Source organism: Phocoena phocoena, chromosome 17 (genome assembly GCF_963924675.1).
Source record: "Phocoena phocoena chromosome 17, mPhoPho1.1, whole genome shotgun sequence".
Lineage (NCBI taxonomy): Eukaryota > Metazoa > Chordata > Mammalia > Artiodactyla > Phocoenidae > Phocoena > Phocoena phocoena.
This window is the reverse complement of record NC_089235.1, coordinates 50148604-50292782: the sequence shown is the minus strand read 5'-3', so window position 1 is coordinate 50292782 and position 144179 is coordinate 50148604. Positions and strand designations below refer to the sequence as shown.

The 144179-nt window shown below is 37.9% G+C and overlaps 1 pseudogene; it reads right to left on the bottom strand.

Annotated features, from left to right (window-relative positions):
• Positions 1-65069: 65069 nt before the first annotated feature.
• Positions 65070-138594, bottom strand: LOC136136910 (elongation factor 1-gamma-like; annotated as a pseudogene).
• Between the last annotated feature and the right edge of the window lie 5585 nt (positions 138595-144179).

Below are 144179 nucleotides of genomic sequence, written 5' to 3'. Positions count from 1 at the left end.
AGAAAAACTGAATAGATATTTTTCCGAAGAGGAAATGCAGATGGCCAACAGGCAAATGGAAATATGCTCAACATTGCTAATCATCAGGGAAATGCAAATCAAAACCACAATGAGATAGATATCACCTCACACCTGTCAGAATGGCTAGCATCAAAAAGAACACAAATAACAAATGTTGATGAGGCTGTGGAGAAAAGGGAACACTTATCCACTGATAGTGGGAATATAAATTGGTATAGCCACTGTGGAAGACAGTATGGCAGTTTCTAAAAAAAATGAAAATAGAACTACAATATGACCCAGAAATTCCACTCCTGGCTATATATCTGAAAAAAAAACCACAACACTGATTCAAAAAGATACATGCACCCCAATGTTCATAGCAGCATTATTTACAATTTCCAAGATATGGAAGCAACCTAAGTGTTCACCAACAGACGAAGGGATAAAGAAGATGTAATAAACACACACACACACACACACACACACACACACAAAATGGAATACTACTCAGCCATTAAAAAAGAATGAAATTTTGCTATTTGCAGTAGCACGGATGAACTTGGAGGGCATTATGCTAAGTGAAATAAGTCAGACAAAGAAAGACAAATACTGTATGATATCACTTACATTTAGAATCTAAAAATTACAACAAACTAGTGAATATAACAAAAAAAGAAGCAGAGTCACAGATATAGAGAACAAACTAGTGGTTACCAGTGGGGAGGAGGGGGGGCAATATAGGGATGGGGGAGTGGAAGGCATAAACTATTGGGTATAAAATAGGCTCGAGGATGTATTGTACAACACAGGGAATATAGCCAATATTTTGTAATAACTGTAAATGGAAAGTAACCTTTAAAAATTGAACAAAAAATTTTTAGATAAATAAATCAATCTTGCAACCCTTTCATTTAGCACTTTTTTCTTTCATTATTATAGCTCTAAGTCCTTACAACTGACTTTGCTACTGACAAGTAAGAAACAGATGAATTGCTGGGTTTCATCTTTTTTTTTTTTTTTTTTTTTTTGTGGTGCGTGGGCCTCTCACCGCTGCAGTCTCTCCCGTTGCGGAGCACAGGCTCCAGATGCACAGGCCCAGCGGCCCTGGCTCACGGGCCCAGCCGCTCCACGGCATGTGGGATCCTCCCGGACCGGGGAACGAACCCGTGTCCCCTGCATCAGCAGGCGGACTCTCAACCACTGCGCCACCAGGGAAGCCCGCTGGGTTTCATCTTTGCAAGAGTAGAAGGGGAGGAAATCTATAGTACTCGTCCTGCCATTGATTACTTTTCTAATCCTGTTTAGCTGCCTGCCTCACCATGCTGACAGGCACGTCTCATCTTTTCTAGTGCTGAACAGCAATAAAAGAAAAACAATAGCATTGCCTCCTTCCTTCTTTCCTTCCCCTCTCCTTCTTTCTCTCTCTCTCTCCCATCCCTCCCCTCCTCTTCCCTTCCCATTCCTTTCCTGCTACTCAAACTTAAAGCAAGAAGTGCATTCACGTGACAGCAAGTCAGATTTTGCAGCATAAAGATAAGTATGAACTAAACTTTAGATCTGAGTCTCTAAATTCTGGATCTGTTAAAAGATTAGATTAATTAGGCAATCAATGAAAACAGAGTCAGGTATTTAAAAAGAGACAGAAAGAAAAGAGACACCAAAACATACAGAGAAGACAATAAAAATAGTTTTTCTTTTATTTCAAAGAGAAAGTCAGCTTTATACTACAATGGGTCAGGTAGTAGTTGCAAAAAATGTTGATTGTGTATTTTATCAGTAAAAATTTTTGAACTCTCCAATATGTTTATTTTTTAAGTTTAGTAATGATGTATTTTGGCATCCAAATATTAAAAATTAGATATTTTCAAGGGTTAGATACAAAATAAATATGATTGTATTTTTTCCTACTATTTTCCTACTCTTCAGCTAGACTCCTCCTCTCTTTTTGCCCACTCCATTTCAGACAGCTGAAGATAATGTATTTGACATGTACACAAGCTCTGAAGAAACTTAAACTTCCCAAATACCAACCCTTAAGCAGTCATTCTCATTCGACTGGCTGGGTTTTTTTAATCTACTGGGACTATACAATTAAGAGTGCCTGATAATTTGCCCACAGATTCCCAGAGCTCAACTGAGTAATTTAAGATAGTATTGGTGAACAGGAATGCAGTTCTTCAATTATTATAAGGCAACAGGAAGGGTGGGCAGTGGCGTTTGTCTCCTGGGATGCAGGATGGTGGGTTAAGATTCCATAAATCTCTGGATGTGATCAACTCATCTGGAAGAGCTGAACTCTAGTGCAGTTAAGAGAAACTGTCAAGTGAAAGTTTATTACATTCTCTATACACTCTACACAATAGGACTAGCCAGTACATACAGTATTTAGTAAAATACTGATGGGACTTACTCTAACATTTATTGTCGCCTTCTATATTTTAGAACTGCATTGGATAATACGGGAGTAAAAAATAATTGTCATTGTGACATCTATGACTTCACAAGCAATAATGGAACTGGACACGAAAATAAAATACAGGAGAATATGATGCAGTCGTGAGTGTTGAAAATAAGTAGATAAAAATAATTAACTTCATAGAAAGATAATGTAAGGAAGGTAACATCTGATCATCCTTTTGAAAGATTCCAGGTTGTAAGAACAATATGGGGAAAAACACAGAGATACATGACATGGTTTTGGTTCCAATTTCACCACCAACTAGCTATACTGACTTGGCCAGAATATTCACTTGTCTGGCCCTTCATTCTTTAATCTTTGAAATAAGTTATTTGGCTTTCTGGTCTTAATTCAAAAAATGTATTTGTGTACCCATTGCATTTTAGAGGAAATAACAATGAATAAAACATGATACTTTCCCTTAAGGGGCTTTCAATCTATTAGAGGAAAAAGACAAGTAGACAAATAACCAGACTTAAAGCAGTCCTCATGAAAAATCTGATAGCCTAGAGAGTCAACAAGGAAAGGATTGCCTAGCAACAGGAAGAAGACATATGTGGTTAGGTCAGATTTATCTTAGAATAAGTGATGACGATTACAACAACATTTCTTGAATAAATATATGTGCCAGCTCTATGTGCATTATTCAAATTATCTCACTTAATTCCCACAAAAAGCCTATGGGTTTATTATTATTATTGTCTATTATTATTATTATTCCACTTTATGAAAGAGAAAACTGAAGCACGGACAGATAGGTTAGGTGATATGCCCAGGTCACAGAAAGGTAGTGCCAAAGTTGATATTTGAGTGCAGGCAATGCAATGTTAGACTCTGAGAGCTTAATCATTATACTTTGTAACCTATTTCATCATGTTCCATAGCTTTGATTATGGACACTAGCCAGGACTGTAATTTGCTGAGAGCAGGAAGATAGTATAGCAGACAAGTGCCCCACAACAGAGAAATTTGCAGTTAGTGGAGACCCAACCACAAGAACTAGGGTTGAGGGACAGGACTTTAGATTCTTTTTTTTTTTTGCGATACGCGGACCTCTCACTGCTGTGGCCTCTCCCGTTGCGGAGCACAGGCTCCGGACGCGCAGGCTCAGCGGCCATGGCTCACGGGCCCAGCCGTTCCGTGGCATGTGGGATCTTCCTGGACCGGGGCACGAACCCGGGTCCCCTGCATTGGCAAGCGGACTCTCAACCACTGCGCCACCAGGGAAGCCCAGGACTTTAGATTCTTTATCGATTGAGGAAAGATGGAAATGTGGGTACGAATCTAGGGTGAGGATATAGGTTTTGCCAAAGGAACCAGAAGCCCACTTACTGAAACTGGAGCTCAGTGCAAGAATGAGTCACAAGCCCAAGTCATGGAAGAGGATACAAGCTTAGAGAAACACCAATGGTGAGCTGTGGCAGAGAAGAATGGCTGTTATGCCGTTAAGTAGAGCCTCTGCATTATCCTGAAGTTTAGAATAAGTTATATTCTGTGAGTCACAATATGGCATGTTGGTTGAGAATACTTGCTTCAATATGGCAGACCTGTTTTGGAATGCCATTTATACCACTTACTAGCTGTAAGCTAGTATTATTTAACTTTTCTGGTAGAAATTAATTCTTCTCATATAAATGTAGGCAAGCTCAGAGTTGGTATGGCAACTCCAAAATCATCAAGTACCCAAGCTCCTTTCACTCACTGCTCTGCTATGCCTAGTTATCTTCCAGCTTACACTTTAAGATGTATACTCCAGCTCCAGCCGTCATCTCTGAATTACAGCCAGCGGGAAGGAGGGTAAAGGAACTTCTCAGAAATTGCCTATACCTTCTTTCATGTTTTATTTGTCCCCAGTTAGTTGTGTGGCTAAACTGGTCACAAGGGAGGCTGGGAAATGTCTTTAGTCCATATAAGGATGCCCCAAGATGCATATCGGGTGTTACATTACTGTAGAAGAAGGGCAGAATGGTTATTGGGAGACAAGTAGAGTTTCCGGCACCCTTTGTATTCAGTAACCGGTAACATCAGTAGAACTACTTTAGTAGTTATAGTACTAAATGTTGAAGTACCAAGACCCTCCCATCTGTAGAAATTATATGAAAATTCCTGAGGGAACTGGAGTTTTGAAGAGCTAGTACTGAAGGAGCCCAGGTCTTGCACATAGGACTTCTCTTAGCAGAAGTCATGAACTGGAGTTTGATTTTTGTAGCTAATAACACCTAGCTAATCACTAAACCTGTTTCCTTGTCTTACTGAACTCACAGACTATGTTTTCTCTGTTTCCCTTGAAGTTACGGATGATTATGATATGGAGTTAAAGTGGCAGAACCCTTCTTACTCCCCCAGCATGCTGACCTGCTTCTGGAACATGGTAAGTTCATCCTTATTTCAGAGCCCTGCTACTTGTTCTGCTTTCATGGCTGAAACTCCTTCTCTTTATTCAGGTCTCAGCTCTAGAATGCTTTCCTAAGACAAGTTTCTTCTTGTACCCAGTCACCATCTTTCTTGCTACTTCTTAAATTTTTCTTTGATTTTCGTTGCTGATTGCCTCCTTCTCTCAACATCTATTCATCCATCCAATCTCTTTAAATTAGAATATGATACGCATGATGGCAAAGACCTTGAATAGTTTATTCGTAACTGTATTCTAGCACTAGGGTAGTGCTTTGTACATTGTAAGCATTCAGTAAATATTTATGAAAAGATTCAGGAAGGAATTTTATTGTTTATTTTTCAAACAACAACTTTTCAGTATTAAATATAGGAATTGTTTCTCCTGCATCGTGTGATTTAGGGATACATAGTCTTGTAATACACGGAAGAGCACAGATTCATTTATGTGCTGTGTGCTATAAATGCTTGATAAGCAACATAGATGTTATTTGGAATATATATACCATATATATGTATATATATATACACATGGTACAGTAGATACACAGATACAATATATAGCAATTGTGAATTAATATAAAATGTAGAAATTATCTCCTCATTTACACTGCAAATCCCTTGATTTCAGGGCCATTTCTTCTATACCTTTTTGGTACCTTGCAATTAGTAATTGATAGATCTGTTTATTAACTGAAGAGGCAGACTTTACTAAGATTTTATTTTTTATGTGAGTACTCTAGCATTATCTCCATCAAAGAAACAACTGACTATCAGGTATACGGTAGCACCGCTTTTTATGGAATCCCCTAATACCTGCCAGTACAGGAAGAAAAGAACGTATAGTATGGAGAGTTCTGGAGGTCGGGGTCTTACGTTTATTTAGCTATGCAGTTAAGGATGATTTGCTTATGCAGTTGATCTTTTATACACAAAAGAGATAAGGATATCATGTAATTTAGAAAAAGATACCAATTTTTTAAACAAATAAATTAAAAATTAAAAGATAAAAATGCCAAAGAAAGAACTAGTAAAATGTTGCCCCCCAGGGCTTCCCTGGTGGCACAGTGGTTGGGGGTCCGCCTGCCGATGCAGGGGGCGCGGGTTCGTGCCCCGGTCTGGGAGGATCCCACATGCAGCCAAGCGGCTGGGCCCATGAGCCGTGGCCGCTGGGCCTGCGCGTCCGGAGCCTGTGTTCTGAGGCGGGAGAAGCCGTGGCAGTGAGAAAAAAAAAAAAGTTGCCCCCCAAATCAGCCAAAAGACCTGTATACCAGACACAATACCAGACTTCCAGATGATGTGCAAAAGTCTCACATCCAGACTGCTTTACTAGGCCACAGCCACCTGTACCACTCAGAATATTAAAGGATAGCTTGGTAGTTTGGTTATGCCAATATTTTGTGGCATATTAGGGGTAACTGCTGCAGGAGCAGGATGTCTTAAACTTGAAACCCTAACCCAGGAGAAGGCATAAAGGTCTATAATGTCTTTGTGGCCATCTAGAGGTTGCTTTTCTGAGTAGAGCAGTCAACCCTACTCACTAATTTTATTGGACCAACGGGAACTAAAGTTAACTTGAGACAAGTTAGAACGTATTTTACTCTGTAATGTTCCAGTGACTCTAAAAAATCTGTATCTACCTGAACAGTGTATCTTGTACTATTAATGATGTGCTTGGCCCAGAATAAAGTTAGCAACTTTTGAATGAATTTGTTGGAACTAGCCTGTCTGCAGAGGTTAGGACCAGTGAGAGAAACCAGGTGGTGTAGTTAAATACCTCTTAAATTTGAATGGGCATATTAATCACTTTTTAAATTGTGGATTCTGACTCAGTAGTTTTGGAATGGTGCCTGAGATTTGATATTTCTCACAAGTTCCCTGATATTGACAGTAATGCTGGCCCTCAGAGAACATTTTGAGGGGCAAGGACCACTGCCCTGGTCCTCAAAAGTGGACACACTTTGGAATCACTTTAACTTAGGGAGCTCTAAGAAATACACGTGCTTGAGTTCCACTTCCAGAGATTTGATTTAATTAGTATGGGGTGTAATCGGGTCATTGGGGGTTGTTAAAGTTACTCACGATATGAAAACCACTGATGCAAAGGATAAAGACGAGTATGAGGGGAGCACAGCAGAGTTGGAAGAGAATTTTATCGTACGAATTCTCTTCTTTAATGTATGTGGAAATTTACTGGTAAAAATAGTCTAGAACATATTGTCATATCACCTTTGGATATATCTGTTATGCACAGGAATAGTTATCCTCTGTCAAGGCAACAGGGTCACCTGATCCCTGGATTTGCACCTGTTCTTGGCTGGCAAAGCAGTTAATATTCTGAAGCTCCCTGAATTTAAAGAAACAGAAAACAAATTCTCTAGAGTACTTTTTCATGATCTTTTAAAAAACACAGTCGTATGCTGCTCATCTAACTCTTAACGACATGGCTTCCTGAGGGTTTTTTAGTTTTATGGGGAAACTGAACTGAGATTGCTCCTGAGATAAATGCAAACATATTCTTTTGTAAGGGGCACATATGCTGTCTGAGCAAGGAAGCTCTGGCTCATCTCTGATAGGCCCAAGGGAAGTCAATGAGTCATTAAGATGAGCAAAGCTCTAGACTGTCTGCTAATAGGGGAAAATCCTGAGGAATCTATGTGTGAAATTCAGCAAGTATCTGATTTGGACAGATTTTTAAAGTATAATGCAGTGTAAAAATATAATGCAGAAAATGGCTAGAGTCCTGAATATTTAATTGAAAAATACTCTTTGAGGATGAAGATCACAAACATCCATCATTCTATAAACATTTAATTAGTGACTTATTTTATTTGGTGTAGGCATTGTGCTAGACCTGGATATACAGTGGTGAGTAAAATAGACATGATTTGTGCCTTCTTGGAGCACAAATAACATTTAGAAGGGAGAGACAAACTTTGAAAAATATTTGGGAGAAGTACTCTGGGAACATGGTGACTCAAACACAACTCTCTTTCTATCCCTCGTTCCTATAACCTAAACCCAAGCTATTTATCTCTATCAATACAAACAGCTATAGGGTTCTGTAGACAGATGTGCATGAATGATGCTCTAGGCTTTGCTGACATCCTGGTGGAGAAAACTGTACTGAGATTTCTTCCCTACTAGTCTGGAGAACAGTTGGAGGATAGAATGCATCTCAATGTAAAATCTTAGAGTAGTAAATCCTGGTAAGAGCTTGGTCCTTAGAGAAGTATAGATGCTTGGGCAGAAGGCTCTCATTCTCCCTAGAATCTTCCTGCAAGTGCCTCAAGCAACAAACTGGCAGGCTGCCTGCATGTATACCATCAGCTCATGGGGGTAGGACATTTTACCTTCTACTACCAGTAAGAATGCTGTCACTTCGGAAATTTTAATGTTGGCAGCAACCTCATAAGCAGACAAAGTGAAAAAAACCCACCCATCTAAGGGGGCCAAAAGCCAGAAATAGGAAGATCAATCAGAATAAACAGGATCCATCCCAAGTGAAACAGAGCTCCCGGAAGAGACAACAAATGAATTGAAGAGAAAATAAGAGCCCCACCCATCTAAGGGGGCCAAAAGCCAGAAATAGGAAGATCAATCAGAATAAACAGGATCCATCCCAAGTGACATAGAGTTCCCGGAAGAGACAAAAAATGAATTGAAGAGAAAATAAGAGCACTTTTTTGGAGCTGAAACATGATTTTAACAACTGTACAGTTCAGTATATAAATGAAGGAGAGGATAATTTCTGCCGAAGCCTGAATTATTAGCCTAAAGATCAAGTTTAAGTACTATTCCAAAGCACAGAGGGAAGTATTAAATAGATTGAAGGTATAAAATGGAAAGTATAAGAGAATTAGTGGATGGGTCCAAGAAGATTAAAAAATGAAAAACAGGAATTGTAGGAGAATGGAACAGATGTAAGAGAGGGGATAATCAAGAGAATAGAAGATTTTTTTTCTGAGCTGAAGAAAGATCTGCATTGCCAATTGAAAGGACTTAATAAGTTCAAGACAGGCTGAATGAGAAAATGCACTCACCTAAGTAAACTCTGGCAAAACTCTCAAGCTTACAAGCATCCATGCAGAAAAAATAAGTAGTCTACAGAAGAATAGAAAATCAGATGGTTACTAGACCTCTCATTCACAACTAAGTTGAAAGGCAGTGAAATAGCTTCTACAAATTACTAAGGGAAAAAAACTACAACACAAAATCCGAGCCCAGCTAAGCTACTATTTATTCATTAGGACAAATCTTGAATGGTAAGACTTAATATCATAAAATATAAGTTCTCCAGAAATTAATTTACAAACATTATGCAGTTCAAATTAGAAACCCAACAAGTTCTTTTCTGTAAGTAGAGAAGATTGAATAATCTAACCTTAAATATATAGAGATTAAATGTCAAAATATAGCCAGAACATATTAATTAGAAGAATAATGTGAGTATGACTCTCGCCTTATCAGAGATCATAATACTAGAAAATAAAGCCTTTGTAATCATATCAATATAATATTAACATAGAAATAGAGTGGAATATAGAAATTCAGAAATAGATTTATTAAATATAAGAATTTATTACATGCCAAATAGTAGTTTAATTCAATGGGAAAAAGATAGGTTATTTATTAAGTTATGTTGAATCAACTGGCTCTTCATCTTGGAAGAAATAAAAATGAACCCACATCTTATGCCAATTACAAACATATTACAGGTAGATTAACATTAAATACAAAAGATAAATGTAAAAACATTAAACATCTTAGGAGAAACACTAAAGACTACATGTAAAACCAAATGTAGGGGATGCTTTCTTAACCAAGAACGAGAAAGAAGATGTATGTGAGGAGGTAAACATTTTGACAACTTAAAAGTTGTAACTTTTTTTTTTTACATCTTTATTGGAGTATAATTGTTTTACAACATTGTGTTAGCTTCTGCTGTATAACAAAGTGAATCAGCTATATGTACACATATATCCCCATATCCCCTCCCTCTTGCATCTCCCTCCCACCCTCCCTATCCCACCCCTCTAGGTGGTCACAGAGCACCGAGCTGATCTCCCTGTGCTATGCAGCTGCTTCCCACTATCTATTTTACATTTGGTACTAGGGACAAAATACAACAATGTTGATATGTAAATGTTTGATTTGGAAAAAATCAATTATAATGCATTTAATGCACAAAGAACTAAAATGTATAATATACCAAAATCATTGACAGAAAAAGAAAAACAATGAAAGGAAAATAGGCAATATATGTGGTTAGGCAATTACACAGGAGAATAAATCCAAGTAACCCACAAATTCATAGAAAGAGTCCCAGTTCCACTAACAATGAGGAAAACGCAAATTAAAATAACCATGATATATCATTTTATTCTCATTAGACTGGAAAAAGTCTGTAATATCTATTGCTAGTGGGTACATGGGGAAAATGGAATTCTATAGGTTGTTTATAGAAATATAAGATTTTGCAGCTTTTTGAGAACTTAAATCTGACTATACCTATTACAATGTAAAATACATGTATTCTTAAAAATAGCATGCAGACCCTTAGAAAATAATTCCTGGAAATAAAAGCATTAGCACATAAAATATATACCATCTATAAGGACTTTTATTGTAGCTTTGGGTATAGAAACTAAAAACTGGCAACAAATTTAATGTTCAACAATAGATGAATGATTGGGTAGATTAGGATTCATCCGCACCATGACATACTACCTGGCCATTATAAAAATGGCTACCAGTTGACTTAGAAGACTTTCCTAGGGCATTATTGAGTGAGAACAGCAAGGTGCAGAAAGGTGTATAAAACAAATTAAATATTGTAAAAAATGATTTTATATATATATGAAAAATGTACTATTGTGATAAGTGCTATAAGGAATTTCAGGGGGCTGAGAAGACATATAAGATGTGTTTTCCCAGAAGAAGTAGCATTTAGAATAAGATATGAAGGATATGTCCAAGTTGGCTATGTGAAAAAGGAGGAGAAAACTGTTCTAGATGGACAGAATGGCACATGAGAAGGCTGCATGTGGGGAAAGAATTTAAACTGGCATCTAGGAGGAACTGTAAAGATTCCAGAACAATGGGAACTTGATAAGAGAAGAGCAACCTAGCTCAAGATGAGATTGCAGGGCAAAGCGGGCAGGCAGGACTTCAGCATAAGAGCCTCGGTTTTGTCCCAAGAGCAATGAGCAGCCATTGAAGTTTAGGTAAGGCAGAAAACACCGCATACTGGTATTTAAGAAGACCACTCTGGCCAGTATATGGAGTTTGGATTGTAGAGGGCAAAAATGAATGCAGAATCTTTGATTTAGAGGCCTGAAAGAAGAGGCCATTCAAAGGTGAATTGGCCTGGGATGGTGGCAGAGAAATTGGAAAGAGAAAAGATTTGTATATAGTCAATAATTAAGGGAAAATAATTTACAAGCATGATATGTTACAGTGTTATTAAAATGGGTAACATTGGAAACAATTTAAATTTGGAAAATGGTAAGGTAAATTTTGGTATATCGCTCTGACATACTATTTGTATTTTTCAAACATTAAAATCATGTGAGCAAAGAAAATATAGTGGTAAGAAAAACGATGATAACGGTACCCGGGCCTCTCACTGTTGTAGCCTCTCCCATTGCGGAGCACAGGCTCCGGACAGGCAGGCTCAGCAGCCATGGCTCACGGGCCCAGCCGCTCCACGGCATGTGGGATCTTCCCGGACCAGGGCACGAACCCATGTCCCCTGCATCGGCAGGCGGATTCTCAACCACTGCGCCACCAGGGAAGCCCGATGATAGCATTTTAAAGGCAAAGTTTGGACAGTATATATTGTGATCTTACCTACATAAAGGGAAAAAAAGCATTTTTATGTATGACCCAAAACATGTATGTGAATCTTTAGGTGAAAATAAACCAAAATGAGAATAGCTATTTTATGTTTGGTGTGACCATGTTAATTTCTCCCCTCATTATAATTTTTTATAGTTTCCAAGTTTGTCCATTGACTGCAAATTACTATGTTAATCAGAGATTTAAAAAAATAGGATAATAAAAGTTTTGTCATAGAATATTTTCTGATGTTTATTTAAATGCTAAATTGACTTAATTTTTTCTTTATTTAAAAAATGTCTTCATCTGATTCAGATTAAGTTATTTTAATTGTTATTTTCTTTAAACATTTAAATACGTAAAAAAGTTAAATTACCAAAAGTACATACAGATTTTAATTAACCTCAGAGTTAAAGCTGTTCTTATTTCTAGTTTGCTTGGCTGCAATTCTGGAAAGTAGTAAATTCAACATATTATTAATGTTTAAGTTTAGATTTCCATGAAAAATTCAGTTGTAAAATGTTCAGAAACAGTGAGAGAAACATTGGTGAGAGTGGGAGTTTAATAAATCATAATTCTGAAATCTGTGTAAATAATAAACTTGTATTCTTAATGTAGATGTGAAAAGATTAAGCTGATGTGTGTGCAGATAAGATAGAATTTCTATCCTAAATACCAGGAAAGGTCAGTTTTATTAGATAGGCTTTCCCAAAGTCTAGATAGAGCTGGGGCTTGATCAAAGGAATAATAAACTGGGAAGTATATATACTTTCATTATGTGAAAAAAGAGAAAAATTTATATATTATGAGATAGGTGTTTATAACACATATAATACCTACATATAAAAGTATTACATATTTAAAAAAATTTTCCAAACTCTTTATCTTTCAAAACTTTTAAGATATCTTTGACTATGGGAATATATCCATTAAAGTTAATGAGAAGAAGAGTACTGTTTTACCTATAAAGGTAAAATAAAGGTTTATTTAAAGGTATAAATCAACATTTCAACATTTTACTTTCATTTTGACATAGGAGGTACTCCATATTGTTAGGGTTTTGCATCTAATTTTAAATTATGTTTCTGTAGACATCTCTTTCTAGTTTAGAACTATATATTTATAGTATCATACAGCAAAATAACATTCATACGTGTGTCCATATTTTATGTGATTTTATATTACTTGGAGGAAGAAAGTAATCCTCATGTGAAAGCTGAGCTATAAGAAACACACAAAATATATTTTTTTTAACTACCTAGGAAAAGAGTTTTAGTTGGTACACACATACACACACATCTGTATTTTACGTACTATATTTAAATTTTATAAGTATTTAAAATTTTTATAAGTATTTAAATATTTATAATTCTTATACATTTAAATATCTATGTGTAGAATTAAGTAAATTAGTAACTAGGCAAAGATGCTGAAAAAAGTTTAATTACCTAACTCCCTGTTTCTCTGCAAATACTGCACTTAAAGGATTTTTTCCCCAAATTCCTGAAGCAATTGACTGTCCTTAACCTTTAAGCAGATTAAATGGTTCTCTTATCTATACTATTTAATCTTAGCAGTTTAAAAAATGTTATCTATGAAGGTATATTGAAGCTCAAACTGTTCAAACTATGACATATCCTAAAATAATAGTCAGAAAATAATGAGATTTTGCTTAATTATATATTACTTGGTTTCACTATAATGGTTTGGTAAAGGTATATTTGATTAAATTAATTCATCATGTGGATATTCAGTAAATGCCAGTGGGATAAAGCACGACTGAGAGGAGAATTTGTGAAAGCAAAACTTTTCGGTTGCTTTACTTCAAATTTATAATTTCACATCTAAAACTAGTGGTTAAAATATTTGAAATTAAATTTATACTGTGTTGACTTGATGGAATATTTTGAGAAATACAGTCTGTGAAATGTTTAAAATTTCAGCTTATCCAGATTTAAGATGGTTCACATTCATTTTGCAATATTATACGTTACCCTTTACAGCCTATGATACCTTAGTGAATTGGATGACATGCTGTAGCCAAACACATAGAACACTGAAACAAAACAAAGTAAAACAACAGCAAAAACCTTCCTAGAAAGTTGTTGGAAAATACAACTAACCCAGAAGAGAGTAGAACACTTAGATTTTATTCATCCTCTTTTGGATTGGCCAACAGTCAATCTAATAACTAAAAAAAAAAAAAAAAAATCCAACATTTCTGATTTTTATCATTTTTGCTGGTAATAGAAAGCAAATTGGAGCAATTCAGAGCCAAGTTTGGGAGCTGGTCTAGTCATAGAATACCCCAGCTGAAAAACAGAGACCTGTTGGGTCCACTGCCTATTGCTATCATTTCCTACATGAATATATTTGACTCAGAGAGTTGGCTGACTTCAGTTTGAACACCAAATAGACTGAGGTGAGAGTTGAACCAAATTTTTCTTATTCTTGGTTTCACCGCTCTTTTGCAAACTCATGGTGTTCCATTTTTAGAGGCCTATTCATAGAGATTAGCTATTCTCCATGTCAACCACAGTGTGGCACATTAGTGGTGACATGGTAAAATGATTTGAGATGGTAAACAGGTAAGACTTATTTTAGTAGTTAAATATTTTAATATGTTTTAGAAAAATACAACTGGTACTCTGAATTGTGGTTTCATTGATGTTGCCTAGGATGAGGCTCATTTTGTGAAATTGTTGATTTAATGTTGCTTTAAATAAAAGTACTATAAATAGTGCAGATGATAAATCTATGGCAAAAAACTACAAGCCTGGTTTTGAGTAAAGTTTGTGAAGTACTGTTTTATGCTAAAAATGTCCTTAGAACTCTGAAGGCTCTAAGTTCTCAAGAAGTCTAAACTACTGAGCCAAAAAAATAATAAGTGCAAGATTAACAAAATTAATTAGTTAAATTTACATGTGTTCTTTATTTTTTTGCCAAGAGTATGCCTTTTAAAAGAAAAAAGTGATTTCCTTTTTATTGTGTAAATTAGTTGCCTTCTTTCCACCTCTTCATCACTTTCCAGAGTCTCATCATTTCCTTATTGGACTAACGCAAACATCTTCTATTTTCCTTCTTCCAGTCTTGGTCCAGTTATTCTCCACAATACTTATAAGAATGATTTTTAAAAAACATATTTGATAACTTTAATCTCCAACTTAAAAAAAAATCTCAGAATGGTATTCTTTTGCTTGTAGAATAAAGTCATAAGTCCAAGTTACTTAGCACAACCCCTCTCCCAGTTTCTCACCCTTTGCTTTCTCATCTTCCTTCTATCCTTTCTTCTCTTAGACTCCAGACACATCGAAGAACTTCCTGTTTCCTGAAAGGGCCCATCTCTATATCTTGACCTGAAGGCTGTTGTATATCAAGACTCAGCTCATTCTAGAATTATTTCTCTCATGAACAAATACTCATGTGTGCTCCTTGTATATTGTGCAAGGCAATGCATATTTCCTGCCCTTATGGAATTTACAGCTTAGTGAAGAAAAGACATTAAATAAGTAAAAGAGTAATATATAGTTAAAGTGGTATTAAAGTCTATGAAGGAAAAAAAAAAAAAAAACAACCTCAGGTGATATAAGAGAGTGGGAGCAGAAACATTTGTATCAGTGACAACCTGAAGTCGACCTTGAATGTGAGACTTGAAACCTGAAGCGTATCTGTATTAGTCTCCTACTGCTGCTGTAACAAATGACCACAAACTTGGAGCTTAAAACAACAGAAATTTATTACACTACAGTTCTGGAAGTCAGAAGCCTGGGGATTTGCGGGGCTAAAGCCAAAATTTGGCAGGCCTGTGTTCCTTCTGAAAGATCTAGGGCAGAATCTGTTCTTTGTCTTTTCCAGTGTCTGCAGGCTGTCTTCTTTCTTTGACTTGTGGCCCTCGTTCATCTTCAAAGCCAACAAGCACATCACTCTGACCTCTGCTTCTATCTTCACATCTCCTTCTCTTTCTCCTGCTTCCTCTTTGCCATAAATGCCTTTGTGAGTACCTTGGGCCCACCTGGATAATTCAGGATAATCTCTCCACATCAAGACCTTTAATCAACTCCTGTGAAGTCCACGTGCCATGAAAGGTAACACATTCACAGGTTCCAGGGATTGGGAATGGGCTTCTTTGGGTGGGCATTATTCTGCCTGTCACAGTCTCTAAGCATGTATCACCTCCTCTCAGCTTCCTTCGCTTGTCTCCCCTGCCCGGGTGACCTGGTACTCTGTGTCCTCCCTTAGGGCTCTGTTCAGTCCTATCATAGCCCTATACCACATGGCAGTGTTCTGTGTGTGAATCTACTTCCGGTGACTCTAATATTCTGGAGGGTCATGCCTAGTGTATTTTCTGATTCCCAGCAGCACACACAGTATCTGCACATAGTAGACATTTCATAATTATTAGTATAATTATTAGTAATTTTTAAATTAATGTTTTAATATAATTATTAGTAATTTTTAAATTTATTAGTAATTTTTAAAGTAATGTCTGGTTTATTTGAAAGCATCGTGAATGCTGTCAATTGCTGACAAAAAAATAATAAACTTCAGCTAGAAAGTTTCACCACACGTAGGTTTTTAATAAGTATCATATATCTTAAAAATTCATCAGAATTTTTTCCCTTAGGTATAAGTTAGTGGTTAAGTGTGTGGGTGCAGGCATCAGACTGCCTAGCTGGAATTCCAACTTTAATACTCACTAGCTGTGTTATTGAGCATATTTGGGGGAAAAAAACCCAAAAAACAAACTTTCGATGCTTTAGTTTCCTCAAATGTAAAATGGGGCTGGTGATGGCACTGATCTCAGAGGACTGTGGTGAGGATTAAAGGGATTAATAATATAAAACTTATAGGCTGCTGCAATGAGTATTAGCTGCTATTATTATCAGTAAAAATATTTAATGAGTTGTGATTATAGTTCAGGCAGGGATTCAGTTGAAATTTCACCAAAATCTGACTTCTGTACAACTAATCAAGATTTCACAGAGAGGAAAGATGATTTGAGCTAAGGTCAATACACTCCTATATTTTACTAGCAGACTTGAAGCCCTCTGAGAGCTATGTCATGCACCTACAAGTACATGGGGGACTGATGTTCAGTTTCAGCATATACATCTTTACCTGCAAAATGAGATTCTAAAAATATATATTAAATTAACAACTGATTTGTGGTAAAACCTTAACATTTTCAGAGGTGAATAGCTTGGCTCTGGAGCCATGGTCAAATGTCATCTAGCCTTTGATAATTTAATGGAAACTAATCTCAGTGATAAAAATACAGGTTTTTCAGGGACAAAGTTTGATCTAGGGGAATTGGAGGGGCCTGACCTTGATCACAGATAACAAGACTCCCATTGTGGACTGTCTTTGAAAGGTTAACACATATTTCATTTCGTGTTCTATCCTCATATGAATCCTTCTTGGCATTCTCTTTTAATTGGTGGTGTTATTCTTTTCTTATTTGCAGATAAATTACATTTTATTGTGGACATTTTCCAAGATTTGTGACCAGGCTCTATGGTTTATTATGTACTTTCAGTTTTCTGTCAGGTTTTATATCTTTTAATCTTTGGAATTTCAACAGATGGTGACACTTTCTGGAGGTTAGATGAGCAATTAAAATGCTGTCTGGTTGCTGTGTGTCAGTGCATATGCTATTCACATTTCATGCTAAATGTGAACAAACCACACAGTCTTCTTTTGCCTTACTTTCCTCTTTGGGAATTTAGGAATAGAAATATTCATTCTTCCTGACTGCTGTGAGGAATGAGTCAGAGGAAAGATGTGACAACTAGCTCAGTTAATGTCCACCAAAGCTAGGGAGAAGCACAGACTCTCAAACCTGCTCCTAGAAGTAGTTTTACTAATAACTGTCCTCAAAAGGGGTCCACTGCACATAGTCAAATGATGTTATAAAGGCAGGCTGTAAATTAACCTTTAGAACAAGAAATTCATTACCTAGATATACTCCCATGTGTGCCGTGAAGACAAATGTGTCATCCTGTAGATATTATCTTCCACTTTGTCAACAGTTGATACCCATTTTCAACTTTTGTTGAATGTTAGAGAGACACAGAAATAGCATTCATTCTAGCCTCATGACCTGGATTTCTATTAAAAGTTAAATGAGATGTTGAATTGTGCTGGAACCATACAGGTTTTGATTAAATTTAACAAACTTTTATTACACATCACTTCTTTAATGGATAAATTTCGATACTTGGCATGGAGGATCAATTTCAGAATCAAAAAGATAAATGAATAATACAATCTTTGCCTAGAAGGAACTTACAATAAATTTAGAGCAGACAGAAATATATTGCCATCGCTTAGAGGGCACTCAGTAAATGTTTATTAAACAAATGGTAAATGTCCTGGGAGGGGCAAAGGACAGGTATGGATCACAGAGTAAGGATTGATTTTGAGTGGGACTATTAGGGAAGGCTGGACAGAAAGGACAATATTTATGATTGACTTTGAACAAAGTAGATTTAGCTCTTGAGAAGAGGGCTTCTTGGTATCGGGATTGGCGCATACTGGGCTACAGGTATAGGAGACCGTTTATAATCAGGGAGCTATGAGCAGGTTGGTGTGGCTGGAGAGTGTAGTATATAGGCCATGCAGAGTAGTGGGGTATGGAGCCAGAAAGGAAGTCAAAGCCAGGTTATAGAGGCCTAACACGCTGTGGAAGAATTTCAATCTAAAAAGAGCTGGAGGATGTAAAATGAGAATCTTACATCTGCACTCAGGAAGACAAAACTTAAGCATTAAGAGACTGATTTTCCATAAATGCCTGATTCACAGAAAACTCCTAGTGTCAGAATTTTCTTGGATAATGGAAGGCTGATCAGAGGTTGTCTTACATCAACCTTGGCAAGTTTTGCCAGAGGCATGAATGGAAGATGACTCAGGTCAGGTTAAGTCTCACAAAGTGGGCTGAATTGAGCTTTGTTTCTATTCCTGGACTGTCCGCTTGGGAAGTTTTCAAGGCTGATCTCCATTTGCTTTTTATTTTAATTGACTCTAACTGAACTATTGCCCATTACATTCCTTACCCATAAATACAACCTACCCCAGACCTTCAAAAGACACGCCGGTGGCTGGCTACTGTTTGCTAGTCTCATATTGAAATCCCTCTGCTATTCCCAAATAAAGTCATCTTTTTGAGCTTGTCTTGGTTTATCTATTTAGGTCAACAATGCTAAGATGCTTTAATCTTAGGCAAGGGAAAACAACAACATTTGAAAATACAGGCAGTATTGTGTCATTAAACCTATTCTCTAAACAAAAGAAAAGCCTGATTTGTAGAATCTGCCAATTTTCACAGTGTAAATTCTCCCACTATGACTGATTTCAACCTACCAACCTGATATCACTAAACTCAAAGCTGGGAAGAGACGCACATCAGCCCTTGCCAGCCAGTGTGAGCTGGCTCCCAGCACCATGCTCAAATAGCTATTTCTGAAAGGTTATCTTGGCATCTGCCTTGTGAACAGACTGGAGACAGGGGTCAGAGAATGGGTTGGAAGACTAAACTATAAGTCAAGTGAAAAATGCAGAAAATTGAAACGTGGAGTGGGAATGGAAAGCTGTGACAGATTAAGGAGAAAATACTTAGTAGGGTAGAGTTTTTGAGACTGGGAGGTCTAAGGGTGAATTCTGTGAACACCCTGAAATTGTATGCACTTTTTTGTTTAAGTGCCGTTTGGGCATGAGTTTTATTAGATTTTCAATTAGTCGATGAGCCCCACCCTTAAAATTTAAGAACTGTCATTTTTAGACAGGATAGACAGAATTTGGCAAGCAGTTGTGTGTGCGAAAGAAGATCAGGTGATGAAAGAAAGAGAGTAGATTGCATATAATTTGGAGAATTATAACTTGGGCAGTAAGAAAATTTTTATAGCATTTTCTGAGACAGAGAAAGCAAAACAAACACGGGCAAACTCAGAAGATTAGACGCCCTTACTAAGAAAAAGTGACTTTTTGAAAAAGATTTTTTAGAGCAATTTTAGGTTTACAGCAAAAGAAGAATTAGGTGAAGAGATTTCCCATATACCCCTGCCCCAACACATGCATAACCTCCCCCATTACCAACATGCCCCCACTAGAGCGGTACATTTGTTACAATTGGTGAAACTACACCGATATATCATAATCACCCAAAATCCATGGTTTACAGCAGGGTTCACTCTAGGTGTTGTACATTCTATGGGTTTAGAAAAATGTATAATGGCAAGTATCCAACATTATAGTATCATATAGAGCATTTTCACTGCCCTAAAAATCCTCTATGTTCTGTCTATTCATCCCTCCCTTTGACAACCACTGATATTTTTACTATCTCCATCGTTTTACCTTTTCCAGAATGTCATATAGTTAGAATCACACAGTATGCAGCCTTTCAGATTGGCTTCTTTCACTTAGTGATATGCATTTGATGTTCCTCCATGTCTCAGGTCTTGATAGCTCATTTTTTTTAGTGCTGAATATTCTGCATTCTCTGTGTACTATTGTTTATTTACCCATTCCCTGACTGAAGAACATCTTGATTGCTTCCAAGTTTTGGTAGATATGGATAAAGCTGCTATAAACATCTGTGAGCAGGTTTGTGTGTGGACATAAGTTTTCAGTTCCTTTGGCTAAATACCAGGGAGTACAATTGCTGGATCTTATGGTAACAGTATGTTTAGTTTTGGAAGAAACCACCACACTGTTTCCAAAGTGGCTATACCGTTTGGCACTCCCACCAGCAATGGATGAGGGTTCTTGTTGTTCTACAACCTTGTCAGTATTTGGTATCATCAATGTTTGAGATTTTAGTCATTCTAATAGGTGTGTAGTGGTATCTCATTGTTGTTTTAATTTTCTCTGATAACATATGGTGTGGAATGTCTTTTCACATGCTTATTTACCATCTGTATATCTTCCTTGACGAATTGTCTCTTAAGGTTTTTGGACCATTTTAAAATCAGGTCGTTTCTTCTTTCTCAGTTTTAAGAGTTCTTTGGATATTTTGGAGAATGGTCTTTTATCAGATGTATCTTTACAATATTTTCTCCCAGTCTGTGGCTTGTCTTCTCATCCTCTTGGCATTGTTTTTTGCAGAGAAGAAGTTTTTAATTTTAATGTTGTCTAGCTTATCAATTACTTCTTTCATGGATTTTGTCTTTGGTGTTGAATCTATAAAGCCGTCACCATACCCAAGGTCTTCTAGCTTTTCCCCTATGGTATCTTCTAGGAGTTTTATAGTTTTGTATTTTACATTTATGTATGTGATCTGTTTCATGTAAGATCTATTTTTAGATTCATTTTTTTTCGCATGTGGATGTTCAATTGTTCCAGCACCACTTGCTGAAAAGACTATCTTTGCTCCATTGTATTGTCTTTGTTTTTTGTCAAAGATCAGTTGACTATATTTATGTGCATCTATTTCTGGGAGTAAACACTATATTTAGGAGAGTTTTAGAACAAAATAACATGCAATGCGGCAGAGCACAATACATGAAGCATGAGAAAATTAAATGCTAATAACAATTTTCTTACTAATTATGTGAATCCAGATATAGGAACTCAGAATGTTTTGTGATAGAAACACAATGATAATTTTGATTATATTTCCAGGTCAACTCAAAGACCTTTTTGATGAGGAAGAGGGAGAGAAAGAAGGAATGTAGGAGGAGGAGAAGGAGAAGAAAAAGGAATAAAAGGACGAAGAAGAAGCTGAAGCCCTGTTAAGTTCTATTCTTCAAGCAGTATGTGGCAGCAGGTATCAGAATTAAGAGGAAATGCAGTGTAGTGAAAGGAACACAGGCTAGGAAATCAGAGGACCTTTAGTTTATATCAACTTTAGAGCCTCGTTGACCAGAAGAAAAACCCACTACCTAAGAGTTGTGATTTTCAATTTTATTCATGGATCTTCCTGAGAACTATATCCCAGGAAACAGTCTCTCAGATAGCTCTGAGGAACTGCTCCCAAGAGGTAGGGGAGGAGCCACTCTACATATGAATTTTGGGTGCCAGGAAATGCATGTAGACAAACATGCACCTTGGTAAAAGACTACTGCTAATCACAAAGAATAGATATCTCAAATTAATGATTTTAGTGCTTTTCTATGTATGGGAAAGTACAATAATCTGGGGTCACTGAAATTCTTCTTGAGATAGCGTCTTAACTGTCTAGAGGCCTCGTTTTATCCAAAGCACAGAACGCCTCATCCTGCTTTCTCCACCCTGAATTCCCCTCAGGATGCACTGTAGGTGGGAGACTGCAGTGGGCAGTTAACCTTCTGTATAACTGGATGATGAAAGACATTCTTTGTTCTTTTGTTGTTGTTGCTGTTCACAGTCTTCACCAAGGAAATTAAGCTCTCTAATTCTCATTCTCGTTTCTTGAACATCAAGGGTTTGAACGACACTGCTCCACCTACAGGCAGATTTTTTCAGGAGCTAATACTACAGTGCTCCACAATCCACAATTGGTCGAATCCTCAGACTGAGAAGTGCAGATACAGAGCAACCACAGATACGTTATGGAGGGCCAGCTCTAAGTTATATGCAGATTTTTGACTCCATGGAGAATCACCACTCCTAACTCCTGTGTTGTTCAAGGGTCAACCATACTAAAATCTACTTTTCAAAACCACTGTAAAGATTGGAGATACTGTCTATAAAGAATCTAATGAGAATTGTTCAAACTAGCTATTATTATTAAAGCAAGATAATTTTTTGGTATTTATTGTGATAGAATTTGATTTGTCTAATTACATTATATATATACTTTTTTTTTTTTGCGGTGCGCGGGCCTCTCACCACTGTGGCCTCTCCCGTTGCGGAGCACAGGCTCCAGACTTGCAGGCTCCGGACTTGCAGGCTCAGCAGCCATGGCTCACGGGCCCTCCCGGACTGGGGCACGAACCCGCGTCCCCTTCATCGGCAGGCAGACTCTCAACCACTGCGCCACCAGGGAAGCCCTATATATACTTTTAACTTCCAGTGTGGATAAAATATTTGAAGGTATAGGTTAATAAAATTTTACTTCAGTGGGATTTTGGTCTAATGTGGCGTCTCTCTAATCAACCATTACTTGAACGTGTGGATGTATAAAAGAAGTTAGAAAGAATTCCACGCAACTAAAATCAGTGAGACTCATAAACGTCTGCTCATCCATTAATGGATTTCAGAGAAAACTGACTTTGTTGTTGATAATCAATATGTAGTTGAGTATGAAGTGCCCTAGGGTTTAGGATTTGAGTCATATAATTTTTAATGATTTGCCCTCAGTCTTCCTTTGTCTTGCTGAACCTGACAGTTTAAAACAAATCTCTGTAAACTGAATAAGAATTTCAATTCTTACCCTAAGTAATAAAATATGACTATGATAGGTTCCAAAGGTTTCTCCTGAACATATTAAAAAGAGTTTGAATTTAAATAAAGCAATTTAAGTAGTTTTCTAGGGCTGCTGTAACAAATTATCACAAACTTGGTGGCGTAAAACAACAGAAATTTATTCTCTCACAGTTTCTGAACAGCAGAGTCTGAAATCGAAGCGTCCACACTCTATGGGGAGAATCAGTTCCTTGCCTCTTACAGCTTCTGGTGGCTGAAGGCCTTTTTTGATACTCCTGGGCTTGTGGCCATATCACTTTAATCTCTGCCTATTTCTCCACTTTTTCCTGTGTGTGTGTGTGTGTGTGTGTGTGTGTGTAAAATCTCCCTTTGCCTCTCTCTCATAAAAACCATTGTTATGGCATTTAGGGCCCAGAATGATCTCCTTATCTCAAAATCCTTAATTTAGGGGCTTCCCTGGTGGCGCAGTGGTTGAGAGTCCACCTGCCGGTGCAGGGGACACGGGTTCGTGCCCCAGTCCGTGAAGATCCCACATGCCGCGGAGCGGCTGGGCCCGTGAGCCATGGCCGCTCAGCCTGCGCGTCCGGAGCCTGTGCTCTGCAGCGGGAGTGGCCACAACAGTAAGAAGCCCGCGTACCGCAAAAAAAAAAAAAAAAAATCCTTAATTTAATCACAACCACAAAGACCCTTTTTCCAAATAAGGTAGCATTTACTGTTTCAACATATCAGGTAATAGTCACAGTTTCCAGGGATTAGGAAGTAAATATATCTTCTGGGGAGGGGGGGTATATTTTTCAGACTATTACAGTGGTTGCCATAAATTTAATGTAAACAGATATGTTGTTTAGAATACATTTCTTCAATAAAATACTACTGAGTGTAAAATATAAAATGTGTGAAAAGAAACAGGCAACAAAGAGATAAGATTCTTACAGACAGGAGACTCTTACATCACTTTGGTCATGCCTAAAGTCTTCACGTATGTGTTTCTTTTTACCATTAATAGCTAGGAATTACTTGTGTCTTTTAACTTGAGTTGAGTGAAAGAATCTAGTGACACCATGAGAAGTTACAAAAATGGTACTGGGAGTTCACATAGCCAGCAGGTCTACACATGCCTTTCACTTGTTTACCTCCCTCTCTGGGATATTTCAGCTTTCCTAGGGAGGCTGAGAATGATTAACACTTGTAGGTATCACATACACAGAAGATATTTAATAAATAGCTGATTCCTCTGTGAGATTTTAGCCTTTTCTTTTATAGTGACACATCAATATTTTAGATCTAAAAGTGAATCTTTGGTTAAGAGCCAAAGGCAATTATTTTAACACTTATTTTGAAAAAGTCAAAATAAGTAAAAAGTAGTAGAAAAGGTTAATAAATACAAAAGCTGGTACTTTGAAAGGTGCGATAAAATAGATAAAACAATGCAATCAGATAAGAAAATAGAGAAAGCAGAAATATTCAACATTAAGATTGAGAGAATATGTAATCACAGATATGGAAGTAATTTTAGAATTGTGAGAAATTATTTTATGCAACTTTCTGTAATGTTAAAAGAATATATGGGGACGTCCCTGGTGGCACAGTGTTTAAGAATCCACCTGCCAATGCAGGGGGCACGGGTTCAATCCCTGGTCCTGGAAGATCCCACCCACATGGCGCGGAGCAACTAAGCCCATGCACCACAACTACTGAGCCTGCATGCCACAACTACTGAAGCCTGCACACCTAGAGGCCCCGCTCCGCAACGAGAGAAGCCCGTGCACTGCAAGGAAGAGTAGCCCCCGCTTGCCGCAACTAGAGAAAGCCCACGCACAGGAGCGAAGACCCAACGCAGCCAGAAATTAATTAATTAATTAAAAAAAAAGAATATATGGCAAAGAATTTAAGGATCTAGAGAAAATGATTTCCAACTAAAACATTATGAAATATTGGCAGGGTATCTAAATGAATCAATCACCATTAAAGAGTATGCAAAGGTAACTGAAAAATCATCATTTTAAGCAGTATAAGCCTCGTTTTGTAGCTGACTTTAACCTAATTTTTAAAGAGAATACACTTCTAAATGGCACTGAAACTGTATTTAACAACAGAATGAATTTTTAGGAAGCACAGCATAAACCCAACAGAAATATGTTGAAGTTAGTGTGGAAAAGAAAACCTTGACCAATTAACTTATAAATATGTAAAAACTCCAATATCTACAAATTAAATTCAGTAGTAAGTTGAGATTAATTCAACATGACTAAATAGTTTATTCCAAAAATACAAATTTAAATCAGTATTAAGAAATATACAATCATTATTAACAGAAAAAAATACATCAGCAAATTATGGGGAAGAATTTCTTACTTATATAAATTGATAATAAAAAGGCTTCAATAAAATTAAGTAGCTATTCCAAATGAAAGCCTTGACTAAAATAAGAATACCATGCATGATTAATTTTGGTTGGTTAGTATATTTATAATAGTTATGCTTTTCTCAAAATCTTTTTGTGAATTTCAATATATATAATATATAAGTATATTTATCCAAATTAAAAATAATATAAGCAAATATTTAAATATAATAAAGACTATTTGCTAAAAACCAAAACCAAATATTATATCAAATAGTGAATGATAAAGCCATTTCCATTAAAATCAGGAATAAGACAGGGAATCCCAAAATTACCTCTATATTTTAATACTGAAGGTGATTCTGCAAAAGGCAATAAGAAAAAAAGTTTTAAATACTGCAAAAGAAGTAAAATTTTTATTTGCTGATGATGTAATTCTATGCCCAGGAAATCTAAAATAACCAATAAAATGAATTTAAAAATTAGTGAGGAACTTGTTAAGTATTAACACATTGAAAATTCACTGTAGACTTAGCAGCATGGTATCAGTACTGCAATAAACAAAAATACTGTTGAAAAAATGGAGTCTTAAAATATTTTCCTAAATATGATGAAAACTCAGTATATAGCAAAAGTTGGCATTTCAGTACTGCAGGAAGGAAATATGATGGTTTATTTAATAAAGATGGTGGTATAACTAGCATTTAATCTGGGAAAAATAAAGGTAGATCCTGTCTCATATCATATACAAAAAATATATTTCAGATGGATTAAGAATATAGGCCTACAGTACAAAACAATAAAATGTTAGAAGAAAATTTAGTAGATTGTATATTTCAAATTTGGTGTGCTTTTTCTTTCATTAGGTAGGAAACTCAGAAAAATGAAACACAAATCTTGAGTAACAAAAATATATAACAGCAAAAGGAACTATAAAAATAGTAAAGGATGTCATCTTGGTAAAAATATTTGCAATTCATACTCAAAGGATTAAAATTCAAATTATATAATATATTTCTATGAATTTTTGAAGCAAAAAACAATAAAAAGTAATTTCAAAATGGGCAAAAAATATAAAAATACAATCCCTCAAAGAAGAAATACAGGTGGCCAAAACATATTAAAAGATGCTCAATCTCATGAATTGGCAGAAAAAAACAAATTAGAGGTGACAGGCAAAAAAGAGATACAGCTGTTCCCTTCTGCTATGTATGAAGGGTCTTTTCTTCCAGAGGAGCCATCAGGCTGTGCCCATAAGAACTCACCCAGAGTGGGCTTGCTGACTCTGCTAGAATTCATTCTTATTCTGTTATGCCTCATACAATCTAGAGTATTTTACACCTTCATATTTTCAAGTATTTGTTCAGCATCTGTCTGCAGAAGCTCTTTGTCTAGGATGGGAGCCAGATACATATAGAGATGATTTAGAATACAATGGAGTAGGTAGAAAAATGCTACAGAGGTCCCAAAGAGAGAGCCTCAAACCTTGCCTATGGAGGTCAGGAATGGAAAGACCAGTTGCCAGATATTCTTTTTCTTAATCTGTTGGTTAGAAAAACTGGATTCCCAGCTATAGCTTAACAGTAGCTCTGTAGAGTCTGTAGTGATGTCATCACTCCCATCCCTGTCTTGGTCTTTTGTGTATTTCCTCTTCTCTCTTCTGCTCATCCATCAGTCTAATTAGAATTTTATCAAGTTTATTGATCTCTCAAAGAACCAGCTTTAGATTTCATTGACTTTCTTTTTTTTTTTTCTTAGTTTTTTCTATTACATTTGCTCAGTTCAAATAACTGGTGTGGTTTCTGTCTCCTGACTGGATCCTATTTATTTTTTATTCATTTTTTTATTTTTTATTTTTGGCTGTGTGGCATGTGGGATCTTACTTCCCTGACCAGGGATTGAACCTGTACCCCCTGCATTGGAAGCACAGAGTCTTAACCACTGGACTGCCAGGGAAGCCCGTCATTGATTTTCTTTATTGCTTTAATTTTTCTTAGATTTCAATCTGACCTTTATAGTATAATTTCATTTTTTTCTGACTTACTTTGGGTTTAATTTGCTTTTCTATTTTTCTAGTTTCATAAGATGAAAGCTGAATTCATCAATTTGAGAAACTTATTCTTCTTTTTAAAACAGGTTTTCAATTCTATACATTTCTCTCTAAGTACTTCTTTATCAGCACCCCATAAATTTTGATAGGTAGTGTTTTCCTTTTCATTCACTTCAAAATATCTTTCAATTTTCTTTTTGATTTCTTTTTTGATCCATGAGTTATTCTGGTGAGTATTTAGTTTCCAAATATTTAAGAACTTTTTCAGGAATCTTTCTGTTACTGATATAATTTCACTGTGGTAAGGGAATATACTTGGTATGTCTTGAATTATTTTGCATATTTTTGAGACATTTAATGGCCTAGAAAATGCCTAGAATATGTACTCTGCTGCTGTCGGGAGAATGTTCTATAAATACCAATTAGGTGACTGTTAAAATCTGAGTTAGTCTTACTGTACCTCTATTCCTGATTTTCTCACTTTATAAATTTAGTTTCTATCAATGTTTATAATTTAGAAAATATTATCATCTGCTCTTTAAGTTACAATGTACAGTGACATATAGCTCCCTCTAGTGACTAAATTCAAACTTTTGTATTTTAAAACTCATTTGTTTCTGAATGTTTAGAGAAATGCATTTAGTAAAAAATAAATACTTTGGACTGGACAGGTACATGTAAAAGTATGAGATTAGATCACTCCCTAACACCATACACAAAAATAAGCTCAAAATGGATTAAAGACCTAAATGTAAGGCCAGAAACTATCAAACTCTTAGAGGAAAACATAGGCAGAACACTCTATGACATAAATCACAGCAAGATCCTTTGTGACCCACCTCCTAGAGAAATGGAAATAAAAACAAAAATAAACAAATGGGACCTAATGAAACTTAAAAGCTTTTGCACAGCAAAGGAAACCATAAACAAGACCAAAAGACAACCCTCAGAATGGGAGAAAATATTTGCAAATGAAGCAACTGACAAAGGATTAATCTCCAAAATTTATAAGCAGCTCATGCAGCTCAATAACAAAAAAACAAAGAACCCAATCCAAAAATGGGCAGAAGACCTAAATAGACATTTCTCCAAAGAAGATATATAGACTGCCAACAAATACATGAAAGAATGCTCAACATCATTAATCATTAGAGAAATGCAAATCAAAACTACAATGAGATATCATCTCACACCAGTCAGAAGGGCCATCATCAAAAAATCTAGAAACAATAAATGCTGGAGAAGGTGTGGAGAAAAGGGAACACTCTTGCACTGCTGGTGGGAATGTGAATTGGTGCAGCCACTATGGAAAACAGTATGGAGGTTCCTTAAAAAACTACAAATAGAACTACCATATGACCCAGCAATCCCACTACTGGGCATATACCCTGAGAAAACCATAGTTCAAAAAGTGTCATGTACCAAAATGTTCATTGCAGCTCTATTTACAATAGCCAGGAGATGGAAACAACCTAAGTGTCCACTGACAGATGAATGGACAAAGAAGATGTGGTACATATATACAATGGAATATTACTCAGCCATAAAAAGAAACGAAATCGAGCTATTTGTAATGAGGTGGATAGACCTAGAGTCTGTCATACAGAGTGAAGTAAGTCAGAAAGAGAAAGACAAATACCATATGCTAACACATATATATGGAATTTAAGAAAAAAATGTCATGAAGAACCTAGGGGTAAGACAGGAATAAAGACACAGACCTACTGGAGAATGGACTTGAGGATATGGGGAGGGGGAAGGGTAAGCTGTGACAAAGAGAGAGAGAGGCATGGACATATATACACTACCAAACGTAAGGTAGATAGCTAGTGGGAAGCAGCCGCATAGCACAGGGAGATCAGCTCGGTGCTTTGTGACCGCCTGGAGGGGTGGGATAGGGAGGGTGAGAGGGAGGGAGACTCAAGAGGGAAGAGATATGGGAACATATGTATATGTATAACTGATTCACTTTGTTATAAAGCAGAAACTAACACACTACTGTAAAGCAATTATACTCCACTAAAGATGTTAAAAAAAATACTTTATCTGTAAAGTGGAACTTAAAGTAAAATCAAATAAAATCTTCTAACTGAAAAAAATAAATTAATTAAAAACAAATACTTTGGGAATTACAGATTATTTTTAAACATGTCTGAGAATGGTGAATTTAATTAAAGTGTTACAAATAAAATTTTTGTCATATATATATAAATTTAAGTTTAAAAATTATATTTATCATTATGGGGGTTTAAATATCTATATCATTTTTCTAATATTTTTGTCAATTCATATATTGTCTAGAACTTTTATGTATAAACTGAAAGATGAGTCAATTTGTCACAAATACAGCTTACTGGTCAATTATAAACTCTATTCTGTCCACATTGGTGATACAAATTCTTCATTCCCCCAATCAATTATTCCACATGCAATAATTGAATACCTATTACATGCTGTTATGGATTGAACTGTGTCCTTCCAGAATTCATGTGTTGAAGTCTTAACCCTCAGTTCTTCAGAATGTGACTTTACTTGGAGATAACGTCTTTATTAAGTGAAAAGGAGGTAATTAGGGTGGGCTCTATCTGATACTACAGGTTTCCTTATAAACAGGGGAAATTAGAAAACAGAATAATTCATACAGGAAGAATATTATGTGAACATGAAGATGGCCATCTACAAGCCAAGGAGAAAGACCTGGAACAGATCCTTCTCTCACAGCCTTCAGAATGAACCAACCCTGCTAACACTTTGATTTTGGACTTCTGGTCTCCAGAACTGTGAAACAATAAATTTCTGTTATTTAAGCCACCTAGTTTGTGGTACTCTGTTATTGTAGCCATAGAAAACTAAAACATGTGCCAAACACAGAACTTAGGGTAAAGTGTTCAAAGGTAAAAAGCATTGCCTTGGTACCACGAAATTCAAAATCTATTAGAGAGACAGTCTTATAAACTTTCAATCAGTATATATATGATTAAATTCATGTCACAGAGGAGAAACATGCACTCTAGATCTGATCAGGGTATGGGGCATCTTGTCTTTGAGGTAGAGACAATCTGAGCTAATCTGGAAGACACCGTATGACTTAAAAAAACCGAAGGACAGAGATGGTGTTGGGAAGGGAAAGGAATAACATTGGCAAAGACACCAAAATAAGAGCTAACCTGTCAAATCAAAAGATGAGCCAGGAGTTGGGAATAAGTGTTTGGAGGCTAGAACTTACGTTGTTCAGGGCAGTGGTGAGAGATGAGACTGAGGAGAAAGGGATATTATTGTAAAGAAGACAAGCCTTGCATAAGGGGCTTACAACCTAGTTACAGACATAAAATTTAAATATGTGAAGAGCATAGAAAGGATAAACATGTAAACATAAATGAATATTAACTCCATAAAACAGTAGTACTAATGACTTGTGGGTTTAAATCAATGTAGAATTAAGGTACTTAACAATATCACCAGAAGGTGGGAAGGGTAAATAGAATAAATATATTCTAAGCTCCTTGCTGGGAAATGGTAAAAGTATTCATTTGTAATAGATTCTAAAATGTCATAGATATGTGATAACATCTAGGACAACCACTGAAAGGTAGTAAAAGAATGTAAAACCAACAAGTTCATCGAGCAAAATGAAATAATAAAAACCATCGATTAATCAGAACGAAGGCAAAAAAGAAGAAAAAGGAAAAAAACCAATTGAACAGACAGAAAGCAAATAGTAAGATGGTAGAGTCAAATCCTAATGTTCCAGTCATTAATTTATAGCAACAGTTAAATATAAAATTAAAGGACAGAGAGTGGATTAAAAACAACAACAAAACAACAGCTGTAAAATTCAAGGTTATGCTGCCTATAAGAGACACGCCTCAAATATAAGGACATGGAGGTTAAAAGCAGCAAAGGAAAAGATAAACTATGCAATTACTAGCCTAAAGGCAGCTCATGTAGCTATGCTATAATAAATATTTTAAAGGGGATTTTCAGGCAAGAAGCATTACTAGAGACAGAGATATTTCTAATAAAATGGTCAATTCCCTAGATAGACACACAATTCCAAATTGTTTGTAATTAATAACATAACCTTAATTTATAAAAAGAAATCAGGCAGAACTAAATGAAGAAATTGATAAACTACAATCAGAGTGAAAGATTTTAGCCACTTCTCTCCTTTAGATGGCCACAGTGTTTATGTAATCATTACTCCAAGGTTTTGACATTTCTGTTTCGAGTCAACAAAAGGGAAACCGCTTATAAAAAATGGGGAAATTTGAATGAAAAATAATATTTGAAAATATTTTAGGATATATATAATATATATTATATATATATTCCAAACTACATTTTAAAGTAAGCAAAACTTCTTAAGTGTATTTGAAAGAAATTTTTCAGATTAATTTTTCCGGGTGAGAATCTGATTTCTCCTCTGAGATTTTACTGTATGTGTGATCAAAAACTTGCATTTTAAATTTATTTTCTGTTACTTAATATATCCAGAATTGCTAAATGAATTTTAATTACTACTGATGAGAAATCCAAAAATGCTTACGGTCTTTAGGGAAGCTCAGCTGCAAGAAACCCAAGTATTTTTTATTATTAAAATTTATGCCCTCCAAGTAAGGTTTGTTGATAGAAAGAGAACCTTATATTGCTTCCTGGAGAACATGAGAGATTTAGGTATAGATGACAGAGTTTACCACAGAGCTTCTTTTTACCCTTTGTATCCTGATTCTCCAACAGGTACTGAAGAAGACAGAGTCAAAACTGGCCACGTACTTCTAGAAATAGAGGCTATCGTTTAAGGGAAGTGAGCCCTGTGAAAACCCATACTTAGAGTATCAAAGTTTGATTTTGCTCCTGAAGCAGATCTGGCCTTAAACTTTTTTGGATTTCCTTTCTTTGTTATTCCTGTACTTCCTGTATATATTTTTCTTAATGCTGCCTGCAAATATCTTAACTAAACATTGGTTTCTAAAATTCCATGTTTTTAATTTTGTGTGCTACATTTTAAACAGATGGGATTTCTTCCAGTTATTTTAAGGCAGACAATAGAAGAGACCAGGGGAATTAAAATAATTTCTATATTGGATGTGTATTTCAAGTTGCTTTGATTCTCTCAGGTGCTTTAGAGAGAGTTATGCATTCTTCTTCATGGCTAGCTCTCCTGCATCCAACTCACAGATCCATCAGTATTCATCACTAGTTCTCTTAAGGTCCTACTCACAGATCAATAAGCTTTCAGGCATACTAACCTCTTGGCATAATTAGCTTCTTGTTCAAACATGCCATCTGTGCTCCACCAGGGACTTCTTTCTCTCACAAAACTGGCAATAGTGACAAAGTTCATTTGAATTCCTGGTCCTCATAATAACAAGCAGTCTGAGATTCTCTTTTGTAAATAGTCACCTCTCCTTGGAAAAACTCCTACTGCCTGTTACAGTAAATCAAGGTTCACATTTATTTTCTGTGCTGGAAAAAGAATGCCTCATGGTATTTCTCTTAGACTTCTATAATCATTCTATAGTGTTTTTCCATGTTCCCCCAAACAACCTCCTCCTTTGTCATCACGTCTTTTCACCTAAATCCATGAACATAGAGGCTGAAGGAAATCCGATGGAAATCTCTATGGGAGCTGTCAGACATTCTTTAATCAGACCTATAAGTTGTTGTCCAACAGTACAAGACATCAGTTCTCTACCCAGAGGTTAAGTATGTTGACTCAGAGGCAAAGTTCAGGGAAGCATCGTAGCTGCCTATGAAAACATGCTAACTCATCACAGGTTTATTTCCTCCTTTAATGTCCGAAAACAACAAAAAAAACAGAAAGGTAAGCTCTAATAACAGGCCAGCACTCTCATTAGGTCGAAGCATATTTCAGGACAGGTTAAGATGATACTCATTAAAATAGATGACTCAACCTGTTTTGAAGATATAAAATATAGATGCCAGTGGATTTTCTTTTTTTGCTTGTTTTCTATATCTAACAAGAAATAAACTACTGAAATGTTACTGCGAAAAAGTTTCTTTTCCTGGCTACTTTTAACTCTCCCAATATTTCAAGAGCAAATTTGAAAACATGATACCAATGGAAAGAATGTGAGATTAACCTCCTTGGACAGTCCCAGAGAAGTATAAAATGATTAGTCAATTAGGAAGAGGGATTTGGTTGCGGGGGCGGGGGGGGGGGGGGGGGGGAGGGGGGCGGGGATTTAGCAGTGACATAAGCAAGAGTCTCTCAGTTTTGTAAATTTTGCACCATTTGTAAAGCAATGAAGCCTTTATATCTCCATTACAGACAAGCTAACATTGCCTTTGGTGATGAATATCTGTCAACATTATGATGTCAGAGTTGTGCTCAGTTTCAAAAATTGCTCATTAGGACTCTACGAAAATGTTCATTTGTGTTTTACCCTAAACCTTTTCAACTTCCAATAATATGAAAAAATGGAAAGGGTGGCTTGGTTCATTGCTGGCACTTTTAGCTGATATCTGGTGAGAAAAATATTAATCCATTCTAAAATATTGAATAGATACCTATTAAATGGCAGGTGCTGCATTAGGCATTGATGTTGAAGAAGAAAAGCATGTATACAAATATAGAGAATTATTCTTAGTATATATTCGCTGTTTTACAGATCAGATATATTTGTAAAAATTGCATTTAAGTCAAATTCTATAAATATATTTAAAGTATAAAAATAGATGTATCTTGTCTCTATCAAATATATATATATATATATATATATATATATATATATATATATGCACACACGGAGTATCAGAGGATGGAGAACCAGAACCTTCATATCTAACTCCAAATATATACATAAATTATATATTTATAACCTCCCAAGTTAGATTGTAACCTGGACTTTGAATTTTTCTCAGAATACTTAGAAGAACGCAGTAAGCATTATAGGTGCTCATAAAATTATTAATTGGTTGATGTTAACACACTAATTCAATGGGAACGGTTCAATGCAGAGAGGCCAAGGAAGTCATATTAGGCAGAAAGTCCTCTGCTAGGTTACTTCACACATATATTTTTCTGGGAATGCAGAGAATTTGAGTACAAAAGCATAATGGTACTCCACTGAGATCCAAGCTATATTCACATCCCAAATCTGAAATGATTGTTGCCATTCGAGTCACAATGTGTACGTGTTAATTGTCATCCCCAGGATCTTAAATTCTAGGTCTTTGTTTCCCTATTTACAGCTATAGAGCTGTGTTCAAGTTAGTGAAGGATGGTGACCAAATTTTCTGTCATAAGTTTGGATAAGAGAAGACACAATAAAGATTTCTTTTCATGAAGAATTAGTATTTGGCAAAAGAGAAATTTCTTCCAGGTGAGTTATTCAACGTGGAGGAACAGTGGCCATCACCGAGGCCTCGGCTACGCCTGTGACCACATTGTACAGCAGACACCTGATACACATTTGTATTCCCCACAAGAATATGCACTGCTAGGTAGTGGGTATCTATGCAACCAAAAGCGGGGTCTGGCTGCTTGCCACTCAAAAGCCAATAAAGATAAAGAGGCAAGGTTGGTGGGAAGGAAATTTTGCTTTATCTTGGGTGCCGGCGACTGGCGGCGGGTGAGGGCAGACATCTGTCCAAAGGCCAACCCCTCCCCGCCTCCCCGAGAATCAGTGGGCAAGGGCTTTTATAGGTGAAGGGAGGGGGCTACATGCAGAAACAGCACAGTCAGCTCTGAGAGTCATCTTGAAATCGGTCATGTGGTGGCCTGACCAGCGTCATCTTGAGTGTTTTCAGGATAGTTAATCTTCAGTTCCAGGGTCGGTGTTTTCCCATTTCCTTGAGGCCAATTCTCAGAAGTGTGACAGCGTATATCATGGCTACAGTCTGGTCATCATATAATTAACTTCTTCCACCTGGTGGGCGTTTCAGTACCTGTAAAAGAGCTCACAGGATATGGCTCAGGATATAATCTATAGCCCTTGAGAAGGAACTAAAAGTCCTTGACTTTGCTTAATGACTAAACTATTATTATTTGGTCTCCTTGGACTGTTTTCCTTTGTTTCTGCATTTTCTCACTTCTCTGATTAAACTTATTCTTTGGCTAAAGTTTTTCCACAGACAAAAGGCAGGCAGAGAACGTGAGGGGGAAGGACCATAGGGTTCTGCTCCACGTCATCTATACCTTGTTAGCTTTGTGTTCCCATTTCATAGCACGTTGTTCAATGTTTGGGGATAAGCGAGGGAGTCCCCAGTGTAGCTCAGAAGCTTTCTCTCCACATGTGATTCTGCCTTAAGCCACGGAAAAGGGTTGTAACCAAGGCTGGGCTCAGTTTCCTTCCTCAATGCTTCCATAACAACACAATCTCATCATATGTCTTGACTTGTAGGTTTACTTCTGTATTATCAGAACTAAGGCTATTTCTTCTTTATCTTTGCTTCCTTTTAAAGCCCACTGAAGTGCTTGCACATAGTAGGTATTTAACACATGTTTGTGAATAAGTGAATGAGTAAATAAAGAAAATGGTTTTTGGTCAGCTCTAAGGTCCTGTGAGGTTCTCATTTCATGTGTTTCTACAGATAATATGTGTTTATTTTCAGAATCTTGATGTTTACCTAGGAAAAGTAACCAGTAGTTCCTAGGGATTAATTTGTCCAGAGCAAATAGTGATGAACACTATAACTTTCTCTCACGCATCAAATGCATGATGACGCTATGAAAGAAAATAAATTCTCCAAACTTTATTAAGTTGGCAATTTTTTTTTTTTTTTTTTTTTTTGCGGTACGCGGGCCTCTCACTGTTGTGGCCTCTTCCGTTGTGGAGCACAGGCTCCGGACGCGCAGGCTCGGCGGCCATGGCTCACGGGCCCAGCCGCTCCGCGGCATGTGGGATCTTCCCAGACTGGGGCATGAACCCGTGTACCCTGCATCGGCAGGCGGACGCTCAACCACTGCGCCACCAGGGAAGCCCAAGATGGCAAATTTTTGAAGGCACACAGAGCAGAAAGTAGCAACGGAAATTTATCTTTAGTTCTCTCATCAAATATAAATAAAAAACAAAATTCCAAAGAAGAAGGAAAATTTTGTTCTACAGGGTGAAAAAGAGATATGTTTCTATTTCGTCTTGTATAAATACCCTTAAGTATTTAAAGAGAGAAAATGGACTACAGTCTTCCACAGTAATAAGACAGTGTTTCATATTATTTTTTGTTATTTTGTAAGAAATGAACCTTTGGAGGTTATCTTAAAAAATGGTAGTTCCTCCTACAGAATTAATTATTCTGTACTCATTTGCTATTCACTCAGTATTGGGCAAGTCACTCATGCTCTCAGATTCACCCTCTAAACTTTGATAACATCATCAAAGTATAGTTAAATTTAGTTACTAAAGTGCAAACATTTGTCCATGGAAGCAGCCACAGCACTCCCTTTTACCAAAATAAGACACCACTCTTCACCAATAACAGCAGCTAACTTTTACTGAACATTCACTGTAGTCAGGCAGTTTTCTGAGCACATTGCATCTATTAATTCATTTAACCCTCTTAATAACTTTAGTGAGAAGATATTACTCCCATTTTTCAGATGAGTAAACCGAGGCACAGAAGGTTGCATAACTTGCTCAAACTCACACAGAGAACTTGGGATTGTAAAGCAAGGAAAATGGCACGAGGTTCCCTATGCAATAGTCTCGATTCTTCTTTGCCTTCTCTTGCTACAGCCATCACCTTCTGTGCTTTGATCCAAACACATTCCTATTCTTTGAGCTCTAAGGTATATCCCATGCTTATGCACTGCTATTGTCCCTTGAGCTTGCTGTACTGTTCTGTTACTCTGTGAGGGATGCATGCCTTGGTTTAAGACCTTACACCAAGGTTTTAAGTAGACCTTTGCAGAAATTTTGTTGTTGAGGTCAGGGCAGGGGGAGTGTTTTAGAGGACATTCAAACGGGAGAGTTACTTTTCTTTGCTTTAGTGTTAGTCTGCTTAATTTGCAGGTGGGTTGAGAGGAAGGATAGTAGAGAGGAAAATTACGGTAAAGGTAGGTAGGATCAGAGCTCCCCTGCTGTGCTAAGCAGTAGCCCCTTGGTAGTTGGATACTGGGGAGGATAATGAGGTCCTATGGAAGGATCTGGGGTAGGTAGGAGAGCTCTAGAGAAATTTGTGGCAGGGTCTGTTTATTTATAGGTATAATGCTATTTAAATATTTAAAATTTTATTTAGGGCCCTACCAGTGTGTCTTGGCTAAAGGTTCTTACTTTGTAGCATCTTGTGTTAGTGGTCTAAATGGGATTCTAAAACCCCCAAATTCTCTTATTCTGTCCTTCTCTTTTATCACAATTGAAATATGATTTTGTTTAGTAATAATCCATTCATATTCTCATATCAAAGTAGTAAAGCAATTCTTCTCTGTCTAGCTTCGCTAAGAATATACTGAACTCTTTGATTATTTCATCTTGGAACCAATATTTACAGGAACCAAGCTGACAACACTTTTCAAATTCTGTGTTCCCTGGTCTTATTTTAATCTCTTTCAGAATTATAATTTTCCTTTACTTTCTATATTGGGAATATACCGCTTTATCCTTCTGTTGATAGATGGAATATCTAATGTCATCTGTCAGGGCTGGAAGGATTAAGAACTGAAATCCAGATTTTAGAGAATGAATAACTCAGGTGTCTCAGTTCCTGCTGTGTTTGGCTTACATTTCTTTTCCAGGTATGTGTTAGACTGCCCACATCCCTCTAGAGCACCAAATAAATACAATTATTACGGAAACATTCATCTGCTCACTTAATAGTCTTTTATACTAGACAGATTGAAGGCAAATATTACTAAGCCTATGTACAGGTAGAGAATTTGAGACATGGAGTTAAATAATTTGTGATAGGTCATACAGGGAGTAATCACGCTAAGTGGCTAAAACGTTCAAACTTTGGTCTTTCTGACCTGTATCTTTTCCCCTAGATTCCACTACCTCCCTGATGAGTGACTCAACAGTTTACTTGCTTTTTCCTATAATTGCTATAAATGATTTTCTTCCTCGTGTTATACTCAGATGGGGCTTGGCAGAGGTTAACGTCACTATCAAAAACCTGAAGGGTACTGGGGTGGTGGTCCCTACCCTATCCGTGTTTAATTTGCCAGCCTGGCTCTTGCAGAAATGTATGAATCCTGGAGGATGACTATAGTATAGACCACCGCAAGCTCGAGTAGGTAGTAGCCCTGTTCGCAGCTGCTGTGCTAGATGTAGTATCATTGCTAGAGCAGGTTCATAAAGCCTCGTGTTTCCATGGTATGCAGTCTTTGAGTGAGTGAGTGCATTCCTTTCTATTCTGGCCAGATAAGGGGATCAGAAACAGTTTGCATTTACATGACTGGAACAAATGCATTCATTTATGCTTTTCCTTCAGGGCTACGTTAATTTTCCCACCCTCTGTCATAGTATAATCTGGAGAGATTCAGACTGTCTAAGTTGCTCAGGACATTACATCAATCCATTGTATCGATGACATCATGCAGGTTGGACACGAGGAACAAGAGGTGGCTAGCATGTGGAAGGCTTAGGAACGGACATGCCCTTCTAGTGGTGGAAGATAAACTATATGAAGCATTTACTTTAGAAAACTTGTAATTCTTTCTCTGTCCCTTTGAATCTAGTCTCTTGGCAGTTTCACAGCCCAGGGATGTCTTTCTCAAAGACCTGGGAGCCATCCCTTAGAAATGTAACCCTGAAGAAACACACTGCCCCTATCTCCCAGCCTCTGTGGGAGGGCAGGAGCCTAACTCCTCTAAGGATCAATTATCAAATACAGATGATCTCATCACATCGATCAACCTCCCCACCCCACCATCCCCTCCAGTACTTTTCCACTAGCTCACCCCAGTGTTTAAAAATGCTCATCTTCAATCTCCCTCTCCTACTGCAAGTTTTTTCCCCTCAGTTTTATTGTGATATAACTGACATTTAACACTGAACAAGTTTAAGGTACACAACAAATGATTTGATATATGTACATTTGGGGAAATGATTATCACAATTAGTTAACATCCATCACTTCACAGTTACAAATTTGTTTTACCTGTGTTGAGAACCTTCCAGATCTACTCTCAGCAACTTTTAAATATACAGTATACAATTGTTCACTTGACTTGTCTTCCTTGCCTGTTTAACTCAATCTGGAGCAATGTGTCTTTGATGCAGGCTTCAGGATGAGAACTAAAGAAGCTGCTTTGGATGTATTGGGGATTTCAGAGCTTCCCTTTCAAGCCTGAACCACCTACCTCTGGACCATGACATAAGAGGAGAACAAACATCTGTCTTATTTGATCAGCTGAATTTGTGTCTCTTTGTTGGAACAGCTTGGCCTGTGTCATAAGTAATATAAGGCTTATTTGACCAAGTTCCTTTAAAAAGGAGACAAGTTTGAAAAAATGAAAGAAAAAGGAAATTTAATTTTGTTTTTGTTTTCTTCCTCTGAGCATGAGTTACGGCATTGAACTTTGTTAAAAGTCAAAACTAAGGAAAATACAACAGTGCATGAGGCATCCCATCACACACAATTGAAATAAATGAATGTGGTATTTAAGTCTTGGACCAAAATTGTATTGTTCAAAAACAGGAAAGGACAAAGAGATGAATAAACTTATAATATTTTAAGATTCAAATTGGCTAAGTTACACAATGATTTATTAGGAAAACATTGCAGAGAACCTACCCTAAAGTCCACTTTATTTTCTCAAATATTTAGATTGCTTAGAAAAAGTGAATATAATAACATGACAAATGTTAAAAGGAGTACTTCTGTTATTATGGTGTTAAAAAAAAAAAAAAGAACAAAGAATGTAGGTCATCATCCAGTTATACAAAGGGTTAAATCTCAACCCATTGCTGTCACCCACAGACAGTGTGCCTTGAAGGGAATTCAGGATGGGAAAAATAGGATAGGGCACTCTGTGTTTTGGATAACCTGGCCCCTAGTTAGTTGAGATGCATACCTCGGGAAGAATGTCAGTGACCCCAGATTCTTGCATTGTCCCATACATAGAAAAGCACTAAAATCATCAAGCTGAGATATCTATTCTTTGTGATTAGCAGTAATCTTTTACCAAGATGTAGTTTGACAACATGTATTTCCTAGCCAAAAAAAAATTCCTATCTACGGTGGCTCCTCCCCTACGTTTTGGGAGAAGTTCCTTAGAGCTATCTGAGAGGCTGTTTCCTGGGCGGCAGTCCTCAGTAAGGTCCCTGAATTAAACTGAAACTCACAACTCTTGGGTTATATTTTTTTCTTTAAGTCGACAATAGTCATGTGTATTTATTTTCTGATTTCCTAATGAACTTTTCACCATGTCCTTATTACGGTTTTCTCGGGATAATGCTTCTTTTCACCATGTCGTTCATTGACACCTTTCATCTTTCCTTTCTCTTTCTCCACTTGTAAATATTCTTTCGTTAATTAAACTAATTCAACAAAAACTTTTGAATACTTACATTGTGCCTGGAGTTGTTTTAGGTAACAACAAAATGCTAAAGTGATCCTAAATGGGGATGGACAATAGAATATGAACAATCACATAGACGAGAGAATACCAGTTTGTAACGTAGTACAAAGTGAGGTGGAGGAAGTGGATGAGGGAAATGTAACGATGACGAGGAGATTAACTGGGTTGGAGAGGGAGACTGACCAGGGCATACACACCTGCGCAGAGCCAGCAAAGAGGATTCTCGACCCAGAAAGTGCAAATAGAAAGACTCCTGGGAAGGAGAGAGCTTGACTCCACAGAGAGGAGGAGGCCGTTGAAGCTGGAATATAGTGAACAAGGAAGAGAGTAGAATGAGATGAGGTGGGAACTGGGGAGGCCTCATTAGAGGAGGGACTTAGGAGACAGCCTAGGTGTTTACATTTTGTTCTAGGCAAAAGAGCAGGGTTTTAAGGAGATCAGTAATAGGATCAGATTTACATTTTTAAAAGATCATTGGTGGTGCCCGGATTATAGGAGAGAGAGAATCTTATCTTTCACCACTGAGGTCACATGCTGCTGGGGATGGGGATTCCGGAAGTGATGACTTCCCCAGTTTGGGAACTTGTAGTGAAATCTCCGGACACCAGAGTTCATTTGCATATCACAGCTTGATTGGTTTGAAAAGGTTTCTTGTTTGTATTTTGGTCAGACTTCCAGCCAGATGGCTTGGGGCTGAAACTGAAGCAAAAGTCTACCCAGCTATGCACAGGGGTTTCTGTTGTTGTGCTGTTTTGTTTTGTTCTCCTGCTTTTTAAGAGGGCCTGAAGATAGCATTGGTAAGGAAATGCCACAGGGCAGTTTGCCTCTGCATCTCAAGATGTGAGAGCTGAGGATGAGAGAATCTCAGGTGATGACATGGCTATTTTTCTGGGGTATCAAAAAGTCAGCAAGCACCACAGCATGGGGTCCCATTAGCACTCCATTTTAAGTCTACATTGTGCTTTTATTAGTTATACATCCATCTTCTCCATATCAGGATCTAAAAAATAATTTTGTTCTTGAAACTTCTCAACACTCTACGAGTATCACCTTGAAGTTAAATGAGTTGGAATTAAATCATTCACGGACTAATTTACATGAGGCAGAAAATCCAAAGTGAGTGCTCTAATACTTAGCAAATTATTATTTAGGAGATGAGCATATTTGAATAATTACCATAAATAATTAACATACTTTAAGACTGTTCTTGCTGCATTATGGGAAAAGGAATTTAAACCATCTGTGAAAAACTGTATTGGACAAGTATCCTTGATGATGATTAAAACAATAACAAGTCAATTTTTTTTCTTTCTTTTATGAGAAGAAGATAAATGTAGTTGAAATACTTCATTAACTGGGAAGTCTGTTTTATGCCATCCAGAGCTGAATTTATACTTGTGAAATACGCAAATATTTTCAAGGTATAAAATTTTAACTGCTGTTGAAATCAACGAAGCATCCTGAAAAAAATGAAACTAGGGCTTCCCTGGTGGCGCAGTGGTTGAGAGTCCGCCTGCCGATGCAGGGGACACGAGTTCGTGCCCCGGTCCGGGAAGATCCCACATGCCGTGGAGCGGCTGGGCCTGTGAGCGATGGCCGCTGAGCCTGTGCATCCGGAGCCTGTGCTCCGCAGCGGGAGAGGCCACAACAGTGAGAGGCCCGTATACCACAAAAAAAAAAAAAAAAAAAAAAATGAAATCACACAACCCATAATTCCATTTTTCATTTTAACAACCTTGGCTAAACATTTTTTTAGAGTCACGATTTTTGAAGTAAATCAGTTTTAGTGACTATGATCTCACTGCCCCAAGTTATGTCTGCCAGGTTTCATGGGGCACAACCACCATCCTCAGGTGCCAAACAGGACCAGAGTAGGAACGTGGCTTAGTAAAAAGTCAAGAGCCAGGCCAGCAGCTGCAAATTCTACCTTTTTATACTCACTCATTGCTTTGTGTTAATAAACAGCCTCTCTTAAAATGCAAATGCCCTCTGGAAAGATGGGAGTTAAAACTTTACAGAATTTACTTGTCCTTCACTTGTTGGCTTTGACAAACATTAAACATTAAGAAAATGTAACTAAAAGAAAGATATTTTGATTCTACCTGCAGATATTTTCAGAGTAGAAAAGTTATTTTTACAGCCCACAACACTACCTAGGAGTGTTGTATAGGGTGCCTGGACATTAGTGATACAGTGATAGGGCTGAGAAGGAAGGGATCATTGTGAGAGGAGGTCCAGATATTTAGAAAGGAGAGAAGAGGCATCCACTGTTGTCCAGGGGAAGGAAATCTGGGGCTTGGATAACAGGAGATCTTGATTTTCATTCAAGATTTATAAACAAAGCCATCATAACTACTCAGGTAAAAATAGATCCAGGGCAGATTCAGCCTTTGTGTGACACTTATATACCTCTGGGCAAATTTGGGGGGAAAAAATGAAAGAAAATATGAATACAAAATTAGGTATAGAGCTGTTGACTTAAAAAAGATAAAAGCACAACATAAAAACCATGAGTGGATTTCATTCAGTATCTTATTAAGGAGTGTAGCCTGGAAGACAGAGAGCTCTGAGCAACTGCTCTGAAGAGGTAAGGGAGGAGGTCAGTGTACATATGATTTTGGCGAAAGGAGTACATGCAAAGCAGTACACATCTCAGTGGAAGTTTGCTGCAAGTCACGAGGATCAGGTATCTTCTGGTTTTAGTACTTTTCTAAGCATGGGAAGATGCAAGAATCCAGGTTCATAAAAAACTTCTCCTGAAAGTAACTATTTAAAGTCCTGTTCTGCCAGTTTTCACAGAGCACAGAGTGCCTCATTTCTGATCTCCACCTTGAACTCCTTTCAGAGTGTATTAAAGGTCAGTGGCTGCAGTGGCTAACGACTCAATCCTTGTAGAGCCAGATGGCTAGCAACTTCTTTAGCTGGCAGAGCCTTGGAAGACCTACGTGCCAAAGGACGAAACTAAAACAACTTAGTGATGAGTTTGATGTCCTTTGCTAAAAAGAAGACAATCCATGGATTGGTGGAGTACAGCGCCTACCAAGCAGTGGTGTACTCTTCCCCGGGGATTTTGGGTAAGAGCAAGTTTTAAAGGAAGTTAGAGGAAACTACAGGCAATGCAGCAACAGGGCATGATTGGCTGGGAGGTGGGGGATTTTCCTTGTAAGTCTAGCAGGTCCTATCTTCTCGGTGAGGTAAACTAGCTAGAACTGAGTTGGAATACTGTGCTTGGTGTTTGGTTTCCTTGGCAGTGAGGCATTTCCGGTAAACGAAGGCTGACTTGGGTTTAGATTTGTGAAGTGGGCCAGGCCACTGGGGCAGTCTCCGTTTTGTGGGTCCCCATATATGAATTAACTGTATTAGTGTGAGGGCCCCTCTAGCTTAACTTGAGGGCCCCTGAAGCTTAACTTCATGTGCAATATTACTTGTGGTAGAGATCAGAATCTCAATTCTCCTGTGACATAGCTGAGATCCAAAGATAAGAAGGCTTCCAGTTAGTATTTTGATAGAGCTAAGCCTTGAACCTGCTCCCGTGAAGCTGGAATCTCTGCTATTACACAGCAGGACCTCCCTATGTGACCTCAGGCACGTTACTTCATCTCTTTGGCCCTTCAGTCCTACCTTGAAAAATGAGAAGCAAAACAAAACAAATGCATATTTCTCCCCAGTTTAACAAAAAGCACTGCCCATTTACCCAAGGTGAAAAACAAGAAAGTTATCCTGTGTTTTCTCAGACTTCCACCATCCAACAGGGCATCACACGGTGACTGGCAGTGATGCCGTCATATTGCATTCTTATGAACTTCCGGGTTTAAAAAAATCTTAAATAATTAAACATCTTCAAAAGAGATTTACTTATGCCGTGATAAAGACTGCTTTTTACTTCTTCTGTCAGCCTGCCAGTGTTTGATTCTTGGTTTTACTCTACAACAGCCATGGATGCTTGGGCAATTTACCTCTCTTTTCTATGCCTCAGTTTCCTCATTGATAAAATGGTGATAGCAATAAGTACTGACAGCATTAAGTTATGATGATCATTAAATAACTTCATGAAGAGTACAGGAGGAATTAGCCATTATAATTTTTTAATCAGTAACCAAATCAAGAACAGCTCCTATCCATGTCTCTGAACATCTTCCCCCATTCTACCTTTGCTTTCTTACCAGAGCACGGAGTGCCTCATTTCTGATCACCCTGAACGCCTTTCAGAGTGTGTTAAAGGTCAGTGGCTGCAGTGGCTAATGACTCAATCCTTGCAGAGCCAATCCTTGTAGAGCCAGATGTGTTATACGTATACAAATATCCACTCTTTTTTAGCTTTTTTTCCCATATAGGCCATTACAAAGTATTGAGTTCCCTGTGCTGTACAGTAGGTCCTTACTAGTCATCTATTCTGTATATAGTAGTGTGTATGTGTCAATCCCAATCTTCCAGTTGATTCCTTCTCCCACCCTTACCCCCCAACCCCATAATCATGTTTATTTTCTACATCTCTAACTCTATTTGTTTTGTAGATAAGTTCCTTTGTAGCCTTTTTTTTAGATTCCACATATAAGCGATATCGTATGATGCTTGCCTTTCTCTGCCTGACGTGAGGCACCTCTCCGCCTCTGATTAGCCACAGATTGATACAGGGAACTTGACTTGACTGCAGGCTATCATGAGGCAAGTATTAGCCTCTCAAAGCCTCTGTTCTCTCATTCAGAAATTGGGATAATCATTGTTCCTATTTGACTGTGGTGAGGAGCAGATTAACCAAACCATGTGACTTTATTAGCACACTGTCTAACACACTGCAAGTCCTCAAGAAGTACTGACTATTATCATCGTAATTAGTATTATCCCCAGGGGAGTTTGGTAACACCCTGTTTCCTTTTCCCCAGCAAAATACTTTACAGAGTAAGTTCAGTGACATCCCAGTTCTAAGTTCTGAAAATAAGGAGCAAAAAGTTAAATATGTTGGTAAGGTTATCTCCTAATCAAGGACACTCCTTTTTACGATTGCAGAATCCACTCTTATGCTGATATATAGCAATCATATTGCATTCTTAGGAACCTCCGGTTTTAAAAAATCTTAAGTAATTAAACATCTTTAAGAGAGATTTACTTATGCTGTGATAGAGACTGCATTTTTCTTCCTCCGTAAACAGTATTATAATAAGTAATTTCAAAAGATATGTTCAAAATACGAATGCCATCAGGGAAATGTTGGTACAGAGGGGATGTTTTTAGAGCTCAAAGTAATTGAGAGTTCTTGGCAAGAAGAAACTTTGAAGAAATAGAATCCAATTCTTTATCCATGACAGTTTAATGTTGTACCTTTAATAAACTCTTATTAATACTTATTTATGATATACCAAATGTGGGATAAAGGCAAATAATAGAAGCCCTTATATTCTGCGTACATTCATTTAAAATATTGATTGAGCCAGTGTCCTACTTTACAATGTTCTACTTTAATGCAATAAAGATGAACAATTCGGTATGTCATTAACAATGACACCAAGGTCTTATGCTAAGTGTGTGGCGTAAAAAGAGAGTACACCTAATAATGAAATAGTTTATCAGCTCAGAAAGTCCCTTAGAGTTTCTTACACATTAGTGCTATTGTTTAGGTTTCTGATGACTAACTGAATGGTGTGAACACCTTTGGTTAAGAGCAAGTACGTCCCCTACCAATAAAAAGCAATACTTTGTTTAATGAAAAAATGAGAATAAATGGTTTGTTAATGTAAATCATAATATATAGGGATTCAAAGCATCAAAATATAAATTATGGTCATTATCAACTAAAATCTGTACTAAATGTTGTGTTCAAGAAACTATAAATTCAAATCTAGAAAATTAAACATTCAAACATCCTTTATTGACTTATTTATTGAAAATTATGAGTATCAATTATATGCCAAAACTTGCACTAGTTGCGGCATACCCAAATGTTAAAAGAAATATACATGGGACCTGCTTTCAAGGAGCTGAATAATTAATGGACACAAAACAAAAAATTACAAACTGTGGTCTATTTGCAATCTGAAACTTTAAAACCTTGAAAGAAACAAAGAGAAAGAAGTGTTAGAGAATAATGGGGAAGTAGTACTTAGGGTGGTAGTATTTTCAGAGGATATGACATTTATGGTGAGACCTAAATGATTCCAGGAGCCTGCCATAAGGAGAGAGATTGGGAGGAGCTTCCCATCAGAGGCAACTATATACATGCCAAGTCCCCAAAGTACTCAGAAATAGGAGAAATAGGAAGAGAAATAGGAAAGTCAGAGTGGCCAAAGGTTAGTGAAAGAAGGGGAAGGTGGATTGAAATGGCTTTGGACAGACAGACAGAAATCAGATGATGCATGTAAGTAGGTCAGTTATATTGTAACCAATATGCAATGAGGACCCTTAAGGTCTGGAAAGGAACCGTTAATAGAGAAATTATACATTGACTTAGTTCTACTAGATAGCAGATATTGTTCTCCTTAAATCATAGACCAAATAAGGAGGCAATGTAATGGAAGGAAGATAGGGAAGAGGGGAGGAAGAATGGAATAGAAGTGGGAGGGGAGAGCACACTGTGACTATGCGATTGGAGAAAAGATGAGAAGTACAGCTTTCAATATTGATTTTTAATTTGAATACTCTCTTTTCCAGAGACTGTATATCTCAGTTTCTAATTGATGAACAATTTGTTCAACAAACTTTCATCAATCATTTGACACGTGCCCAGAATTTCTGAATTGATCAAGATTTAATGTAATCTGATTGACAACACAATGATGGAAATTACAAATGAAGGATATGGAAAAGCGGAACTCTCTTTGGTGCTGAATCAGGCAGTTGCTTCAGCTGGAAGACAATCTCATTCACTCATGTGAAAAATATTTTGTATGCTGATCATATGAAACTGTGGACAAGGCTCTGTACACTCTGGGGTGTACGGAGTTGAGTCAAATCTTCATCCTTCCCTCAAAAAGCTCACATCCAATGGAAGTAAGACAATTATAATAGAGTCAAACCTGATAGGATTCTGAAGAGCCTTTATATTTGCTACACAAGAGTTGCAGCTTCATTCACTGAGCCACAACAAAATACATGATCACCTAATTCATGCCAACTATCACCAACATGTCTGCTCTAGAGTATTATTCCTTTACAGAATTTTTTTAAATATGAAGGAAACTAATAAATGCTCTGTACCTACTTTGTACCAGACAGTATGCTGGATGGGGTTCCTCTTTTATTCTCATTCATCACAACTTTATTACAGCCCTTCCCTTTTTATGAGGATACAAAGGCCCATATAGTATATGTAATTTGCCCAAATTTAACTAGATAATAAGCAGCAGAGATGAAATATGAATTTATCTTTGATTCTAAAGCCTAAGTTTTCTCCTAATCTTGGCTGTTCCTGGATATTTACTAAGAAAAAATATTTTATCTCAGGAAAATGGGACACATTTTGATGCAAATTTTAGAACAATAAGTTTGAAGGTAGATTTACAGAAGTAGAAAGATATTCAGAACACATACTTAAGGGAGACCTTCAAGAGAGTGGAGGAGTAAGATATGGAGATCACCCTGCTCCCCACAAATACATCAGAAATACATCTACATGTGGAACAACTCCTACAGAACACCTACTGAACACTGGCAGACGACCTCAGACTTCCAAAAAGCCGTGTGGCTGAAAGGCTCTTGGTGCTCCGGCCGGGTATAAGGCCTGTGCCCCTGAGGTGGGAGAGCCAAGTTCAGGACACTTTGGTCCACCAGAGACCTCCTGGATCCATGTAATATCAAACGGTGAAAGCTCTCCCAGAGATCTCCATGTCAACGCTAAGACCCAGCTCCACTCAATGACCAGCAAGCTACAGTGCTGGACACCCTATGCCAAACAACTAGCAAGGCAGGAATGCAACCCCACCCATTAGCAGAGAGGCTGTGTAAAATCATAATAAGGTCAAAGACATCCCAAAACACACCACTGGATGTGGTATTTTCCACCAGAAAAACAAGATCCAGCCTCATACACCAGAACACAGGCACCAGTCCCCTCTACCAGGAAGCCTACACAACCCACTGAACCAACCTTAGCCACTGTGGGCAGACACTGAAAACAATGGGGACTATGAACTTGCAGCCTGTGAAACACAGTAAGTTAAATAAAATGAGAAGACAGAGAAACATACATCAGATGAAGCAGCAAGGTAAAAACCCACCAGACCAAACAAATGAAGAGGAAATAGGCAGCCTACCTGAAAAAGTAATGACAGTAAAGATGTAACATTCAGAGTAATGACAGTAAAGATGAAACAATATCTTGGAAATAGAATGGAGAAAATACAAGAAATGATAAACAAGGACCTAGAAGAACTAAAGAGCAACAAACAATGATGAACAACACAATAAATGAAATTAGAAATTCTCTAGAAGGAATCAATAGCAGAATAACTGAGGCAAAAGAACAGATAAGTGAACTGGAAGATAAAATAGTGGAAATAACTACCGCAGAGCAGAATAAAGAAAAAAGAATGAAAAGAACTGAGGACAGTCTCAGAGACCTCTGGGACAACATTAAACGCACCAACATTCAAATTATAGGGCTCCCAGAAGAAGAAGAGAATAAGAAAGGGACTGAGAAAATATTTGAAGAGATTATACTTGAAAACTTCCCTAATATGGGAAATGAAATAGTCAATCAAGTACAGGAAGCACAGAGAGTCCCATACAGGATAAATACAAGGAGAAACATGCCAAAACATATTAATCAAACTATCAAAAATTAAATACAAAGAAAAAATATTAAAAGCAGCAAGGGAAAAACAATAAATAACATATAAGGGAATCCCCATAAGGTTAACAGCTGATCTTTCAGCAGAAACTCTGCAAGCCAGAAGGGAGTGGCAGAACATATTTAAAGTAATGGAAGGGAAAAACCTACAACCAAGATTACTCTACCCAGCAAAGATCTCACTCAGATTTGACAGAGAAATTAAAACTTTTACCGACAAGCAAAAGCTAAGAGAATTCAGAACCACCAAACCAGCTTTACAACAGATACTAAAGGAATTTCTCTAGGCAGGAAACGCAAGAGAAGGAAAAGACCTAGAATAACAAACCCAAAACAATTAAGAAAATGGTAATAGGAACATACATAACTAATTTAAATGTAAATGGAATAAATGCTCCAACCAAAAAGCATAGACTGGCTGAATGTATACAAAAACAAGACCCATATATATGCTGTCTACAAAAGACCCACTTTAGACCTAGGGGCACATACAGACTGAAAGTGAGGGGATGGAAAAAGACATTCCATGCAAATGGAAATCAGAAGAAAGCTGGAGTAGAAATTCTCATATCAGACAAAATAGACTTTAAAATAAAGACTATTACAAGAGACAAAGAAGGACACTACATAATGATCAAAGGATCAATCCAAGAAGAAGATTCAACAATATTAAATATTTATGCACCAACATAGGAGCACCTCTATACATAAGGCAAATGCTAACAGCCATAAAAGCGGAAATCGTCAGCAACACAATCACAGTAGGGGACGTTACCACCCCACTTTCACCAATGGACAGATCATCCAAAATGAAAATAAATAAGGAAACAAAAGCTTTAAATGATACATTAAACAAGGTAGAATTAACTGATATTTATAAGACATTCCATCCAAAAACAACAGAATACACTTTCTTCTCAAGGGCTCATGGAACATTCTCCAGGATAGACCAGGATAGATCATATCTTGGGTCACAAATCAAGCCCTGGTAAATTTAAGAAAATTGAAATTGTATCAAGTGTCTTTTCTGAGCACAACACTATGAGACTAGATATCAATTACAGGAAAAAAACTGTAAAACATACAAATACATGGAGGCTAAACAATACACTACTAAATAACCAAGTTATCATTGAAGAAATTAAAGGGGAAATCAAAAAATACCTAGAAACAAATGACAATGGAAACACGACGACCCAAAACCTATGGGCTGCAGCAAAAGCAGTTCTAAGAGGGAAGTTTATAGCAATAAAATCCTACCTCAAGAAACAAGAATCAGCTCAAATAAACAACCTAAACTTACACCTAAAGTAATTAAAGAAAGAAGAAAAACCCCCAAAGTCAGCAGAAAAGAAATCATAAAGATCAGATCAGAAATAAATGAAAAAGAAATGAAGGAAACTATAGCAAAGATCAAAAAAACTAAAAGGTGGTTCTTTGAGAAGATAAACAAAATTGATAAACCACTAGCCAGACTCATCAAGAAAAAAGGGAGAAGACTCAAATCAACAGAATTAGAAATGAAAAAAGAAGTAACGACTGACACTGAAGAAATACAAAGGAACATGAGACATTACTACAAGCAACTATATGCTAATAAAATGGACAACCTGGAAGAAATGGACAAATTCTTAGAAAAGCACAACCTTCCGATACTGAACCAGGAAATAGAAAATATAAACAGACCAATCACAAGCACTGAAATCGAGAGTAAATTTGTGATTTATTTAAATTGTGATTAAAACTCTTCCAACAAACAAAAGTCTAGGACCAGATGGCTTCAGAGGCCAATTCTATCAAACACTTAGAGAAGAGCTAACACCTATCCTTCTCAAACTCTTCCACAATGTAGCACAGGGAGGAACTCTCCCAAACTCATTCTACGAGGCCACCATCACCCTGATACCAAAACCAGACAAAGACGTCACAAAGAAAGAAAAATACAGATGCAAAAATAAACAAAGATGCAAAAATCCTCAACAAAATACTAGCAAACAGAATCCAACAGCACATTAAAAGGATCATACACAATGATCAAGTGGGGTTTATCCCAGGAATGCAAGGATTCTTCAATACACACAAATCAATCAATGTGAGAAACGATATTAACAAATTGAAGGAGAAAAACCATATGATTATCCCAATAGATGCAGAAAAAGCTTTTGACAAAATTCAACACCCATTTATGATAAAAACCCTCCAGAAAGTAGGCATAGAGGGAACTTTCCTCAACATAATAAGGGCCATATATGAGAAGCCCACAGCAAACATCATCCTCAATGGTGAAAAACTGAAAGCATTTCCACTAAGATCAGGAACAAGACAATGTTGACCACTCTCACCACTCTTATTCAACATAGTTTTGGAAGTTTTAGCCACAGCAATCAGAGAAGAAAAGGAAATAAAAGGAATCCAAATCGGAAAAGAAGAAGTAAAGCTGTCACTGTTTGCAGATGACATGATACTATACATAGAGAATCCTAAAGATGCTACCAGAAGACTACTAGCAGGATACAAAATTAATGCACAGAAATCTTTCGCATTCCTATACACTAAAGATGAAAAATCTGAAAGAGAATTTAAGGAAACACTCCCATTTACCACTGCCACAAAAAGAATAAAATACCTAGGAATAAACCTACCTAAGGAGATAAAAGACCTGTATGCAGAAAACTATAAGACACTGATGAAAGAAATTAAAGATGACACAAACAGTTGGAGAGATATACCATGTTCCTGGATTGGAAGAATCAACATTGTGAAAATGACTCTACTACCCAAAGCAATCTACAGATGCAATGCAATCCCTATCAAACTACCATTGGCATTTTTCACAGAACTAGAACAAAAAATTTCAAGTTTGTATGGAAACACAAGGGACCCCGAATAGCCAAAGCAATCTTGAGAAAGAAAAACAGAGCTGGAGGAATCAGGCTCCCGGACTTCAGAGTATACTACAAAGCTACAGTAATCAAGACAGTATGTTACTGGCACAAAAACAGAAATATAGATCAATGGAACAGGATAGAAAGCCCAGAGATAAATCCATGCACATATGGTCACCTTAGTTTTGATAAAGGAGGCAAGAATATACAATGGAGAAAAGAAAGCCTGTTCAATAAGTGGTGCTGGGAAAACTGGACAGCTACATGTAAAAGAATGAAATTAGAACACTCCCTAACACCATACACAAAAGTAAACTCAAAATGGATTAAAGACCTAAGTGTAAGGCCAGGCACTCTAAAATTCTTAGAGGAAAACATAGGCAGAACACTCTATGACATAAATCACAGCAAGATCCTTTTTGACCCACCTCCTAGAGAAATGGAAAGAAAAACAAAAATAAACAAATGGGACCTAATGAAACTTAAAAGCTTTTGCACAGCAAAGGAAACCATAAACAAGAAAAAGACAACCCTCAGAATGGGAGAAAATATTTGCAAATGAAGCAACTGACAAAGGATTCATCTCCAAAATATACAAGCAGCTTATTCAGCTCAATATCAAAAACACAAACAACCCAATCGAAAAATGGGCAGAAGCCCTAAACAGACATTTATCCAAAGAAGATATACAGATTGCCAACAAACACATGAAAGGATGCTCGACATCACTAATCACTAGAGAAATGCAAATCAAAACTACAGTGAGGTATCACCACACACCTGTCAGAATGGCCATCATCAAAAAATCTACAAACAATAAATGCTGGAGAGGGTGTGGGGAAAAGGGAACACTCGTGCACTGTTGGTGGAAATGTAAATTGATACAGCCACTATGGAGAACAGTATGGAGGTTACTTAAAAAACTACAAATAGAACTACCATATGACCCAGCAATCCCACTAGTGGGCATATACCCTGAGAGAACCATAATTCAAGAAGAGTCAAGTACCACAATGTTCACTGCAGCTCTATTTACAACAGCCAGGACGTGGAAGCAACCTAAGTGTCCACTGACAGATGAATGGATAAAGAAGATGTGGCACATATACACAATGGAATATTACTCAGCCATAAAAAGAAATGAAATTGAGTTATTTGTAGTGAGGTGGATGGACCTAGAGACTATCATACAGAGTGAAGTAAGTCAGAAAGAGAAAAACATATGTTAACACATATATATGGAATCTACAAAGAAAATTTTAAAAAAAACGGTTCTAAAGAACCTAGGGGCAGGACAGGAATAAAGATGCAGACATAGAGAATGGACTTGAGGACACGGGGAGGGGAAGGGTAAACTGGGACGAAGTGAGAGAGTGGCATGGACATATATACACTACCAAATGTAAAACAGATAGATAGTGGGAAGAAGCTGCATAGCACAGGGAGATCAGCTTGGTGCTTTGTGACCACCTAGAGGGGTGGGATAGGAAGAGTAGGAGGGAGATGCAAGAGGGAGGAGATATGGGGATGTATGCCTATGTATAGCTGATTCACTTTGTTATAAAGCAGAAACTAACACACCATTGTAATGCAATTATACTCCAGTAAATATGTTAAAAAAAACAAACAAACATAGTTAAGTGGAAAAAAGCACTTTGGAGGTCAAAACATACCAATAAATAATAAACCCCAAACCCAAAGCAATAAACTGTAGGACATATAGGAAAGGGTTTGAAAGGTTATATACATCACCGGTAAATAAGTTTGCCTCTCAGAAGGAAGGGGATTAACAAGTGGGAAGAAAAACTCTTGTCCAGTACACTCTCTAGTTAAATTTTTTTGCAAGAATCAATCTGTGTGTTACAGATGGAAGTAAATGACATAAATACCCATGTAAGTAAACTCATTTTGTTTGCATTAAAATAACTGCAGGATAAGGAGAGCAGTGTGGTTTAATGTGTGTATCAGGGAGTTTAGAGACAGCTTCCTTCATCCTGTGCAGAGGTACACTTTCTCTGGAGTTCTAGTAAATAAAGAGATCAACCATCAAATAATAGAATTGATAGCGGCAGAACTTTTCAGGCTGTCTGAGGCGTGACTGTAGATAAATTCAGACTAAAGATTCTTGGTCTCTACAGGATCCCCGTGTTGCAGATTACATATGCCAGCTGTGATGTAGTTGCCAGATTCTGCTCAGACGTCAGGATTCTTGCTTTTAGACATTTTGCTTGGACTTTTCAGAGCAGCAGTACAATCAAAAGGCCCTTTCTTCACCCACAAGGTAAGCACAGACTCTCACCTTTCCCAGTGTTCGCCAAGTACTCCTTCTGACTGTTAGTTTTCAGATGTTTTTATACACCCCTTGAGATGTCTAGTGTGCTGTTTCCATGGTTACACTTTCTGAAGAGTTCTTTTGGCAGTGATACAACCTGCATGACTCAGAAGATTTTTTCAGATTTTTCAGTAGAACAGGCCATCTTTGTGAAGAGGCTGTGATTGCCAATGAACTGGGTGTATCATACGTTCTGGGTCTGATACTTATGTTAATATCAGTTTATTTTCTCAAAAGCTTTTCCCAACACATTTACCTTTGGATCAAAAAACTTGTGCATGATTACAGAGAGCAGATCTCATGATACAGAAGGAAAAACCATGACCCAGAGTCACTGAGTATGTTCAGCTGATAAAACGTAAAGCAGAACTGCCAGCCCCTAACTCCTACTTTGGTGTACTCTCCACCTGCATTGTGGTACCCCTATGTCAGTCTTTTTGGGTAGTGTCTGCTTACCCCGAGTCATCAATCATCACACCATCACAAAGCCAAAAGAGATGCACCTTCACAACCCACCTTGCTATGGACTGAATATTTGTGTTTCCCCAACATTCATAAGTTGAAACCCTAATCCCCAAATGTAATGATATTTGGAGATGGGGACTCTGGAAGGTGATTAGGTAGAACTCTCATGATGGGAGATGAGAGAGCTTTCTTCTCTTTCTGCTGTGTGAGGATACAGCAAAAAGGTATCCATCTGCAATCTAGGGACCCAATTAACCAGCATCTGACGTTGGACTTCCCAGCCTTCAGAACTGTAAGGGGTAAATTTCACTTGTTTAAGCCATCCAGTCTATCATATTTTTTTCATAGCAGCCTGAACTAAAACACATCCAGAGCAATAGATTTCTTATTTCTGAATGAGTAAGGAAACAGTGGAAAAAATACTCTTTAACATCACACCACAGAAATTTAATTCCCCATTAGATATCTTTCTTTGATTCTCCAACAGTTTCTTCCCAGTGCCAGACTTCTCACTTTTCGTCACTGAATTTTGCATGGAGACACCAGTCTCAGGCAAACAGGGGTATGATTTTATTTAAACTCAAATCACTCTTTGAAACTGGACAAGGTAAAACGGTAAGCCAGGAAAAGTTCAGAGTCTTTCTACCTTCCCTTTCACTGTTACTATCTGGAGACTACATAAACAGTGAGGTAGAAACCATTCAATAAAGAAGAAAAAAAGCAAGATGAATAATAAACCAGGAGAAATTTAGTCCCTTAAAATCAGCATTATGAGCAAGGTAATTTACAAATATCTTTTAGGTCATGCTAATTTCTTATATGTGAATGTGTATATACATACATATATTCCATACACACACACACACACACACACTCACTCACAAGACCAAGCAGCACATGAGAGGATATGGCTCTGGGTATCAGGAGACCAAGAGGCTAAGCTTGATGTAATATGTGAATCCTGGGAATTCAGACGTCTGAACATTAAGGTGGTGAGAAAAATGCTTAAGCATAATTGTTAAAAAATAGTTTAAATAAATATGAATGAGATAAAAGTTTACACTAAGTTAAACTAAATAATGGATATTCATTGAATATCAAGATCATTTCCAAGAAGATAACACACTGAGACATAGATTGCTAAATATAAGTTTAAATCTATCTACTTTTGGCTTAATTTTTATAGAAACAAAAGATATTTGTGTCTATTAATAAATATGCCTTCTGCCACATTTAGAAAATGGTAGTGTGAAGAATGTTTCTAAAAAATTATAAATTTTAATTAGCTATTTATAAGTTTGTGAGTCTACTACAGGATGCAAATATATGATACTTCACAATTGCCTGTTTCTTAGTTTTCACTGGAAAGTAAAGGTTACTAATAGTAAAAATTTATAATCAATGTATAAAAATAGAACTACTAGAAACAGTAAGAGTGAAGGGAAACAATTTTATATGCAAAGTATGGGAAGAAAATGGGATGTATTTTGACATGAAGAGTACGCAAGGAATATAGCGTGCATTTCTGTTAAAGAAAAAGAGTAATGTTGTCTAAAATAAAATGACTGGTTATTCCAGAACAAAAGGAAAAAGAGTAAGATAAATCCTAAATGGATCTAGAAATTTTTCAGAAGGTTTGTGGAAAAGAAATTATGTTGTGAGGTCAAAGCTGGCTAAATTGGATAGATTTATAAGGTTTTCCTTAAATGAGCTCACTAATGTAGTGATACAAAACTAGAGTTTAATTTTCTCTCTGTTAAAGCCACAAATTTTGTGGATTATTGATCCCCTCATAGTAAAACTTTATAAACGGTCTTTCTTTATGTAAATGTAATCTGCCTAGGAAAACAAAGATTCTGCATCTTTGAAAATATTTCCTATGTTCTACCTAGCCTTTATCAGGACTTTGATTACTTAGAAAAACTGAGTCTTTTCAATTTTAAATGAGCTAAGGGTTTTGTTTGTATGTTTGTTTTTATAACCAGCTAATTTTCTGTATTTGCAATGCAAATCTTTTCATTGTCACTTTGGTTAAAGGGATAACTAAATATTGTTTCACAGTGCCTTATGCTCCTACTTGATCAAATGTTTCAAACCTTTTGACATTTTGGACAAACTTCCTCAAATCAAATTTTGAATGAAGTCTTTCTTTTTTTTTTTTTTTTTTTTTTTTTTTTTTTTTTTGCGGTACGCGGGTCTCTCACTGTTGTGGCCTCTCCCGTTGCGGAGCACAGGCTCCGGACGCGCAGGCTCAGCGGCCATGGCTCACGGGCCCAGCCGCTCCGCGGCATGTGGGATCTTCCCAGACCGGGCACGAACCTGTGTCCCCTGCATCGGCAGGCGGACTCTCAACCACTGTGCCACCAGGGAAGCCCTGAATGAAGTCTTTTTGACCTTGAACTAACTTTGGGATTTTCCAGAGGGCTCCTGGAAGATCTCAAAAGATTTCTTCTCTCTCCTTATAAGAGAAATGTTAATTTATTTAAGCTTATTTGATGTTAAATTGCATAGGAAATATCGTCAAATAAAAATAATATTTAACCTCCTTAGATTATATTTACATAGGTATATCTTATTAATATAAGTAATTCAGAAATTATATGAAATTCCTAAAATTCTGATATGGCCTGGTACGATGTTATCAGTCATAATTCCAACTACTGTATATCACAAATATAACCAAATTTACTCATCAATTGCATTAGTTTTTGTGTGGGTATGAACTGTCAACAGATCTTTAACCGTGAATATTTTTAAGTCTTTTGTCATTCATGGTTATTGTTTTATTCTCAATTCTTCTCTGAAAGCTTTTACAATCAACTATAGGCAAATATGCTTCATCTTCAAAGATATGCATGGAAAAAACCTTGACAAGTACTGTAGAATACAAGTTTCTGATCACTTTAAGCTTGTAACACTGAACTAGGTAAGAATTTCTGAAACTATTGGAAAAATGATTCATAAAGCTGCTAACCCAAGATGAAGCAAAATAAGAATTACAGGAGATCGAATGTACTGATGAAGATAATTATAATTTTCATGACTTCATTCAAAACACTGCTCTTTAAGTCCACCTGTCGATGCAGGGCACACGGGTTCGTGCCCCGGTCCGGGAAGATCCCACATGCCGCGGAGAGGCTGGGCCCGTGCGCCATGGCCGCTGAGCCTGCGCGTCCGGAGCCTGTGCTCCGCAACGGGAGAGGCCACAACAGTGAGAGGTCCGTGTACCACAAAAAAAAAAAACCCAGAAAAAACCCCACTGCTCTTTAATGTTTTGTTTTCCAGATTTAAAAGACTCTTTTTTCTTCTCCTCCCTTTTAAGCTATATATAACTTACAGCAAATGGTAAAATATACTTTTGTCAACAAAAGTTGAAACATTTGTTATTCTCCCACCTTGATCCCTCCAGAATTCAGAAACTCTTATTAAATATTCTTATTTTGGTCTTCCCTGGTGGCGCAGTGGTTGAGAGTCCGCCTGCCGATGCAGGGGACACGGGTTCGTGCCCCGGTCCGGGAAGATCCCACATGCCGCGGAGCGGCTGGGCCCGTGAGCCACGGCCGCTGAGCCTGCGCGTCTGGAGCCTGTGCTCCGCAAACGGGAGAGGCCACAACAGTGAGAGGCCCGCGTACCGCAAAAAAACAAAACAAAAAAAAAAAAAAAAAAAATTCTTATTTTTCATGACAATATATGTACTTACGTAAGTTCAATAAGAATCTGTTCTCCTTGTGTAATAGAAAACAATGAGACAACAGAAACAACAGAAAACAACTAGGCTGACCTGCTTAGCCTAAAGAGACTTTAGAGGTCTGATCTGAGATTCCTCATCACTAAACAACTTAAAGAACTAAGGTTGACTTTATGAAGCCAGTGAAGTCTCTTAGATATGACCCAAGCTTTGATTGAAATGTCATTTTTAAGAAAATGCATACTCATATTCTTATATTTATGTAAATAATCAAGCCAAGTTTAATAAGATTAGACTTACTTTACAAACAAATTTGTTTCACAGTATCTTTGATAAAAATGTGACGACTATAAAAAAATGTATTTCAATAGATAACTCTGGTGTACCGGTTATCAGATTCTAGTCCTGTTCATTGTCTTTGAGGTTTTGTTATCTACTTGTAAATGTCACAGAAAGTACCACAACAGATCACATGTGAACAGCCTTCATGCCTGTTGCTATATGGGCCACTTAAGAGAGTTCACCAGAACACGCAATAACATCAGATCCAGTTAAACTGCAAACCAGGAAAATCTGTCAGACTGAAACTGCCAACCCCATTCCATGTAAAGATGCTTCAAACTCAAATCTAGAAATTTTCTCAACTGGCTGCTCCCCAGACGCAGAAACTAAATTGGTAATTTACTTGAACTTTAACCTTTGTTAACCTTTTAACCTTTGTTTAAAATTAAACTTCGTTTTTCTTTTGTTTCCATAGAAATGCATCTTGTTAAATTACTTGATTGCTCACATCACATAGAGGCCTGATTTAGTAGAAGCTCACCTACAACACCTTAGGACTTCCCTGGTGGCGCAGTGGTTAATAAGAGTCCGCCTGCCACTGCAGGGGACACGGGTTCAAGCCCTGGTCCGGGAAGATCCCACACGCAGGGAAGCAACCAAGCCTGTGCCCTGCAGTTGCTGAGCCTGCGCTCTGGAGCTTGCAAGCCACACTACTGAGCCCGTGAGCCACAACTACTGAAGCCCACGTGCCTAGAGCCCGTGCTCCACGACAAGAGAAGCCACCGCAAGGAGAAGCCCGCGCACCGCAACGAAGAGTAGCCCTCGCTCCCCGCAACTAGAGGAAGCCTGTGCGCAGCAACGAAGACCCAACGCAGCCAAAAAATAAATTAATTAATTTAAGAAATAAATAAAATAAATTAAAAGCCTTTATTTTTTAAAAAAACTTTTTCTTCCTTTTCTTTTTTTTGCGTATACAGGAGAGGTGCCAGCGGGAGATAGAAATGTGGGAACCATCAGGCTGTGTGATACTGAAAGCAGGGCTGGGTGAGATCAGCCTGCTGGGGAGGGCAGACGGAGCTGGGCTCTGCCGCCCCTGACCATTTAGGGGCTGGAAAGAAGAGAGGGAGGCAGAGGAGACTGAACAGGAGGCCAGAGGTGGGGTCACACCAGGACGGCGTGGTGGGTGGTCTCTTGGAAGCCAAGAGAAAAAAGGGCTTCAGGGAGGGAGGAGTCAGCTGTGTCAGATCCCGCAGAGCGGCCAAGGTGAGGCCAGAGAAGTGTCTGAGTTCAGGAACACAGAGGGGGTTGGAAGATTTGACGGGAGCAGTTCCCGACCAAGTGGGCTGAAGACTGGCTGGGAGGCATGAGAGACAGTGGAGGGAGACAGATCATCGGAACGCAAGTTTTGCCGCGAGTGGTAAAACTTCATTCACCTCCTGAAATGAAAACATTTCAGGTGAACTTTCATTTCACTTCCTGATAAAAACATCCATATGTTCATCTTGTCCTAAGTAGTCATAAGGATGTGTGATTGCTAATACACCATACTGTGCCTATGTAAATAACTCAGAAAAAATTGAAACCCAAATACATACACATTATCCATTTTTTTAAAAAAGTGGTGAACGCTGTATTTTATTATAACCCATTTGGTTTATTTAATTGGTTAAATATTGTCTCCTGCGAATCTCTGTTCTTGGGAATTTTTTAATCCTCGGCTAATATTCTCCTTAGAGCCATCATATTAACCTCTCTAGCGCCTTGTATCCTCTCAAGGGCAATTTAAAATGCCTTTCAGCAGCCACTCACACATCAAATATCCATGAGGATTAGGCAACTGGAAGAACTAAATGACCTGTCCGCCCACCTCCACGATGACAGGCAACTGTTGGGAAGAGCGACTACATGACCCTCCGTCCTGACTACTCAAGCAATGGAAACAGCAAATATGTGATTTTTCAGCCTGACTCCATTAACTGTGGCAATGGCGAGTAACACTCTACTAGTTACTCACACTCTAAGCTTGTGGAGAGAATGAACAAAAGGGAAAAACTGTTCAAATTAAATATATAATGGAGCCCAGATCTGAGAATTCCCTGAGCAGACAAAAGCCACGTTAGTAAAACTAAATCTCATTTCATGAATATAAGCAATACTTAGGTTATTTCTTGTAAATGCATGTGACAATCAGAAAAGAAACTTAAGCCATCTTCCTAAAAATGGTATGAGATAATCATTTTTTACCAAGCTCCTACCATCTGGAAACCCCCATTGTAATAATCAATCATTGTAAAGGTTAACAGCTTCCTCATTTTCACTTTATAAGCCATCCTGTAACACCACACCCCTGAGCTTCATGGGAGTCTTTGCATTTGAAAGCTTCCAGTTTGCAAATTGTTCTTAAGATACACAATAACTCTTACTGAATTTATTAATCATTTATTAATTTGGTGGTTTTAATTGTGCTATTTCTCGATTTTTGACAGCACCCAGTTCCATAAAAATCTCTGCACTAAGGAAGGGGGAAGCATATACTTTTGTGGACAACTAGCTTTCTTCGCATGGATAATAACAGTAACAGTCTGTATTAGTTTCCTATTGCTGCTGTAACCAATTACTATAAACTTAGTGCCTTAAAACAACACAAATTTATTATCCTACAGTTCTGGAAGACAGAAGTCCAAAATGAGTCTCACTAAGCTAAAATCAAGGCTTGGCAGGGCCGCATTTCTTTCAGGTGGTTGTAGGAGATAATCCATGTGCTCACCTCTTCCAGCATCTAGAGGCTGCTGGCATTCCTTGGTTTGTGGCTCCCTCCCATCTTTAAAGCCAGAGACGTTGGGCAAGTCCTCCTCTTCACTGCCATCTCTCTGGTTTTCTCTGTTCTGCCTCCTCTTCCACTTATAAGGACCCTTGTGATTACCTTGACCCACCTGGATGACCCAGGATCATCTCCCGCATCTGAAGGTCAGCTGATTAGCAACCTTAATTCCCCTTTGCATTAAAACCTATCTATTCACAGGTTCCTATGATCAGGACATGGAAATTTTTAGAGGGCCATTATTCTGCCTACCACATAGGAACAAAAAGATTAGTCACAATGGCATTTATTAAGTACCTTCTGTATACAAGGACCACTGTATAGAATAATTTATTTAATCCTTACAATAGCCCACTCAGGTAGGTATTTTTATCACCATTTTATAAATGAAAACACTGAGCGAGACAGATGTCCAGCAGCCTTGTGTTTAGAGTCAGAGAGCCAATGAAGGGAGAAAATAGGATTCAAACCCAGTTCTGACTCTAAAACTCCTGTTTTATCCCAAAACATCTACCTCTTTCCCATCAGATCTTGATCCCCTATTTTTCTGTGGATGTCCTTGCCTCTTACTTTTTTGACAAGAGTGAAGCCACACAACTCTCTCCTTTTAAAATACTTTTACATTTTTAAATGGTTGGAAAAAATCAAAAGAAGAGTAACATTTTGTGAAAATTATTGGAAATTCAAATTTCAGTGTCCATAAATAAAGTTTTATTGGAAAACAGTGTACTTATCTATTTACATGTTGTCTATGGCTGCTTTCTCGCTACAACAGCAGAGTTAAGTCGATGGGACACAAACTGTCAGAGTTAAGTCGATGCCCACAATCTGGTCTTTTACAGAAAAATGTTTGCCGACTCCTGCTTTTCACCAACACTGCCAGTATCCAGCTCTCCATCAGTGGCAGAGCCCAGACAGACTACACTGGGCTGAGGAAGCAGCATTATTGTGGGGAGAGACTGATGTTTCACTCATACCCCCGTCTTGTCTATATTCAAGGCAGGTAAAATTTTTTGAAAATGGAAATAGCATTGAATACCATCCTTATAAACTTTCTCTGGTCTGTGAGTAAGGAATGATCTAGACTTCATCCTTAGAGAAAACTGTCTACTCTGGCCAAGCACTGTGTGAGGAGTCTTTTATTTATAATATCATTTACTCGTCACAACAACTTTGAGAAATATTACTATACCCATTTTACAGATAAAGCCACTGAGACACAGAGAATTTAGCCCATTTGCTCCAGATCCCAAGTGGCTGAAATCTAGCCTTTTTTCCTCAAAAAAAAAAGGCCATGGGTCTTTTTTCTCTACAACGCTCCCGCATCAACTATCCCCTGAATTCCAGAATAAAAAACAGTGAACAAGAATTCTTAAATTATGTTTTTCATTGTTTCTACCTGTGACTCTAAAAGATGTTTAAATAAGTAGGAACTCTCTTGTATGAGTATCTTTCACAATCAATTGAGGAATCTTACACCACAGTGTGAAACAGTACCAAAGCAAGATAAAATCCTGCTTGTTTTCCCCACCAAGATGGGACAGCAGGGGCTGCAGCAGACTCCCTAACTGCTGAAGGAGGATCCTTCAGGACTGCAAATTAAATCTGAAGTACTTTGCCAATTGACTCCCAATCGATTATTCCAAGTGTGCGTGCTGCAGAGAATGCGTCTTCTCCCAGGGCCTCTGAAGAGCGGTGCTGAATTATTCATCATGCAATTTAATGTCAGAGCTTGTAATCGCGTAACTGTTTAAAATGGAATTTGTCACTGAAACACACTGCGAGAAAATAGCGTATTATTTAACATCTACTCATCTCACTTCAAGATCAGTTTAAAATTGTATGCGTGTCGTGATTTTAGGACAGCAATCACATAAGGGCCATGTAAGCTAAACTCCTACATGTTTTCTGCTAATTTGGTTGAGTTAGGCCACTTTCTATGTGAATTGGAAAGGATATCACAGATTAGGAAATGTAGATACCAGCTTTTTCTTTCCTCCCAAAGGTCCAGCTCCACAGAACCACAATTAGCTTACTCTGAGCTCCTTGAGATGCTTAGAAAAATTATCAGCTGACAAATTGAGGCTAAGGTAATAGATGAGGAAAGACACTAACTGAATTAAATGTAAGGATGAAGTGATTCAAATTAGTTTTGGGTTTTTTTTTTTTTTTTTTGGTTGTTAAAGGACATTTATGACTGCTCTACATTGCAGGAAGCGCTAGGGCGTGTTTGGGGTATAGGCTCCAGTGACACCCACTGGGTTCAAAATCTTGCCTCCACTACCTAAGATGTGTGTTCACAGGCAAGTTGCTTAAATCTCTGAACCCCACTTCCTTGTGAGAAAGTAGGGATACCCCAGAGATGATCCACAGGCAGGTTAGGGCCCACAGGCCAGTATCTGTTCCAAGGAGTCTGTGCCTCTTTGTCTGAAGTGTTGAAACTCTGACTCTTGGATACGGCTGCCGCCCCAGCTCACAGGGCAGCTGTGGGAAGCAGGGCAGTAGTGTTAAGCCGTTCTGCATATGCTGTGCTCTCACCCTGTCAGCAGGTATTCTCCCCCTTCATGAGGGAAGGTTTGGAATTAGGTAGTTACAAAGCCCCGTGTCACCACCTCCTAACTACCTCCAGTCTTTCCCAGCTAGGCTAGAAGACGGTCATCACAGGAGAGGCAAGGCAATTAAAAAAAAAAAAATCAAAACTGAGGAGAGGCCTCTCTTCCTGCTCTTTTGAAGACTTCCTTCCTGCACAGGGAGGTCCTGCAGGTATAGACAACACCCTGCTTCAACGTATCTACTCCCCTTTGAAGAAGCCATCACCCACAAAGGAGGCAGCGCAGGAAAGTGTTCGATGTTCACTTTCCTTTAATGACCCCCATTCTCCCTGAAGGGCAGGTGCGGGCAGCTAGGCAATGGCAAGAGATGTTCCCTTGAAGATCTTGCCCGGATTGAAGGCTTTGCCCACGTGCTGGAAGGCCCCATCCCAGGAAGAGTATTCTCGAACCAGTCTGAGTCTCCTCGCTGCTGGGATCCAGTCTCCAGTGTTGGGAGCCAAGAAGTTTTCGCCATTAGAAGATGGCCGACATCCTGCTTCTCTTCCTGCTTAATGAGATAAAAGCCCGCGCCTAAAAACAAAAGCCCGCGCCTAAAACGAAAGCCCGCGCACACAGCACCAATGACAATTTGCCAAATACTTCCCTTATTCTGGATCCCGCCCCCCTTTCTCTGTACTGTATAAATACAACTACTGCAGCAATAAAAGTTTGAGGCTTGATCAGGATTTTGTCTTGCCTCCATTCTTTCGCGTCTCCTGCCCCTTCTTCTCTTTTCAACCCCTACAGGTTCCTCCTCGGACTCACAAGGATTTGTCCTGCTGGTCGGGACTCCCGGGGACGCCCGGGGCCGAGCACAATTGGCGCCCAACGTGGGGCTCGAGGAACGGATCCTAACGGAGGTAGCACGCTTACGAAGGCCTGGCCAGGCACCCACTGAGCCGCCGCGAGAGTGAACTCGAAAGTGCAGCTCGATTAGGTCCCCGGAGGACTAGCCGCCCTTCGGCAGTTGTGACCGGTAGAGAGTAAGGTAAGTGGAGCTTAAAAATGGGACAGGAATTGAGTTCCCACGAACTCTTTCTTCAGGGGATCGAGGATTCCCTCAAGATGCGAAAGATTAAGGCTAGAAAAAAAGATTTGCGTGATTTTTTTAATATATTTTTGTCTGATGTTTGTCCATGGTTCCCACAAGAAGGGACGATAGATAAAAAATGTTGGAATCGTGTAGGAGATTGTTTAAATGATTATTATAAGACTTTTGGGCCTTCTAAAGTATCTGTGACTGCATTTTCATATTGGAATTTAATTAGAGAGATTCTTATGGGTCATTTTTTTTTGACCCCGATGTCCAAAAGGTTGTTGAAACCGGAGAAACAATTCTTAAAGCAGCCTCTCGCCCCCCTTCAGTTTGTCCATCCGTTACCATTGATGTGGGTTTAAATGAAGATTTCCCAAAAATTCCAGAAACTGATCATCAATGTCCCACAGATAATAAAACTGTCCCAGGGATTTATCCTTCCCTTACTGCTATTAAAGGTGGTCCCAATGATGACCAGCTTTCCCCCCAAGACCAGGAAACTCTCGATGAGCAGGCTGCTCGTTATCATCACAAGGATGACCCCTGGGGATCTCCCCTTTTGAAGCTTCCGCCATCTTATAATACTTCTCACCAGATGCCTGCCTTTAGTGCCCCTGCTCCCATTGTCCCCCTAATTGATCCCCTTCGACAGGCTAAGACAGCCTTAACCCAGGAAATTTCCTCTTTGAGAGACGTTTTACAACAAAAACGGGAACGTTTAGATCTCCTAAAGGAGCTTAGAGCCCTTGAAGTGGAGCTTACTTCTTTAAATTTCTCGGGAAGTCCCAACAAACCCCCACTTCGACAAAAATCAGGACCCATTAAATTAGCTTTCCCTGTTACTCGCAGTCAGAGTCTACCCACCCAGGGTGGGATTCAAGCTGAGGATAGTGAGGAAGGAGAAGAAGAAGAGGGAGAAGAATCTCCTGAGCCTGATGAGAGACCAGATATTCATGATCCTTCTAGGGGTGGTCATTTTGAACATAAATATCGCCGCCTCAATTTAAAACATATAAAAGATCTAAAATCTGCTGTTAGCAATTATGGGCCCACAGCCCCTTATACATTGGCAATCTTGGAGGGATTAAGCGATCGCTGGCTGACCCCAAATGATTGGCTTACCCTGGCTCGCGCCACCCTTTCTGGGGGAGATTATGTTCTGTGGCGCACTGAATTCGTGGAAAATTGTAGAGAAACTGCTCAACGAAACGCTGAAAGCAAAACTTCCCGGACATGGACCCGAGATAAATTACTTGGCCGTAGCCCCTATGATTCCAATGAGGCTCAGGCTGCTTTTCCCCCTGGTCTGTTGGCTCAAATACAAAATGCTGGCCTTAAGGCCTGGCGCCGCCTTCCGCCTAAGGGTTCGGCCACAACTTCTTTGGCGAAAATTCGCCAGGGACCAGAAGAGCCTTATTGTGAGTTTATTAGCCGCCTCACGGACGCCGCCGAACGTCTGGTGGGCGATAGTGAAACTGATAACGCCTTTGTTAAACATTTAGCTTATGAAAATGCTAATCCAGCCTGCCAGGCTGCCCTTCGGGCTCATCGTGGTGGTAGCCTTGCTGATTATATTAAATTGTGTTCCGGAATTGGTCCCTCCCATTCTGTTGGTCTTGCAATAGGAGCCGCCCTAAAAGATTTTATTAAAGACACATCCGCCCTAGACAAACAACAAAAAACTTGCTATAGGATACATTTGTCCGTTTCTCCTAACAAAGTGCTTAAGACCTACCCTTCCTTAGTAGCAAAGGTTCTTACTTTAGGCAGGGAAAAAAGCCGTCAATTTTTTGGCAGAGATCCTGATCATTTGATTCTCCCCTATACCAAAGAAGAACTTAATTGGTTACTGCAAACTGATGATAAATGGCTTGTTTCCTTATCCTCCTTTCAGGGTAATATTGATAATCATTATCCTCCTGATAAGCTCCTTCAGTTTGCTAGAAAACATCTCTTTATATTTCCCAAAATTACTTCTGCTGTTCCTTTGGTAGATGCTGCCTTAGTATTTACTGATGGATCATCATCCGGTGTTGCTGTATATGTTATAAACAATCAGTCCTATAGGGTACAATCTCCCTTTTTGTCAGCACAGCTTGTTGAGCTTTTTGCCATTCTTCAGGTTTTTGAAATGTTACAAGAAACCCCCTTTAATTTATATACGGATAGCTCATATATAGCCTTGTCCGTCCCCCTTTTAGAAACTGTTCCATATATTAAACCCTCTTCCAATGCTGTTCCCCTTTTTCAACAGCTTCAGAGTCTTATACTCCGGAGACAAGTGCCTTTTTTTATTGATCATCTTAGGGCTCATACAGATCTCCCTGGACCCCTTTCTCAGGGCAATGATTTAGCTGATAAAAATGCCCGCCTAATGTGCACCATAACCTCTGATCCTATTTCTCAGGCTACTCAATTTCATCAGCTACATCATGTTAATGCACATACTCTTCGCTTGTTGTTCAAGCTCACTCGAGAGCAGGCAAGACAAATTGTAAAAAATTGTCCAGGGTGCGTTACACTTTTACCTCTTCCACATCTTGGAGTAAACCCAAGAGGTTTATTACCTAATGAAATTTGGCAAATGGATGTCACCCATCTTGCTGAATTTGGAAAATTAAAATTTATTCATGTGTCCATTGACACTTTTAGCGGCTTTATATATGCCTCCCTCCAGGGAGGAGAAGCCACAAGAAACATTATTTCACATGTGCTCCAATGTTTTACAGTTTTAGGCAAGCCTCAAATAATTAAAACAGATAATGGGCCTGGGTATACTTCCCAGGCTTTCCAAGATTTTTGCACCCGGTTTCAAATAAAACATCTTACGGGAATTCCCTATAACCCCCAGGGTCAAGGCATAGTAGAAAGAGCCCATCAAACTCTTAAAAATACCATTTCCAAACTTAAAAATAATGATTTAACTGCTACAAAAAATTCCCCCAAAAATATTCTTAATCATGCCCTATTTGTTATTAATTTTTTACAATTAGATATTAATGGTAGATCTGCCGCCGATCGTCTTTGGCATCAAGAAACTAAAAATCAATATGCACAAGTTATGTGGAAAGACCCTTTGACCTTTAAGTGGCATGGGCCCGATCCACTCCTCATCTGGGGGAGGGGGTCTGCATGTGTATACAATACCAAGGAAGGTGGAGCACGTTGGCTGCCCGAGCGTCTTATTAAACCTATAAATTCTATGAAATAATGAAAATTATCCAGGGCCCTGTTCCCTGAGATTGTATTTCTTTTCCTTTTCAGAAAAAGATGGAGATCCTCTTGACATTGAAAAGACGACAAAGACAACAAGGACTATCCGTTGTGACCCTGATCCTGTCATCTTTGCTGGTTGTCAGCCAGGCTGAACCCCCTCCACACTTGCCTCAGAATTTAACCTGAAGCAGAACCAAAAGATGATTCTGGCTGCCCCTCCACTGGAGCGGCATGAGACAGAGACATGCCTACCCCCCTCTTTGATGGGAGGGTATGGGTACCGAGTTGAGTGTGACAGCAAAGCATGCACAAGGGAAAACCTTTATACATAAGGTAATCTCTGTTATTCCCTGTGAGTATACCTGAATTATGAAAGAGGTTGGTATCTAAACATTGTTTTTGGCTTCAGTATCTAAGATTATTCTCGGCTCTGCCTCTCCTCCCCAAAAGATACCAAGAGCCAGCAATGGTGGACACACATACATTGTCCACGGGAGGATTCAGGTCACTACTCCCTCACTCGGTTAATGCCCACCTCCTTAAAAGAAATAAAAAGGGAGGAGATGTTGGGAGCCAAGAAGTTTTCGCCATTAGAAGATGGCCGACATCCTGCTTCTCTTCCTGCTTAATGAGATAAAAGCCCGCGCCTAAAAACAAAAGCCCGCGCCTAAAACGAAAGCCCGCGCACACAGCACCAATGACAATTTGCCAAATACTTCCCTTATTCTGGATCCCGCCCCCCTTTCTCTGTACTGTATAAATACAACTACTGCAGCAATAAAAGTTTGAGGCTTGATCAGGATTTTGTCTTGCCTCCATTCTTTCGCGTCTCCTGCCCCTTCTTCTCTTTTCAACCCCTACAGGTTCCTCCTCGGACTCACAAGGATTTGTCCTGCTGGTCGGGACTCCCGGGGACGCCCGGGGCCGAGCACACTCCAGCATGTGTATGACTCATAGTACCCCTGCCAATCTGGACTCAGCGGAAAGGCAAGCTCCTGGCCTCGGAAGACCCAGACTCCAGAAATGGAGCCGCTATTGTTGCTTCCAAAGAGAATGACACCGGCAAAGGCATTCTTCCTCAGTTTGTCCAATCGCTGGAACATTCCAGGGATGAGGTTGCAGCTCACGAAGGTCTGGGTGAGCTCTTCAGGGAAGCGGTCCTCGGCGTACCACAGGGACCAGCCATCTTTATCAAAGTGCTCCCCAAAGTACGGCAGCGCCACGGAGAGTGTGTCCTCGTTGGAGTGCTCGCGGTTAAATTCATCCAACACAAAGGTGCTCTTGGGCAGGGGAGCAAAGGGATCCTTGGCCTTCGGCTCAGCAGCCGCTGTCTGCACACGTCCATCCAGCTCCTCCTCAGTAGCAGGGGCAGCCGTCTTCTTCTCTTTCCGCTCGGCCTGGGGCTTCTACTTCTCTTCTCGCAGAAGCTTTCTCTTTCTGTGGGTGTCCTTTTTTAGGCTGGCTCTCCACAAACTTTTTAGCATCAAATTGGGCCATTTTCTCACAGAGTTTCACCTCCCCCAAGACAGCCCGGAACTGGGGCTGGTTAATGCAGGTGAGGAACCAGCGGTTTGGATTAGGGAAGGCCTGGCAGAAAGAAGCTTCCAGAACCTGTTTATAAAGCCACAACAGGGTGCAGACAACTGTGATGTCAGCCAGTATCACACGTTCACCCACCAGAAAGGTCCTTGTCTTCAAGTGAGCATCCAGCGGCCCCCGAATTCACCTCACCTCCTGCTTTGCATTCTCTGTGGTCTGCTTGGCCTATACCCAGATACAGAGCGAGGCATCCTACAAAGACATCTCAGAATGCCCTCCCTGGTCACAGACGACTGAGACAGAAAACCATTTCCTCAACGTGTTGATGAAAATGAAGTTTAGTGAAGCTGAAGTAGAGGCATTTTTTTTAAATCACTACTAAAAAATAAAATGTTAGGTATCTCCAGGAGTGATGAAACAACTACCATTAAAAAGAAAACCTGACAATTGTCTAATAACCAGTTGTAAAATTTAAAAATATCTAACTTTAGGTGATATCAGGATTTTCCATTATCGAGGTGATATAGTTCAATGAATGACATATAAATAAATAAAAAATAAACATTTTGTCCTATTGGGTATTCTTTAATCTGTTTCCACACAGCTGTAAAGCTGACCTTAAGGAACAAACCAACTCACATTTTAGTTTAAATTAGATGCACAGTCTTTTTTACACGGCCAAGGATGCCCTGCATGATCTGGAATCCTGACATCTCCATCCTGTCTCGCGCTAGTCTGCCCTCAACTTGCTGGCTTCTCTTTAATGCTTCAAAGTCTATTATTTCTTTCTTTTGTCCCTACTTTGAAGCCTTTTCACATACTGTTGCCAGAACCTGAAAAGTCCCAGCCCCCTCTCCATATGACTGGCTCCCCTCTTCTGGATCCCAGTGTAAACGGCAACCCTCTAGCAAGGTCATTCCTTTAGCCCGTCTAAATCATGCTCTTCCTTCCCTCCATCCACTTTTCTCCATCACTGCACCTTGCTAATGTCAGAGCATTCAAAACAGTTTATAAGTACCATGTCTATGTGTCTAATAACTTACATAGTATCTTTTATCTCCAATTTGATTGTAAGTTCCATAAACTTTTTGGCCCCGAATTTTATTTATCAATGTCTACCCACTGCCTAATAAACAAGAGGTGTGCAATGACAGTTTGCTGAAGAAACGGATGAGCTTAAACGTCCCTTCCCATCTCCAAACCACTCCATTCACACACATTTATGGGTAACTGGCTACATTCATGCCTTTAGAAGCAGTTCTAAAACTAGTAATCACATTCTGAATAATATAATGAAAGGTAATATAATTCAGTTCTCCAAAGTTTGTTAAGTCCAATTCATAGATGTTCTACTTTATTCTAATATTTAAGTGAGACAAACAAGTTTTAAGATACAATCTCAATCAACAAAAAGCTTGTAATTTTATTGGAGCAACACCTATACTTTATAGGTACTAGATAATCAGATAATTATTCAAGATAATTAAATCAGGTGCTGAAATAGTGAGAAAACTAGAAGTGATTGTCAAAGGATTTAAAAGAATTGAGATAAGATATTAACTTGACCAAGCACAGGAAGAAAGAAGAGCCCCCGAAAGAATATTAACATGCCATGCAGCGAATCGGCCAGGCTTAGAGAATATCTATTGGGAAGCAGTTTATGTGGATTTGGGTTGATAACGTAGCCTCACGGAGGGACATTAATGCTATACTGAGTGTGTCAATGTGAGTTCTTAGTCAACAAGTTGCCATTGTTGATGTAAGAGCGAGAGATAATAAGATAAAACTGAGGTTCTAGAAGAATCATCTAGCAGGACATATTGGAGGACAAAATGTTCTTTGTAACAAGACAAATGAGATGATGGAAGCAATGCATAAAAGATGGCAATGAAGATGGAAAAAAATAGGAAACAAAATATATTGAAGGTTATCAGTAATTCCTTTCACCTGAAAAAAAGGAAGTTTTGTCATGTTGGAATAAAAGACTGAGAAATTTTAAGAGACTTACAAATTGAAGGTGCAATTTTTCTTAATCATAAGAACACACTTAAATAATAAGAAATAATTTTAAGTGAAAGTTGATTCGATTTGAATAACCAAATGGTACAGTGACAACTTTGTGGCCTCTCCCGTTGTGGAGCACAGGCTCCGGACGCGCAGGCTCAGCGGCCATGGCTCACGGGCCTTTCCACTCTGCGGCATGTGGGATCTTCTCAGACCGGGGCACGAACCCGTGTCCCCCGCATCGGCAGGTGGACTCTCAACCACTGCGCCACCGGGGAAGCCCCACTGACAACTTTTGACAAGCTTTCCTCACACATTCACTAATGATGTTTTATCAGCTAGAATGAACTTCTAATCGATTGACATTCAAAATAAAATAAATGAGCAAGGAGTTTGGATTCAATTTTCCTTGACCCATAATGCTTCAGCTTTATTTTACAAAATGGGCTTAAAAATTTTGGCCCTGTGAATAAAAGAAGCTTTCTTAGCTCGACATTATTCTCAGATGTCATCTCACACCTCTTTAATTTATACCAAATTCAAAAAGTCTTTGAGAAGCTAAGCACATAGGTCTTTTAAATGGAGATAGGCTAGGAGGGAACGCAGTGCTCTTTTGAGAAATTAGAGCAGGACTCTTTGATCCTTTTTCCCCCTTCATCTTGCCTGGTTTTATAAGTTTTGATTCTATTTCAATCTTTCAGTAAGTAAAAGTTATTTGCATAAATCCATCTCCAAGAAAAATTGCTCTTGGGTCTTAGGAAAAAGTCTGTTGCATCATCTTAAAAGTCACAGAAAAAAACAGAAGCCCAGAAAATGGTATTGACTCTGTTCAGCAAAATCTTTTACCATCTATGCGTTACAGACATTTACAGGTCTGCTTTTCACAAGAGATCACAAGATCAGCAAAGCATGTCGGTACACTCCTTTCAAAAATAATGTACTACTATTTTGTTAATAAAATGTATTGGCTTTCCCACCTGTCATAAAGGTAATTCCAGTATTCTGAAGCACATTTAGAAAATACAGAAGAACACAGACAAGAAGAAAATTATTTGTGATCTCATCACCTAACTTAACCACTTAGTCTGACTCTATCTAAATTGGAATCACACTGCACATTTCTACTGTATAACTTGACTTTTTCACTTGATAATATATGCTTTTAAATACACTTCTCAAACATTTTTAATGGCTGTCTACTGCTAGTTGAATCATATTTTATTTTACTAATCATCTATTGCTAGAAGCTTTGTGACTTTATTATAAATAATATTGCAATTAACATCCTTGTGTAAAAAATTGTGTATTTCTCTTTCTCTAAGGTGAATTTCTAGGATTGAAATTGCAGAGTCAGAGGTATTTATATTTTATGGACTTCTAGTATATTTCCCAAATTGCCTTTCTACTATTTATAAAAATATAGTTTCAGGTTAACTTATTATCTATAGCCACTCATTTGTGACTATATCACATGGCACTTAAGTTTTCATTTGCTTTGCAATTTTATCCTTTGAGCTGGTCATCATTGCAAATTATTTTCTGTTGGGGTCCTGTACACATTCTGGGATATGAATGCATGCTATGTTCAGTCTCCTGTTTGCCTCTATTGGGGACACTCAGTGGGATCATGATGCAATATGATATTGAAGAGGCAATCAAGGGTCAGATATCTAGGAACTATGGGTCATGTTTAAGAACTGGGCAGTCACTGTAGAATTTGGAGTGTGGGCGTATGTGTGTGTGCACGTGCATGTGTGTGTTTATTAAAGGTCCCTTTTGTTTAGATGTGAAGGATTGGGCAAATAGCTTACTAACCAGTATGCATCAGTTTGCAAAAGTGCAACCATACGTATTGTTAAAACACTGACATAATTTCATTCTTGTTAGAAGTAGTTGCTACCCTGTGTCCAAGTGTCTTCCGGCCATTTGGGTAGTCCTGACTCTATGCCAGAATCAAGCAACCAAAGAATTAGTACCTGGTATAGCAGTGGGCTTCCAGAATGCTATTCCAGCACTACAGCCAGCATCTGCTCTTATCAGTTGATGTCTGTCTAGTAGAAACTGTAAATATTTTTTAGATAACCTTCCCAAGGGGATAATTTTTAAGAGAATTTTCATAGCAGTTAAGGAAAGAAGTCATAGTAACTCATCCCACTTTGGCTAGGGTAAGGGTAGTCAAGAAAAAGGGAAATAGAAAAAGTTGATTTAGGAATTAAAATCAAAGAGATGAACTGAATGTGGCGGTTTAAGGTGGATAGTTTGAAATGGTGGCCACAGAAGGCTTCTCTCAATTGTTGACACGTAAGCTAAGCTCTGAATGAGAAAGGAGCAAGGGGAAGAATATTTCTGGCAAAGGAAGAATAGTTATAAAGGCTGAGAGGAGGAAAGAGCTTGACACATTTGCAGACATGAAAGGAGAATAAGGCCACTGCAATCCAGGAAGTGGAGTGGAAAAGATGGGAGAGTAGAAGAAAAGATTAGCATGGTAGGAGATAAGTACACTCTTATGGTGGCAAGAATGATTTTCCACAGATAGGGAGGAAGACACCTCTACATGGCAGAAGGGCTGGTCCAGGTGCATATGGGTCAGTAGATTTGGTATCAGACATTGAACGAACCCTAACCTGATGTTATTTTTAATAATGTTATTAGAATTATAAATCATCAATTTTCCAGATACATAGCTTATCTTAATTTTTTAAACAATGTTTCTCAAAATATGCATGTAGGCAAGGCAAAGAAATGCAGCCTGAATCACTATCAAGATATTTTAGTTATATATACAGTCAACTATAATGTATTGATATATGCATAATGTGTAATGATAAATGGATCAGCATTGTACATTTGTTCATTCAATAAATATATACTTACTGAATGCCTACTATGTGCAAGGTATTATGTTGGGTCCTTGTATTACAGTAATAAAAAATATCAGGCACAAATTTTTTGGGAAAACTTCACAGCTCTCTTTCCTTGGGTTCTTTCTGACAACAAAGACTGCTTGCTTATTGGTAATTTACTTTGAGAAAAGATCCTAGGAAACTAGAATAGGATAACAGAAAGGAGAGAAACAGGAAGGAGAGAAAGGCACTTCAAGGATGCATTATTAATCTAGTTATCACTGTGGGCCCTCGGAGGAATGTGTTGAAGCACATCAGAATCGTCTACCCTGGATATGGAAGTGGGGAATGTTAGCCACTGGCTCCCATCTCCCAATGGTCAAAGGTTGCCCAGAGGAGTGTTGACCCCCTTGCACCTCCAGGTACACCGTATAGAACATTGGGCACCTTCAGTTCCCCATGGTGAGCAACCAAATAGCCCGGGATGGAAAGTAAGGGATATGCAGCACAAGGTGTCGGGTACACCAGCATGCAGCTGATTTCAACGGCAATAGCTGTGGCGGGGGGGGGTGCCATGGAAGGTGGGCCAAGGGGATGTGCGAGAGACTTCATGGTCCGTTGCCTATACTGCTTAGGTACACTCATTACAGACCCTTCAAATACGTATTTGGCCGCACTCTACAAAAACTGTTAGAGGGTGTGATGTTGGGCTGGCCAAAAAGTTCACTTGGGTTCTTCGTGCGATATTACAGAAACACCCAAATGCACTTTTTGGCCAACCCAATAGTTTTCTAGGGCTACTGTAACAAAATACCACAAACTGGGTGGCTTAAAAAAAGATAGAAATGTATTCTGGAGCTAGGATTCAGAAATTACAGTGTTGACAGGGCCATGCTCCCTTTGAAGCCTCTAGGGGGGAACCTTCCTCGTCTCTTCTAGCTTCTGGTCAGCCCAGGTTCCTTGGTCTGTGGCAGCATAACTCCAATCTCTGCCTCATCTTTATATCCCATCTTGTCTCTGTTTCTGTGTCTTCGTACGGCATTCCCCATTCTGTGTGTCTCTGTCTCTGTGTCCAAATTTCCCTCTTCTTATAAAGACACCATTCCTGTTGGATCAAGGAACCACACTACCCCAGCGTGACCTCTTCTTAACTGATTACAACTGCAACCATTCTATTTCCCAATACGGTTACATGAAAGAAAAAATATCAGTTAAGGATACATTACAACAACTACAGTGTGAAGAGCCAAAGTCCTAACTAATAAGCTGGTGGTGAGAAGTGAAAGAGACTCACACCTCTGAGAAATATTGGGCAGGTGGAATAGAAACAGGAGATTCAAAAGAGGCGGTTGCTTTAGAGTAAGGAAAAAAACTGAATTCTGCTTTAAACACACCAAGATAGAGGTGTTGAGGGTATTCAATCACAGACCTACTATGTGCCCATTGTTTAAGGTGTCTAACACGCATCACACCATTTTTCATAATTTTCTCAGTTGAAACTCTTATAGACACTTTGTAAATGAAGTCTCACAGAGTTAGAACTTTGTCCAGAGTGTGAAGGTATTAATGTCTATGATATTCTTTGAAGTGAGGCAAGTAAATAATTTTCAACATGCTTTCTTTTCCTGTTCCTCTTTCTCTTCCTTCTTACTGTGAGGGAGAAATGTTGCCTGCCATATCAGTAAACAAAGGACGTTGCAGCCATCAAGCCACCACATTACAGCCTCCCCAACTCGGGATGAAACAGGTTGCCTGCCATCTAGCAGTCAACCCCTACAGCCACCTCTGAAGAGACGCAGGACGAGAAAGCACAGGATACTGGCCCCAGAAAGCTGAGGTGCACATCAAAGGAATGATTTCAGCGAGCCCAGACTTGTTGGGAGCCAAGAAGTTTTCGCCATTAGAAGATGGCCGACATCCTGCTTCTCTTCCTGCTTAATGAGATAAAAGCCCGCGCCTAAAAACAAAAGCCCGCGCCTAAAACGAAAGCCCGCGCACGCAGCACCAATGATAATTTGCCAAGTACTTCCCTTATTCTGGATCCCGCCCCCCTTTCTCTGTACTGTATAAATACAGCTACTGCAGCAATAAAGGTTTGAGGCTTGATCAGGATTTTGTCTTGCCTCCATTCTTTCGCGTCTCCTGCCCCTTCTTCTCTTTTCAACCCCTACAGGTTCCTCCTCGGACTCACAAGGATTTGTCCTGCTGGTCGGGACTCCCGGGGACGCCCGGGGCCGAGCACACAGACTCTTGCATCTTCCCATACATGGAAAAGAGCTGAATTCCTTAACTTGAGATGTCTGGTTTTCTTTAATTAACAGTAATCTTTTGATGTTCCGACTACCTGGTCTTTGTTGCACAAACTCCTGTATATCTTGGCTCCCCACATTGCCCCTTTGGAGCAGTCCCTCAAAGCTATCTGAGAGCCTGTCTCCCAGGCTTGAAGTCCTCAGAAGGTCCACCAAATAAAACATAATTCTCAACTTTTAGCTTGCGCATTTTTCTCAGTCAACATTTCCATCCCCCTCTTCCTCCTTCTATTAACACATCTTTGCCTTGAATTAAGCTTTCACTCTCGGTAGAAAATGTGTGCTGCCCATAGATGATGCTTCATAAATGTTTTGGGAAAAAAGGTCCTTACAAGTTATTCCTCCTAAACTCTGAAATTTGATTTTGAAATCACTTCCCAAGTAAAACCTGTGAACATTGTTATTTCATATTTAAAATGGTTTCCACCTGCAAGTTTTAAAATATGAAATTTACTTCAATAAAACCCCTCTATAATGATTTAATTTCAGACTCTGAAAGTTCCATTTCATCCTACCTGTTTTAAGCAAAAATAACTGAAGCCAAACATGCTTTGCTTTGTCATAGTCCCACATGTACAAATTTTAATTAAGCATAATTATAATCAGCTTCTTCTTATTTTATATTCCCATCCCACATGCTATGTGTTCCTTGTTCCTATTAAAAAGATGGAGTTTTAATAAAAATCAACTTTTATTCTTTGCTCATATGCTATGATTTTATAGCTTTTAAATCCATTATTATTAGGTTCAGGAGCTGGTGATTATTAATTCTCCATACTTTTCTCCCAGTAATGACTGAGGTAAGATAAAGGAAATGACAATTCCTAACCTTGTCTAGCCTTGAAAAATAAGGCTTAGAATAATATTGGTGAGACTTTCACTGGAATGACTGGATTTGAGCAAAAAGTGGGTTACTTCTTCCATAAATTCAAAAGGGATGATGAATTTGTGTCAGGTGTCCCACCAGAAATCCCCAGAGATTGCCTAAGTACTCAGAGGCCCATTCCAGTCTAGAAAACCTTCTCCTAAATGAGCCCCAAACTGAGCTAGCCTCTAAGAAAATTGGAAAAATCAAAGTAAATAGCTTTAATTTATTGTTTTTTTTTCTTGTTGTTCATCGACTCTACATTTTAGTGTAATTAAGACCGAGGGTCTCAATCTTTGAATAGCACAGAACGGGTTACTGGAATGTCTCAATGCTGACCTCCGACCCTCTGCAACCCTGGAGGAGTCCAGCTCCAACTGGGGCAGCTGAGGTTTCCAGGCTGGTTACTTCTGCTACAAATAACTTTCTCTGTTTACCCCCAGTGAGCCACACAAATATCTATGTATGCCTTGATAACAGAAGGATGGGAAACACTGGTTTAAATTCCCATATAGCAATGAGGAAAAATGCCAGCTCTAGATAGATCAGCTATAAGATAAACTCAGTATATTCTCATTTAAAGTAACATTATTTTTATCAGTAGTTCTCAAACTTTGCTTCATATTAGATTCAACTGGAGAGCTTTAAAAAATCTTGATGCCCAGACTACAGCTCAAACTAACAACAGAATTTCTGGGAGTGCAGCCTGGATGAGAGACAGTGGATTCCTAGTAATAGGGAACAAATATGGGATTCTCTGAAACAGTCCTGATTTCAACTATTCTTTTACAGGAAAGCAAGTTATTAAATGTGTATCTAAATGTGCGAGTTATGTGCATCTAAATAAGATTCAATTTTTATAGGCTAATACTATTTTTCACATCAAGAGATTCACAAAACAGGAGTAAAACTAGCTCTGGCTTATCCGCCAAAGTAACAGCCAATCCACCAGAGTGGTAGATACAAAAACCTTATGTCATCACTTCAGTCTGATGAGTTTTTATTTTCGGTATATGGCAACTGAAAACATTTTAAAGTTATTTTTTCTTTGTTAATTAATTAGTTTATTCGTACAACCTATGAATTTTGCTGTTAATCAGGAAGGAAAAAGAAGACATGGATTTGGGCGAAGGGAATCACACGAACTCGCACTGTGAGCACTTTGTGTTTTGCTTTGGGAGAATGTGTGTGTATGGCAAGGACCCTGGAGGACGACAGATTTAATTAAAAGAATTGGTATTTTTTTTCTTAGATTGTGAACAGCCAAACAGTATACATTGTAAAGAAAAAGAAAAAACAAACAAACAAAAAAAACTACTGAATAATTATCTGGGAAGACTAAATTGTGGAAAACAAATTTGAGGAACTGAAACTCTAAATTTTCTTTAGTATAAACTGTTTTGCTAAGATATTCAGCTCTTTTCACTTAACTAGTATAATCACACTGAAGAATCTGTGCCTGTTATTTCAGTCACAGAAGACATTTTGTTTTAACCAAGTACTTTTAACTGTTCAATCAATTGGTTTTAGTGGGTATGTAAACCTACCGAATTTATGTATACAATAGAATTTTATGTGAGTTTTCCTAGTGACTTTGGGTTAAGGGTTCATTGCTTTTCATTAGTTTCTCAGAGAATTATCTGACCCCAAAGTATTAGGCATCAAATTTTAATGGTCCAAAATTTATCATATAAATTACTATTTAAATCTTAAGTCCTCAAGGGATGATTTTGTCTGCATCTGTCTTTTATTTCCAAATTTAGTAATATTTAAAATTAATGTAATGCACTCAGGAAACAAAAATAATAAAAGTTGGCTTTGGTCCTTCTTTGGCTTGATTTTAGTAGAGAAATGCTGAGGGTCAGTAAATATTCACTCTAGTGATAGAGTGATTAGCAAGTTCCCAGAACCTCCTTTCCTGACTTTCTTCAAAAGGAAGATACAGCTGCAGTTGCCACATACTAAGAAAAGGAAAAAAATAGCCATGAACCCACTGAAGAAAAGCAATAAGGTTACAGGGAAGAATCAAATCTGACTATGTGTTGGATCTGTTTCTTTGACTTTAACCTTTGCTTCCTGTTGCTTTTGTTCACTAAAAGCATATTGTCTATACATAATGACCTGCCTTGGGGAGCCCTGCCCCTCTGCCTGAATGTTAAACCAAAGTGCCTTTGTTCAGGGAAACATCCAGACCCTGTCCCCCTGTGGATGACTGCAAGGAAGAAGAAATTAGCACATCCCCTCCCTGAGGCTGGCCATTCCAAGGGATATTTGTAAAACTTAGGGTCTCTTTACTTTACTTCCTCATCTCCTCCCCCTCTCTGTGCTATAAAAGAAACTGGCATCCAAACCCCGATAAGATGGTTATTTTGAGACTTTAGTCTGCCGTCTTCTCGGGTCTGCTGGCTTTCCGAATAAAGTTGTATTCCTTGCCTCAGCACTCCGTCTCCGATTTATTGGCTTGTGGTGCTGTGAGCAGAGCGAGCTTGGACTCGGTAACAATAAGAAGGGTGTTGGAGGGCATTATGCTAAGTGAAATAACTCACAGAAAAATACTGTATGATATCACTTATATGTGGAAACTAAAAAAACACTACAAACTAGTGAATATAACAAAAAAGCAGCAGATATAGAGATACAGACTCACAGATATAGAGAACAAAGTAGCGGTTACCAGTGGAAAGAGCAGGGAGATACAAACTATTGGGTGTAAGATAGGCTACAAGGATGTATTGTACAACACAGGGAATACAGCAAATATTTTGGAGTAACTGCAAATGGAAAGTAACCTTTAAACACTGTATAAAAAATTTAAAAACAAAGACAAAAAGATAAAATATTTTAAAAAAAGAAGGGTGTCAGAGACAGGATGATGGAAACCCAGAAACATGAGCAACGAATTCTCAAGCCATCCATTTCCGTTCTTTTGACTGTTTTTATTCTTTTTTGTTGGTTACAGCTGTGCTCTTTCGACAGATGAGCAATTACATCGTGTTAATTTTAATTTAACCTGTGAATAATGGTGATTAAGAGATCTATAACCCAGACATGCTAATTAAGCACCCTTTGTATGAGTTCTAAGAGTGAAGAAGAGCCTTGGGTATCCATCCATTAGACATGTTTGTGAGCCCTCAGCTTCATCTAGCAATGATGACATTTCACTGGGTTTTATTGCCTAGTATCAATCTTATACCATGTCCCCGTCCATGAAAGGCTTTTCAGAAACATCAATGGTGTTGAAGAAAAATATCTTAACGCACTGACTTCTTGTTCTTTTTGAGGGAAAGAGAGAGGCTATGTGCACGACAAGTAAGACAGACTCCCTGCAATACATGTCACAGCTCACTTATTTAAAGATTTATCTTTCATCATTGCCAGAGACCCTGAGGACCAGAGAGCATCACTGTCTGTGTCTCATGATCATTGTGTGTTCTTCCAAGTGTTTAGAAGAAGACTAGTCACAGTGAAACTTAAGGCAAGAGTAGGAAATAATTTTATCTTAACTTGTCTGGAATGGATTCTTTTTGGTTTAAAAAAGATTTCTGTACAGAGCTGAGCTACATAGATCACAAATTATGGTTATGTTTAGAGGTTTCTAATGCTTTATAATTTTTATTATTTTTTATGTTAACACCCCCCCCCAACCCCGCCTCCCCAACACACAAACACACAGCAACTTGTGCAGAACTTACATAAGGAGTAAGTAATCAACACTTGTTATTGACTTGCTAGGTAATGTATGTGTGTATGTCTTTTAATTACAATTTTTTTCCTTGTGATGAGTTTTAAGATCTACTCTCTTAGCAATTTCCAAATATACAATTCTAGGAATTTTAGGTACTTAAGTTGACAAAATACCCATTTGCAAACACTTCAAAGATATGACCCCCAAATCACCAACTGATGTTGGATTATTATTTTTCATAAAAAGGCATCTGCCAATGGGGGTAGGCAAAATAAATTCATTCTTTGAATTTTTGTTTACGTTCTTGGATAATTTTTATCTTTTTCTTCAAATTTTCTTTTGAATCCTGTCTTGGCAATGTATTTTAAATGTCCAAAAGCTCTTTTTGTTTTTATTTCCCTTTTTCTTAGTATCCTGTTCTTACTTTAGGGTGCAGGATCTTCTTGAATATCTCTGAGAGTACAAATTTTGTTGCTTAAGGTTAGATATTTCCTCCTGGTTAAGAAAAATATTTATTTATTTATTTTACCTATATTTCTTTTTTATTCTGAAGGCTTTCTTGAACTATTTGGTGAGGCCTGGTAATTTATTTATCTTTAGGAAAGAAGATGAGCATACTGATATGGGCAGTTTATCACTTGTCAATCAACTTTCTTTAGGGTTAGCAGGCAAGATCCAACCGTTATGGGGTAAGCCTCAGAAACACCAGGAAGTCTGAGTGGGGCTGACTCTGGGATGTCCGTAGCAAACTAGATTCCTTCATTCTCCCCAATTTTTGTAGTTTATTAACAAAGATTAAAAACTACTTATATTTTGCCTGGGAGAGGGAGATAATCTACGCTCACTGTGATGTGCACGATAAGAGAAATTATCTGAAATTTATAAAAAGCAGAAGAGATTGTTAAGTATTCTTTTAGTGCATTCCTGGGATTTATATTTTATTGTCTGTGCTATTTTACAGTTCTCGGGCGCAGAGGTTAACCTTTAGATTTTTCTTCAGTAGAGATACAAATAATTTCTGTCTAGTAGAACAGATAATCCTAGAGATTATAGTTCATGTTCCGGATGGACATTAAGCAGCTGTGTATCTAACCTAGCACGCCTACCCTACCATGATTTCTATTAAATTGCCTCCCTATAACTTTGTTAGTTCCCTCCTTAATTGAGCTTAACGTATTTGACACGTGTTCATTTTGTAATTATATGAGAGTCATGCTCTTACCTTTCGGAATATTACATTGAATAAGTGTTAAAACCTAATCAGGGGCTTCCCTGGTGGCGCAGTGGTTGGGGGTCCGCCTGCCGATGCTGGGTGGCGCGGGTTCGTGCCCCAGTCTGGGAGGATCCCACATGCCGCGGAGCGGCTGGGCCCGTGAGCCACGGCCGCTGGGCCTGTGCATCCGGAGCCTGTGCTCCGCAACGGGAGAGGCCACAGCAGTGAGAGGCCCGCATACCGCAAACAAAACAAAACAAAACAAAAAACCTAATCAGATGCCCAGGAACAAGTCCATGATCTGATAAAATAAGATTTGTTGATTCACAGCCAGGGAGTGCACTCCAGAGGGATTCTGCTGGCCCAGAGGGAGGAGGGAAGTATCTTTTGTAAGGTCTGTTTTTCCACTGAAGGGCTCTGAAGAGGAACTAAGGGGTGTAGTAGTCAATTCAGAATTGGTTGCTCTTTCTGAAGCGGGTTTAGAAGAAATGGGATTAACTAGGCACCGGGTCTGTCCTAAGGTGAAGAAGACTTTGCAATATCCCCTGTGATAAATGAAGATTGCCAAGTGGGCCCAGAGCATCACTGATAGAAAGCGGTAGTCAGTCAAAGAGGGAGTTGTGATAGCATTTTACAACGGCTCTGCGATCTCGAGTGAAACAGTGTTTTCTGTTAACTTTGAAGCTGGCTTTCTGTTTGCTTTCAGAGGCTGAAGAACGGCAAAGTGCTCTTTTCCTTTTCAGTTTGAGCTTTCCCTCTGTCAGTCCCGGGTAGGATTTTACTCTTTCCTGACATGAGAAGGTGGGAGATAGAAGGTGAGGTGGACCTTTAACACCATACCACCTTCGCTTCACCTTTCTTTTAAATCCTATTATTTTTCTCTCTGTTCATCTATGCAACATTCCATTTCTGAGTCTAGAGCAGGGGTCAGCAAACTTTTTCTGTAAAAGGCCAAACAGGAAATATTTCAGATTTTGAAGGCCAGATGGTCTTAGTCACAGCTACTTACCTCTGGCATTATAACGTGAAAGCATCCAAAGAAAATCCATAAATGAATATGGATTTTTTTTTTTTTTTTTTTTCTGTACGCGGGCCTCTCACTGCCGTGGCCCCTCCTGTTGCGGAGCACAGGCTCCGGACGTGCAGGCTCAGCAGCCATGGCTCACGGGCGCAGCCGCTCCGCGGCATGTGGGATCTTCCCGGACCGGGGCACGAACCCGTGTCCCCTGCATCGGCAGGCGGACTCTCAACCACTGCGCCACCAGGGAAGCCCAGTAGCTGTGTTCTGATACAAAATATGTTTATAAAACCAGACAGTGGACTAGATTTGGTCCATGGGCCATAGTTGCCAATCCTGTTCTAAAGTCTCTCTCTGTTTCTACTCAAGTGATCAGCTCCTTTTTTCTACCATTGTCCCCATAACATCTTTTCTAAGCTGTGGCTTCCTTTGCTGATTCATCCTTCAAACTGTCATTTGATTTTTTTTTTTTTTTTTTTTTTTTTTTTTGCAGTACGTGGGTCTCTCACTGCTGTGGCCTCTCCCACTGCAGAGCACAGGCTCGGGACGCGCAGGCTCAGCGGCCATGGCTCACGGGCGCAGCCGCTCCGCGGCACGTGGGATCCTCCCTGACCGGGGCACGAACCCACGTTCCCCGCATCGGCAGGCGGACTCTCAACCACTGCGCGACCAGGGAAGCCCCATTTGATTTTGATGTTCCATAGATTTGTTGGATGATTCACTAATAGCCCATCTTACTTTCACCTCACCATTACTTTTCAATTACTTTCATCGTCTTTTTTAGCGAGGTCTCTTATGAGATGCGAGGTAAGTTCTTGTGCTCAATTTATTACCTTGAACTGGAGACAGTATAAAAACTTTTTAATAAAGGTGACTCAAAATAAAATACTCACATTGTCCATTAGGGTATGCCTAGAATGATTAGTTTATCATTATCAGCATTTCTTAAGGTTCCAAATTTTCATATTGCTGGACTATAGAATAATGCGGGCATAATTTTCTACCTAAAAGAGCTTAATAACAGAAAAGCTAGGAGCAGCTTTTTTTTTTTTTTCTGTACGCGAGCCTCTCACTGCTGCGGCGTCTCCCGTTGCGGAGCACAGGCTCAGCAGCCATGGCTCACGGGCGCAGCCGCTCCGCGGCCTGTGGGACCTTCCCAGACCGGGGCACGAACCCGTGTCCCTGCATCGGCAGGCGGACTCTCAACCACTGCGCCACCAGGGAAGCCCAGGGAGCAGCTTTAAGAAACAGGTTTAAGAGAGTAAATATATCAAGTCATAACATTAATGAGTACTAATGTACATTTAATCAATACTGGTAAATGTTAAAGTGAGGCAATACTGCAAAAAAGATCTGATTCTAATAAACGAGTTTATTATGTACACAGAAATACTTTAAAATCGAATATTTCTGTTTGGATCTCAATTATCACCCCTCTTTTTCTCTAGGTTCTTTTATGAAGATACAGATACAAAATGCCAAAGAGAGATTAATGTACAGATTTTGTAAATAATGGTTCATTCATTTTCTAAAGTACAGAGCTTTCTGAAAAATCTAGACTGGAGAGCATGTCTGGAATCTGAGGCCAAAGTAGGGACATGCTACTGCTTATTGCAAATCTACCCTTTGACCTCCATCTGTGGGAAGAGCTGAGTTTTCAAAGCAGATGCCAAATATATTTACCCAGCCAGATGCAAGGTCTGTTCCAAGCTTCCTCAGAAACCCAGTCAGTATCAGACTAAGGTATATAAGAGAACATATTGGGCGCCCAGGCTTGCCTCCAGGAGAAATGGAGAGGAAGCCCTGGCTCATCGTAACAATGCAAGACCGAGTGAAAGAGTTCTTACTTTTGAGACACAGTAATGTTACCTACTTCTAAGAGGACCAAGTGGATATTAATCCATTACCAGCCAGATTAGTTGTTCTTTCAACCTTGCAGGAAACATGGGGTGGAAAGAGAAACAAGGATTCTCTTCTATATTCTCCCCATTGTGGAAAGAAATGAAGATCTCTTTGCTTATGGTAAAAGAAAGCAGAGCTAAGAAGAAAAGGGCTCCCTCATCCTCCCAAAACTCATGAAAGGAAATGAATTATACTATTATACAAATGCAACGGACATTCTACTAAATATTACTTAATCTATAATACAGATACAATCAGGTCAAATTCTTCTTTTTTTACCTTAAAACATGTGGAAGATGTCATGAAAGAAAGGAGACTTGGGGATTATAAATAAATAACTAAATACTTAATGGAGTGAAATCAGTCATAAACTAGTTTATAATACAACATGCATATATTAATGGTATGACTTTTAAAAGCTCATTTTTTTAGAACTAGCAAATGGCAGTCTAAAGTCATATGCAGAACCATTAAAGTATGTTCAATAGCATTTCGACAGATAGTAATTAGGTCTGGACTTCAGCAGCCCGCAGCCGAGGCTATGTCACATGGTGAAGGTTGCTTACGCACCACAGCATGACTCACAGAAGGTAAAAAGTAAAATGAATCATCTTGGTTCCTTGTTCTTATTTTGAAAAAAAAAAAAAAAAACTGGAACAAGCTCCCACTTCCACTTGAGATAAAACCGAAAGTGAAGCACCCAAAGTCCTGTGATAAAAGCAGTATTTCAAAGAGGTTTAGCTTTGTGGCTGTAGCTAAGATCGAATCTAAAATTACAGTCTTTATCAAGAGCCAATCATCCACTTAATTGAACTTTTTTCCATTGAACCAGTTCTGTGTCATACAGCAACCTTATTATACACACAATATATACATTCAGCAAGTTACTATTTTAGGTATAGAAGCAAGCAAAGGGCGAAATAATTGAACTCTGTTTCTCTAACGTGTAATTGCTGACGTGGAGTAAGAACCAAGTATTCCATTCCTTTGCGCTGTCAACTAAAGAATGTCACCTGCCACCTGGCTCTACAAGGATTAGGTCACTAGCCACTGCAGTTGCTGACCTCCAACTTCCCCTGAAAGAGTTCAGGGTGAAAATCAAGAATGAGGCACTGTGCTCTCAGAAAAACTGGGAGAACAGGCCTTCAGATAGGTATTTTCAGGAGAAAATTTTATGAACCCAATTTCCTGCATCTTCTCATACCTAGAAAAGCACTAAAATCATTAATGCAGACATCTACTTCTCAAGTCGCATATATGCTGACAACCCCCCTTACCTCTGGAGCGGTAGCAATGTCTCAGAGCTATCTGAGAGCCTGACTCCTGGGCTCTGGTCCTCGGTAAATCCCCAAGTAAAACTGAAACTCACAGTTCTCACACTGTGCGTTTTTATTTCACTCAACAGTACAAGCCATTCGCTTCATTCATCCTTTCTTAAATGTAATTTACCCTATTTGTGCACAGCAAGTTGACACTGAGTTACTATCCAACATGCATAACTCTCCTTCCCCACCATCACCATTGTACTCAACTTAGATGTTATCAAGAGGAAATAATAATTCATTGGATTAGAAAAAAGTTTTGTTACAAGATAACTGATATTGATGCAAATTCTTCCTGTCTTTGCTCCATGTTCATTTTGTACTTGTATGAGTGTTATGGTTTTGCTGTTAAGTTAAACAATTATCATTAATTAATGCGGGGATGAGCAAAGGCCTTAAAAACTGTTTCAAAGGAGAAGCCAAAGAGAAGACACATATACAGGCAATAAAGCAATGCTGAATTGGTGTGTTAATAGATGCAAAACTGGCTTCTTTCTCAAGGGTTGGAGGAATCAATACACCTTCATTGGAAAAAATGCATTTGCATATCTATAGACAGGAAGAATTTGCATCAATATCAGTTTTCTACACCTCACAGAGCTATAAAATAGCTAAAAAAATGAAATGCACAAAATACTCTAGATTCAGATATTGTAGAAAGCTGTGTTACACAGTGGTTAGCATTCCATAAAACATGCAACATTTTTCTGTTTCTTTTTGTTTCCTGACAGGAACAAGACTAAATTTAGATTCCACTTCAACAAAACCACTACACAGAATATTATGTACATAGGATTATACACATTTCACCTTATTCTGTTTTGTGCACTTCGAAGATATACCCGAAGTTAGTCAGGATAAGAGAACTTGCTTTGTAAAGACTGATGAAGCAGAAGTCTTCTACTATTCATTGACTTCTTTGTTATTATTTCTTATACATTCAGTCATCAAGAGCTGCCCTGTTGATTCTCCTTTTGTAAGTTCTCTTATACCTCACCATTGTTTTTCATTTTCATGGCTACCATCTCCGCCCAACTATTCAGTCAATAAATCACTGAACAGTTGGGTTATGATACCAATGAGTCTTGCTTCCTTGAATCTTTTTACTGTGGCGGACACTATACTGCTAGATTGGAAATACCATCTTCACAGGACTGTCCAATCCAAAATCTTTTAAGACTTTTTAGCATTACATTCAAAGGCAACTGGTTAATAGAAAAGCGACTATAAGATGAATGAGCCACCTTAAATCCCTTTTATAAAATAAACCAGTATATAACTAAACGAAGAAAACAATCAAACCTGATTTATGGTGAGGAAAATGCAGATAGGTCAACAGGTATGTGAAATGGAAACTCTTTTCAAAAGAGCTTTAGAGGCTATTATATCCAACTTTTTAAATTCTTTCTTCTTTAAGGGATAGAATGACTTTTAAAAGAGATTTCAAGGTTCACTAAAATGCAAAATTCTTTGTCTTTACTGTGACAGTATGCTATAGCTTCAGAGTGATTCAGAAGACCTTAGTTGAAGCTTTGGTCCATTAACTCTTAGCTGTGTGACACTGGTCAAGGTGTTTAGCTACTCTGAGCTACATTTCTTCCTTTGTAAAATGGAGATAGAAATGATAACAACGCTACTTACCTCCAGGGTTATTGCAAGAATGACTGGAAATTGTGAATACTGAAACAGTTACTAACTGATAAAATATTGTTCAAATACTAATAGTACTAAAATCTATAGTGCTAACTTGCTGCTTCCACATAATTTATTCTTCACTGTACAGATTTTGCAATTACCAGTGATAATAATAATAAGCTAGAAAGTACACTGCCTAAGTTGAAGGCCCTTCTGCCATTTTCTTTTAGGAAAAATACACATTTGTCTTTTTTCCAAGAGTGAAAGTTACATCAGTGCCTAGGGTTCCCATGCATAGTGTATCAGTAGATAAATAGTTTGATGTGAATGTTTTCATCAGTTTCTTACCCACAATTTTACTAAGTTACACTAGATTTTGATACTTGAATTTCACTTCCAAGAATATTCAAACTGAAAGAACTTGGAAATAGTTGGAAAATTTTATATAGAATATAACAAGAGAGATGTTTTAAAAATAACTTAGGTACTAACTTAGAAAGACAAGTATGCATTGTGTCAGAACAAACCACAACAAATGACTATGCAAAATGCAATGACTTATCTTCAACTACCTATCTTATTTAATCTAAGTGAATAAAGTATCACCAAAAAGTTGAAGAAGGCAATTAATATCTTATTAAATTTCTACTATGTGTCAGGCACAGTCTTGAAAAGCCCTGTGTTGGGCTAAACTCTGTGGAGATGCTTTACTGAGTTAATAAAAATTATGAATGAGCACATTATTAACTGGGTTTATGTGGAAGTCTCACAAGGCATACTTTTACACAAGAATTTGAGTGCAAGTAGTTTATTTTGGAAATGATTCCAGGAAGCACTCTGTACAAGTATGGAAGTGAGACAAGGCAGGGAGGACAGGCAATAGAGAGTGCTTTATTAGGTAGGTTTCCTCTGTGAGCAGCGTAGAAAAAGGCCACTTTATAACCCTGCTGTAATGAGATTGTAGGAAACATGCCGTAGAGTTTTTCCTTTAAGAGGTAAGAGGAAGCTGGAATAATCATTCGCCAACTTCTGTTCCTCATTGGTTAAAGATTTCTACTGTGGCGTTAATCCTTCAGGAAGTGCTAAGCATGCTTGACACCAGAGAATACCCTTAGGCAGAAAGACACAGGAAGTCACTGGCCCAAAGCGAACCATCTGCAGAAGTAGACCACGGGTACATGGATGGGACATCTATGGCATCTATACATTAAAACAATGAAACCTGTCAATACGCGAATCATTGAGGGGACACCATTGAAACAAAAAGACTAATGCATTTCATGAGTTGAATCTCTTTTGCAAGTACAGACCATGTTTCAGGTATTGAGCTAGGTACCAGGAGGACAATAAATAATAAAACACAACCTGTGCACTTAGGGGTCTTATACCAGCATGAGGAAGTATACACATGTCAAGATAAAAGATGTAAACAGTTTCAGAAATTAAGAGTAGATGCAGTCCTGATTGAGAGCCTCCTAAACAAGCAAATGTAAGTGAAATTAATATTGAAGTATTTCGATAGGAAGAAAAATGAAAAAAAAGATATTTCAGACAAAAAGAATGATCTGAGCAGAGAGAGATCCTGCAGTGAGGTTTTAAAGGTGAATTAGTTGCAGGATTGAAGAGAAAAGACAGGAGACAAGGGCTTCCCTGGTGGCGCAGTGGTTGAGAGTCCACCTGCCGATGCAGGGGACATGGGTTCGTGCCCCGGTCCGGGAAGATCCCACATGCCGCGGAGCGGCTGGGCCCGTGAGCCATGGCCGCTGAGCCTGCGCGTCCGGAGCCTGTGCTCCGCAACGGGAGAGGCCACAACAGTGAGGGGCCCGCGTACCGCAAAAAAAAAAAAAAAAAAAACAAGAGACCTATTGTGTGTAATCTGTTGTTGATATGCTGAAAGCCTGGACTAAGTTTGTGGCAACAGGATACAGCAAAAGTGTGACAGTTACTGTCCAATGGCTCACTTTCCACCCAGTTCAATCCTCTACAAGAATGCCTTTCAAAACTGAAGAGGCTGGACACCTTGAAATCACATTTCAGGCTTCCTTCCAGTTACAGTGCCACATGTGATCTGGATAAATATAAAGGAGGACACAAATATGGCTGAAATTAAAGCTTACATCCCTGACAAATTATTCTTAAGTTCATGTCCACACCCACCTGCCTTGTCTCAACAGTTTTCCTGGCCTTTTAGCTAGACTGACTTATCCCGATTTGTTTTTCATCAAGATGAACTTGGGAATTCTAGATGAATATTTTAGCTCCAAATATCTCTAGATATTGTTCATACTCTATGCTTGTGGCATATTTCTTTTTTTTAATTTTTATTTATTTTTTAAGAATTTTTATTTATTTTTTATTTTTGGCTGCATTGGGTCTTCATTGCTTCACGCGGGCTTTCTCCAGTTGCGGCGAGCAGGGGCTCCTCTTCGTTGTGGTGCTCAGGCTTCTCATCGCAGTGGCTTCTCTTGTTGCAGAGCATGGGCTCTAGGTGCGTGGGGCTTCAGGAGTTGTGGCACACAGGCTCAGTAGTTGTGGCTCGCGGGCTTAGCTGCTCCGCAGCAGGTGGGATCTTCCCGGACCAGGGCTCGAACCCGTGTCCCCTGCATTGGCAGGTGGATTCTTAACCACCACGCCACCAGGGAAGTCCAATGCTTGTAGCCTATTTCTTGAAAACAGGAAATTTTATGACCAAGTTTCCATCTTATCCTGCAGTCTAGGTCCCTCTTCAGAGTGAAGTTCTTCTAGAAATAATGATCTGTTACCGAAGTTTTCCATGGGGTTGAATTTCAGGTCGTAAACTGCATAACTGGATCCTTGTTCCCCTCTACCCTTCTGCTAAGAATTTTGCTGGGTGTCTGCCAGTGATCCTCTTTGATAATACTTCACTGCCTAACAATATCGCTGTTTTTTGCGTAATGCCAATATACTATGATGCTACAGCTATTTTCGAATATTCTTCTATCATAGTAGATACTGTCGATGTCTCACTTTGATTGCCAGGTAAGAAATAGGCTACCAAGTAAATCTGAATTTTAGATTCAATTTCCATGAGCTATTTTTTTTTCATATCCAACAGGTCAGAGCTTTAAAACATCTCTTTTAGTTCACATGTAGGAACAGAGATTCATGCAGGGATGCACTTATTAATTTCATTTATTCATTCAAACATTTACTGAGTGTCTGCTATATACCAGACACTGTGCACTGGGATTCCAATGGCTAGCAAAACCATAAAGTATCCCTCCTTGAATGAGGTTACATTATAGTCAGGGAACAAAGATAAACTGAGGTGTCAGGTCAAAAACACCAGCATATACTTGGCCCTCAAGAAATGTCAATATCTTTCCTGTCCTGATCTCTTCCTACTCCTGTGCCATTTTAGGACTTCCATTTCTGATCTCCCTTCCTCTGATACCTTAAGCCCTCTTCTTAGCATCCATCAGTAACTTGGTTCTCACTTAGGACCCTAGATCTTGCATCGAAGTCTTTGTAGCTATTTTTGATAAAAGAATCTAGTCTTATCAAACTTACTTTTCTTCACCAGTTCTCACATTCTGCCTTGTAATACATATTTTTTAACACATCAGCAAGTGTGGTGAGAAAATTTTTCAGTAACTCACTGAATTGATAGTTTTGGGACAGTAAAAATGTGTTCCATTGTTGAAAGATTGAGATAGATACTGCTCTCCTAAAATGCACTTCAAGCCTAACTGTACAGAAGTTATTCTTGTATGTCAAATTTTGAGTGATTGTTTTCTCCCTCCTTTGCTTTTCTCTATTATCATTTTTCCACAGGGGGGAAAAAAACAGTAGCAAAATTCATTTCATTTAAATGAGGTGGGGTGGTAGGGAGTGAGGACTGAGTATGATCTTCATCAAAAAAAAGAAGAACTAAATTTTCACTTTAGTTTGGCATGGTTTAAGTCCTAATACTAGGCCTTTATACCAATAAATGTGGCAGCTGGACAGAAACAGAACCTGAAGCAGCATGTGATGTATTTATAAAAAAATATAGGACCGATCCATTTCTGTTTAAGAGGACTGAAGCCTTTGAGTGCTCATTTTAGATCTCTGTGATATATATGTTCAATAACATATACAATTTTATTGTAGGGAACGGCTAGAATTATCCTCTGGATTCACTACCACAAGTTCATAGACTCAGGAGATTTTTTTTCTGTAGAAATAAAATGATATGATTTGAAGCTTGAATATGATCCCACCGGGAGGCAAGATGAGCAGAAATGAGAAAAGTACTGGGGGCAGTAGATCAGAAGATACACTTTTAAATGTCCCAAGGGACAAAAAACAGCTAGAGGAGATATCTTAGCCAAGGAAGCACAGGTGAAGGGTGGCATGCGCTTTAGTAACTATCACAAAGACACCAAAACTCATGACAATACTTGCCAATATTAAGTGATAATAAGGTCCTACAGGTTTGATTGAAACTTGGCCACAGAATCGCATAGTATGGTGGTTTTCTGCCCCGGGCTACCTCCCAGCTGTTCTGATTCCAACAGTCTGGAATGAGACCGGGGTATCAATACCTACAAAAATCTCTACACAGAACTCTAAAATGTTGCCATGTTTGGGAAATATTAACATAATAAAACCCTAACGTCTGAGTGGGGATGAATAAATTTAAAACATATGGAAAGGAGAACCTGCCATTTGCTGCAACTATCACCATTCCACATTTTACCATTTAGTGCACATTTTGTATTTGTTAATGAGTTGTAGACACAACAGTGGGGATTTCATTTTAGGCTTATTAATAAGTACAGTGTCACAAAATGTGCCATTCTATGTTGTCCTTGAAAAAGAATATGCATGTAACAGCTCTCTCTATCCAGCCTATTTCAAACGAGTAAACCTTGTGTACTTGTGCGTGTAAGTGCACATATGCATATGTATGTAAACGTTTCTGCTTTGGCAAGTATGAGGTTTGTTTTGATAGACAAATCTGAGCTTGAGGAAATATACCTAAAACAATTCTGATCTGAAAATATGCTGACTTTTTTTCTTCTACTTCATCAAAACTAATTCAAACAGTAAGAAGGTACAGACAAGACTGCTGAGTTTTAGATGATACTTTCTTATCCACTAGTTCCCACATGTGCTGAACACAAGTATTTCAGATGGTCACGGATTTGAAAAAGGGGTAAATGGAAAATCAGAGGTCTAATATGGACGTTTTATTTGTTCTTCTCTTTTTTCCTCGTCCCTAGATCCTGTATAGGCAACACATCTTTATGCACTGATGTCAATCCAGTTAATTATTTCTCTGAGCTGAGGGTGTCTTCATGTGCTCCAGTGGGATTAAGAAGGACATTTTTCGCAAAAATTAGGTCAAATTCTGTGTGTAACAGGGCAAGATGGGAAGGGGAGACTAGGGAGACTGATACGAGTCACAGCAAAGGTTACTGATTTTTGTTTTTATACACTGTTGGTATTCCTTTGAAGTAATGCATTGTATTTTCCTCAGACCCTTATATCAGTTTTTAGACTAGAATATATATCATTACTGATGACTGTGTTCTATCTGGTGACCGTCTTTTTAATCACTCGGAACTGCACTTGATTACAATTTGCTTCAGGTATTATGGGGTCATCTTATCATATTAGATCTCTTCGCTTTCTGTTTGTATCAAAGTCAGAACTATTCTGCTCTGGAAGCACCTCATCAGATTGTCTGCTACGTTTACACTGTAAGTTTAGTTATTGATGTTCTGGAACATTTTTCTTGTTAGGTTGTTCCAAATTTATAGGTCACGACTATAGAAAATCTCAAATGTCACGTGAGGAAGCTTCCCATGAGATGCTACTCTTCCTCTCTAATTCCCATCATTGCTGATATCTATCACATGTTAAGGTTTCTTTAGACAATTGCCATTCTGTGCCATCTACTCACTTAAAATTTTGCTGATGGACCTAAGACATACCACTGTGATAATGTGTGAAAATTATAGTAACTACGAAACTATTAGATTTAACTTTGTGCTCTTACATGATAGTTTCTATATTACTCTTCAGTAATCTTTTTCAATTCTCGGAATTTTGCCTTAGATATTTATTCTCTTCAATACATTTTATTCCATCTGGATTTCATGTTAGACTTTGCTATGATAGCACAAATATATTTAATGTTTAGAATATTTCTAACAGAAATAAACATACTAGGGCCTACTGGGATCAAGGGGTAGTTTAGCTCGCAAATAATAGTGAGAAATTATTATGTATTTCTACTTTAGAGTCCATGTTCTCTCATTAACGCCCAGAATGTGATATTCATGGGATAACAAGATCTTTCCTACACTGAGCTTTGCTTCAGGTAACCTTTAAAGACGGCAACTTAGCATTTTAGAAATAGTATGTGGTTGGGTAAAAAACACAGCTTGGTTCCAAGCCCTACTATTTTCTCTCTGTGATCTTGATCTGCACTTCCATTTGGTCTCTATTCTCGTATCCATAAAATCGGGGAAACAATGCCTACCTTGTTGGTATGTTCTGTGGATTAAAACAGTGTCAGGCTCATCAGACGGACTCAAGTGATGACGGCCAATGCAGCATGAGATCTTTAATTCTGGACATTTTACTTTCTTTTCTTGGCTTCTTCTATGCTTGATTCCTTTGGCTTGTTATTTTAAAAAATTGCTAACATTTTCATTGGAGAAATCTCTTGCTGTGCCCTTTCCTTTCTCCTCGACAACAAATGATCCAGCTCTTCAAAACGTTTTAAGATATTTTCATAAATAATTCTTCTAAGCAAATTATTTTATCTGAGTTACTTTATGACTCAGAGGTATTTTCCTTGAATGTCGAAGCCATCGTTTGGTTTGTGAGCCTTTGAAGCGCAATATTAATACGGAACCATGGTAAAGTGGTCTATTTCAAAAGCCCAGGAGAGTTTTGAAGGTAACAAAATATCTTTAATTTTTCTCGCCATCTCGATTGTGAATAATGTCCTGAAATTATAAGGATAATGTCTTTCAAATATATAGGTTCAAATGACCCAGACCACCTGCATGTTAAATTAGATGTAAATTTTATTCACTGTTTATTATAATAACTGGCCTAGCACATTACAGGTGATAAGTACATCATAAATAATTTCTGACTGACCTATTTGCATATAAATTATTGAATGAGTGGACAGTTTAGCTATAGATTCGTGTTAGTAGTGTAACTAAATCATTTTCATAGTGCTTAGCTTATAGGTTTACTTGAGCCACTTCCAGCTCTGGAAAAACATTTTGAAATATAACTAAACAACACGGGAGAAATTTAGCCAAAGATAATTACTCATAGGGGTGTGACTCAATGGGTTGAAGAGGAACTTAGGGTTGAGGAGGTAGCAATCTCAATCACTCCGACTGATCATGTTGGTCTCTGAGTGGTAACTTTTCTTATGGTTCCAGCTACAAATGGCTCCCAGAGCACCAGGAAAATGGAATACCCCCGGCAGTGAAATGGGCAAAAGCCAGTCTGTGTGTTCACCCGGTACAAACTACAAGAGGGCAGTGCGTTCCTGTTTGAGGGTTATCTAAGACTGTCCTTTCCATGTATAGAACTCTCTTTACCACATACACCATGAAATAAGGCTTAAAGCATTTGTACGTCTAATAGACCCCTGTTTGGGTTAACAATTCGGTAATGTCTTAGTTGAAAAACACACTTGTACATCAGAAAAGTCTAGAGAAGCATCTTTACCCTTGGGTAAATTATATACTTTGTGAGTTGAGCCAAAAGCTGATTTTCCCCCCGGCACCCCACAAGTAACATTATTTACAAAGATTTTTTGAGCACAGTGTTTTTCAGTCATAAAGACAGAAGTCTATTCAAACAAATTGCTTCCTTAATATTGATTTCATGTATATGAATTGGATAATTACATAAAAATCCAAGTTGAATCCGGAAAACAGTTTTCCAATTAACCTTGTGCTGAATGTAATTACAGGTGGATCTTCAAAACCAAATGAGATGGCCAGTTACAAATTATAATTGCTTGTATCTTGAGAGTGGGAGAAGCAAAGTTATACTATTTAATGTCATGGTAGTGTGTCAAGGCTTTGAAAGGTTAATCATAACGCTAAGAGTAAGCTTTGATTAAGTAGTAGTTTCTATCACTAATAACCATTTTCTTTCTTGTTAAATATCCTTTATCAAGGTTTATGGGGGGGTGCCTTTCTCATATAAGTTCTACAATTGTCTCTACTGTGAATAAATTGGACTGATCAGAACTTGGACCTGTTGTTATAAAGAAACAAATGACAGATATAGGATATACGATGACCTTACGTTTATAGTATTCTTTTCTGATCTCTTAAAGATACATACTGTCAATGCAGAACTATAATGCCTGCTGCATTTAATTCATAAAAGAGAAATAAATATTACTCTGTAAACTATACTCAGTATTTCTAGAGAAACTGAATAAAACGGAGGATATTTTTTAGATCTATTTTACAAGATAGAAAATCAAGTCTCAGGTAGGTTAAATATAATAATTTGCCAAAATGACCCAGCGAGAAAGTGGCAGAGCTAGAATTAAAGACTCCTGGTGTAAAAAACACCTAGAGAAGAGGGTGCTTTAAAGAGAGTGACCTCATTTATTAAAAGCTGTAGAGATTTAGATAAGCCCAAGAAATTCCTATTAAAATTGGTAAAATGGAGGTATTCGAAACTGTGATGAGAACAGTTTCAGAAAATTGGTGTGGGTTGGCAACCGGATTGGAATGGGTTGAAGAGGAACTTAGGGTTGAGGAGGTAGCAATCTCAAGTGCATAAACATTTCAACAAGTATGACCACAGAGGTAAATGGTCTTGAAATAAAGATCATCAAAGCGGAGCAATAAAGGGAACCCTTTATTTGCACCTTTCTGAGAGTCAGGAACAGTGTTCTATGTTCCAGGCACTTAGATTGGTCTGAAGTAAAAAGTATAAGTACACAAGAATGTGGTGTGAGGCAAAGCAAATGTTCTGTTTTCACATCTCAGAAGGAGATGCCTATGGATTTGCAGGTCCATAAAAGTACAGCTGGTGGGTTTGAGTTTAGCACGAACAATGAACAGCTTAGCAATCAGAGAGAGTACACTCTTACTTTTCAGTTGAGCAGTAAAAACTAAGGCTAGGGGTTTACAATTCTGGGTGTAGGGGGCCACGAGAAATAGAAATGAAGTCACGGCTAGAGGAATTTTTAAAGATGAGAGCTATTAGAACATATTTCATGCTGTAGAAAGATATTCAGAACAGAAAAGTAGACCACAGAGGCAGGGGAAAAAGGACTAAGTGGTGAAGTGAAGACCTCAAAGAGTCAAGTAGAGATGATATCCAAAACTCAGTGGAGGGATTAGCTTTTGGTGGGAGCCGGCTCAAGTTTTGTTCATACGAGATGTTGGCTTAGGCAAAGTACCTATCAAGATCTAAAGTGTTGTTTTAATCTGTAAAATCCAGGAATTGGATTATACTTTTTCTAAAGCCCCTTCAAGCCCCTATAGTTTGTGATTCTGTGCTAACAAATTGTCTTCTCAGAAATTATTACAAAATTTGTTAATAGTCTTCTTTCTTATGGTCTTCGTCATTGGAGGTGACACTTCACCACTAGCTTTGTTACCTTGGGCAAATAACTCTGCTCTGGTTTTCCCATTAGTAGAATAAATACCTATCTGACAGGATTATTGTGAGACCTAAATAGATAAAAAGATAATCTGCCTGCTTGGGATACTGTCTATCAAACAGTAAGTGCAATAAATCTTAGAGACTATTACTATCTTTATTCCCAGGTAAAGCCATATCAAGCTATGCACGTCTCACCTTGCTGACTTAGCATCTGGAAAATTCCCTTACCATCTAACAAATTATTACTTTCGCAAAGTTATCCATTTAATGAGCTAGTAAGAGATTCCCTCACCACAATTTGCTGATGTGTTCAAAAATATGTATTATAAGACAGGATGTGAGAAATGGTAGAGAAAATTAGATTGATAACACTAGGTGCCTGCATCAGAGAGTTATAAAGACTTCAGGGCAAGACAAAGGGTCAGAAGTGAGAACCAAGTTACTGATGGCTGCTAAGAGGAGAGCCTAAGAGATTGGAAGAAGGGAGATCAGTAATATATCTCCCACAATGGACTAGGAGTGGAGAAAGATCAAGACAGGAAGGAAATCAACATTTCTTGAGGGCCAAGTGTATCCTGGTGTTTTTGATCTGTCATATCCTTTTACCTTTGTCCTGGACTATGAGATAAGCCGTGCAAGGAGGGATAATTTCTGGTATTGCTTACCATTGGAACCCCAGCGCACAGTGCCTGGTGTATGACAGACACTTAATAAATGTTTGGATGAATAATTTAAATTAGTAAGTCCACACCTGTATGAATGTTTCTTCCTACTACAAACTAAAAAAAGATGTTTTAAAGCTCTTTTGACCTGTTGGATACGATAAAAAGATATTTGATGGAAACTGAATCCATTCAAATATAGAACTAATAGTGTGGGATTTATAATAAAAATAAATATAATTTTTATAAACTTTAACATTATAAAATCCATCCTAAAACAATGTGGGTCAAAGGAAGTGAAAAGTGTCGATTTCCTCATCTACCAATTATAACTTTGACCACCCCAACACCTAAAATCATATTCTTTTGTGGTGAAGAATTGTGTACTAGAAGTTAAGCAGGTCCTTCAGTTTTACTTCAGTTCTTTTTCTATAAAAAGTTATTTTTTTAATGTATTTAAAATTGTATTTAACATTTATCTATGAATAGATATAGATGAATACTTATGTATACATATAAGATTACATGTATAAACACATTCATTTATATATAAAAAAGAGTCTTGAATGGTATTTGTGAAATGTTTAAAGAAGTTACTTTTGGTTGGTGGTATTTTAGTAAGCTTTTAATTTTTTCTTTGAAATGCTGTGTCTTTTGGGGACTTTAAACAATACAATTTTCATGGACTCCTAAACTAAAGGCTTAGCTTACTTTAATTGTTTTATACAATAAAGTGTTCAGAAGACAACAGTTCTTCCTGGGAAACCCTCCTCAGGTTGAACTAATTCATCTTAACCCAGAGGGAGAAATTAACGGTTCTAGTACCCTCCTTGCTTAGAAATCTCAATAATTTGAATATGGGCTAGCCTTAGCTTAATATGTCCTTAATCTTTACTTTCATTTGAGAATTACATAGAAGAATAGAACAGAATCCTACTGAATCTTCAAAATTATATTGAATAATTTTCCATACACCCAACCTCAGAAGGAAAAACAGAAATTACAAATTTATTTCTTTGAGAGTCAAGAGAAGTACAATAGAAGAATGTTTATTCAATAAGACTTTAGATGAACCTTTCAAAAGTGAATAAATCCAATAAAAGCTTTGTTTGTTTTGTATGAGTGGGTTTTAAAATTTTTCCATGTAGCTCTGATTCTCTCTTGGAAGGTTTTTTGATTATGTATTCGATATAATTCTCTGGAGACGTCCAGTAGATTACATTCATTCTGAGATCAAGATATGTGCCGTTTATCTCTGCATCCTCACAATCACAGGGATACCAAAAGTAAAATGTGACTGTGTGTATGAAAGACAGAGAGAGATTGAGAGATTACTGTTAGCTCATTTGGTTTAATAAATAGATGGATGGCTGAATGAGTAATTTTATGTTGTCTCACATTTTGGTCAAGAGAATGAACTAGGTGTGCTCATGATCTGATATTCTCTGTGTGTGTGTGTGTGTGTGTGTGTGTGTGTGTGTATGTGTGTGTGTGTGTGTGTATGTGTGTGTGTGTGTGTGTGTGAAGAATGCTTATGACCTACTTTCAGCAACATGCAGTTATACAATACTGTATTATTAACTATAGTCACCATGCTGTACATTAGTATGAATATATAATCACATATGTATTCATGTATATACTCAGAACTTACTCTTACAACTGAAAATTTGTACCCTTTGACCTATACTGCCCTGTTTTTCTCTTCCCTCAACCCACTGGCAACCACTATTCTCTGTTTCTATGAAGTCAGCTTTTTATTTTTTATTTTCTAAGATTCACATATAAGTGATACCATTCATTATTTTGCTTTCTCTGTCTGGCTTATTTCACTTAGTATAACGCCCTCCAGATTCATCCATGTTGTTCATTCCATGCTATCCATGTGATTTAGTTTTACTGTGTAGTTTTGTTTTTATTTTGAATTTGTGAAAGTCTAAAATCTATGCTACCATTGCCACTGCCATTTTCCTAGGATCCCTGCTTTGTAAGGAAGCTTTTGTTCAAAGAACAGTAAACATTTTCCCTAATGTTGCTAAATGTAACCAATTCCTTTAAGAAGAGCTCTTCCCCTTATTCATATCTAGATTAAAAAAAATACTTTTACTCATTAAGCCCACTGAAATTTATTTTGGTTACTGCTATCATTTAAAGTACAATACCAAATATTTAAAATTAATTTTATAATAATTGTTTTAAACTACAGTTAAATGTGAAGCTACTGCTAGTCCCATATCTCCTCTAGATTTGACCAGCAAGCTGTCACTTCTTTTTACAGTCACCTAATTCCACCATGTTATGCTTTATGAAACTGATAAGTGCTAATATGATATTACAATGAGACTTGTTGCTATGAAAATAAATGATACATGAACTAGAGCTCTTAATTTTTTGGCATTCTAAGAGAGGGAAATGAAGCAAATGACAAGGAAACAAGTAAATGTTATGATTCAATTTCATTTTAATGTCTTTTGGTAAATGTTCTGGGTTTAAATTCCTTTGGGAAAATGTTCTGGGTTTACTTTTCAATCATTCCAGGTTTGTATTTCATAAATGTATAAAAATTGATGATCTGAATTTGATTGAGATGCATTCTAAGAGCCTTGGTTATCTGAGGATATGTTTTCAATCAGCAAAATGGATTGATACTGTACTTTAGAAAGAATTTTAATAGCAAAAATTCAAATAAATTCAATCATTCAAGCACTGATTAAACATCTCTTATTTCCTGCAACTAAGAATAATGATGAAGAGTTGGACAGTCCTCACTTTCACATTGCTCACAATCTAGGTGCCTAAAAATGGGCTTTTCTGTAAACTTAGTCTGTTGATTGACTGTGTGACTATCAGTGAGTCTTAATCTTTGGCTGTTAGTTTCTTAATCTTTAAAATGAGAATAATGGTTATAATGCCTACATAACAGCATTTTAGAGAGAGGGGACTGAAAAGACAATGAATGTGAAAATGCTTAGCATATAAACTGTATAGTGCAGGGCTTCTCCTATGTGCTTAACCTCCTCATGTGGACTCTGGAAGTGGTTGAAACCACTTGGAGTTCCCACATGCAGAGTTACCTAGAGGAGGAGGAAAATGACTGGACTCCATTAAAAAAAAAAAATCTGAGCGTCATCAATACACAGAAGATGTTGGAAGCAACAGGACGAAATGAGATCAATTTGTCTAAGAGAAGAGATAGAGAAAATAAGAGGACTGGGTCATGGGATACTCCAACACTTAGATGTCAAATGGAGAGGAGAAGTCAGGAAAGAAGACAGAAGGAGAGAGGGGGAGAAAACAAGGAGAATATGATGTCACCTAGGGGAAACAATATTTCAAGGAGGAGCAAGTGATAAACCATGTCAAAAGCAGCTAAGAGGTCTACTAAAATGAGGACAGATAATTGACCATTAGCTGTGGCAGAATGTAGCTCCCTATTAACCTTGATAAAGCCATTTCATTTGAGGAAAGAGTCAGAAAGTCTGGAACAGGTTGAAGAAATGATGCGAAGCATTAAGGTGAATTGAAAAAGTAGAGACAAAGAGATTATTAAAGTAGTCAAGGTCATATTGAATTGACAGAGTTAGTCAAAGATATTCAGAGTCTGTGAGGACACGTTCCCATAACCATTAAATATAACCATTGCCTTCTTTTTTTTTTTTTTTCATTAAGCAGCTTAGGTATGGAAAAAGTTCCTGTGAAATTATTAATTCATTTAGAAACTGAAGGTAAACTTACCTGATAGAATTTACTATTTGGAAGGAAACTATAATGTTGAGTCCCCAGTGAGGATTATAAGATGACATTAATTCATGTCACAAAACAAAAAACTGCATTTTCATATAACGGGCACAATCATTCTGAAACACCAGCCTAATTAATATATGGAGGGTCTGCTTAAACATCTCATGCTTGCCAGGAAGCCACTTTATTAGGACTTTTGCTAAATTTAAACAACTGAAAGTAATTTCCATTTAAAATATGCACCAATGCATTTTTAATTTATTTGTTTAATTTTTAACTGCTTTACTGAGGAATAATCTATATACAATAAATTTCAGGTTACATAAACAATTTGATGTATTTTAACATGTTCAACCCATGAAACCATCACATACTAAGAACATATCCATTCATTCTACTAGTTTAGGGTGCTGTAACAAAGTACCATAGACTGGGTGGTTTATAAATAACAGAATTTTATTTCTCACAGGAAGGAGAAAGATGGAGGCTGGAAGTTCAAGATGAGGGTGCCAGCATGGTTGAGTTATAGTGAGACCCCTATTCTGGGCTGCAGACTGACACCATCTTGTGAAAAGAGAGCAAAAGAGTTCTCTGGGGTCTCTTTTATAAGGACACTAATTCTATTCATGAGGGCTCTACCCTCATGACCTAATTACTTCCCAAGGGCCCACCTTCTAAACCATCAGACTGGGAAGTTAGGATTTCAACATGTGAATTTGGGGGGGACACATTCAGTCCATAATGTCCATCATCCCCAAAAGATTCCTCATGCCCTTTTGTCATCCTTACCACCTGCCACTCTCTGTGCACTCTCCCTGCTCTCAAGTGACAATTTATGTATTCTGTCACTACAGACTAGTTTGAATTTCCAATAATTTTATATACATAGAATCATACACTATATACTCTTTCATTTTTTTCTGGCTGCTTTCACTCAGAATCATTTTTCACATTCACGCATGTTATAGTTATCAATGGTTCATTCCTTTTTATGTCTAGAATAGTTTTCCATTGTATGGTTTTACCATAATCTGTTTATTCATTGACCTGCTATTGAGCATTAGGGTTGTTTCCAGTTTGGGGCTATTACAAAGATGATACGAAAAATTGTGTTAAGTCTTTCCATGAACATAAGTATTTAATCAGGAGAAATAACAGCCTAAGACAGGAATCATTTGATAGGGGTATGCTGAATTTTTCCAGAGACCGCCAGACTGTTTTCCAAAGTGATTGAACCATTTTACATTCCTATCACTGTATGAAAGTCCCATTTTCTCCACATCCTCTCCAAAACTTGGTATAGTGAGTCTTTTAAATTTTTAGCCATTCTAATAGATTTGTTGTGGTATCTTCCTATGGTTCTAATTTGCATTTTCATAATGAGTAATGATATGTGGGTCTTTTCATATACTTATTTGCCATCTTACATCTTCTTTGGTGAATTTTCTATTCAAATCTTTGGCCCATTTTTAAATGGATTGTTTTTCTTATTACTGAGTTTTAGGAGTTCTATATATCGATATATTCCAGACAGTAGATGGGTTAATCTGATAGGCTGCCATAACAAAATACCACAGACTGATGGCCTAAACAACAGAAATTTATTTTCTTACAGTTCTGGAGGCTGAAAGTCCAAGATCAAGGAAACAACAGGATTATTTTCTCCTGAGGTCTCTTGGCTTGGCCTGCAGATGGCTGCCTTCTTTCTGTGTCCTCAAGGACTTTTCTCTGTGCACGCACATCCCTGGTGCCTTTTTCTCTTCTTATAAGGACACCAGTCATATTGCATTAGGGCTCCACACTCATGACCTCATTTAAACTTAATCACTTTTTAAAGGCCCTATATCTAAATACAGTCACACTGAGGAGCTTAGGGCTTCAACATATAAATGTTGGGGGAACACTATTCAGTCTATAACATTAGGCTTTTATCAAATATTTGCTTTGTAATTATTTTTTGAGTGTCTGGTTTTTCTTTTCATTATCCTAATGGTGTCTTTCAAGGAAAAGAAGTTTGAAAATTTGATAAGGTCCAATATATCAATCTTTTATTTTGTAGAATTTGCTTTCAGTGGCATATCTAAGAAATACTTGCCTAACTCAGAGTCACAAAGATTTTATCCTATGCTTTATTCTAGAAGTCTTAGCCTGTTAGGTTTTTCTTTTAGGTGCATGATGCATTTTGAGTTAACTTTGGTGTACGATATAAAATGTAGATAGAATTTTTTTTTTGCACATGGATAGCCAGTTATCCCAGGAACACTTGTGGAAAAGACTATCTTTTCTTCAACGAATTGCTTGCAACCTTTGTTGAAAATCCATGTAATTGTGGTTCTAATTCTGGACTCTCTATTCTATCCCATTTATAAAACTGCTTATCATTATACTAATACTTTCCTGACGACTGTAGTTTCAAACTAAGACTGAAATCAGGTAGTGCTGATTCTTCAACTTCGTTTTTCATTCTCATGGTTGTTTATTACTTTCTAGATTCTTTGCATTTTCACATACATTTCAGAATTAGCTTATAAATCTATAAAAATGCTGTCTGAGATTTTGATTGGCATTGCATTTAATCTATATGTAAATTTTGAGAGAATTGGCATTTTAAGAATATTAGGTCTTTTCCTCTGTGAACACTGTGAACCTCTTGAATTATCTAGGTCTTTAACTTCTTTCAACAATGTTTTCTAGTTTTCAGTGTACAGGCATTGCACATCTTTGTCAGAATTATCCCCACATATTTCATATTTTGATGCTGCTGAAAATAGTGTTATTTAATTTCAACTCCTGATTGTTTACTGCTAGCACATAAAAGTGAAATTGTTTCGTATATTGACTTCGTAACCTGTGGTGTGCAAAACACTTATCAGTTCTAGCAGGTTTTTACAGATTCCATCTGATTTTTCTATTACAGCTTACTGTTATCTATGAAAAACAAGAGTTTTACTTCTTCCTTCTCAGCTAGATACCTTTCATTACTTTTTGACTACTGCATGTGCTGGAACCGCCAAACAATGTTGAACACAAGTAGTGAGGATGAGCATCCTTGTTTCATTCCTGATCTTAGCGGGATAGTATTCAGCCTTTCAACATCAAACACAGGCACACCTTGTTTTATTACACTTCACTTTACTGCATTTTTTTACAAACTGAAGGTTTGTGTCGAGCAAGCCTATAGGTGTCATTTTTCCAACAGCGTTTCTCACTTTGTGTCTTTGTGTCACATTTCAGTAATTCTTGCAATTATTAATCTTATGGTGATCTGTGATCAGTAATCTTTGATGTTATTACTGTAATTGTTTGGGGGCACCACAAACTGCACCCAGCTAAGGATGGTGAATTTAACTGATAAATGTTGTGTGTGTTTTAACTACTTCACTGACCAGCCATTCCTCCATCTCTCTCCCTCTCCTTGGGCCTCCCTATTCTGAGACACAACAATATTGAAATTAGGCCAACTAATTACCCTACAATGACCTTTAAGTGTTCAAGTAAAAGGAAGAATTGCATGTCCCTCACTTTAAATAAAAAGTTAGAATTGATTAATCTTATTGAGGAAGGCATGTCAAAAACCAAGATAAGCCAAAAGCTAGGTCTTTTGCACTGAACAATTAGCCAAGTTGTGAATCCAAACCGAAGGAAATTAAAAATGCTACTCCAGTGAACACATGAAAGATAAGAAATTGAAACAGCCTTATTGCTGACATGGAGAAAGTTTAAGTGGTCTGGATAGAAGATCAAACCAGCCACAACATTCCCTTCTGTCAAAGCCTAATCCAGTGCAAGGCCTTAACTCTCTTCAATTCTGTGAAGGCTGAGAGAGATAAGGAAGCTACAGAAGACAAGTTTGAAGCTAGCAGAGGATCATTTATGAGGTTTAAGGAAAAAAAGCCGTCTCCACAACATAAAAATACAAGGTGAAGCAGCAAGTGCTGATGTAGAAGCTACAGCAAGTTATTCAAAAGATCTAGCTAAAATAATTAACGAAGGTGGCTACACTAAACAACAGATTTTCATTGTAGACCAAACAGCCTTATACTGGAAGAAGATGCCATCTACGACTTTTACAGCCAGAGAGGAAAAGTCAATGCCTGGCTTTAAAGCTTCAAAGGACAAGCTAACTCTCTAGTTAGGGCTAATGCAGCTGGTGACTTCCTTATATCTTTGATAGTGCTAATTTACACCCTCCCTCTCTCTCTCTCTCTCTGGTTAAAAGTTAATCAATTTCATTGATCTTCTCAAAGAATCATCTTTAAGCTTCATTTGTTTTCTCTATTAATTTTCTGTTTCAATTTTATTGATATCCACTGCGACCGTTATTATTCCCTTTCTCGTGCTACTTTGGATTTTTCTTTGGTTCTTTCCCTAGTTTATTAAAGTAGAAGCTGACACCGATTTAAGAAAGTTTTAAAAAAATATGGGCATCCAGCACCCAGAATTTCCTTCTACCTACTGCTTTAGCAGCATCTCACATTTTGATATGTTGCGTTTTAATTTTCATTCAGTTCAAACTATTTTCTTTCTTCCTTTGGATTTCCTCTTTGACCCATTGTATTTCGTTAGCAATATTATTTAGTTATACATATTTGAGTATTTTCCAGTGATTCTTCTTTTTAAATTACTAATTAATTTTATTATGCTCAGAAAATTTATTTTGTGTGAATTGAATCCTTTTACATTTATTGACACATTTTTTGGCCTAGTATATAGTTTTTCTTGGGAAACATTCTATGTATGCTTAAAATAATGTATGCTTTTTGCTGTTTGACGAAGTTTTCTATAAATATCAGTTAGGTCAATGTTCACATCTATATCACTTACTGAGAGATAGATACTCAAATCTGCAGCTCTATTATTTGACTTTTAAATTTTTGCCCGATAGTCTATATATTTTTGCCTTAACATTTCTTGCAGTGTGGGTATGCTGGTGATGAATTCTTGAGCTACTGTATGTCCGTAGAAGTCTTTATTTTAATTTTGTTTTTGAAAGAGACTTCTACTAGGTATATAATTCTGGTTTGATAATTTTTTTCATATTTTCTGATTACTAAACAAGGATCTTCTCCTGATCTCCAGAGTTCTCTCCCTGTGCAACTCTATCCTCTCTGTGACTCTGTCTTATCAACTCTAAGAACTTGGTCTTCTGGGATCCTTAGACAATCTCTTCAAGTAAGGGAGTCTGCCTGACTCTCCCGGGTTCCCTTTTCTGTGTCATGGACTGGAAACTCAAGACAATAGCTGGGGCTTATTGTAGAGCTCACCTCATTTGTTTCCCATTTCTCAAGACCACTGTCCTTCATTGTCTGATGTCCAGTATCTTTAAAAACAACTTTGCTTCTTGTGTCTTCTTTTTGTTGTTGTTCCTGTTGTTGACGACTTAGTGGGAGACTATATCTGATACTTGTCACTCCATCTTGTTATTCCATTTAGTCCCAATACATATTTTTGATCTTGGATCTTTCCTATTCCATTCATTTGAAGAAGTAAAGTAAGATTTCACTACATTCATTTGAAGTATCAGTGTCTGACCTTATGTCGAAGTATTTCAGACTGAAACCTGACTCACCAGGTATTTGTCAATGAAATTCTATCACCTATGCAAGTAGGAAGTATCTTCCATTTTTCTCAAATTCATTTACTTTAACTGAGAATTTACGAGATATCTGTGCTATTATCTTTATCCTTCAAGGATGAGATACAATTAAAAAAGAATATCAATACAAATGAACATATAAAAAGGAAGAAAAGGATGAGAATGTCTTTGAATAAGTGTTTGTAGTCATGTATACTACAATAATTATCTACTTCAGAATTCAAACAGTTTTTCTTTATGCTCATTCTTCATGAAAAATTCAAACTGTAGAATGTTGAAAATTATGTACCGTAGGGAAAAAAGTGCATTTATCCCAAGAAGACTGATTCATTTGTGTATGTTTGTGTGCTCCCTTAAACATGAGTGAGGTGGCGGGAGGTTTCACGGTGTATTAACCTACTCTCTAGTCAATTTCAAAGTCAAAGTATCTATCATATAGGTTAACTGTAGGAGTATAAATCCCAAATGTTAAGAACTTTAATTAATATATTAAACTTTGTTTATAACACCTTTATATTGAAGATTGAGGGTCTATTCTTGGTAGCTGTCTTAACGTTGGATTTTTCTTCAGAAACTTTAATCAGAAACAGAGAAGACTATACATAAATCAACACACTAAAACAAAGTCTGTCTAGGACATTATATATTCCATATTGCTTCTAGGACTAATACCTGGGAGAAATCCAAGATAAACCTATAATATTTTTCCTTCAGTGGAACTGTTTAACATAGCATCTTGAGGACACCTGCCTCTCATATTTTGTCACATCAGAAAGAGATGTACGAAAAATGTCCCATGTTGGGAAATGAAAAACTGCTATAAAGAAAACCCAGGGATGACCTCCCTTTTTCTCCTATTTCTTTTCTTAAGTCTCCTCCTGCCAGTAATTATTCTAACACCTCTGACCTTGTGCAGTAATTCAATCCTTCTCTTTTCTCCATGACACGGTACTCATTTCCTACTCACAGCTTTTCAAGGCGTAACCCATTCATGAGTTGTGCTATACACAAGGTTAAAAGGTAGTACAATGGCAGCTACAGTAGATAGCTCCATTTTCAACATCCAATTGAAAATGAAAACATAATTCTAAATGAATTAAGGGACAATAACGCTCTGCTTGGAGAGTTCTTTTCCCAGATGACATGCTACACATAAGTTTTAAATTGCTATTTTTCCAGTGCTTAGTTGAAATGAAAAAAGTAGGAAAAATGCAAGCCTCAATTTAAAAGTAGATGTGAATTCCAAGAACAAAATTATAATGCTAAAATTTTTTATGCTTAAAATACAGATTGACCACACTAATCAGTCACCCTTCACCACACAGACAAGGAAAGCCCAACTGAAATATCCAATAAGGGTTTGCCATATTTTCTGATGGAATCTGTATCACCTACTAATATCAGGGGACTCCCTATGAAAGACTGGAGCAATGGACACATTCTCAAAACACCTGGAAAGTTGGGAAACCTAAGTTTCCACTACCAGTTGGGATGAAGATGGATGTGAAATACCTTTACTCCCACTGAAACAATAAGAAATTACTGCATAGACAAATCTATATATTCAGAAAGATAGATATCATATACATATAAAGCCTGAAATATTATCTGTATTGTCATATATGTGAATTGCCAATTTTATTTTTATTGCACTAAAGAAGAAACTACAAGTATATGAAAATAGGGAGCATGTCCACACTCCTAAATCTGTGTGGGTGCACATAGGAAAAATGAGGTGGGGTCTCTTGAAAGGAGGCTTTGTGGAGTGGGGTCTCCCAGGCTTCTCCTTGGTGTTCCTTCATGGGGGTCACTGCTGTAGCTGACTGGAACACCCCCATAGAAGTTGGTGATTCTGCTTTGGCAAAGTTACACTGACTAGTACAAATCATTTAGTTTTATTGCATACTTCAAAGTAAATGTAAACATTTTATTCAAAAAATACATATTTTCTTTAAAGAGATGTGAGTGCAAAGAAATGTAAAACCTGAAAACACTGAACTCAGAGGGATGAGACTTTCTGCATGGACAAGGAGACAGATGGAGGAAACTTTCAAACCTGAGACACATGGCTGAAGCTGTGGTAAGAGGAGAGGACAGGAGAGACAGGTTTTTGGTAAAATGAAAATCTTGGTTTGGATGAGGAGAAACCAGGCAAACTTCTGACAAACCTGTGGGCTAGTGTGTCAGGCTTTCAACAGGAAAAAGCTCAGACTCAAAGATAAGTTTCTCTGCCATGTAATGCATTTATAAAGAAATTCTGCTGAGTAATCAGAGGCTGGGAATGGCTGGAAAGCCAAAAGTTACTGTTTCAAAGTCACAATCTTGAGGTCTAGAAATCTCAGAGACTCTTGTCACACCTTCTCATTGTCACTGAGTATCATAGTTCTCAATCCCTCCATTCCAGACCCTGTTGTATGCAGTCTCATAACATCAAGACCTCATAGTCTCACAGCCTCATGGTCTTGAAATCTCACAGCCTGTGATATGGAAAGATGTCTGTAAAACACCACTACACTATGGAAACCACTAAAATCCCCCAAGACTGCACAGCAGTTTCGATAGACTTTAAGACAGTTCATATTTTCTATTTCTTAAAAGCTTTATGCACAGCAAAGAAAACCAATGATAAAACAAAAAGACAACTTACCTAATGGGAGAAAATATTTGCAAATGATATGACTGATAAGGGGTTAATATCCAAAATATATAAACAACTCATACGACTCAATATCAAAAAACAAACAACCTGATTAAAAAATGGGCAGAAGACCTGATAGACATTTTTCCAAAGAAAACATACAGATAGCTAACAGGCACATGAAGAGATGCTCAACAATGCTAATCATCAGAGAAATGCAAATCAAAATCCCAATGAGGTATCACCTCACACCTGTCAGAATGACTATCGTCGAAAAGATCACAAGTAACAAATGTGGGCGAAGAAGTAGAGAAAAGGGAACACTAGTACACTGTTGGTGGGAATGTAAATTGGTGCACTGCTATTTAAAACACTATGGGGGTTTTAGAAACCTCAGAGAACTAAAATTAGAACTACTATATGATCCAGCATTTCCACTCCTGGTATATATCTGACAAAAACAAAAACAGTTATTTAAAAAGATACATGCACCCCAATGTTCACAGAAGTATTCTTTACAATAGTCAATATGTGGAAGCAACCTAAATATCCATCACTAGATGAACAGGTGAAGAAGATGTGGTATGATGCAATGGAATATTACTCAGCCATAAAAAGAATGAAATTTTGCAATTTGCAACACATGGATGGTCCTGGAGGGTACTATGCTCAATGAAATAAGTCAGACAGAGAAAAGCAAATACTCTATGTTATCACTTATACATGGAATCTAAAAAAGAAAACAAACAAGTGAATGAAACAAAACAGAAACAGACTCAGATATAGAGAACAAACTAATAGTTACCAGTGGGGAGAGGAAAATGGGGAGAAGCAAGATATGGGTAGGGATTTAAGAGGTACAAGCTACTATGCATAAAACAAATAAGCTACAGGATGTATTGCACAGCACAAGGAATACAGCCAATATTTTATAATAACCTTAAGTGGACTACAATCTTTAAAAATTTTGAATCACTATGTTATATATCTGAAACTAATATTGTAAATCAACTACACTTTCTCAGAATCTTAACGTCTCATAGTCTTCCAAGTCTTGCAGGTCCACAGTCTATCTATCAGGCTCAGGGTCATGAAGTTCTGAGGTCTAGAAATATTATAATGTTTAGTTTCAGAGTCCTCTGAATTCATTCTCAAAATGTTATGGAAACTATTGTAACCAAATCCTGATACAATTCAATTTTAGCTATCAATCCCCTTGGCAGCATAGAAAATTGAGGGTTGGGCTGAAAAACAAAAGGTCTTGGATACCTGTTACTAAATTGCAAGCATATTTAACACAATAGCAGGAAGATCAATGAAACTGAATTCAAGTCAATGGAATTCAAAATTCTAGTACAGAAAGAAAAACAGATTGTGAAATAATGAGCTTAGGATTCACAAAGATTCCTTACACAGGACACAAAAAACATTAATTATTAAAGAAAAATTTTAAACTTATGCTCCTCAAAATATGCTGTTAAGGCACTAAGAAGTCAAGTCACAAAATGAGAGAAAACATTTGCAAACATTTTTCTGACAAAGCACTCCTATTCAAATATACGCAACTATTTATATTAAGAAAAACAACCCAATAAAAGTGGGCAAAAGACTCAAAAAAAAAAAAATTCACCGAAAGTAGATACATGAGTAGCCAGTAAGTACCTCATAAGATACTCAACATTAGTCATCAGTAAAATAAAATCAAAACAATAATGTGATAGCACTTTACACCCATTAAAAAACTGACAAAATGAAATGCTGATAATGACTTAGAGTAACTGAAACTCTCATACACTGATGATAGGAGTTAAATGGTGCAACCACTTTGGAAAACTGGCAAGTTTTCGTAAAGTTAAGTATATATATACCTACCCAATGACACAGCATTTGTATTCCTAGGTATTTACCCAAGAAAAGATGTGTCTCTAAGAAGATTTATCCATGTTCGTATAGCTATATTCATTTTCCAAACAGGAAATCACCCAAATGTTCATTAACATTTGAATGTCTAAACTGTGGAATATTCATACAATAGAATGTTCCTCAGCAATAAAAATAGACTACTGGTAAGCAGAGCAACATAAATAAGTCTCTAAATATTATAACAAGGGAAATAAGTCTGACACAGAAACGCAAGTACAATACTATTCCAATAACTTTAAAATTCTACGACTTCAAAATGGTGATAGTAATAATCAGTGGTTTTAGTAGTGTAGGGTTGACTGAAAAGGGACATGAAAGAATTTTCTCTGGTGGTAAGAACAGTTTGTATCTTGACTGGGGTAGTGGTTACATGGTGTATATGTTTGTCAAAGCTCACTGAACTGGTCACTTGAAATATGAGCATTGTATTGTATGGAAAGTACATTCAATGAAGTTGATAGAAAAATAAACAAAAAGAAAAGAGGAACCATTTTAAACAATTAGTTTAAGTATGAAAAATCTTTTCATTTCTTAATGAAATATTAATTATAACTACCATTTACTGAATGTTCACTATTAGTCAAGGACTGGGATAAGCATTTTATATATACAATCTCATTCAAAACATCACAATAAAACTATAAGGTTATATTAGTTTGAAATGCCTAGATACAAAAATTTTTGGTCAGATGAAAAATATCATGATTGTACCAATTTACATTCCCACCAACAGTGTAGGAGTGTTCTCTTTTCTCCACACCCTCTCCAGCATTTATGGTTTGTAGATTTTTTGATATGGCCATTCTGACCAGAGTCAGGTGATACCTTATTGTAGTTTTGATTTGCATTTCTCTAATAATTAGTGATGTTAATCATCTTTTTATTATGGAGAACAGTATGGAGGTTCCTTAAAACACTAAACTTAGAACTACCATAGGATCCAACAATACCACTCTTGGGCATATATCCAGAGAAAAGCATAATTCAAAAAGGTTCATGAGGGGCTTCCCTGGTGGTACAGTGGTTGAGAGTCCGCCTGCCGATGCAGGGGACGCGGGTTCGTGTCCCGGTCCGGGAAGATTCCACATGCTGCAGAGCGGCTGGGCCCGTGAGCCATGGCCGCTGAGCCTGCGCGTCCGGAGCCTGTGCTCCGTGATGGGAGAGGCCACAACAGTGAGAGGCCATGCACCCCAATGTTCATTGCAACACTACTTACAAGAGCCAATACATGGAAGCAACCTAAATGCCCATTGACTGAGGAGTGGATAAAGAAGATGTGGTACATAAATACAATGAAATATTACTCAGCCATAAAAAAAGAACAAAATAATGCCATTTGCAGCAATATGGATGGACCCAGAGATTGTCATACCGACTGAAGTAAGTCAGACAGAGAAAGAGAAATATATGATATCGCTTATATGTGGAATCTAAAAAAATGGTACAAATGAACATATTTACAAAACAGAAATAAAGTCACAGATGTAGGAAAAAGAACTTACAGTTACTGGGGGAAGGAGTGGGGGAGGGATAAATTGGGAGATGGGGATTGACATATACACACTACTATATATAAAATAGGTAACTAATAAGGACCTACTGTATAGCACAGGGCTCTATTCAATACTCTGTAATGACCTATGTGGGAAAAGAATCTAAAAATGAGTGGATATATGTATATGTATAACTGAATCACTTTGCTGTACACCTGAAACTAACACAACATTGTAAATCAACTATACTCTAATAAAAATTATATAAAATATCATGAGACACACACAGAATTTTCCTTTGCCAAACACACCATTCACACCAGATAAGAGTGATTTTTGTTTGCTTCATGGACTATATCCTTTGTATATACTGCCGCGTAATCCTTATGTTAACTAGTTTACGTTCTGAAACATTTATTTCACCAACTCTGTTACTGTCAGCAGAAACAATCCTGCCATATTTCCTATTTGTTTGGTATCATAACACCTTGGCATCCACAGCTGGGTGGGTCAGCTATCCTGTGTGTTGTACTGCCAGGGTCTCTTCTAACCAGACAATAAAGATAAATCAACAGATACCATCTCTGAGGAAAGAAACTATCGGCACAAGATTAAATCTTGTTCTGTTTTCTCTTATTCTATAGCAAAGTGACTAAAAATAGTGTTGCCTAAGTTTTGTTCCCTCTGTCTCCAGTCTCCTATCCAGTCTTCTGGAAAGCAGAGAGGAATTATATGTCCTTCAAGTCCTGCAAAGTTCTAAAAAGACTTAGTTTGTTATTTACACCAAGGTACCTTTAAACATTTGAATTTTAGATCGCACATGTAGCCTTGAGAAGTTATCAAATGCCACTATGCATTTTCTTGGTCCCACTACAGTAAAAGCCATTATCTAAAAACATGACTTTTCATCATGAATAGTCTATATGCAATACTATCACTTGTCTTTCTTCTCTTCCTGTTTAATTTTTTCCTCAATCACATTGTAAACCAAATTGGAGCCATCAAACTTCTATGGCAATGAAGCAATCAATAGCTTGACTACTTAGAAAACCACAACAAAACCCACCTTTCAGCACAGTTACAAAACCTCAGACTCTTTTATCCTCATCTTTTACTGCATTGCCTTACAATTCACATCCACGTGGCTTCATAATGAGAAGATGGTTAGAAATGATATAATTCTTCTTGATAAGAAAAAATCTGAAGTCAAGCTAAAAGAAAATGTTATTTAAGATATTTTATGATGCTTTCTGTAATGTAGAAAATAAAGTATAAAATTACTACATTCTGATTGTTTCTTAAGAAAATGTGTTCACAATAACATAGCCATATCTGAAAGACAAGAATGGAGCTAAAGTTGTAAATTTACATGGGCAATAAAATAGGAAATCTCTCCTTTGGTTAAAGAGAGCTGAAGTGTTCAGTTCAAATGAAATTTATTAAAGGAATTTGAACAAAATTTGGCAAGCTTGAATTTTGCATCGGGATGTTGCAAATAATATATTCTGTGATGGTATTTTAATATGTAGAGCTATAAGCCTGAATATAATTATTTTGAAAGGGCTAATGCAAAGCTATATCTAAATGTCAATTTCATCTCTCTGAGCAATGTAATTGATTGATAAGAATTTTTATTCCCACAGTCTCTTCCACATACCATAAAAATTCAATGTTACCTCTCAGAAGAGATCTCAAATGATATGACATGTCTATCTCCAAAATAAGAAAGTACAATTAAATTTTATAAGTTTACTTTTTTATCAAAACAATGTATGATGCATAATGATTCAGAGATATGTGATATCCTTCTTTTATATTTTGGGAATTACGAATGAGGTCTATAACTTCATTTACATCCATATACTTTGTGTTTTCTTTAATAGTTTTAAAAACCCCAAACTATTTATTATTTTGTTTCCATAATAAAGGTAAGCGATTCTCAGATTTAGTGTTCCATTTTTACTTCATATCCTAAAGGTAGGATTTCTACAATAATTTCTCTATTCATGTCATCCTGGACTTCCTGTGATCCAAATATCAACATACATGGTAAATATATATGAGATAGTCATAGCAGAAAATGAAGGTATCTACCCAATACCCATTTAACTCTTCTTTCTTGCTAACATAACTGCAGTTTTGTTTGGGACATCAATATACCTAGAGAAAATAATTTAATCTCTCAGCCTCAACTGCAGTTAAGGATGGTCATGTGTTATATTTCTAGATGAGTTGTTGGAGATGGTTTTTTTAATAAATAAAAAAAGGGAGTCTTCTTACCAGCAATATGGATAAAATGCGTAGATAGCTTGCAAGCATGAGGAGAAAAAATCTGTGTTAAGAAGAGCAGATCTGGAAATCAGAAGGCAATTAAGTTTTTGATGATACTTGAGCTGATGCACCAAACCTGAATTACATATTTCCTAATTTAATGCTATTAAACAGGAAGTCTAAACCAAATCTGGTTAACCTCTTTGGTGCTTTTGTTATGTGCCCTGGGCACAACTGTGATACTGTGTTCTTATTACCTAGTTAGAAAAACTAACTTTTCTTTAAAATATATCAGTCCCTACCTTTTCCATCACTTCACTGATGAAACTCAGTCTTGCCTGATTTCTGAGCCAAAAGCAGAGAGAGCAATAAGTATATTAGGTATTTTAGCACCATCGTCTAGACAGTCTTGCAATAAATCTTGTCAAGAGATCAGGATTTAGCACCTGAGCACTCCTATACCCTGAAATAATGGCTTCGTCTTTTGAACTCATTTTTTCTCTCTAGCATTGTCGTTTTCTCTTGGACTGGAGGGAGGCTTAAGTCTCAGTCAATTTAATTCATATAAGAACCTGATATTCTTCTTAATCCTTGCCAGTGTCCTCCTAGAATAAGGTTGTTGGCTGCTGGTTAAATACTATGTTTCAGGCTGTGCAAATGTCTTATTTTGGGTTAAACTGTGCAGTCATTCATTTGCTCTAAGATCCCGTTGGGCTTCATGCCTGAAACCTCTTCCATTATTACTGATCTTGGAAGCAGATATTACCCCATGAATTTATCGTGCAATTTGAAATTCATAATTTCTTTCAAAGCTAAAAGTTTGTACTGGACATGGTTTGAAATTGGAAAGTCCACCAGAATTAGTAGTGATTTAAGGCTTGACCTGAAAATAACAGAAAGTGACAGCTTCTCCATTGCTTTTGGGCTTTAAAAATCTTGAAACTTTCAAGAACTGATGAGCCATAGAACTTTAGGGGCAGAGATTTACTCCTCTGTGAATCATGCATGTGTAAAAGCATTTTATTTCAGACCAAAAATTCCTCAAAGACTCAGAAGATCTGTATTGTTCTGTAGAGTTCAATAGGCTCTCTACTCACTATTGTCAAGTGAGAAAGGGCTGAGAGATTTAACTTTTAACTAGCCACATTTCAGTTGCTAAGATTTCAACAAAAGGGAATCACTCCTTTGCACATATTGATGAAAGCAACGTGAATGTGAATAGGGTGTGTGTGTGTGTGTACGCACATACATATATACACATATATTCAACTTCTATGACAACCATTGAAGAATTAATGATGATACTTCCATACTGTGATTTTAGTGAGAATAAGAACACTATACTTAAAGACCATTTTGAAGAATTATGTGGAATATCTGTGTTATGATATTCAACAGATACACGTTTCTTCCACAAAACAAGAGAAAGACCTTCAAACTATTATAGTTGTAAACACTATGAATTTTACACACTTCATCTAATTTAGTCCAGATAAGAAAGTGTAACTTATACGTACCAGTTCTGCTTTATTTACACGTGCAACTTTGTGATGTTACTCATTGACCTTTATATAAGAAACTAATCGATGAATCTATTTTGAACTTCAGACTCAAAGCATTCTATCTTTTGAAGGACTGATAGACATACATTTATCAGATAATATGAATGTTATTTTTCTTTGTATTTTTTTTTGAGCCTGAGTGCCAAAACCACAGAACTAGGTTCAAATGCTTAGTTACAGCAACCATCTCATCCCTTTTCCAGATGCATTTATCTCCCTTCATCATGACCAAAGTCCATGTGTATAAAGAAGTTTATCTTCTTTATCTTAAAAGCTGTTACCAATTTTATGTTTTTAAAATATTAAGCCCCTTTAATTTTGTGAGGTAAATAAGGGGAGAGTCAAATAAACATGTATGAAGATACAGTCAAAATAGTTGAAATGTAAAAATTGAAATAATTTGAACATAGTATGAATATTGAAATAATAATGGCTAGAATGTGAATATTGAAATAATAGCTAGAAAATGTCACATAACTAGTTTGACTACTATTTTAAATGGGTTGATATTTATTTTTACATTGTTTACAAACATGCTGAAGAGTTGGATCTTTCAAGTCAATTAGCCTGTTAAATAATACTATTTCAACTGTTATCAGAAGCAGTGAGAAATTACAAGGGGAAAATATGGCATAATTCTCTATGACTGACACTGTTCCAGCAGCATTTGCAATTTAATTTTGAAATACAAGTGATGCCAAAAAATGAAATCACCAAATTTTAACAATAAATATATAGGAGAAATAATTTATTTCTCCTATATATTTATGAGAAATAATTGCTTACCACAATGGTACAGAAAAATTTATTACTATACGATCATTTTACATTATAAAAATAAGACATGCAAAAGGGGTTTAGTTTAGAGAAATTAGCATTATTACTAACATCATTTTGATATAATTGAGAAAAAAATATGAGACGAATGAAAAGTTTTTAGAACATGATATTCAAGAAAGTTTTTAACCTTTGTTTTGTTTTCGGTCATTGTCAAGGTGGTTGTCTCAAGGTCATTGTGCAGTAAGCTATTAGTAAAAACCAAAACATGACTATGTAAATACTGTATGAGTTTCCCACCCTTATACTGAGGACTTTCTCTCAACTGTCTCCTCCTCTTGGTGAAATAACTTCATATTCCCTAATTTCAGCGTATTCCATAATAATATGTCTAACTATAAAATTATGTATTTATACAGTATGTATATATAAAACATACATACATACACACAACACTCAATACTCATGTCAATATTAGGGAAAGTAGGAGATTCTTTAAAATACATTTATAAGGACAAGGAAAAAGAGGCCCAGACAATACAGGTCAGGCAGAGATATCCATTCAGTGTAAACAGAGAGAAGCAGAAGACAGATCACATATTTCATTGAATCTAAAAGTCATTAATTTTAAGATTAAGTATTTTTTCATCACCAAGAAAGGAGAAAAGTTGCAGCCAATTACACTATGACGCATCATTGATTGGAAGATGCATCCTGATGTCAGTATTATTAAATGTGAAAAAGTCCATCTTAGAATCAATGAAATGTATATGTAGTATTTTGTCTCTTTTCTATTTTCAGTGATATCTTTTAAAAATATCCATTTTCAAAGATTACTATTTTAGATTAACATTAAAGATAAGCTTTGGCTTCAAACAACTGAAATATTAAATGAGAATGTTGATAAGCTGCAAAAGTTTCCTTTTCTAATGAGTTATTGCTGAAGTCTAAAATGTGTTCAGTGCCTTCTTAAAGAAAAAGCTTCCTTTGCCAATAAACAAGTCACAGATTTGACAGAAATGAGTGCTCATTATTCATGTCTGGAACTTCATGGGATCAACCCCGAGTTAATAATTAATGAAGAATTGGGAACCTATTTGTCTATTTTGTTTGTTTCTTCTAGATTAGTGTTTGAAGTGCAAATCTCTATTATTAGACTAATTTCTCCCTCCAATTTAGAACCCTTCAACAAATGTGTTATTCAGTCTTCAAAACAAATGCATTTACCTTGCTCAAATTAATGGGACTCTTAGGCATCTGAATCTTCCTTCCAAATTCGTAGTTCTTTTCATTAGCTGTTACATAATTAAATAGTGCAGTCTGCTATCTCACCATAGTACAGATTTTAAGCCCAACTCTTCCTTTTCTAATCAATGCTAAATGTTAACTCTTGGAGATAAAAAGGTCAAAGTCAAATAGGGTTATTGTAGGTTTCATTAATAGCATGACAGCTTTGAGTTATGAGCATAGTTTGTAAATTATAGTATGGATATCAGTTTATTAATTCATCTTCAAACTATATCTAATTCTATTAGAATTAGAGTAGGCTGAAAAGAGAGAAAATCCAACTTTAGTTAGTGTAAAATTAGAATAAGTCCTTATGCATGTTGCTTCTTTAAAAATTATATTTTAAAATATGAAATAACTATCCAGTAAATTGGATCTATGTCTGTCTGCTACTATATAGCTAACAGTAAAACAAGATCCCTCCTCTGAGCTGATGACATAGTGTTACCATGATGCCTGTGACCTGATTGAGACACTGACTATTTGAGTTACATAGTATAAAGAGCACACCACTAGCAACTGTTCTAAGATCTCGGCACCTTATCTGTTGGATGTTACATCAGCAGTCCCCAATCTTTTTGGCACCAGGGACCAGTTTTGTGGAAGACAATTTTCCACGGACAGGGGGGTCAGGGGATGGCTCAGGCGGTAATGCAAGCGATGGGGAGCAATGGGGAGCGGCAGATGAAGCTTTGCTCAATAGTCCGCCACTCACCTCCTGCTGTGCGGGCGGGTTCCTAACAGGCCGAGGACCAGTACTGTTCCATGGCCCCAGAGGTTGTGTTACATGACAAGAGAACAACATATGTGAGCTGTAATGTGGCTGCCATGAAAATCATTTACCCGAGTTAAGACGTACTGCTTTACTCAGGGCTTTTAGAGTAGAATAATTAAGACTTCCATTTAAAAATTAATTTTTGAATTAAAAAAACCTGCAATCAGTATTATTGTTTACTCTTTTATTCCGTGTCACATTTAATCTTTGTGCCTCAGTTTCCTCATCCAAAGGGACAATAATATACCAGCTTGGCCTACTTCTTAGGGTTGTTATATCAAATGAGATAATGTATTGGAAAGTATTGATACCTTACACTCCTGCCATAAGGCAATATGTGGGATACAACATGATTAAATGGCATAAAATAAGGAGCTGCATTTTTTTTCAAGGTTAATGAGCTGACTGGGGTGAACTCAGCTAGCCTCTAAGAAATTCCATCCCAATGGGTCCATGTCCTGTGTATGGTCTAGTGCCACCTGGTGGCAGATTTGACTTTTGGTTTAAATATTGGTGGGAGTAATTCTGGGTTCTGTGGCTGGTTGGAAACTGCAAGACTGCAGCAGGGGCTCCAAAAATCTGTTTGTTGTCTGTTCCACCCATATTGAGGATATCGGGGACAGGTAATAGTGGGAATGAGAGACTCAACTTACACCTCCTCAGCTGCTGCTGCTGTTTTCCTATACCAACCTATTCTTCTCCTTCTGCCCATCTCCACGCCAAAAGATCAGTCTATTCCAGCTGGAGGACATAAGGTGAGTGAGTGGAAGACAAGAGCCATTCCACCATCAACAACTGGATTATATCTAAATGTGAATAGACAGTATTTTTCCTTTGGGTGATCTTCAAACTACAAAGTAACATGAATAAAGTATTATAATACAAATACTATGATGACAATATCTAGAAGTTTCTGTAATACATTTTATCTGAAAAACACTGCCATTAAAAAAAAAAACTTTGTCTTTTCATGTTAACATTTGTACTTTTTATTAGCGGAAATATGGAAATACTGGTTTTCAACTCACCTTTTAAAATCCCCCAAACCTACTTAAAGAAGAGGCTAGCTGTGTGACAACTGAACCCACAAATGTAAAATTATCTAAAACATCACCTTGTGGCTTCATCTGACTGCAAAAGATACTGGGAAACTTAATCCCTGATGGGCAGTCACTTCCCAGCAAGAATTCTGCACAACAGAATGGAAAACCGTTATTCAGTGGACAGCTCAACACCTCTGCCACACCTATTTGCCAAGCTTTTATATATTTTGAGCACCACGTGGGGTGTTTTATAAGTTTGTAAATTGATTAATAACATTTAAACATTTGAAGATTTCACCAAAACAGATTTTCATAATTCCTTCTTCTCTTGGAAAAAAAATCAGATGATCTGGCAAAACTGGGCCCCCATTTCCTCTGGGCAACAATTGGTTGAAGGTGAGACGCAGCTGGCTGCATGCTCTCCAGTTTGCTGGAAGAAGTACCTGACCAGCTTCACTCATTAATTTGCCCTCCTAAACCTGCAGTCACTGAATTTGGGACCACTGACAAATCATCAGATGAAAAACTTTTCAAAACACTGGGAAATTCTAAGTTTTAGGGGATATTCAGAGAAAGAAGAGTCACTTAGTATAGGTGGCTTTTCTGTGCAAACTGCTCCAAATATAAAATTCAGAGCATGTGTAGAGAAAAACAGTAGGCATATAATGTCTACGTTAAAATCAAGTTAAGGATAAATGCATTTACATTTAGAAAGAGGGGGAAAAGGGAGTAAAAGAGAGATGAAGGAGGAAAAAGACAGGGTTAGGGATAAGCAGAAATGTAAAGAAACAGAGGGACTTCCCTGGTGGTCCACTGGTTAAGACTCTGTGCTCCAAATGCAGGGGGCCTGGGTTCAACCCCTGGTCAGGGAACTAGATCCTGAATGCCACAATTAAAGATCTTGCATGCCACAATGAAGATCCCATGTGCCACAACTAAGACCCGGCGCCAGCCAAATAAATATTTTAAAAAATAGAATTGAGAAGACAACTTTTTTCAAGTAGAGAGAGATGTCGGCAGCATTCAAAGAATTTGAAGGAATCTAATAAGTAGAAGTCTTCCTAGTATTTCATGTATTTAGCAATGTTTATCCAGCAAGAGATAACAATATAATGATGATGATGAATGATATTAATTCATAATGACAACTAAGATTTATGGAGTTCTTACTCTTTGCTAGCATTACACTAAGTGCTTTTTATGGATTGTTTCATTTGATCATTTCAGAATTATGGCTTAAAATCCACATAAAAGTATTGATTGCTTGCCTATGTGACAACAGGCAGACTGAAATGCAGAGATGTCCAGTGAGTTACAAAGTTCCTCTCTCCATGAGGGGAGCTTAAACAATTTCAATAAATTCTTGATTGGCTGCCCTAATGGACAAGAGAAGTAGTGAGAAACACTAAAGTAGTAGAAACTCTAAAGTTTGCTTCATAATTTATTATATGATATTACTTTGTAATAGATCGCCCTTGAAAAATATTTTGTTGAGTTGAATATTACATTTTTTGTAACGTCTTTTATCTATGGTAGCAATGGTAGAGAGCTAAGAAGATTCTAATGTAGAAAATCGACCCAGCTGTCATCATCGTTGGGTATTATTTTCAAAGACAATACTCTTCAGAAGTTCAAAGATGTGTTGCTTCTACCTACTCATCATTTCCTTTAACAAGTGGTTTTCTTTCACATTACACAAAGTTCACTTATTTAAATTATTAACAACTATCTAGGGATGTGAAGGCATACTAATGATTAATGTTAAGCGTGTGAATTTAGGTTTAATACTAGGAAATAAAAGAGGAACTTGAAATTTAGATAGAAATCTAAAAATCAGTGTTGTTTTTTTCCAAGAATGTTGGCTGCATTTTCCTTCTAAATGATATTTGGAATGTAAATTCCATACAGAAACTTAAAAAAAAAGAAACACCTGTGATTAGCCTGACATTGTCTTTTTGCTAAATAATAAGCAAGGTACTAAGCTTGTGGATATTATATGTAAATAAAAGAATAAGAGGAATATTGAGATAATGCTTCCAGCAGCAATAATTTCAGGTCACTGAAGTCTTAGAAGTGATTTTTCTACCAGAAAGTCTTGAGAAATTATAAATTAGATAGGTTCACAAGACTGTTCTTATCTTGAGTGTTATATTTTTGTTGTTAAAGATTCTTGCCTTGTTGCATCTAAGGTCTATCAAATTATTTCGTTATTCACCTCAAAATCTTCCAAGCATCCTTTCTTCTTTTCTGAGAATTTTAATTGAATTTAGTGCATAAGAAATTGGATTGTCATCTCTAGAAAGTAATGATATGTTAGAATTTTAAAGTTTCCTTTAACAACTGAAAACTGTTGTACGTTTATTTATCCTGCTACTTTTTAAAAACCGAAGTTGAAATGAGGCATCATCCAAAGATAAAAACCCTAAATTGGAAAGTTTTTTTTTTTTTTTTACAAGAAAAGCTTATTTTGGTTTGTGTTGAAATATTTGTCACTCTCATAAGAGTTTCATAACATGTAATCATAGAGTATATCTCATTCTCATTATTTTTACCACACATAAACAATAGTAAAAAGATGCAAGGCTCCATTTCATGCAAATACACTTTGAATTTCATTAGTTCCTTGTTTTGAAACAAGATCTTGGTCCATTCTCCCATTTTTCTCCTTACCCAATCTACAAAGCCATATGTTTTGATCATTTACCCAATCCGGGACATGGATTTTCAAGCATTCCTCCCACACACTTAGAAAGTGTTGAAGACTTATCACATCACTCCCCTGAAAAGTCAGGCTCATTGGCAAGCCAGGGGAATGTGGAGAATATTTCACTTGAAGAGCTGCCCTTGAAAGTCCAGCAGTGGACTGGCTGGCCATTGTTTCAGCTGAGAGTCGCTGATATAGTTGAGAAAAAAACACGGCCAAGAAAGGAGAATGTGCTGCTGCATCAAGCAAAGGGCCCTCAACCCCCTCCTTAAGAATACATGAGGATGGAGGACAGAGTTAAAGCATCCTGACTGACTGCTCACATCACATCTATTTCCTCTCACCTTTGTGCCTGAATGATGGAAATGACACAAACACCAATATCTAAGCTCCAGTCAAATTCTAATAGGAGACTTCAAATGGACCCCAGGGAATAAGGTAGCTCAGGTGTATCCATTCCCAGAATTTAAGAACAAATGTTAGAGCCAGATAGCAGTGTAGTTGACCCTTGAATAACATGGGTTTGACTTGTGCAGGTCCACTTATACACAGTTTGTTTGTTTTTTTATAGTAAATACTGCAGTACTGCACGATCTGTGGTTGGTTGAATCTGTGGATGTGGAACTGTGGGGATAGAGAAACTGCATAAATGGAGGGCCAACTTTAAGATATATGAAGATTTTCAACTTCTCAGAGGGTCAGCTCCCCAATCCCCACATTGTTCAAGGGTCAACTGTAATCACAATTTAAGATGAATAAAGGAAAAAATAAGAAAGTCTATATTGCAGAAAAATGGAGCGAAAAGGAAAGCAAGCATAGCACGGTATGCTATGTTTGATTGATAAAAAATGTCTGTTTAAAGAAGATTTTTTTCCCCCAGATAATAGAGGAAATATTGGATAACATTACCTCCTTAAAGGAAATTAAAGAAAATACTGATTTTGTGCAATGGAGTTGGCAATGAGATGATTAAAAAAAACATGCTGGAATGAAAAGGAAGTTAGCATAAGATACATTAAGGAGGAAAATGACACTGACGATCTTAAAACTGCTTTGGAGGCAGAAAAGAGAAGTAACAATGTAAAAGCCTCTGAATGGATAACGGATTTCAGGATATCACACAGTTCAAAAGCATGTGATTGAATACATGATAATCAAAATTGTAGAATGTAATGGAAATCCATCACTGAGATAATAGTCATGCTTGAATATGAAACAATAAGAAATTCAACAGACAAAAATTCAAAGATAAACTATTCCTGAGTTGAATGAAACCTAAAACTATGGATTCATGGGGCTTATCATATAGAGAAAAATATATTAAAGACCAGCTAACACTCAGAAACATTTTAATGAACTTACTGATCTCTTAAGAATAAGGAAAGAATCCTTCATATATCTAGACCAGAAGGTCACCTATGAGTGAAAAAATTAGTCTTGCTTTAAACTGTCAGCAAAAATAGCTGTTATATGAAAGTGTACTTTATACAGAATGTTCATATACTATGTTTCCATACAGTCCTGTCAAGGCAAAGACAACAGAGACTCGATTATGTGAAGATTCAGGAATATACCATGTATATGTACATCCTGATGAATCTACTTAAATATATAATTCAGTGCAATGAAAAATAATCAAAATGTAAACTTTATGAAAGTTTAGCTCTGTATATGTTTGAACACAAAATTAACATTAAATGGTTATGTTATAAATTATATACGTAATAATATATATATTAGTTGTTAAGAAGAAAAGCTGTATATGATAATAATATTATGGGGACCAAAATCCTATAATATAGTGTGACAAACCCCCCAGAAGGAAGGAGATGAAAAATGGCAAGATTAAATATCTTAATTTTCTCATATCTCATTAAGGAAGAGATTCGTTACATCCTGTTGCAATGTAGAAAGAATATACATTGAAAATTATAAACAGTATTTTAAGTTATAATATACTTCCTAAATTACAAAGCAGAAAATAAAATAAGCTCTTTCTAAAAACTGGGAAAGAAAATAATAATAAATGAATAATGAAAATATAATTAAATAAACCATAATACAAATTGTCTTATAACTACTGCTCCAGCGGGAAGAAAAAAACAAAACACTGATTAAAATCAAAGGATGCAAACTGAATGATATGAGGAGGGGGAACCCAGCTATATAGGTACCTACCAGTGATCTGCTTTAAAAATAAATGAAAACAAAAAAAATCCACAAAATTATATATATATATATATATATATATATAATCTTAACTTGGTGTGTGTAATATAGATACACACACCAACTAAATGCAAACAAAAAGAAAGGCTCAAAATATCAATATCAAAGGAAGTTATATATAATAACTTTATACCGATGAAGGGTTAAATGCATAATGGAGATCTAGATGTCATGAATGTTTATGCTTCTAAAAATATTATATAAAATATATAAAGCAAAACCCTCAGAAATATAAGGGAAAATAATAAGAAACACAGTAACAATGGATTATTTATATTTAATTTTCTCAATCTTTGACAAAGAAGACAAAATATGACTAAGGATATTAAAACTATTTCTCTATATATATTATATAGAATACACTTGTTTTTCTAGTCACCATCTTATGAAATTGATGTCTTGTAAGACAATAAGCATATCTCAATCAATTCAGACAACTAGAAACTAGGTAGACCAAATACTTTAAATAAAATACAATAATACTATAAATAAAAACATAGGAAAAAAATTCAAACATAATTAGTTTTTCAAAAATCTCTCAGAATTCCACTTCCATCATGATAAAGTAAGCCATCACAGACCAACCCTGACACTGATGACAACTACAAATTCTGAACAAGACACCAAAAAAAACCAAAACAACCCCCCCCCACAACTATCTAGTGATTCTAAAAAGGAAACCAAAGCAGGCAAGTAGGTGAGGGGAATCTAAACTTGAAGAAGTAACGGGCACAGAGGTGATTTTTTGAATTCTATGTAACTTTGCCCTAAAGATGGGCCACAGCCTGGGAGGATAAAACTCTGACAGATCACCATCTCTTTGACCAGAGGAACTAAGGAAAGGACCTGGGAAATCACAGCCAACTTCCAGATTGTCAGGGGGGAATTCCAGAGAGGAGAGAGCAGAAGGAAGAGCTCCGCTAATTCTGGGTATGAAGACTGAACTTGCATAGGATCTCCCCTAAAGCCCATATGCATGACACAGAGTAAGAATTTAAAGTGAGACCAGGGTGGGATCTTGAAGATGGCGGAAGAGTAAGACGCAGAGATCGCCTTCCTCCCCACGGATACACCAGAAATACATCCACACGTGGAACAACTCCTACAGAACTCCTACTGAAGGCTGGCAGAAGACCTCAGACCTCCCAAAAGGCAAGAAACTCCCCACGTAACTGGGTAGGGCAAAAGAAAAAACAGAGACAAAAGAATAAGGACGGCACCTGCACCAGTGGGAGGGAGCTGTGAAGGAGGAAAAGTTTCCACACACTAGGAAGCCCCTCCGCGGGCGGAGACTGCGGGAGGCAGAGGGGGGAGTTTCGGGACCGCGGAGTAGTGCACAGCGACGGGTGCGGAGGGCAAAGCGGGGAGATTCCTGCACAGACGATCGGTGCCGACCAGCACTCACCAACCCGAGAGGCTTGTCTGCTCACCCGCCGGGGCGGGCGGGGCTGCGAGCTGAGGCTCAGGTTTTGGTTTTGGACGGAGCTCAGGGAGAGGACTGGGGTTGGCGGCTTGAACATAGCCTGAAGGGGTTAGTGCACCACGACTAGCCGCGAGGGAGTTCGGGGAAAAGCCTGCACCGGCCGAAGAGGCAAGAGACTTTTTCTTCCCTCTTTGTCTCCTGGTGCGCGAGGAGAGGGGTTTAAGAGCGCTGCTTAAAGGAACTCCAGAGACGGGCGCGAGCCGCGGCTGAGGGCGCGAGCCCCCGAGACGGGCGCGAGCCGCGGCTGAAAGCGCAAACCCCAGAGACGGGCGCGAGCCGCGGCTAAAACCGCGGACCCCAGAGACGGGCGGGAGACGCTAAGGCTGCTGCTGCCGCCACCAAGGGGCCTGTGTGCGAGCACAGGTCACTCTCCACACCCCTCTTCCGCGGAGCCTGTGCAGCCCGCCACTGCCAGGTTCCCGGGATCCAGGGACAACTTCCCCGGGACAGCGCACGGCGGGCCTCAGGCTGGTGCAACGTCACACCGGCCTCTGCCGCAACGTCACGCTGCCTCTGCAGCCGCAGGCCGGCCCCGCACGCAGTGCCCCTCCTTCCCCCATCCCCCAACCCCCGGCCTGAGTGAGCCGGAGGCCCCGAATCAGCGGCTCCTTTAACCCCGTCCTGTCTGAGCGAAAAAACAGACGCCCTCCAGCGACCTACACGCAGAGGCAGGGCCAAATCCAAAGCTGAGCTCCTGTGAGCTGTGAAAACAAAGAAGAGAAAGGGAAATCTCTCCCAGCAGCCACAGAAGCAGCGGATTAAAGCTCCACAATCAACTTGATATACCCTGCATCTGTGGAATACCTGAATAGACAAGGAATGATCCCAAATTGAAGAGGTGGAATTTAGGAGCGAAATCTATGATTTTTTTCCCTTTTCCTCTTTTTGTGAAGGTGTACGTGTATGCTCCTGTGTGACATCTAGTCTGTATACTCTAGCTTCCACCATTTGTCCTAGGGCTCTATCCGTCCATGACTTTTTTTTAAAAAATTCTTTTTCTTAATAATTAAGTTTAATTGTAATAACTTTATTATACTTTACCTTCGTTCTTTCTTTCTTTCCTTCCTTCCCTCCCTCCTTTAGACAACGAATCACCCCCAATTGAGGAGGTGGTCTCAGGGAGCAGGATTTATGATTTTTCCCCCTTTACCTCTTTTTGTGAAGGTGTATGTGTATGCTTCTGTGTAAGATTTTCTCTGTATAGCTTTGCTTCCAACATTTGTCCTAAGGTTCTATCCGTCCCTTTTTTTTTTCTAAATATTTTTTAATTCAATAACTATATTATACTTTATTTTATTTTTACTGTATCATCTTTCTTTCTGTCTTTTTTCCTTCTTTCACTCCTTCCTTCCTTCCTCCCTCCCTCCTTTCTTTCCTTCTTTCTTCCTTCCTTCCTTTCCTCCTTTCCTTCTTTCTTTCCTCATACTTCTACTAATTCTCTCTACTTTTTCTCCCTTTTATTCTGAGCCGTGTGGATGAAAGGCTCTTGGTGCTCCAGCCAGGAGTCAGGGCTCTGCCTCTGAGGTAGGAGAGCCAACTTCAGGTCACTGGTCAACAAGAGACCTCCCAGCTCCACATAATATTAAACAGCGGAAATCTCCCAGAGACCTCCATCTTAACACCAGCACCCAGCTTCACTCAACGACCAGCAAGCCACAGTGCTGGACAACCTATGCCAAACAACTAGCAAAACAGGAACACAACCCCACCCATTAGCAGAGAGGCTGCCTAAAATCATAATAAGGCCACAGACACCCCAAAACACACCACCAGACGTGAACCTGCCCACTAGAGAGACAAGATCCAGCCTCATCCAGCACAACACAGGCACTAGTCCCCTCCACCAGGAAGCCTACACAACCCACTGAAACAACCTTAGCCACTGGAGACAGACATCAAAAACAACGGGAAATACGAACCTGCAGCCTGCAAAAAGGAGACCCCAAACACAGTAAGATAAGCAAAATGAGAAGACAGAAAAACACACAGCAGATGAAGGAGCAAGATAAAAAGCCACCAGACCTAACAAATGAAGAGGAAATAGGCAATCTACCTGAAAAAGAATTCAGAATAATGATAGTAAGGATGATCCGAAATCTTGGAAGTAGAATGGACAAAATGCAAGAAACAGTTAACAAGGACCTACAAGAACTAAAGATGAAACAAGCAACGATGAACAATGCAATAAATGAAATTAAAATCACTCTAGATAGGATCAATAGCAGAATAACTGAGGCAGAAGAACGGATAAGTAACCTGGAAGATAAAGTAGTGGAAATAACTACTGCAGAGCAGAATAAAGAAAAAAGAATGAAAAGAACTGAGGACAGTCTCAGAGACCTCTGGGACAACATGAAACGCACCAACATTCGAATTATAGGGGTTCCAGAAGAAGAAGAAAGAAAGAAAGGGACTGAGAAAATATTTGAAGAGATTATAGTTGAAAACTTCCCTAATATGGGAAAGGAAATAGTTAATCAAGTCCAGGAAGCACAGAGGGTCCCATACAGGATAAATACAAGGAGAAACACGCCAAGACACATATTAATCAAACTGTCAAAAATTAAATACAAAGAAAGCATATTAAAAGCAGCAAGGGAAAAACAACAAATAACACACAAGGGAATCCCCATAAGGTTAACAGCTGATCTCTCAGCAGAAACCCTACAAGCCAGAAGGGAGTGGCAGGACATACTGAAAGTGATGAAGGAGAATAGCCTGAAACCAAGACTACTCTACCCAGCAAGGATCTCATTCACATTTGATGGAGAAATTAAAACCTTTACAGACAAGCAAAAGCTGAGAGAGTTCAGCACCACCAAACCAGCCTTACAACAAATGCTAAAGGAACTTCTCTAGACACGAAACACAAGAGAAGGAAATGACCTATAGTAGCGAACCCAAAACAATATATAAAATGGAAATAGGAACATACCTATCAATAATTACCTTAAATGTAAATGGACTAAATGCTCCCACCAAAAGACACAGATTGGCTGAATGGATACAAAAACAAGACCCTTATATATGCTGTCTACAAGAGACCCACTTCAGAACTAGAGACACATACAGACTGAAAGTAAGGGGATGGAAAAAGATATTCCATGCAAATGGAAACCAAAAGAAAGCTGGAGTAGCAATTCTCATATCAGACAAAATAGACTTTAAAATAAGGACTATTAAAAGGGACAAAGAAGGACACTACATAATGATCAAGGGATCGATCCAAGAAGAAGATATAACAATTGTAAATATTTATGCACCCAACATAGGAGCACCTCAATACATAAGGCAAATACTAACAACCATAAAAGGGGAGATCAACAGTAACACATTCATAGTAGGGGACTTTAACACCCCACTTTCACCCATGGACAGATCATCCAAAATGAAAATAAATAAGGAAACACAAGCTTTAAATGATACATTAAACAAGATGGACTTAATTGATATTTATAGGACACTCCATCCAAAAACAACAGAATACACATTTTTCTCAAGTGCTCATGGAACATTCTCCAGGATAGATCATACCTTGGGTCACAAATCAAGCCTTGGTAAATTTAAGAAAACTGAAATTGTATCAAGTATCTTTTCCGACCACAACGCCATGAGACTAGATATCAATTACAGGAAAAGATCTGTAAAAAATACAAACACATGGAGGCTAAACAATACACTACTTAATAATGAAGTGATCACTGAAGAAATCAAAGAGGAAATAAAAAAATACCTAGAAACAAATGACAATGGAGACACAACGACCCAAAACCTATGGGATGCAGCAAAAGCAGTTCTAAGGGGGAAGTTTATAGCAATACAAGCCCACCTTAAGAAGCAGGAAACATCTCGAATAAACAACCTAACCTTGCACCTCAAGCAATTAGAGAAAGAAGAACAAAAAAACCCCAAAGCTAGCAGAAGGAAAGAAATCATAAAAATCAGATCAGAAATAAATGAAAAAGAAATGAAGGAAACAATAGCAAAGATCAATAAAACTAAAAGCTGGTTCTTTGAGAAGATAAACAAAATAGATAAACCACTAGCCAGACTCATCAAGAAAAAAAGGGAGAAGACTCAAATTAATAGAATTAGAAATGAAAAAGGAGAAGTAACAACTGACACTGCAGAAATAAAAAAAATCATGAGAGATTACTACAAGCAACTCTATGCCAATAAAATGGACAATCTGGAAGAAATGGACAAATTCTTAGAAATGCACAACCTGCCAAGACTGAATCAGGAAGAAATAGAAAATATGAACAGACCAATCACAAGCACTGAAATTGAAACTGTGATTAAAAACCTTCCAACAAACAAAAGCCCAGGACCAGATGGCTTCACAGGTGAATTCTATCAAACGTTTAGAGAAGAGCTAACACCCATCCTTCTCAAACTCTTCCAAAATATAGCAGAGGGAGGAACACTCCCAAATTCCTTCTACGAAGCCACCATCACCTTGATACCAAAACCAGACAAGGATGTCACAAAGAAAGAAAACTACAGGCCAATATCACTGATGAACATAGATGCAAAAATCCTCAACAAAATACTAGCAAACAGAATCCAACAGCACATTAAAAGGATCATACACCATGATCAAGTGGGGTTTATTCCAGGAATGCAAGGATTCTTGAATATACGCAAATCTATCAATGTGATAAACTATATTAAAAAATTGAAGGAGAAAAACCATATGATCATCTCAATAGATGCAGAGAAAGCTTTCGACAAAATTCAACACCCATTTATGATAAAAACCCTCCAGAAAGTAGGCATAGAGGGAACTTTCCTAAACATAATAAAAGCCATATATGACAAGCCCACAGCAAACATCATCCTCAATGGTGAAAAACTGAAAGCATTTCCACTAAGATCAGGAACAAGACAAGGTTGCCCACTCTCACCACTCTTATTCAACATAGTTTTGGAAGTTTTAGCCACAGCAATCAGAGAAGAAAAGGAAATAAAAGGAATCCAAATCGGAAAAGAAGAAGTAAAGCTGTCACTGTTTGCAGATGACATGATACTATACATAGAGAATCCTAAAGATGCTACCAGAAAACTACTAGAGCTAATCAATGAATTTGGTAAAGTAGCAGGATACAAAATTAATGCACAGAAATCTCTGGCATTCCTATATACTAATGATGAAAAATCTGAAAGTGAAATCAAGAAAACACTCCCATTTACCATTGCAACAAAAAGAATAAAATATCTAGGAATAAACCTACCTAAGGATACGAAAGACCTGTATGCAGAAAATTATAAGACACTGATGAAAGAAATTAAAGATGATACAAATAGATGGAGAGATATACCATGTTCTTGGATGGGAAGAATCAACATTGTGAAAATGACTCTACTACCCAAAGCAATCTACAGATTCAATGCAATCCCTATCAAACTACCACTGGCATTTTTCACAGAACTAGAACAAAAAATTTTGCAATTTGTATGGAAACACAAAAGACCCCGAATAGCCAAAGCAATCTTGAGAACGAAAAAAGGAGCTGGAGGAATAAGGCTCCCTGACTTCAGACTATATTACAAAGCAACAGTCATCAAGACAGTATGGTACTGGCACAAAAACAGAAAGATAGATCAGTGGAACAGGATAGAAAGCCCAGAGATAAACCCACGCACATATGGACACCTTATCTTTGATAAAGGAGGCAGGAATGTACAGTGGAGAAAGGACAGCCTCTTCAATAAATGGTGCTGGGAAAACTGGACAGGTACATGTAAAAGTATGAGATTAGATCACTCCCTAACACCATACACAAAAATAAGCTCAAAATGGATTAAAGACCTAAATGTAAGGCCAGAAACTATCAAACTCTTAGAAGAAAACATAGGAAGAACACTCTATGACATAAATCACAGCAAGATCCTTTCTGACCCACCTCCTAGAGTAATGGAAATAAAAACAAAAATAAACAAATGGGACCTAATGAAACTTCAAAGCTTTTGCACAGCAAAGGAAACCATAACCAAGACCAAAAGACAACCCTCAGAATGGGAGAAAACATTTGCAAATGAAGCAACTGACAAAGGATTAATCTCCAAAATTTACAAGCAGCTCATGCAGCTCAATAACAAAAAAACAAACAACCCCATCCAAAAATGGGCAGAAGACCTAAATAGACATTTCTCCAAAGAAGATATACAGAATGCCAACAAACACATGAAAGAATGCTCAACATCATTAATCATTAGAGAAATGCAAATCAAAACTACAATGAGATATCATCTCACACCAGTCAGAATGGCCATCATCAAAAAATCAAGAAACAATAAATGCTGGAGAGGGTGTGGAGAAAAGGGGACACTCTTGCACTGCTGGTGGGAATGTGAATTGGTTCAGCCACTGTGGAGAACAGTATGGAGGTTCCTTAAAAAACTACAAATAGAATTACCATATGACCCAGCAATCCCACTACTTGGCATATACCCTGAGAAAACCAAAATTCAAAGAGAGTCATGTACCAAAATGTTCATTGCAGCTCTATTTACAATAGCCAGGACATGGAAACAACCTAAGCGCCCATCATCGGATGAATGGATAAAGAAGATGTGGCACATATACACAATGGAATATTACTCAGCCTTAAAAAGAAATGAAATTGAGCTATTTGTAATGAGATGGATAGACCTAGAATCTGTCATACAGAGTGAAGTAAGTCAGAAAGAAAAAGACAAATACCATATGCTAACACATATATATGGAATTTAAGGGAAAAAAATGTCATGAAAAACCTAGGGGTAAGATAGGAATAAAGACGCAGACCTACTGGAGAACGGACTTAAGGATATGGGGAGGGGGAAGGGTGAGTTTTGACAGGGCGAGAGAGAGTCATGGACATATACACACTAACAAACGTAGTAAGGTAGATAGCTGGGGGGAAGCAGCCGCAAGGCACAGGGATATTAGCTCGGTACTTTGTGACAGCCTGGAAGGGTGGGATGGGGAGAGTGGGAGGGAGGGAGACGCAAGAGGGAAGACATATGGGAACATATGTATATGTATAGCTGATTCACTTTGTTGTAAAGCAGAAACTAACACACCATTGTAAAGCAATTATACCCCAATAAAGATGTTTAAAAAAAAAAAAAATAAAGTGAGACCAGCTAGTAAGACCATTTTTTTTCTCCTTTAAGCTGCTCAGGATCAGCCATGGAGTAGGCAGATAACTAGGCTGCAAGAGATTGCAGTCAATATGACGCGGTGAACACATGTACATGAAAGGTACATGAGAGAGTGGAGACTAAGATGATTCCCAGGGTTTGCTTTGTGTGACCAGGTGGACAGTGCTGTGCAGGTGGTAGGAAGATTTCCTTTGGGGAAATGTTAGGTTTGTGATACCTATGAGATTGTCGAGTGGAGACTTCTAATACTGGTAGTTGAAAAAAAAAAAAGAAAAGTATATATATATGTGTGTGAGTGAGTGTGTGCGTGTGTGTGTGTGTGTGTGTGTGTGTGTAGCAAAAGAAAGATTATTAGAGGTATATATTTGAGAGCCACTAGAGTATAAGGTATAATTGAAACTATGGAAAAACACAGAAATTTCCCAGGAAGAGTGACTTTTATTGGTGAGCATCCTTACTGAGGACCTAAAGAATGCATCATATTTACTCACTTTTTCACCCAGGTACTGGTGTTATACGTACTGCATTAGGCACTAAATATACAACTGTAAACTCTTAGCCAAATGTAACTTACTCCTCCCAAATAAGTTTTAGAAATGTTTAATTAGCACAGATTTCTCTACTGCAGAATTGCTCAGTTCCTGTATTCATTTTTCATCGCTATGTAACAAATTAATACAAACTTAACATTTTAAAACAATACTATACCTTTACTATCTCACGATTTCTGTATGTTAGAAATGCCAGGCTGCATTCTTATCCTGAGGATTGATTGGGGGAAGAATCCACTTCCAAGCTCACTCAGGTTGATGACAGAATTAATTTCCTTGCAGTTGTAGGACAGAGGGCCTGGCTTCTTCCTGGCTGTCAGGTGGAGGCCACCCTCAGCTTCTAGAGGCTACCAGAACTTCCTAGAGGTTGCCTTCCTAGTTCCTTGCCAAGTGGCTTTTCCAACATGGTCATTTACTTCTTCAAACCAGCAGGGAGTGTCTCTAGAGATTTACTCCAGGTGCTAGCAAGGTAGTGTCTTACATAGCATAACGTGATCATAGAAGTAACATGCTATTACCTTTGCCACATTCTATTGGTTCCAAGTGTTGAAGAGGAAGAAATTTTCCTCTACCCTTCTAGGTTCTTCTGGCTGGTCTAAGAATTAAGTTGACATGAGACAGATGACAGTAGAAAAACAAAAGCGTAATAACATGTATACACAGGAAAGACCCAGGAGAACTGAGTAACCTGTCAAAATGGTCAAAACTCTCATCTTAAATACCATCCTTAGCTAAAGACCAAAGAGAATACTGGCAGTAGTGATTTGGGACTTCAAAGGGGAGGACCGCAATTCACATGCAGATGGAGAGCAAATGTTTAGGAAACAAATGTTTGCTGGACCATGCAGAGACAATGGACACAAAGAGGAATTTTAACAAACAGACTTTGCTAGTTTCCTCCCTGTCCAACACCTGGTTCACACTATAGTTACTTGCGGTGATAACTTCCTTCCTGGAGCAGGTCCTCTATCTACATTCTTTTAGGCAGTTAGGGGGAAGGTCAAAGTTTCTTCCTGAGTCTTTTGAGTCTTGATTGTTTTCAGCTCGAAATAATCCATGCGCCAAAGGGACATTTTGGGGTGGCAAATTTTGCTCCCCTACAGAAGCAAGCCAAAGGTCCCACACTCAATGGAAGAAGAAATAAGGGCATGAACATCTGGAGACAGAGATCTTGAGAGGAGCTTAGAGTGTGTCCACCATATTTCCTTAAGTTGGCATTGTGCGTATCTGTAACCCAGAAGGACCTACAGGGGCTTTCCTGGGGCAGACCCCTCCCCCATATTCTCTGCTTTAGCTCCTCTCTGAAGTACTCAGATAATAGTATCTCCTGCATATTTCCTGAGTTTTTCAGATGCTAAAAACTACCACCAAATGGAAGAAATTAACTACTTGGTGATCTTGAGCATGTAGTTCCCAGACCTACTGGCACCTAAGGATTGATAATGTTAACACCTGTGACACTGTCCTGCTACCTCACCATCAACCAATCAGAGAATTTTGCACAAGCTGGTCACATACACTGTGACCCGCCCCCACTCACCTGGCCTCTAAAAATGCTCTGCTGAAACCCTTCTGAGAGTTCGGGGGTTTTGGGGCATGAGCCACCCACCTCCTTGCATGGTCCTGCAATAAACCTTTCTCTGCTCCAAACTGATGGTTTGGTTGGCTTGGCCTCACCGTGCATTGGGCCCATGAGCTTGCGTTCCGTGACATATCCACAGATCTGGGAAATAAATGCTTCCAGCATGCTTTGTCACCCGACATTTTTGACCAGAGATACTGGTGTTACAAAAAGCACATTCAGGGAATACTAGCTGAGAAGGAAGTAAGCCCCATGTACAACAAATACATTTGTATCCCTGTTCATCTGCACTAAAGGTCAAGCCATAACAAGTATCATTATAAAAATTTATTTGTCCAGCTGCTCAGTGGAATCATTGCTTCTTACCACTATAATTGAGTTTATTCCAGCCTTTTATGTTATTATTACATTAAGAATAAGAACTCCAGTTTCGTGAACTTGTGTCCCCACATCGTAATACTTTTTCATGAAGAATATCTCATTATGAATTTTTGAGGCTTGTATCCCAAGAGGCCCCATTTTTCCTTGAGATTCTGCCCACAGTTCCCTCTAGAACTCAGGAAGACATCCTGGACCACTCTGGGGAACACATACCCTGTTGTTCTCTACTTTACCAGAAACCTTTCTCCTTCCTCCCCAATAAGTCAATTTATGTTAAGAGACAGCACTAGGCCTCTGACTCAGCTTGCTTGCCAGACCTACCCAGAGAGTTTAAATACTACTTTAGGCTCACCTAACACCCCCACTATTATATTCTACCACCTTTGAGATCTTGACTGTGAACATCTCTTCTGTGGAGATTTCCATAGTGTGTCAGAACAGAGACCAAGTAAGGAAGAGGCTGGAGGAATGTAAGAATGTCACCTGCCATATCAGTAAACAAAGGATGTTGTGGTCATCAAGCCATCAGCCACTGCAGCTGTCCAGGCTGTTTACCCTGAGGAGATTCAGGATGGAGAAAAACAGGATACTGGCCCTAGATAGCTGAGGTGCCCATCAGAGGAATGATTGCAATGAGCCCAGACTCTTCCAATTTCCCAAACGTAGAAAAGTGTGAAATTCATTAACTTGAGATATCTGGTTTTCTTTAATTAACAGTAACCTTTTAATGTTCCGACTACCTTTTGTTTGTGTTTTTTGCAAAAACAAACAAACAAACAAAAAACCTCCTATATATCCTGGCTACTCCCTTACCTCTTTGAAACAGTCCCTCAGAGTCATCTGAGAGGCTGTCTCCTGGGCTTAAGCCCTCAGCAAGTCCACTGAATAAAACATAATTCTCAACTTTTAGGTTGTGCATTTTTTTCCCGTCAACAATACCTATTAAAAAAAGTCCCAAGATCTAGAGAGTAGAAGATTGATGGAGATAATAGCCTATATGGGGTGGGGATGGCTAATTAGGAGAACTTTGATAAGCCGCTCTCATTTGTGGAAGCTGGAATTTTCAAACTATGTTCCGTGTAATCCTGGAGTTGAGGAAATTTCCTCTAGGTTGCTTCCAGGGACAATATGGAGATGGAACTAGAGCATCCCATCCTCACAGGACCCAGAACAGCATAAGATAATGTAAGATCTGAATGTTGTTAGTTGGTGTTAAAACAAAAATTGCACTGGACAAAGTTAAACAGCTAAGGATGACTTAATTCAAGATATTGCAATAAGAGAGAGAGATTGAACTCAACTCCACTAAACCAAAAGGCAGGAGGGATTTTAAGCACTGGGGTGAGCTGGTGGAAAGCACTGGAGGACAACCTCTCTGGGAGGTTGATATTAGGATGTGTTGGGCACATTGAGTTATTCCTGAGTTTGCAAATTTTTTCTTCTGTGTTTAGGCCATCTGTGTTTTGTTATAGAGACTGGGAGATAGGATGTTATCTCTGTTTATGTTTACATTTCAAAGAGATGGTTTCCAGGTCCTTAAGAAAGACACTCCTTGGTTGTAAGACAGGTAGGAGACTTTTAAAAAGATTTATGTCTTAAAGGGACAGAGAAAGAATTTACAATGATAAGTTTTCTTAAAGTAAATGCTCTAAGAAAAGAGAGGTCAGGGCCTAGAGTCAGAAAAGCCTGTCTAAAGTTTACTCAAGCTAAAGCAAATGTCAAAACTGTTTTGTTCAATGGTAAATCAAGCCAGGGCCTTCAGGAAATAAAGGATCCAAATTAGAGGACCCTCTCCCCACATGCGCCCATAGGAAACAATCCATAAAATGAAGCAAAACAGCATAATTTTTACTGGGATCTTCCCCTAAATCATGATGGGCTAGAGCAATAGGCATCCCAATTTCCTTTAAACCCAAACCCCAAACTCCAGCTAGAAAAGGAGGAATTGATGAGAAGCAAACGCCCATGAGCTGGCAAAATGACCTAGTATCCTAGCTCAGATACATAGGATAGAGAAGACAAAGAAGAGAGAAAACCACACGTCTGCATCCATTAATGACCCTGCTCATGAGCAAGCATGCTCTGAGCCAATTGCATTAAGAACTATTCTTCCTTAGGGGGGGCATGGAAGAGAGTGGAAGGAGAATAAAGGGAACTTTGAAATATTTCATTAAATAAAATATTTCTGCAACCAAAAAATAAAAATTAGAAAACCTGAGACTGAAAGACATTTCAGTTCAAACATATTATACAATCTATATCTATATCTATCCTTCCACGTGCTTGAATTTTACACTGTTAAATTTTACTTAAAATAAATGGTGTATGGGGCTTCCCTGGTGGCGCAGTGGTTGAGAATCTGCCTGCTAATGCAGGGGACACGGGTTCGAGCCCTGGTCTGGGAAGATCCCACATGCCGTGGAGCAACTAGGCCCGTGAGTCACAACTACTGAGCCTGTGAGTCTGGAGCCTGTGCTCCGCAACAAGAGAAGCCACGACAGTGAGAGGCCCGCGCACCGTGATGAAGAGTGGCCCCCGCCTGCCACAACTAGAGAAAGTTCTCGCACAGAAACGAAGACCCAACACAGCCAAGAATAAAAATAAATAAATTAAAAGAAGGCTCAACATTAAAATAAATAAATAAATAAATGGTGTATGGTTTGGACTCCGTGATTCACTGGAGTTTTGAGATTTTCCAGGAATGGAAATGTAACCGAGTAGGACCCTATGGGGCCTTCCTGGGACAGACGCCTCCCCCATATCCTCTCTGAAGTACCTAGATAGTATTGGATGCTCATTTCCTGAGTTGTTTTACAGATACATACTAAAATCACCACCAAATGGAAGAAATTAACTACTTGATGATCATGGGCCCCCAGACCACTGGCGCCTAAGGACTGATAATGTTAACCGCCCTGTTATATCACCATCAACCAATCAGAGAATTGTGCACGAGCTGATCAAGTACCCTGCTAACCCCCTCCCTCACCTGGAATTTAAAAATGCTTTGCTGAAACACTTTCGGGAGTTCAGGATTTAGAGCACGAGCTACCCATCCTCCTTGTACTTGCGCCTTTACAATAAATGTTGCACTTCCCTTCACCACAACCCAGTGTCAGTGGACTGGCTTTATTGCACATCAGTGAGCAGGTGCAAGTTTGGTTTAGTAACAGAAATAGATCAAAATCTTTACATAGTTTGACCAATCTGAAGAATAGAGAAATGTAAAAAGCCGTTTTGAGCCTTGAGAATTACATAGATGTGTAGCAACTGTTATAGTCTATCAAAAAATTGCACTGAAATTCTGAATTAATGGGAATGTTTAACTTTTTTTCTATCCTGATTTCCTCATTGAAACACTTGGCCATTCACGTCAAGACTGAATAGCAGCTGAGCATCTGAGCATAGTTTCCAGGATCTGTAGCAGCTGAATGAGATTGAGTTGTAATCATATTGGATGTGTGAGTCATCAATTTGAGGTCTGTCATATTTACAGCAAAAGACCTTGGTTGAGACAAAACCAGAGACAGACATTGCAATAACAATCAATTCTTGGATAATTTTACGGGTAAATTCAGCATGCTTTAACACAGAGGTTTCAAAACAGTCTTTAAATTGAATTTGGTGTAAAAGAAAAGACTGAAGCATTCAAATGTAGTTTTGGAACAAACGTTAATCTCCCAATGCCAAAAGATATTTTTGCCAAGATTTTCAGGCAAGATTATTTGGACATGCATTATTTTAATTTGGTTGAGTATACTCTGAATAATCCCATCATACAAGGCTAAGAGCACAGGTTATGAAGAAACCTGAGTTCTAATAGCAGCTTTTCCTGTACTAAAGTGGCCTAGGGCAAACTATGTAACCTCTCTGTGCCTCATTTTCCTCTAACATAAAATGGGAACACAGGGTTGTGTGAGAGAAATAAGCATGATTAACACAGTGTGAAGCAGAGAGAAAGTGCTAACTCAGTATTTATTATTATTTACAGTTTGTAATAAATAAATAAAATAAATAAAATCATACATTCACAAACTTTAAAAATAATACAAAAAACGTATTTTGCTTAATTTGTAAGGATTGAAATCAAACAAGGTTTAAAAATGAGATTAATCATTTTGGTAATGAATTTGTGGAGTTCATGAAAGTATGATTTTATTTGTTTGTTTGTTTATTGGCTGTACCAAGCTGCTTGTGGGATCTTTGTTCCCCAACCAGGGAACCAGGGATTGAACCAAACCCCTTGGCAGTAAAAGCGCCCAGTCCTAACCACCGGACCGCCAGGGAATTCCCTACACTTATTTTATATTTTTAAAACGTGTCCACATTTTTTATATTCTGCTTGTCATTAATTAGCCATTTTAACTATATTATCATTGTCAATTAACTATCATGGCCAATTGCCTAACTATAATAAAGTGATACACTATTTTGATTTGAATTCAAGTTTATACTTGAAAAATACAATTTTCAATCTTCATTGAACTTTTCACAACTTTCAAGAATTTATTTTTTGACATAAAAGTAATTCCACATTAGTGGAATAAAATCATGGTTTGGGGTTCATAATGTAACTCTTTTTATCTACTTTTCTGCAAGAGTGTTTTCAACTTCAAATACATGTCCTGACACATTTCTTGATCTGTGACATGTTTGAAAGACAGAAAACTGAACAAAGTCGATTTCTTTGATTATTACTCAAGGAACTAGGTTGAATCATCGGGTTGCTTCCCAGTTCTCACTGATCTGTTTTCACAATTTAGCTTCATTACTTTATTTGAAGTAATTTCCTAGAATACCATGAACAACCATATTTCCTATAAGCATAAAAATAACCGAAACCTAATGGAAAATAAACCTTTTTTCCCCCATTCTATAATAGAGTCTAATCCACCTTATATTTTTCTCCCTAATGATACTACTACCCCTTTGTGATAACCCATTGTTTTGCCTGATTCCTGAACTCATTAAAGTAAAATTTATTCTAATCTTGTTTTTCCAGTTCTTTTGTTCTGCAACCCTCCCTGTACCAACCCACAACCTGGCATGAGTTGCAAAAGTCAATAGGTGACCTCCTTCAGGTCATTAACAGAAATAGGACATCAAATAGGAATGAGTCCAATACCAAATAAAATATTAGACTGCAACCTGAAATCGACAGCAGTATAACACAACAGTAGAACTAGACAATTCTTGGAGGTGGCTTCCATGTTCTCAATCATTCCTGGTTTTGATGGGAATGGCGCTGCAACACAGGAGAAGACTCCTGCCCTTACGATAGTATTACATGGCTCTGTCCTTTCGACCATGCTGACTGACTCTAGGGTAGATACTTGATCCTAGTTGGGCTGGTAATATTCCCTTTCTAA